The 138503-nt window shown below is 50.7% G+C and overlaps 6 protein-coding genes across 12 annotated transcripts in view; 5 read left to right on the forward strand and 1 right to left on the reverse strand.

Moving 5' to 3' along the window:
* Positions 1 to 11478: 11478 nt before the first annotated feature.
* On the forward strand, positions 11479 to 17915 carry LOC118833062 (renin binding protein). Of its 3 annotated transcripts, none has more exons than XM_036740446.1 (11): positions 11479 to 11618; positions 11855 to 11958; positions 12345 to 12420; positions 12897 to 12972; positions 13199 to 13371; positions 13659 to 13883; positions 14069 to 14150; positions 14602 to 14777; positions 15189 to 15320; positions 17528 to 17615; positions 17716 to 17915. In XM_036740446.1, the coding sequence occupies exons 2-11, from the start codon at positions 11858 to 11860 to the stop codon at positions 17784 to 17786; spliced, it is 1200 nt and encodes a 399-aa protein (XP_036596341.1). In that variant the 5' UTR covers positions 11479 to 11618; positions 11855 to 11857; the 3' UTR covers positions 17787 to 17915. The 3 variants fall into 3 exon arrangements, with proteins under 3 accessions (XP_036596341.1, XP_036596340.1, XP_036596342.1); XM_036740445.1 differs by having other exon boundaries at positions 11479 to 11593; XM_036740447.1 differs by having other exon boundaries at positions 11479 to 11593; positions 13752 to 13883.
* Positions 17916 to 18253: 338 nt separating this feature from the next.
* NAA10 (N-alpha-acetyltransferase 10, NatA catalytic subunit) lies at positions 18254 to 25741 on the forward strand. 2 transcript variants are annotated; one of them, XM_036740469.1, is made up of 8 exons: positions 18255 to 18414; positions 19144 to 19242; positions 19931 to 19989; positions 21676 to 21721; positions 21868 to 21983; positions 22307 to 22351; positions 24238 to 24322; positions 25385 to 25741. In XM_036740469.1, exons 1-8 carry the CDS (start codon positions 18394 to 18396, stop codon positions 25619 to 25621), a joined length of 708 nt encoding a protein of 235 aa, XP_036596364.1. In that variant the 5' UTR covers positions 18255 to 18393; the 3' UTR covers positions 25622 to 25741. The 2 variants fall into 2 exon arrangements, with proteins under 2 accessions (XP_036596365.1, XP_036596364.1); XM_036740470.1 differs by lacking the exon at positions 22307 to 22351 and having other exon boundaries at positions 18254 to 18414.
* Positions 25742 to 29492: 3751 nt separating this feature from the next.
* Positions 29493 to 41227, forward strand: NUDT16 (nudix hydrolase 16). Its single transcript, XM_036740471.1, has 3 exons — positions 29493 to 29669; positions 29782 to 30057; positions 40929 to 41227. Exons 1-3 carry the CDS (start codon positions 29532 to 29534, stop codon positions 41094 to 41096), a joined length of 582 nt encoding a protein of 193 aa, XP_036596366.1. The 5' UTR covers positions 29493 to 29531; the 3' UTR covers positions 41097 to 41227.
* Positions 41228 to 42188: 961 nt separating this feature from the next.
* Positions 42189 to 73102, forward strand: ARHGAP4 (Rho GTPase activating protein 4). Of its 2 annotated transcripts, XM_036740503.1 has the most exons (23): positions 42189 to 42534; positions 50780 to 50987; positions 51155 to 51317; positions 52148 to 52210; positions 52580 to 52771; positions 57660 to 57788; positions 57888 to 58109; positions 59275 to 59376; positions 59528 to 59719; positions 59822 to 59906; positions 65699 to 65726; positions 66280 to 66382; positions 67115 to 67175; positions 67428 to 67505; positions 67588 to 67722; positions 67841 to 67946; positions 68263 to 68493; positions 68727 to 68800; positions 68999 to 69266; positions 69548 to 69637; positions 70122 to 70274; positions 70393 to 70492; positions 72701 to 73077. In XM_036740503.1, the coding sequence occupies exons 1-23, from the start codon at positions 42468 to 42470 to the stop codon at positions 72902 to 72904; spliced, it is 3054 nt and encodes a 1017-aa protein (XP_036596398.1). In that variant the 5' UTR covers positions 42189 to 42467; the 3' UTR covers positions 72905 to 73077. The 2 variants fall into 2 exon arrangements, with proteins under 2 accessions (XP_036596398.1, XP_036596399.1); XM_036740504.1 differs by lacking the exon at positions 70122 to 70274 and having other exon boundaries at positions 72701 to 73102.
* Positions 73103 to 76389: 3287 nt separating this feature from the next.
* On the reverse strand, positions 76390 to 79045 carry AVPR2 (arginine vasopressin receptor 2). The gene is made up of 3 exons (XM_036740472.1): positions 78777 to 79045; positions 77353 to 78195; positions 76390 to 76999 (listed from the first exon to the last, which is right to left on the reverse strand). The coding sequence occupies exons 1-3, from the start codon at positions 78799 to 78801 to the stop codon at positions 76794 to 76796; spliced, it is 1074 nt and encodes a 357-aa protein (XP_036596367.1). The 5' UTR covers positions 78802 to 79045; the 3' UTR covers positions 76390 to 76793.
* Positions 79046 to 97548: 18503 nt separating this feature from the next.
* L1CAM (L1 cell adhesion molecule) overlaps positions 97549 to 138503 on the forward strand; it is a gene marked incomplete at its 3' end in the record, with an annotated part of 42032 nt that continues 1077 nt past the window's right edge. The window contains 23 exon segments of one of the 3 annotated variants that reach the window (XM_036740450.1): positions 97549 to 97748; positions 108196 to 108246; positions 112448 to 112700; positions 117353 to 117364; positions 118369 to 118474; positions 118712 to 118908; positions 119666 to 119788; positions 119996 to 120166; positions 121831 to 121942; positions 122269 to 122453; positions 122783 to 122914; positions 123047 to 123190; positions 123980 to 124091; positions 124590 to 124756; positions 124920 to 125076; positions 125356 to 125480; positions 125657 to 125758; positions 126361 to 126558; positions 126904 to 126974; positions 137295 to 137514; positions 137705 to 137817; positions 138132 to 138336; positions 138417 to 138503. The exon segment at positions 138417 to 138503 is cut by the window's right edge and continues 36 nt beyond it. In XM_036740450.1, coding sequence (XP_036596345.1) covers positions 112625 to 112700; positions 117353 to 117364; positions 118369 to 118474; positions 118712 to 118908; positions 119666 to 119788; positions 119996 to 120166; positions 121831 to 121942; positions 122269 to 122453; positions 122783 to 122914; positions 123047 to 123190; positions 123980 to 124091; positions 124590 to 124756; positions 124920 to 125076; positions 125356 to 125480; positions 125657 to 125758; positions 126361 to 126558; positions 126904 to 126974; positions 137295 to 137514; positions 137705 to 137817; positions 138132 to 138336; positions 138417 to 138503 — 2815 coding nt within the window. 3 annotated transcript variants of the gene reach the window in all.

A 138503-nucleotide genomic window follows, 5' to 3' on the forward strand; every position in this document is an offset into this window, starting at 1 on the left:
GAAAATTTCAGTCAGTTTTTGTATGAGTAATGGACCCCCCACGTCCCCAACCTTGTAAATCTCAGCTGGAATAGAATCAGCACCAGGTGCTTTGCCAAATGAAAGGAGCCTAATGGCATTCAAAACCTCTTCTTCAGTTGGAACTTCAGCTAGAGAGGGATTGACTTCAACCTGAGGTAAATGATCAATGGCTTCAGCACTGCTTGATGGTGGTCTGGTTCGGTGAGAACAATATGGAAGTGTTCAGCTCATCTCTCCAGGATCGTGTCCTTATCACTAATCAATGCGGTTCCATCAACACTAAGTAGTTGAGGTGCACCATAGGTCTTTGGACTATACATAGCTTTCAAGGCATCATAAAAGCACTTTGGATTGTCAGCATAAAACTGAATTTGATCTGCCTTCTCACTGAGCCAAGAATCCTGCATTTCTCTAAGCTTTGCTTGTACTTTACTTTTGATGGAATTAAATGCTGCCTTCTTAGAGATGGGTGAACTATCCTGCTGGTAAACCCTGTGGAGTTCTCGTTTTTCATTTAGCAGCTTCTGAATTTCCCCATCATTTTCATCAAACCAGCAAATGCGGTGCTATATACCAAATCTCTGAAAGTTGCCCACTCCTTTTCTACTCCACTGTTGCCAACTGTGTGTTGGCTAAACTCCCTCCCAGTTAGCAACAAACTGCTCCCTCTCAGCCAAACATTGCCTTCATCACTCTCACATACTGTCTGTCTCTTCTCCTTACGATCACATAGTCTATTAAATGCCAATGTTTGCTGCATGGGTGCAACCATGAAATTTTATTGCATTTAGGCAAATGGAAGACAGTGTTGCTGATGAGAAGTCATGAGATGCACAAGTCTTCAGTAGTAAGTGACCATTGCTGTTGCTGTTTCCAATTCCATTCCTCCCTAGGACTCCCTGCCAAGTCTGGTAGTCCGAGTCTACTGTAGCATTAAAGTCACCCAGAATTATAAGCTTGTCCTCTTTTGGCACAGTGATGATAAGGGTCTCCAGGTCTTCATAAAAGTTTTCTTTGACCTCATCAGGGTTCGTCACGGTGGGAGCATAGGCAGTGATGATGGTGGCGTGATGTTTTCCTGCTAATGGTAATCACATTGTCATGAGCCAGTCGTTCAATCTTTTTGGGAGGGATACAAGCTTGTTGACTAGATTAGTTTTGATTGCAAAACCTATGCCAGCTTCACAGCACTCCCCTTCACTGTGGCCACTCCAGAAAAGCATGTGTCCAGCTCCAACTGCAGTAAGCTGGCCTTTGTTTGCCAGCCTTGTTTCACTCAGGGCTGTTATTTGGATGTGATACCTACTGAGTTCTCTCACAACAAGAGCTGTTCATCTTTCAGGCCTACTGGATTTTGTGTTGTCTATAAGTGTATGCACTTTCCATGTGCCAATGGTGAGTGGAATTGTCTTTGCAGACGTTTTTGTGCATTTTTTTGTGTTTTGACCCAAGGGTGGGATTTCCACCTGCCACATAATCAGGCCAGGGCAAGCAGACAATTTTGAGGGCACCTTTTCTAGCCCCTTCTTCACACCAGGAGATGAGCAGTGTTATCCCTAAAAGGCTGCTCAGACACCCAGGGGCTGCCGAATCCCACTGCTGCTATCAGTGAGAAGACAACACTATGGCCTGGGCTGCCTGTGTGCAGGATTGTAACTACAGCTCCCAGTGTATCTGCACCTGCTGCTTTGTCACTTGCCTGTCACCACAGGACTTTGAGACTGGTAAAATGGTACGGGTGATGTCTTTTGATTCATAAGTAAATTGGATTTAAGTGAGGCAGAGTTGCATGAAGTCGTCAGCTTCACTCTCTCCTCCAGAGTCATCACAGTCCAGTGGCAGAACAGAATCAAGACAACCGGTAATGGCTCGAGATGCAGTGGTGACCTTGGCATCTTTGATGTCCAGCCAAGCTCTAAGCGCTCCACAGCACCTGCCTCAGATACCTTCGTGGTCGTTGGAACAGATTGTTCTCATCCATCCATTCTACCAGAGGAAGTCTTAACATGCTTGGGGTAGACACCTCCCTAACTCACCGATGGGTCTGAGACCCTTCGGTCACCCTCAGGCTGGTTTAGCCCATCTGCTGAACTGGTTTACCAGGGTGTGGCCACTGCGCATGCTACAGCTTCTTGGAGCCACAGGTGAGAGTTGGGTAGAACAGGTGGACACCAGAGGTGGAAAGCGGCCCTGAAAAGGGCTCGGCAGCCATCACACCAGAAGTACTAGTCTTCCCTGAACATGCCCTACACCCCATCCCACAGGTCAAGGCTACCCTGACCCACCCACTCAGCGCCAGGAATTCAGGCTAGGTCAAGCCCAGGCACGATGATGGTTTCAGGGCTGGAGAAGCCTGGGCTACTGCCTAATCTGGGCCAGCTGCTGAGGATACAGAACCAAAATGAAATCATTCCTGCCCTCAAGGGGCTTACATTCTTAATTTCTATCCCTTTACAAGGGGCCTACAAATGCATACCACATATACGGATTTAACTGTTCATGAACCGAATCTTGAAATTGTGTGAGCCTTAGCTACCATTGACACTCAAGTAGGCCCAGGCCCAACATTTTTTCAACAACAAAAAAATCACATCTTTTTGAAGTGTCTACACTGTGCCAGGCAGCGTGCTAGGTCAAAGTGAAAAGCTTCCTGAAAGTGAAACACTCCTGTTCTTCAAGAAGCTTAAATTGTAAAGACTTTAACTCATTTAAGTAAATACAAGATCCTTTGAAGAAAGACAGCATGAATAATTAGGGCCTCAGGAAAGGTTTCACTTTGGCAGCACCTGATCTGAACCTTTGAGGAAGAAAGGAATTCAAAGGGGCAGAGGTGATGGAGTGCATTCCTAGCATGAGGGGACAGCCTGTGCAAAGGCACACAGGTGGGACATGGAATGGCGAGTTCAGAGAACAGCACAATAAGCCAATTTATTTGCAAGATACAGTTTTATTTCGAGGGAGTTGGGGGCGCGGTGCCCCCAAGATCTGGAAAATCCCTGTAAAATTTTTTGGCCCTCTGTACCAGAGATGTCTGATTTTTTTTTCTTTTTCTTTTATGGGGTGTTTACAGTACCTTATTGTAAAATTTGGGTTGAGTATTCGGTTATAGGCTCTGTGTTGTCTGCTGGCCTTCCAGTGTTGTCTGTGGCTTCTGCAAAATTCCCAAAAAAATCCCTTTTAATTTCTCATGTCAACCTGCCATGTATCGAAACCGAGATGGGGAAAGTTGCAATGGGAGTTTATGCAGAATTTATGAAACAGAGGAATGTGCCCTAGGCCTGAAAATGCAGATTGGGGTTAGATTTGAAGGCCTCAAAATGCCTCATTTTCTTCATTCACAGAATTAGCCTAGATCCAAATGCTGAGTATAGGATCCAGCCTTGTCCTTGAGGACTTCAACTGTGAGTAATCTGGGGGAAGCCTGAAGCCTCACAATGTAGGTCAAGTTCTCTTTGGCTAATGAATATTTCACCTTGACTGCTCCAGGAAAATCTCTCTAAGCTTAGGCTTTCCCTCTATGTGGGTAACAGGTCCATCAAGGTGGTAGTGGTCACCTCATTACGCAATATGACCATCAGATAGAGGACAACTATTTATTTCCTCCATTGCAGAAACTACATAAAACACAAAAAACCCTCGAAAGGTACTCATGAAAAAATACAGGAAACAGGAAACATTCAATAACTCATTATCCTATTTCCTACTCACCTCAGACCTGTACTGTCCAAGCAACTCATAGGACTTAACAGGAAGGGCTGGCAAGGTCCATATCTCCTACCTAGCGGTGGCATTGCTTTCATCTGCCAACTAGAAAACAGAATCGTTCTCCTATTCATGGTCCTTTTTTCTCTTCCAAGAAATGTGCTGATAAGGAATTTTCATTTGGTCGGCTGGTGCCCAAATCCCGAATCTGGAATTCTCAACCCATGAAATAACCAAGAAGGTTAGAAACACTCATTTATCAAGATCGCTAATTGTTGACCTGTGCTCACAATAGGAAACAGAAGGCCAGAAAACAGTAGTCAATTGTTGGTTCAGGAAAGCTTGGTCTCATGCTCACCTGAGTAAGCCTGTCTCCTACTTCCATGCACATCTGCTATACGATACCATCACTGGCAAAGGTGGGGGGAGGGAGAGAAATCCCTCCTTTCTCCACTGACCTAGAAGTCCAAGATGAGGGAGAAGGCTGGAGAGCAGTAGAGCCTTCCCACAGCTCATTATTGTAAGCCAAAGAAGGGAAGTTTCCTCAGATGAGGGGCTATCCCTCATCCTCCCCGACTCTCAGTCACCAGCAATGCACCAGCAGCCTTCAGTTACTGAAGACCTAGTATTCTATTCATTGATTATTCTCTTACCCCTTGTGACTAAAACCCTGATAAGCCATCTCTTGTGGGGAGGATATGGGATGAGAAGAAGATACCATACCAAGAATGCCCTGTTTTTGATCTAAGACCTCTGGCAAGGGGAGCCCATTGACTTCCTCATTAATTCCAACTCTAATGAGAAAATTTTTCCTTCCAAAGAGCCTTACATTTGCTGAACTTGAGGACCTAGAGGGTCACATGTGGCTTTGAGGCTGCAGGTTCCCCACCTCTGATCTAAAGGGTTGTGATGTGACAGAGGAATTAGCTTTGTTCTGCTTGTCCCGGGAGAGCAGAACCAGGAAGAAGAGGTAGAAGTTACAAAGAGGCAAATGTAAAGCCCTTTGAAAGGATAGGAAATCTGCTCTATTTGGGACACATTGGACATCTCTATCTTTTATTCCTTTTCCCATACCCAACCCAGATCCCAGCCTCCAGAAGTAACACACGAGGTTTTTTTTTTCTCACACTTTTCTTTATTTCTTTACGTTTAAATAATTTTCATTAATATAATTGAGTAATTGGCAATCTGAACCTGCCTCCCCTACCCAGAGTACCATCCCTTTACTGAAAATTATGCTGTCTATCCAAATCCAGAGAAAGAACTATGGAGTCTAAATGCAGATCGAAGCAGACTATTTTCTCTTTTTTTGTTGTTTTTTTCTTACTTGTGGTTTTTCCCTTTTGTTCTGATTCTTCCTTCACAATATGACTAATGTGGAAATATGTTTAATATGATCGTACATGTATAGCCTATATCAGATTGCACACTGTCTTGGGGAGGGAAGGGAGGAGGGAGGAGGAAAAATCTTATAAAAGTGAATTTTGAAAACTCAAAATAAACAAATAAATAAATAATGGAGTGGTGGGGGAGAGGGGGTGGAATTATGCTAACTTGGTAATCTTTATTCCCTAGAATTTTGAGTATTTATTTTCAGCACCTCTTGGATGTAGCTGTATTCTCTACCTATTGCACTGTTGTGAATTGTTTGCCATTATTTGATTTTGTACCCTAAAAAATGTTATATTCTATGTTATATAAAACAACATACTAATTTTTTTTTAATCTGGAGAGAGGACATTACGGTGACTAAAATATGTTTAAAGCTTTCTTAGTGTTTTCTCTGTTACATTCATTTTCTATTTGCCAGCAAAAATATTTCAGTTTCCTTTTTTGTTTGTGTAAACACTAATTTCTATCAAGCTGCTGATTTTTGAATCAGTGTTTCCATTCTCTTAATATTGGCTAACCTTTCTTTTGTGCTGGGACCAATAAACATCAAGCAAATAAATTCAAGCAGCCATTTGGCAAAAAAAGTTTCCAAAAAAAAAAAAAAGGAAATTGTGCTGACTCAGTGATCCAGTGTTCTCTTTCCTTTTAACACCTCGTAACAAAGTACTAGAAAGAGACCAAAGCATCCATTTGGGCAGCTAGGTGGCGCCATAGTGCCAAGCCTGGAGTCAGGAAGACTCCTGAGTTCAAATTTGACCTCAAACACTAGCTGTGTTACTCTGGGCAAGTCACTTCACCCTGTTTGCCTCAGTTTTCCTCATCTGTAAAATAAGCTAGAGAAGGAAATGGCAAACCATTCTAGCATCTTTGCCAAGAAAACCTCAAAATCGGGTTACAAACAGACAGGGCTGAAAAACAGCAAATCTGCTATATAAACACAGGAAAGTTCATATAAAGAACAGATTCTTCTGAGCAAATCAGAAAAAATAAAATTTTTAAAAATACCCGGTAAACTTAAGCATAATCCTGAATGAAAAAAAAGAGGATATTTAATGAATTGTCAGACTTTCAGGATTTTGTTTAAAAAAAAAAACCAACACCTGAACTTAATAGAAGATTTGATATATAAGATCCAAGAGAAACATAAGGTACATACCAAAGACTAATTACAAGGAATTCAGTAAGGACAGACCACTTACCTTTTGTACAAGGAAATGTAAAACGTATGTCTGAGAGTCTTACTAGTAATTGGGTAGCTCGTAAGAAAGATTGCAGTAGACCTGACTATGACTTTTAAAAGCAAAACCATTTAGGAACAGGTAGAAAGAGTGATTATCTTATACAAATGAGGTTCAAGAGGAAGAATTGACACAGAGGAATTAGATGGGGGAGGAGGTTCTGCAACCCTACTTTCATCGGGAATGGGTTTAAGAAGGCAGAAGGGTATAAAAGTCTTCCAAATTCAGAAAGAAATAAAGGGAGGGCGAGAGGACAAGGGAGGAATCTCTAAAGGGGAAGGTGAGGGAATAGGATGAGGGGAGCTATGGAAGGGTGTTTAGATTAATGGGAATGGGAGAATAAGAGAGAGATCCTTGGAGGAGGTAGGTTAAGTAATAGGAAGGCAAGGTAGTGGGTAGAAGTGAAGTGGTGTCAGCAGGGATAGGGAACAAGAGTTACACACAAACATAAAATAAAGGGGTGGTAATCATGATCTAGGACAAAGTCAAAGCTAAAATAGATTTAATCAAAAGAGAGAAATAGGGAAACTACATATATGTCAGCCATATTAATCAATATTGTTTTAGACTATTTAAAATACCTGTATAAGGTTGGATTATTGCTGTGGTGTAGGAAATGATGAGCTGGTAGACTTAGAAAAATATGGAAAGACTGGGACTTATGAAGAGGTTATCCATCCTTTGAGAAACAGTGGATGAACAAGTATGGTAGTCTTACATAGATGCATATGAATGTGTATGTCTATATATGAGTATGATTATAGATATCTAAGTACATGTGTGTGTAAGTGTATGCATGTATGTATATATCTTTTTGTATATATGTATGTGTGTGTATATGTATACACATGTGTATGTGTATGTGTGTGTGTATGTGTGGAGAGAGGGAGGGAGGGAGAGAGAGACAGAGAGAGAGAGAGAGAGGTTTAATTGTAGCAGAGGGAGGGGAGAAGAACAAAGTAAAAAGTGCACAGCAGAGAACAAAAGAAAACTTGCAAGGAAGCAAAGAAAAGATGGACAGCTCTCAACACAATGAATAGTATTTATTAGACAGGCTTTCTTGAAGTGGAAATTTATTGCTGTATATTTTGAATCCTCTCTTAAGTTCTGCTGTGCATGTGGCAATGCTTTTTTTTTTACCTTTTCTTATTTTATATTTGAGCTTATAATATACCTCTTTTTCTTTTCTTATTGTATATTTAAGTTTAAATTAAATTAATTTAAAAAAAAACTAGAGAGACCAAAGCATCCATTTGGACAGCTAGGTGGCGCCATAGTCCTGGGCCTGGAGTCAAGAAGATTCCTCTTCCTGAGTTCAAATCTGACCTCAGACACTTATTAGCTGTGTTACTCTGGGCAAGTCACTTCACCCTGTTTGCCTCAGTTTCCTCATCTGTCAAATGAGCCGGAGAAAGCAATGGCAAACCACTGCAGTATCTCTGCCAAGAAAATCCCAAATGGGGTCACAGAGTGACACAATTGAATAGCAAAAAAAGTCTAAATTTAGCAAAACTGACCAGACCAGCAGAACAATCTGGAACTTAACGGTCTAGCTCTAAAAAGAGGTTCATTTTGTCGTCTTGTCCTATACCACCTTGGTATCTCCAAAGCCATCTGACCACTTTATCATCTGCCTTGCTGCTGCTAACCCATGTCTCTAGACCTGGACCAGCCCCCTCCAAGCCAGACCTCCTGAATCCATGCCCCTTCTATGCTCTAGAACCGTGGCCTTGGGAATGAGCCATCTTGATTATTGACTGACTGTAGACAAAGCAGACCATGCCTCATTGAGCCTACCTGGCAGTGTACCCAGGTCATGTTGCCATTTGCTGCTCTGCACCTGCAAGTGCACCTCCCCCCTCTCCCTCTTTCTTCCCCCTCCTTCCTCCCCCCCTCCCCCTCCTCCCTTTCCCCTCTAGCTAGGTAGTCGTGGTTTTTAGTAACGATGACTGCCTCATGGATCAGTTTACCATAGCTGGGAGTCTCCCATCCAAAACTAGCTTTCCCTATTAGAATGTAAACTCCTTGAGGGCAGGGAATGTCTCTTTTGTATTTGAATCCTCACTGCCCAGCACCTAATAAACACTTAGCAAATGCTTTCTCCTTCATTCATTCTTTCTATGGCTAAGCTTGGGATTTTTGTACATTTTAAAGGCCTGTCACTTGTAGCTTTCATCAGGTTCCCAGGAACGACTTGAGGGGGACTGGAAAGGTCACTTTATTTCTACTTTATATAAAGCCTTGAGAAATGATGGCATGATACAGGAAAGAAGATTGGTTTTCGAAAACTGTTTTTTCAAATGTTAAAAAATTGTTTCTACATGCAACTGAGAAATAAGATATACAGGCAATGGGGTATAGAAATCTATCTTGCTGTAAGGGAGAAGGGGATAAGCGGGGGGGGGGGGTGGTGGTGGTGGTGGGGGTGGTGTGTGTGACAGAAGGGAGGGCAGACTGGGGAAAGGGCAATCAGAATACATGCCATCTTGGGGTGGGGGAGGGTAGAGATGGGGAGAAAATGTGTAACTCAAAATCTCGTGGAAATGAATGTTGAAAACTAAAATAAATTAAAAAAAAACACCTTTAAAACCCTGCTTTTTGCTTTTCTTGTTTGGGACTTCAGCTTTGTCATGAATTGTGTGATCCTGTACAAACCTTTTAACTTCTCTGGGCCTCAGTTTCGTCATCTGTAAAATGAGACATTTGGAGTAGATGATGTTTGAGGTCCCTTTTGGGTGTAAAACTATGATTATCTGACTGATCTCATCCTCTGTCCTTCACCTTGCCAGGGATGATGCCATGAATAGGAGTGGAGTTGACTCCATATTCCAGGGCTTCAAACCCTAGGTCTCCTCTACTTCTCTTTGAAAAGGAATCTGAGGGGGTGGCTAAATGGTGCTGCAGTGAATAGAGTGCTAGGCTTGGAGTCAGGAAGACCTGAGTTCAAATCCAGCCTCAGACACTTACTAGCTATGTGACTTTGGGCAAGTCACTTGACCCCAATTGAGTGAGAGTGTGTGTGTGTGTGTGTGTGTGTGTGTGTGTGTGTGTGTGTGAGAGAGAGAGAGAGAGAGAGAGAGAGAGGAAGGGAAAGAAAGAAAGAATGAAAGGAAGAAAGAAGGAAGGAAAGAAAGGGAGAGAGGAAGGGAAAGAGCAAGGAAGGAAGGAAGAAAGAAAGAAAGAAAGAAAGAAAAAAAGAAGGAAAGAAAGAAAGAAAGAAGGAAAGAAAGGAGGGAAGGAAGGAAGGAAGGAATCTGAGTCGTATTAAGCAATCCAGAATCACAAAGACCAGAGATATTCGGGGGAGGAAGGTGGCAAGAGAGGAAAGGAAGGATGGTAGAATTATCTATAGATTGTTAGAACTGGAAGAAACCTTAGAGATTATCTAGTTCCATCTCCTAATCCTTCCTCTGACTTTGTGTTCCATCTTTCTCTCATGCTGAGCTGTAGATAAGGAAAATATTGAGCTGGGGGGTGGGGGGGGTCTAGGGAGGTCATCTGGGGAATCTGAAGAGCTGATACTGGTTTTTTTTGGGGGGGGGGTTCCTAGTAATTAATTTATTTTTAGTTTTCAACATTCACTTCCACAAGATTTTGAGTTCCAAATTTTCTCCCCATCTTTCCCCTCCCCCCATTCCAAGACTTTGTGCATTCTGGTTATCCCTTCCCCCAATCTGCCCTCCCTTCTATCACCCCCCACCCCCAGAGCTGATGCTCTTGAAAGATGGGGAGATAATGGGGAAAGGGAGTAGCTGCACAACTCTTTCCCTCCACTTGCTGGAGGACAAAGTCCCAACTCACTTGGCTCCTCTGCTGGTCATCACCTACCTGTGGGAGTCCTTAATATGAAGTTTTCTAAGAGTAGAACCTGCCTTGTCATCGTCCTCCATGGCCCTGCTTCCCTTGTTGGGAACTATGAAGCCAATTCTCTCTTTAAAAAAAAAATTTTTTTGGAGGCAATTGGGGTTAAGTGACTTGCCCAAGGTCACACAGCTAGTGTCTGAGGCTGGATTTGATTTCAGGTCCTATTGACTTTGGCTAGGGCTGGTGCTCTATTGCACCACCTAGCTGCCCCTAAATAGCCGATTCCTCCCCCCTCCTTTTTTTGGGGGGGGGCAATCGGGGTTAAGTGAGTTGCCCAGGGTCACACAGCTAGTAAGTGTCTAAGGCAAATTTGAACTCAGGTCTTCCTGACTCCAAGGCCGGCGCTCTATTGCGCCACCTAGCTTCCGTCCGGTAAGCAGCGACTTCCTGCAGGCTTCATTCTTCCCCATCGAGGCTATGATGGTGAGTAGGGAGCTGCAATGGGGATGGGGATGGGGAGGGCGATAGGGAGGGGGAGGGCGATGGGGAGGGGGCGGGGTGGGGAATGCGATGTGGGGTGAGGCGAAGTGGGGGTGTTGGTGGACAGGAGCTGGGGTGTGAGGGGGCTAGGGCTAGGAGGATAAATAGTTTGAGGCACTGATTGGACTTGGAGAGTGAAGCCATCTGTACCTACTCCCAGCCCCGCCATCTCCGCCCCGCCCCTCCCCCATCCTCTACGTCGGGAGGGAGAGAGGGTCCTCTTCCCGCTTGGAATCTTGCGACCATTCCGTTGGAATTTGTAAGGAATTAACTTTTTTCATCCAGTTCCCTCATTGACAGCCCAGAGTTAGAAGGGATCTTTCAGTCCCTTCATTTTTACAATTGGGGGAACTGAGGCCCAGAGGGATGAAGTGACTTGGCCAAGGTCACTCAGGCAGTGTGCTAAAATTTGAACCCAGATCCTCTGGCTCTCTTTTCCACTCTGCTAAGAGGGCTCTCTTTCCTTCCTCTCCACACCTCAGGGGGTAGAGTCACTATGTTCTTTCCCTCCTCCTCCTTCTAAACTCTGCTTGGGAAGGAGAGGGTTAAAGAGCTGGTTGCGGGGGAGCTGGAGAGAGGGGAGGGAGGGAAGGAGGGAGGGAGTAGGGATAGGGAGAGAAAGGGAGGGAGCCTCAACTTTAGCCCCTCCCCAGCCCTTCAAGGTTATAAGTTCAGGGCCCCCAGCCTAGGTCCTGGTCTTTTCCCCTTCCGGCTTCAGGAACTGGCTTTAGTCAGCTGAGCAGTCACAGGATCAGCCTCCAGTCCCAGTCTCTCTGCCTCCAGCTCAGGCTCAGCCTCTAGACTCTGGGCTCTGAGTGCTGCAGGAGGGAGGGAGGGCTGTGAGGGGCCTGGGTTCTTCCCATCTGCCTCCTCCTCAGCCCTTCACTTGGCCTGGGGTAGGGCTCCCTCTGGGGGTCTGAGGTGTGTGTGTGTGTGTGTGTGTGTGTGTGTGTGTGTACATATATATATATATATATATACATATATATGTGTATATATATATATACATACATGTATATATAAATGTGTAGGGGGTGTGTGGGGGGTGTGTGGGGGTGGGGGATGGGGAGGCGGGGGGAGGGTATGAGGGGGGAGGGGAGGGTGCTCTAGTCCAATGTCTGTGTCACAATTCAGGGTCTGTTCCTTTGATTCCCTAGGCGATGGAGAGGGCCACACTGGCCACCTGGAAGGAGCGAGTGGAGCAGGAGCTGGACAGAGTGGTAACATTCTGGATCAAGTACTCCCATGATTCAGAGCACGGGTAATGATCACCTCTGGACACCTGTCCTTTGTTCCTCATTCCAAACCTTAACTCTTCTTGCCAATTCATTGCTCCTACCAACGGCAGAGCTCCAACATGGCTGGCCCCCAGCCTTGCCCTTCCCCCAACCAGGCATCAGCTTCTAACCACCCCCCCAATCCTGCTCTGCTTTCCCCCTTCTAGGCCATGGCTCCCACCCCCTTCCTAAGGCTCCTGTCTCCTCACCTCTTCTTGAACTCTGAATGCCCAGACATACCCACAATCCACCAAAGAAAGTTCTTCACTGCCCCCACCCCCACCCTCATGGTGGGGTTTGTTGCTAGCAGAAGATATATAGAAGTAGAAGCAACCTCCTCCCCTTACTAATCCCCTCTCCTTTCTTCCAGGGGCTTCTTCACCTGCCTCACGAAGGAGGGCCAAGTCTATGATGACCTCAAATATGTGTGGCTTCAGGGGAGGCAGGTAAGGTACCCCTCACCTCAGAGGACACCCACATACTCTGGCTGCACTGTGGCAGTAGGTCCCAAGACAGGCCTGACCATAGCACACACAACATCTAGAGGCCAGAAAGTGTCTAGGGTGATACAGCCTCTCCCACCACCAGATTAAGGGAGATACTGGTCCAGGGGTGTGGAACCTGAGGCCACAGGCAACCCTCTAGATCCTCAAGTGTGGCCCTTTGACTGAATCCAAACTTCACAGAACAAATCCTCTTAAAATAAAAGGATTTGTTCTGTCAGACTTGGACTCAGTTAAAAGGCCAAAGCCAAGGACCTAGAAGGCCGAATGTGGCCTTGAGGCCGCAGGTTCCCCACCCGTAGTCCATGTGGTTGAAAGGACAGGAAGAGACTTGATTCCCCCTTCACACACACACACACACACACACACACACACACACACACACACACACCCCCCATACTGACTTTCTCTCACTCCAGGTATGGATGTACTGCCGTCTCTACCGAAAGTTGCAACGTTTCCACTGGCCTGAGATCCTGGGTGCCGCCAAAGCAGGTACTTTAATATTATCTCCCCCATCCCCCACCCCACCCCAGATTCCCCTTCTCCCCTCCCTTGTGCACAGTATGGCCCAGCCTAGGATGAGAGAGGCCTTGTCCTCTGGAATGGTCCCTATAGGAAAGGCTTTTTCAATCTCTGTCCCCCTTTCTCCCTGGAGAGGGGTTTGGGATGTCAGAGTTGGGGGTAAAGGATTAGTTCCCTCACCTGGGACTGCTTCCAGGAGGGGAGTTCCTTATCCGCCATGCCAGGGTAGCCCCCCCAGCAAAAAAGTGTGCCTTTGTGCTGACTCGTGATGGCCGCCCTGCCAAGATTCAGCGCACAATCTTCAGTGAATGCTTCTACACCATGGCCATGGATGAACTGTGGAAGGCCACTGGCGACCCCCGATACCAGGTATGTGGGCTGGAGGTGGCAACATCATCTCCCCAGGGATGTAAATAACTTCTCCAAGTTCACACAGCTAAGTTGAGTGTAGGAAACACCCAATCAGTGAAACTGGGAGACAGGAAGGGAAGGAGGGAGGGAGGGAGGGATGGACAGACGGACAGACATAACACTGCCCAGATTCAGGAACAGGGGCCTGGGCCAGGTGGATTACAGAAGAAGAGGCTGAGGAATTGGCAGAACCCTTTGGCTGACCCAGGGACTTGACCTGACCCCATTTCCTCCTCCTTCCCAAGAGGGAAGCCATAGAGATGATGGATCAGATTATATACTGGGTTCGAGTGGATCCCACTGGCCTGGGCCAGCCTCAGCTCTCAGGAGCCCCCCAGGTTGACTCTATGGCTGTACCCATGATGATGCTAAACTTGGTGGATCAGCTCGGGGAGGATGATGACCAGATGATTCGAAAATATGCAGAGTTGGGCGAATGGTGTATTCAGCAGATCTTGAAGCATGTCCAGGTTGGGTGCCCTGGGAGCTGAGGGTGAGGGAAGTGTGGCCAGCATATTCCAATTGGCTTAGGAGGGTGTGGGGTTGGGTAGGGCTAAGATTCTCTTCTCTTTGAGGTGGGTTGGGGGAGGAAGCCCCTCGGGAGATAAAAATGGAGGACTTCATCTAAGCTTCCCTCCACCCCACAACCTGACAGAGAGATGGACAGCTTGTGTTGGAGAATGTATCTAAGGATGGCACAGAGATTCCTGGTTGCCTGGGAAGACAACAGAATCCAGGTGAATGGACCTTGGGTCTAGAAAGGGAGGAGTGTGGTCTAGAGTTGGAGAAGAAAAGAAGGGATTTGATTTATGTACAGAGAAGAGAGCCAGGCAGTCTAGATCGACGTTCCCAGTGCTGGGTGGTACGTGAGGGAGGCAAAGGGCCAAGGTCCAGCCCCAGTACTTTTACGGAGCTTTCTGGGGCTGTGTGGCCAGTGAGGGGCACAGAGGGTGGAGAGTCCTAAGGTGGCTGGGGAAGGAAGGAGGGCCTCCCACACTGGACAACAGTTTGAGAAAACCCAGAGCTATGAATGAGCTTTCTGTGGCAGAAGAAGATGGCATAATTTGCAGAAGAGTGTAGAGAAGTAGAGTCCAAATGTGTGGGCTCTTTGAATGTCTACCTGAGAGTTGGGTACAGTACCTGAGAGGGAGATATGGAGATCTCACTTGCATGGCATCTCCACCCCAGGTCATGCCCTGGAGGCTGGCTGGTTCCTGCTGCGGTATGCTATCCGCCATCGAAATCCTGAACTCAAGACCCATGTCATTCAGAAATTCATGGTGCAGCCTTTTCATTCTGGTTGGGACAGAGAAAATGGGGGGATCTTTTACTTCCAGGATGCAGATAAATTCTGCCCCACTCAGGTAAGGAGCCCCAGCAGACCTCCCTGAATTCATGAAAGAGGTTAGAATTCTGTAGCTGGCATGGCCACGGCCAAGGAATGGGGAGTGGTTAGCCCTAGGGCCTGGCAAGAGATGATGAAGGAAGGGGAGGAAGCCTTTCCACTCTAAATCTGATGGGGATGACATGGTTCCCACCCTTGGAGAGACAGGACAATGGGGGCAGTTGGGTGGAACTCTGGACTGGGCACAAGTGTTTAACTGGGATTTGGAGAGATAAGGAACATACTGTAATAATTGGAAAAGGGGCAGGGCTCAGTGGGGCTCAGGCAAGCCATCCTAAAGAAGTAAATGTAGAGAAAACGGAGACCAAGTTGGGAGGGGGGGATAGGCTTTGAGATGAGTGGTTGAAGATTGTCCTTCTCCCCACCCCAGCTGGAATGGGACATGAAACTCTGGTGGCCCCACAGTGAAGCCATGATCGCCTTCCTCATGGGTTACAGTGAGACCAGGGACCCCAACTTGCTCAACCTTTTCTGCCAAGTCGCTGACTACACCTTTGAGCGGGTGAGAAAACTTTTCAACCTCCAGCCAAGCATGTGAAGCTCTGCATGCTCTGCTTAAGGCTTCGCTAGGTGGGAAAGGACCAAGGAGGGAGGGAGAGACCGAGTTGGGGTAAGACTGAGGGGCCTATCTGCGTACCGGTGACTCCCAGTCTTGCTTGGGCAACAAAGCTTAACCACGTAGGAAAAGATGATGAATCATCCAAGAGAGAAAGGCCAAATACCTCTAAACAGTAAAGGCAGGAGGTATCAAAGGTTGGCCTGGTACGGATACCATCAGCTGCAGGTGGCAAAGTGGATAGAGCAGCGGCCCTGGGTTCCAATTTGACCTTTGACACTTACTAGCTCTGTTACCCTGGGCAAGTCACTTAACCCCAATTGCCTAAAAAAACAGTTGTAGGGAGATGTTAGTCCAGTATTTTGTGAGTTCATTTTAAGGAGGCCCCTGACCAGTTGGGGTGTCTAAAGAAGACTAACCAGGATGGGGAGGGGACTAGAAACCAACCTCTAAGAGGATGGACTGAAGGAATTGGGTGTGTTTAGCTTAGAGAAGATTTGCAGGCTGGGAAGGGGTGGGGTGGGGAGAGGCTATAGCTGCCTTCCAAGTGTTTGAACCAGGACCGAACTCAGCCTAGTGAGCTCAAGGGGCAAGAACAAGGCAAATGTCAGTTTGATATGAGAAAACTTGTAACAGAGTTGCCCCAAAACGGAACATGCTGCTTGAAATCCCCTCAAAGTCATTGCCTTGTTCAACTGCATATTTCCTAATCAAGAATTCATTTTAGATTTTGAGTTCCAGATTTTTTCCCCATCCCTCCCCTCCCCTCTTCTGAAAACTCTAAAAGAGTTGCCCTAGGTCATGCCATCATTTTGTGAGTTTCTTAAAGCTCAATAAACCAGCTCCTCTGGGAAGGCCAGCCTTGCCCTCAATACCATAAGGAAGCAAGAGATAGGGCTTACCCACAGATTACTTGATAGGTAGAATCCTATGATGTCAGAGCTAGAAGAGAGTCTGAGAAAATGGCCAGATTTTGAGATACCCCTCTTAAATGTAAGGTACTAGAAGACTGGCAAAGCACTTTAATATATATTATTACTTCCTAAATCCTCACAACTACTATGAGTAAATATTGTGATTCCCATTTCACAGTTGGAGGACTGGGGCCAGACAGTAGAAAAAGAGATAAAGAAGAGAACAGAGGGAGGTGGAGTAGTGAGGGAAAGTTTCATGGAGAAGGAACATGTGGGAGTAGAAACCAACCAGAACAGGATAAAATAGAACAGGGAGGTTTCCTTGAAACAAAAGTCCAAGTCCCAGCTTAAGCCTACCTCCTCCAGCACATACCGTTCTCATCCTCAACCTTCAAGGCCTTCCTACCGCTCCACTAATTCTAACCCTCAAGATTGAGCTCAGGTCCTAGCTCAGCAAGGATGCCTTCCTTCCCTGTCCACCACAGCCCTAGTGCTCCAGAACAGAAGCGTCAAATATGGGCGAGCAGCCCCAGAAGCAGATCAAAAAGCAATTGGGAAATGTATGTGGCTTTCTAAGTTAGGATGGAGCTGGAAGGGATCCTTATGTACAGTTCAGTGGTCCTGTTTATGCATTTCATAGCACTACTTCAATATGCATAAACTACAAACTGCCTTACCATTTTCAGAACAGGGGAGGGGAGGGATGGGGAAAAAATCTGGAACTCAAAATCTAAAATGAATGCTTGAACATCTCTCTTCTGGGTACAGAAATGTGGTACAGTGAAAAGAACACGAGATTCAGAGTCCGGGTTTGAATCGGACTCTGCCCCCTTTTATCTGGGTGACTTACCACCAGCCTAAGTTGGGCTCTCATTGGGAAAATGAGTGGGTTGGTCATTTTCCAACTCTAAAAATCTCTGATTCTTCTGAACCTTGAAGTTTTCATGAGGAAACTGAAGCCTAGAGAGCAGGAAACTAGGTGACGGTGGGATTTATTCCCTTTTTCTCTTCCCATCATACCTCAGCTTTAATGCTAGGGAAGTGACAGAAGAAACTGGATCCCCCAGATGTCCTGCCTCTCCCTCCCTTTTCACTCTACCACACTGTATTCAGTTGATAGGTCCTAGGGCTGGGGGGTGGGGGGGGGTGGGATGACCAGCTTCTTCCCTCCCACCCACCCTTGGGCCAGGCACCTAACTCCAATATTCTCCCCTTCCTTCTCCTGTCTCCCACCCTCAGTTCCCAGACACGGAGCATGGAGAATGGTACGGCTATCTGAACCGTGAGGGCAAAGTGGCTCTCAGCTTGAAGGGGGGGCCCTTTAAAGGTGAGTGGAGAGGAGTGGGGTCGGGGTGCCAGGGGCGGGGGCCGAGGTGCCAGGGGCTGGGTCGCCCCCACCATCTCCCGGCCCTGGGCTCTCCCCGCAGGTTGCTTTCACGTGCCCAGGTGCCTCTACATGTGCGAGGAGCTACTCAAGGCCCTCCTCCTGACCTCCTAAAGTCCAGCGCCCGAGCACCGCGGAGAGCAGAGCCCCGGCCAGCAGCCGCACCCAGAGAACTCTGCCCGGGGGAACCCAGGGGGCCTCGGCTCCTCCTCTCAGTCCCCTTCCTAAAACTCCTCAATAAAGTCTGACTAGCATCTCACCGCGACTCCGCGAGTCTGTGGGCAGGGGGGAGGGGCCTGCGGGGCGGGGCCTGCAGGGCCGCGCGGAGCTCGCCCTGTGGGGTGGGGGCGGTGGCGGCGTCGAACCACTCGGCCTCGGTACCCGCCCCTGCCCCGGAGCAGCCCAATGGCGTGAGGGGATGGGGGTGGCGGGGTGGGGAAATCGTGTTCTAGGGGAGGGTGAAGCGTCCAGCGGCCGGGTTGCTAATTGGAGGACACTTCCGCAGCGGGGCGGGAATCCCCCACGCGGCAGGCGATTGGGCGATGCTGCCGGAGACTGCGACTGACTGGCTGAGGCCCGTCCTTTCCGCAACTGCCTAGTAGCGGCGTCGCGGTGGCGGCGGCTCCGGCAGCGGCGGATTCGGCGGCTCCGGCTCGGCGCGCGGTTGTTGCTTCTCCTCACCAAATCTCAACCAAACTAGGTCCGCTTCGGTGTTGGCACCATGAACATTCGCAACGCACGGGTAAGGAAGGGGCGGAAGTCAGGAGGAGCCAGGAGGAAAAGGGGCCAGGCCGCATGGGTGTGTAGTGGCTGGCAGCTTGTGAATGTGCGCATGCGTCAGCAAGTGACCTGAGGCGGGACTTCGTTGGGGTGGAGCCATGGTTGGGAGGAGCCTGCTCTGGAAGGGCCGAGCTTTCGCGTGGGTGTGGGTCGGTGGCGGACACTGGAGGGAGTGACCTGGGGCTTAAGACTCCTACTTTTTGGAGGGAAAAGAGGCATTTCATGTTTCGTCTCTTGTCCCTATTCCCATAAATCATCGATATTTCTGCACCCATAACACCCCACTCCCTACCCCATCGCACAATCTCCGTCCCCATTCTGGGGCTGGTGGGACCTTGGTCTCCCCTAAGTATGTTTTTGGGGCTGCTGGGTGACGAAGTGGATGCAGGGCCAGGCCTGGAGTCTGGAAGACTCATCCTCCTGAATTCCAGTCTCACCTCAGACACTTACTGTGTGACCCTGGGCAAGTCACCTAACCCTGTTGGCCTCAGTTTCCTCATCTGTGAAATGAGCTGGAGAAGGAAATGGCAAACCATTCCAATATCTCTGCCAAGAAAACCCCCATTGGGGTCTTGGAGAGTGGGACTCAACTGAAAAATGACTGAATAACAGTAAAGTATTTTTGGTGAGCTCCCCATGGACCACAGTCCAAGAATTGACACTTGGTCTCTTTTTCCACCCCACCCCCCAGCCAGAAGACCTGATGAATATGCAGCATTGTAACCTGCTGTGCCTTCCAGAAAACTATCAGATGAAATACTATTTCTATCATGGACTATCTTGGCCTCAGGTGTGTGTTTGGAGGGAGTGGGGGGAGGAGGTGGGACTGTAGTGTTTAGGATTGGGAGTGAGGATTGGGAACCAGTGGGAAAGAGAGAGATCAATCATGTATTTTGGGGGTGGCAGAAAGAACCCTGAATAGGAGACCTGGTTTATAAAGCACTACCTCACCTCAGGTCAATCTGTAAGTCCCTGTGAGAAGGTTCTACCACAACACATAACAAACCTGCAACCGTTTTTTGGCTAGCTAGAGGCAGTGGCTATATTTAAGTCTGGGAGCAGTGGTTTAGAGTAGGGGGTCCTGTGATTTAGTTAAAGTCAAATCAGGACATGCCAGCTGTTTGGTGGGATCTCTAAGGAAGTTAGAATGTTGGGGCTGAGGGCAGTTCTGTTAGGATTCCATCACCTGGGCTGCTCATTTTGGACAGTTTTTTTATCTGTAAAATAAGAATTCAATGGAGCAGGTGTGGAGAACTGAATCCAAACTTGACAGAACAGATCCCCTTAATAAAAGGATTTGTTCCGTAAAACTTGGACTCAGACAAAAGGCCTCAGCCAAGGTTCCCCACCCCTGGACTAGATGAGCCTTCCAGGTCTGACATTCTGTAATTCTCCATATGGACAGGAATGTGGGGTTTGGGGTGAGATTTATTCTTTTTACATTCTCTTCTTTTCTCTACCTCCCCATTCTCCTGTAGCTTTCTTACATTGCTGAAGATGAGAATGGCAAGATCGTGGGCTATGTCCTGGCCAAGATGTGAGTTGTCCTCTTCATTCCTTTTCCCCCTTTCCCTCTATGGTCAAAGTCTCAGGCCCAGCTCCCACCACTACTGCTCCCTGGTACTAACCCTTATATTCATACCCCTCATCCCCATGGTTCTTTAAGTCAAGAACCAAAGGTTCCTGATTGTTCTGTATACCTGTCAGCCCCACACAGTTGTGAACTCCTGCTGCTATGGGAGGTTCCCAGGGGCATTTCCCTCTTAATTTTCCCCCTCTTGTTTGGCTGAACCTTATGCTCTGCACTAGGTCTTCCTTTTTGCTTTCCTCTCTGATGTCTTTCTCCAGAGTCTCCTCTGCTAGTTAAGCATTCAGCGCACATTAATGAGCACCCACTGTGTGTTAGGAAGGGCTTTATGGTAGTGCCATGGGGGAAAGAGAAAAGATCCAGGATCCAGATCATATTTGTAAAAAGCACTCAGCATAGTGCCTGGCACTTAGTAGGCAATCTAGAAATGCTTATTCCCCTTCCCCTCCCTTCCCCCTTGGGGAACTGCCAGTTTACTTTGGCAGACAGGTGTGAAACATATAAAAAAGTCAGCAAACCAATGAGTGCCAGACTTCAGATCAAAACAGCAGGTGTCCCCAGAGTTTTGGGACTTGAGGTCTGGCAAAATATGGATATATGTCTTAGAGGAGAGAGCATTCTAAAGAGAAAGTATCAGAGCAGGAATGAATATGCAGAGGACCCTGCTAAAAATGTGTGTGTGTACATGTGCATAAATATATGCACACGTGTGTATATATACACACATACATAAACGTGTGTGTTTCATAGGCCCCATGGGGAAAATAATGAGTATTTATCAAGCTTTATTGCATGCCAAGCATTGTGTTAAAGGTATTCCTCTCTATGTGATATTTTCTCCCATTAGCCTGTAAGGTCCCTGAGGGTAGGGACTGGCTGGTTCACTTAGTATGGTGCCTGTCTGGCACAGAATGTTTTGTCTAGCTTGGAGCTAGAATACGAATATAAATGAAATGATTTCTGCTCCCATGGAGCTTACATTTTAATGAGATGGAAGCAAGTACATGGATGCATGTGTATAGTGAAAAGGAATGTGTTAAAGTACATCCAAGTGGAAAAACCCTTCATAGGGGTGAGAATGGGCATCCCAGTAGTTGGGGGTCAGGAAAAGCCCACGACTCCTTGGGCACACTGCTGAAGCCCAGGGATTCCTTCTCAGAATCCGGTTTTTCAGGGTTTCAAAAGAAACCAAGCATATTGAAATTCACTTATGAGAATATTAAACAAGATCCTGGACCCCTGGAAGGGTAGAGGGAGAAGAGGCACAGACCTAGGATAGAACCTTGTAGAATAGCCACAAGCTGGCAGTGTGTGAGGAGCCGGGCAAGGAGACTGAGAAGGAGCTCAGAAACAAAATGGAGGAGAACCAGGACAGGACAGTGTCACGAAAACCTAGAAAGGAGAAAGTGCCTAAGAGAAGGTGAGAGGTCACCAGCGTCTAATGGAGCAAAGAGGGCAAGAGTAGGGACTTTGAAAAGGCTATCAGATTGTGTAGTGAAGAGATGATTGGTAACCTTGGAGAGCGTGGCTTCACTCCACATCACACATCTGTGCCCTTTAGAGCCAGCCATGTATTTCTGTACTCACAGACAAGTTTCTCACTGTGTCTCATCTTCCATTTCTTTCTGGCCCTAGGGAGGAAGATCCAGATGATGTCCCCCATGGACATATCACATCCTTGGTATGTAGACCCCTTTCTTTTGGTACCTCGGGTCTAGGACTAGAATTCCTACCTCGGGGGCAAAGGGTGTATGGACTTAGCTGGTAGGTCCTGTTCTCTTCCTCTCACAACAACTCAATTGTGACTACTCTCTTTCGAACTCCTAGGCCGTAAAACGTTCCCACCGCCGGCTAGGCCTAGCACAGAAGCTTATGGACCAGGCCTCAAGGGCCATGATCGAAAACTTCAATGCAAAATATGTCTCCCTGCATGTCAGAAAGAGGTGAGAGCCCGGAGCAGAGGGTGGAGTGAAGAAGAGAAAATAGTCTCTGATTTAAGGGGGGATGTTAAGTCAGAGGAGGAAGATAAAGGGTCCCATGAACAGGGCCCAGTGTAAGCAGTGAGCCCTGAGTGTCATCCTGGAAGGCAGGAATATGTCAGTACTGTGGCAAATTGGTCTGCATAGAGGATGGGGAGGGTAGGTTTTAAAGTGGGAGGAAAAAGTCTTGGTTTGGGATGAGGAACGGAGAGGTGGATGTGTGGTTGGGGGCACAGTGTTGACTTTCTTCCCTTGTAAATATTCACTGGCCCTTTATTGTCTTACAGTAACCGGGCAGCTCTGCATCTGTATTCCAACACACTTAACTTTCAGTAAGTCACCCCAGGCCCTCCTGAGGGAGAAGGGAAGGCCTGGGCCAGCCCTTGGCAAGGTGGGGCGTAAGTGAGGGAGAGACCAGGAAAAGACTACTAATCCTTTGACTTTCCATATGGCTGGAGGAAAAAAAACCAAACTGCCTTGGAGCCAGTTTGGCTACAGCACAGATGTTACTGGCCATGGCAGACATACCCCCATTCCCACAAAGAGATTGGAGATGGGATCATACAGAAAGAGCATGGAAACCGGGGTTCTCACCCCAGCTGGGCCATTTCCTAGTTCAGTGACCTTTGGACAAATCCTTTCTCGCCTCCAGGCTTCACTGTCCTCATCTGTATCATGAGATAGTTGGACTCAGTGAATTCTGAGGTCACCTCTCATGCTGATGTTCAGCATGATGAAACAAAAAGACCGTTGGTTTTTGGAGTCAGGAGAACTAACTTAAAAAGCCTGCCTCATATGCTTGCTTCCTTTGTACCCTGGGACGAGTGTCCGAGCCTCAGTTTCCTCTTCTGTAAAGTGGGGCTGCCTGCCTCACCAGGCTGCTGTGAAGAGAGTTTGGAGCCTTTCAAGTGCCATAGAGATGTGAGTGATGTGGATGGTGAATGACAATCCAGTTTTGGTATGTGTGGGGTCTTCGGTATGTGGAAATGTGTTATGGGGCACTTTCCTAGGGCAGGGTGACAGCTGCTTTGTACTCCTCATGTTTTCTTTGTGACTCCCTGCAAGAGTTATCTAGTGATGCTTGCTGGGCCAGAGGGGTCACCTCTAAACTGCTCCAAATAGACTGATGCCTGTGGGTAGTGGCCATGCTGAACTAGAAAGGCAGAACCAGGTGGAGGAAACTTGGCGGGAGGGTCTTATGGCAGAGCTTGACAGGAAACAGAAAGCCTAGAGTCCTAGGAGTATGGTACTCCAGCCACTGCTTCCTGGACGGCTCTGATTACCAGGGAGTTCTTATGCTTGAGCTGGAATTGATCTTCCTTTCCTGGCTTCCCTGGTGCTCTCAGATCTGCCCTTTGAGAAGAAGCCAGTCTACATGACTGCCCTTCAGGCACTTAGATACGGCTACCATTTCTCATCCTCCCTCCGTCCCCCCAGGCTTCTTTTCTCTAGCTAAATTTAGGGGCCAGCTGCTAAATCCAAAGTCAGCAGCCCCCTTGTCATCCTAATGGAGATCCATCCTGACTACATCGTTCTTCTTAAAGTTCCACCCCTGAGACCAAATGTGATGATCAGATCATAGGTCAGAACTAGGGAACCTGTGCTGAGCTAAGTGGGGTGGGGAGGGGAAGAGAAGAAGCATTTTTATAATACATACTATTTACTAGGCACGGTGCTTAGTACACTCTTCATCTATAAAATAGCTGTGGGGGTAGGCACAGTTTACAGATGAGGAAACTGAGGCAGAGGTTAAGTGACTTGCCCTGGCTCCTGCAGCTAGTAAGTGTCCAAGGTGGAAATTGAACTTGGGGCTTCCTGAGTCCAGACTCGGTGCTCAGTGTATGGTGGCACCACCGAGCTGCCTGAGGGGTTTTCTGTTGCTGGTTCAAGAAATGTGAGCTGTGCTTAGCTCTCTAAGCTCTTCCTTGGAGACCCTTCAGCACCCATGACCTTAATTCACCTTCCTCTGAAGTTGAGAACTAATGCCTTGTGGGAACTTGGAGTCTTCTCTGCACTGTGCCCCCGACCCCCCAACTTTTGATTTTCTCTCCTTGGCAATTGCAAAATATACGTGGCCCCTACCTTTGGGTGCTAGCTCCTAGATCCAAAACCAGGTTGTGGGGCTCTGTTCTCACAAGGCAAGAGAGGGGAGGAAGACCAGGAAGGAGAATTAGTCCCACCAGGCTCCCTTTTCCCCCTTTCCTATTCTCTTTTCAAGGATTAGTGAGGTGGAACCCAAATACTATGCAGACGGGGAGGACGCCTATGCTATGAAGCGGGATCTGACTCAGATGGCAGAAGAGGTAAGCCACCCTGAGCTTGGTAGAGGGCAGTGTTAGGGCTTTGCTGCAACCTGAGGTGGGGGTTAGGGGGAGGAGACCCCAGGTTTAAAGACTCCCTGAGGTCCACACAGTGGGATAGAGTGGAAGCATTGCCGAATTTCAGATTTGGGAGACCTGGGTCCTAGACCCGGCTCTGTTACTTACTAGCTGTGTGATCTTGGCAAGGAACCTTGCCCCTGTGGGCCCCTTGTGTGAAATGGTTGGTTTGGGGCTAGATAAACTGAGGTCTCTGCCAGTTCTTACCCTCTGTGACAAGAGAAATGTGTACAACTTGGCTCTCTGACAAAGTAAGGGAATTCCCTGAAGGGGGAGGGAATGGAGGAAGACAGGTGGAGCCCCATGGTGGATGCCTACGGCAGGAGCAGTCCCCTTAAGCAGGAGTTCTTTACCTGGGGTCCATGGATGGCAAATTTGGACAGGGAGGGGGGAAAATGACATCTTTATTTTCACTTACTTCTAATAGAAATGTAGCATTTCCTTCAATTATTTAAAAGAAAATACAAAAGAGTTGGAAGCCCTGCCCTAGAGGATGCTTTGGCTAGAGTCTGAGGGTAGAGCACATATATATGCCCGGCTCCAGCAGACTGGCAAGCAGGGCCGTTCCTGAAGGGGTTGGGGCTGGACCTGGGCCTTCACTTAGCTGCCTAGTCGGTCAAAGTTCACAAGTTGCTTTTACCTCCTTTATCTTCATTTAATCCTTGGGACAGGTCTGTGAGGGAGGCAGGCAGGGCAGGCATTATTGTCCCCATTTTACAGATGAGGAAACTGAGACCCAGAGAGGTGAAAGGACGTGCCTAAGGTCACAGCGGCAGAGCCAGGACTAGAACCCAGGTCTCCCGACTCCCTCCTGGTCCGGTGCTCTTTCCACTATGCCACATTGCCTCTTCCTAGAGACACAGGATGGTCTCTCTGTTTCCTCCTGATTCTCTCTGTTTCCCCCTTTCCCCCCTCCTCTGTCCTCTCACTGTCCATCTGTTCCTCCACCTGTCCGTCTACTCGCTCGTCCTTTCACCCTCATGGTAGCTGAGGAAGCAGCTGGAGGTGAAGGAGAAAGGCAAACATCTGGTGCTGGCCTCCCTGGAGAACAAGATGGACCCCAAAGCCAACCATGTGGGGGACTGCTGCCGTGAGGAGAAGGGCCTAGGCCCCACAGCCGAGGACAGCAGCGGCGGTGACAGCAAAGATCTGAGTGAGGTCAGCGAGACCACAGAGAGCACCGACATCAAGGACAGCTCCGAGGCCTCTGACTCAGCCTCCTAGAGTCCCTGGGCTGGGATGCCGCCGCTCATAAGCCACCCCCATCTCTGTGTCTCTCCTCCCCTTATCCCCTATCAGTTCTTCCAATTAAACCATTCGGGCCCCTGGGTGGCTGTGAAATTCTGCAGGCCTATCATTCTCTGCCTTTATTAGGGGATTCTGGACAAGGGGAGAGAGAGAATGAGAGTCTGTGTCATTTGGAGCCTTGGAGGCTGTGGATTTCTGTGAGCGGGTGCTTCTCTGCCTTTATTAGGGGATTCTGGGAGAGAGGGAGAATGAGTGTGTCTGTGTCTATGTCTGTATCTATGTCATTTGGGGCCCTGAGGGCTGTGCATTTCTGCTAGCAAGTGCTCTGCCTTTATAAGGGGATTCTGGGAGAGGGGGGAGAGAGTGTGTGTGGTGTGTGTGTCATTTGGGGCCCTGGGGGCTGTGCATTTATTCAAGGGGGTGCTTCTTTGCCTTTATCAGGGAATTCTGGGTGGGGGGTGGGGTTGCATTTGGAAGTCCTGTGCTTCTGTTTACAAGAAACAACTTAAGAATACAAGACAGAGGAGGGCTTTGAACTATCAGCTCAGTGAGTCCAGCTGTGATCTGGCGGCCCACAAATTCAGTTCTATTCTGCATTTAAGAAGCCTGGGATGTAAATGAGGGAGGGGATAGTTCTGCTCTTCCTGGGTTGTAGGCAGACAGCTAGACCACAGTGGGCCGTGCTAAGCACTTCATTTGAGGAAGGGCATTGACAGGTGTGTGGCACAATGGTTAGAGACCTGGCCAGGCATCCCCTGGTTCAAATCTTGCCTTGACATATTTTGTAAGGTTGGCACTTCTCGGTGCCCTTGGTACGTCTTTAAGACTCTAAGTTAAATCGAAGGTGCTAAACCGCATTGGCAGAGAGAGCTTCCCTACCTAGGGCTTCTGAAATTGAAAGCCCAGTCATTAAGGTTCAATAAAAATTGTCTACTATGTGCCAGGCACAGTCCTAAGTGCTAGGATTATAAAAAGAGGCAGAAGGTAGTCTTTGCCCAAGGAATTTACGATCTAATGGGGGACATAACAGGCAAATATATACAAACAAGCCCTATACCAGATAAACGGGAAAGAATGATCAGAGGGAAGGCTTCCTGTAGGGAAGCGTCTTAGTTGGGATTTGGAGGAAGCTGGGGAGGTTGGCAGTTCAAGGGGAGGCATGGGGGACTGCCAGAGAACTCCTGGAGGAGAGAGTGTGTGTTGGGGAGTAACGTTAAGAAGCCTGGAGGGAACTGGGTGATGAAGGGTTTTGAATGCCAAACAGCATTTTGTACTTGATCGTGGAGGTGATAGGAAGCCTCTCTAGGTTATTGGGGTGGGGGGGGGGGGAAGGGTGTATGATATGATTGGACCTGTGCTTTAGGAAAATCATTTAGTGGCTGAATGGAGGACAGATTGGAGTGGGGAGACTTGAGGCAGGCAGACCCACGGGTAGGTTATTGCAATAATCCAGGAGATGGCTTGCACCAAGGTGGGGGTAGTATCAGGAGAGAAGGGACCGAGGTGGTGTAAAGGTGAGATCAGCTACCATGGCGACAGATGGATGTGGGGTGGGGTAGGGAGGAGAGTGAGGAGCTCATGATGACTCCTAGGTTGTGAGTCCAAGGGACTGGGAGAGGAAAGTAGTAGAGTTTATTAATTTATCAAAGGAACTAGAGCTGTTAATTTGGTAAAGAGAAAAATGTAGGGGGCCCAGGAAAGCTGATAAAGTATCTGAAGAGCTGGCATGTGGATTTAGAATTGCGTTGTTGAGAGGCAGATCTTGGCTCAATGTAAACATTTTCCTAAGCTCTGAGGTCCCTAAATCTATGATTGTGAGAGCTGGCCCAAAGTGGAATATTTTGCCTCCGGAGGGCTTGAATAGGAGGCTGGATGACCGCTTGTTCATGATCTCGTATAGGAGATTCCTGTTCATAAATAGACTAGATGGCCTCCAATGCCTTTGGCCACTCAGAGTTTGTGATTCGGGTAGATGGCTGACCTGAAGTCCCAAATTTGCTATTTCAAGCTGGAATCCTTGCCAGATGACCAATGAGAATGGATGCCCTAGCCCTGGCCTTGCTCAGGGACCTGGTCTGGAGACTACCTCTCTCCCAGGAACCTGTTACCCAGGAGTGTCCTGTTCCTCTGCCATAACTTCGAGGAAGCTACAGTCTTTGAGAGAGACTGGGGCTGGATAAATAGATGTGAGAATCATCTGTATGGTGATGATCATTGAATTCATGGGAGCAAATGAAATCATCCATAGTGGAGATGCTCTCTGCTCAGAGGTGATAACTGAATCCAGGAAAGCTGACAAGACCACTATCCTTCCAGATTCCCTCGATTCACAACCACAAAATCACCTTTGATTTCTCAACCTCATCCCACATAGCCAGTCAGCTGTCAGCTGCCCACTATCTCTCTAACTTGCCCCCTCCCCTCCACTCACATGGCTATTAGCCTATTTCACAAGGCTGGATTATCACAGCAGCCTCCTACTTGTACTCCTTTTTTTTCATTTTATTCAGCTTCTTTTCCACACAATTTCACTTTTGTTCAGTCATTTTTAGTTGTGTCTGACTGTTACCCTATTTGGGTTTTTTATTTTTTGGGGCAAAGATACTGGAGTGGTTTGCCATTTCTTTCTCCAGCTCACATCACAGACAAGGAAACTGAGGCAAACAGGGTTAAATGACTTGCCCTGGGTCACACAGTAAGTGTCTGAGGCTGGATTTGAACTCAGGTCTTCTGAACTCCTGGGCTGGCACTCTATACACTGCCCCACCTACCTGCCACATCTTCACCATCATTGCCCAAATAATCTTAAGTCACAGGTCTGATTGTTTCAGTTCCCTGCTCAAGACTCTTGCCTCCAAAATAAAAGCTTTTCAGCTTGCATGCAAAGTCCTCCACAATTGCTTCCAGCCTCCCTTTCTAGGCTTACTGCACTGCACACTCTTCCCCTACTAGTACTGCTCCAAAGTGCAGATTTTTTTTTTTTTTTTTTGCCTACGAGTTGGACTGACTGGCTCCTGAGGTCTGTGCCAGCCCAGGTTCTCTGATATTACGCAATCTGCTTTCAAGGCTCAGTTTGGCTGTTCTGTCTCTATAGGTTCCTCTCTTACTAATTACCTTACATGTATCTATCTATGTTCATTATCTTTTCTGTAGAATGTAAGCTCCAGGAGGGCTGTCTCTGGCTCCAGCGTCCCTCACGATGCTCGGAGTGGGAAAGATTAATAAATGCTGAGTTCAGTTGACTTGGCTGGGATGTCCGTTCCAGTCCCTAACTACAGGGCCAGGGGACACTGTCCCCACCCAAAGCAAGTTCTCGTTGCTCTTTTGGAATGCATTCCTCCCTGGGAAGGCTAGGAGGTTCTGATGAAATGATAACTTTTCCTGGAGGCTTCTGGTCCTGGCTTGGGACGCCCTTGGCCAGTCCCTTCCCTCTCTGGGGCTCAGTCCCTTATGTGTCAGTCAGTGGATTGGACTTGATGTTGGCTAAGGGCCCTTTAAGTGCTAATAGTGGGCAGCTAAGCCTGCCTCCCATGTGTGTTGGGGCCGTCTCAACGCCTGACGGAAGGAAACCACAGCGCGGGAATTGGCCTCCAATGGGCTTCTGTTCAGAGCCTCCCAGGGGCAGGGGTGATTGACCGGGGGTGATTGACGGGCCTTGGCTTCGGCCGGAAAGCCCGCCTCCCTCCTCGGTTTCCCCGCCCTTCCAGGCTGCACCCGTTGCCGATTGGCCCGGGCCGCCCGTTGCGCAGTTGAGCGGCGGGGCCCGTGAGGGCCTCGGGGATTGGCTGAGCGCCCCGGGGCCAGACCTGGGTCCCGCCCCCTGCTTCCCGCCCCTGCCCCCCGGCGTTCTGCTCCTGGACCGCCGGAGCCGTCGGGCAGCCGAGGGATGGCCGGGGTGCGGCGGATCAGCCTGTCGGAGGCCTTGGACTTGGGGCCCAGTTGGCGCCACGCCTGCCACGCGCTGCTCTACGCGCCGGATCCGGGTCGCCTGTTTGGCCGCATCCCGCTGAGATACGCGGTGCTGGTGAGGGGGCGACGGACCGGGATCCCGGCGAGGATCCCGAGGGCGCAGGGAGGAGGGGTGGCCGGCGGGGATTCCGGGGGGCTCCTACTCATCCCTCACTCCTTCTTGGCAGATGCAGATGCGCTTTGACGGGCGGCTCGGCTTTCCGGGCGGCTTCGTGGACCCCCAGGACGGCAGCCTGGAGGCGGGTCTGAACCGGGAGCTGTTGGAGGAGCTGGGCGAGGGGGCGGCGGCTTTCAGCCTGGACCAGGGAGACTACCGGAGCTCCCATGCCACGGCCACCCCCCCGCCCCGCATCGTGGCTCACTTCTACGTCAAGCAGCTGACGCTGGACCAAGTGCTGGCGCTGGAAGCAGGTGCCCCCCGTGCCAAGGACCACGGGCTGGAGGTGGGCCAGGGGCGATCCCTTCCCTCCCGGGTACCCCTCCCTTCTCTCCCCCCTCCTCCCTTGCTCTGCTCCCTTCTCCTCCCCCTCCTCCTCCCCCTCCTCCTCTCCCCTCCCCCTCCGCCCCTCCTCCCCTTCCTTTTCTCCCTACCCTTTCCTATCGGGAATTCTGCCCCACCTATTACACCTGCCTTCTCCAGCTGAAGGACCCCTTCCTCAGATCACCCTGGGCTCAAGGACAGACTTCCCTTCTGGCGACTCATCTTCATTTTTTCCAGTCATCCTCCCACCTCCTTCCTTCCTGGGTGCTTTCCTGGCAGACACTAGAAAGCGGGTCCCCTAATCATAGCTCCTGTCCTCTGTCAAATTCCCAGTGTGCACAGTAGCCTCTCAATTGCCTCTTGGGACTGGCTTTCTCTTCCCACTGGTCTCTCCCTAGTCCATCTCCCCTGGCCTGGGGCCATAGCCCTCCTAACCAGTCTGGTCATCTTCAGTCCTTCCTCCCCTCCAGGCCATCTGAATTTAGTGCCACAGTAAATCTTGGGATTGACTACACACCCCTACTCCAAGGGTCTCTCATTGCCTCCCAAGGAAAGTTCAGATGGCCTGGAATTTGGGTTTTTTATGAGCTCACCCCAACCTGCATGCCCCCTATTCTAGCTACACTGACTTCCTTAGGCCTCCCACCCAGTTGATCCATATTCCTCCCTCTCATCACCCATAGCCTCCCTGCCACCCCCCAGCCCTGTCTGTCCTGCCTTCTCTGGCTAGTCTAGATTTTCAGAGAAGGAACCTTACGTACTGATGATCTAGTGCAACCTTTACAAAAGCCAGAGAATGGTGACTTGTACAATATCCCAAAGATATTAACAGTAGAGCCAGGATTTGAACCCAGGCCCTCTGTCTCCAAATTCATTGTTCCTTTGCAATACCTCCTTGCCTGTTCTTCAGGTAGCTCTTGCCCATTCACGATTATCTTTGCCTAGGAGATGGATCTGCTTCCCTGCCATGCTGGAAGCTCTCCAGCTCAGGGAATGGGTCCTTTCTTGCCCCTGGCCCAGTCCCCTTAATAGCCAGCACAGGTATCATAGAAATGCTTTACTCCAAGCAGAGGCTGAACCTGACAGAAATAATTGGATACCAGGTGGTCTTGGATTCAGTGGGCATTGATTAAGCACCATTGATGTCATAGGCACTGTGCTAGATCCTGGAGGCATAAAGGACCCAAAAAAACCAAACCAAACCCCTCTGGTTCTGTGCATCTAACCCTAGGCTCTCTCTGTCTCTGGTCCTGTATCACCAAATACTTAGGGGACAGCTTGAACTCAATGCCCCATAGACCTTTCAAACTCACTATGTCCCCCAAAGTCACCCCTCCTCTAAATTTCCCTTTTTCTGTCCAGGGGATGGGGATGGCGGAGGGTGGGGGTGGGGTGGGGAACCATCATCCTTGGAACCGTCCTCAGCTCTTCCCTCTCCCATCCAATTAGTTGTCAGTTGCTATTAATCTTGCCTCCACAGTGTCTCAGCTCTCACCCTAGCTCAGACCCTCATCACCTTTTGCTCTCATCTCCTAATTAATTGGTTTCCCCACCTCCAGCCTCTCCCTTCCCAATCCGTCTTCCACACAGCTGCCACAGCATGTCCCTAAAGCACAGGCCAGACCAAGTGACCATAATAGCTAGCATTAAGATAACATTTGAATGTTTGCAAAGCACTTTACAAGTATGATCTCATTTGATTCTGACGGAAACCCCAGGAGATTAATGGTGTTATTAATCTCCATTTTACAGATAAGGAACTGAGGCAGATTGAGGTAAAATGACTTGCCCAGGGTCTGAGGCCCAATTTTGAACTCAGGTCTTCTGGACTCCAGGCCCAGTGCACTGTGGCACCCCTTCCTGCCCCCCACACCCCCAGCAGCCACCATATCATTATTTTTTGGAGGGGGGAAGGCAAGGCAATTGGTTTTAAGTGACTTGCTTAAGGTCACACAGCTAGTGTTAAGTGTCGGAAGCCAGATTTGAACTCCTGACTCCTCCAGGGCCTGTGTTCTACTCACCACCTAGCTGCCCCCACCACATAATTTTTCTTTTTGACAAAGGAAGCAAATGATACTGGAATACAGTTATTCAAATATCATTTGCTTCCTTTGTAATCCAACATATTTTATTTTAATGCATTTAAAGTCTGATTCTGGAAAGCTTCCCCAGACTGCCGGAAATGGTCCACAGCCCAACCAAGGCTTAGAACACCTGGGCTATGAGCTCCATCTTGTCCCTACGATCACATGACAGCTCCTCAGTCTTGCTTTTAAAACCTCACTCTAGCCTTCCTTTTCATGTTTGGGCACATTATTCTTCATTCAGGTACTCTATGTTTCAGCCAGATTGCCCATGTTGTTTCTTGAATATGAAAATTCATTTCCAGCCTCCATGCTTTTGAACTGGCAGTGTTCCATGCCTGGAATTCATTCCATCTCATTTCCTCTGCCTGCAAACCCTAATTCCATTCAATGTCAGCTCACTTGCCATCCTAAAGAAGCTATTGTGATCTCTCTATGCTAGTGCCTTCCTTTCCTCTGGAAATCTCCTATACAATTTTGATTTGATTTTCTGTGTATCCTTGGTTTCACTTAAGAGAATGTAAGCCTAGAGGGTGGGCATTTTTTTTTGTTTTTGTCAGTTGTTTCCTCAGTACCTGGAACTGTCCCTGACAGTAGGTTCTTAATAAATGCTTGTTGAATGAATAACATGGTCCTTGCCCTCAAGAAAGTTACCTTCTCCTGATTGGATTGCACAGTTAGTATACACAGATAAGTATAAATTTCCAGGTGGGGACTACTTAAAAATGAGGAAATCACAAAAGCCTTTTCAAAGGAGAGGGCATCTGAGCTGAAGCTTGAGGGGAAGCTGGCGATTCCAAGAGATGGAGGTGAGGAGGGAAGCCATTGGGAGTAGGGGTGGGGGGGAGCCCAATAGTCTAGTCTGCATAAAGGTATATGATGATGGAAGTTCCAGTGTCTTGTTCCAGAAATATCCAGCAGGCCAGTTTAGCTGGGATGGAGAGTTTGTGAAGGAGGGGGATGGGCCTGGGCCTGGGAAGGAAGGTTAGAGCCTGACTGTGAAGGGCTTTAAAAAGCCAATAACAAGAGGAGTCTGCATTGGATCCTGCAGTTAAGAGGGAGTCATTGGGGCCTGTCAAGGAACTGAGTGGCTTGGTCACACCTGTGCTTTCTAATATCGCTAGGATGGCTGTGTAGACAATGAATTGGAGATTGGAGGCAGGGAGACCAGTTAGGAGGCTTGTGTAAACTGGGATCAGGGCCTCATGAAGAGAGAGGAGGTGAAGGTGAGACAGGCTGGAGAGGAAGAATGCCCAAGACCTGGCAGCCGATTGGCTCTGGCGGGGAGAGTCATTGAACACACCCTGCTGAAAGTCTACAGTTGGAGGAGACAGTACGGATCCTTTCCCTCTGACATTCTAGAGCAGGGGTGGGGAAGCTGCACCCTGGAGACCACATGTGGCCCTCTAGGTCCCCAAGGGGGGCCTTTTGACGGAATCCAAATTTCCCAGAACAAATATCCTGAATAAAAGAATTTGGTCTGTACAAGGACTCGGTCAAAAGGCCACACCCAAGGACCTAGAAGGCCACAGGTTCCCCAGCCCTGTTCTAGTAGCCCAGCCCTGCTATGGAATTCTTTTTGTGCTGGTCAATTTATACCTTTATTGTAAGCCTGCCTTTATAAAGGTAAACTGTTCACAGACTCACCTCCCACTCTTCCCCAGGTGATTGAGATATCAAGATTATGGGGTTAAGGATCAGAAGGGCAGTTAAAAGCCTTTGGTCTCATCTCCACCTTTTACAGGTGAGGGGATTGAAACCTAGAGAGGTTGTGACTTGCCCAGGGTCACACAATGAGTCCGTGGCAGAGCTGGTATTTGGAGCTGGGGCCTTCAGCCTGAGGGAGACACAGGATGAGGGACATCTTCCCAGGAAGGTTCAGGCTGAGCCCAAGTGGGGACTGGTATTAAGTTACAGGGTGGAGGTATCAGAATGAAACACAGGCCTGCCCAAGGCTGGAGCCTGCCCTCTTGCCCTTATTCACTCTTAACTCTGTTCTAATTCATTTTGAAACTCTGCCAAAAATCTATTTAGTCTGTGCTGGAGCTAGACCAATTAAGTGTGTAATGTGATCTGCTCACAGTTATCTGTCTGAGTCAGCATGGCACAGTGGAAAGAATGCTGGACCTGGGTTCAAATCCTATCTCTGACTCTCACTGGCTGTGTGACCTTGGGCAAATCACTTCATGATCATTGGCCTCAAATTCTTATCTGTAAAATGAGGCTGTTGAAGTGTTGTTGTTTAGTCATTTCAGTTGAATCTGACTCTTTGTGACCTCGTTTGGGGTTTTCTTGGCAGAGATACTGGAGTGGTTTGCCATTTCCTTCTGCAGCTCATTTTACAGATGAGGAAACTGAGGCAAACAGGGTTAAATGACTTGTCCAGGGTTACACAGCTAGGTGTCTGGGGTCACATTTGAACTTATGTCTTCCTGACTCCAGGCCCAGGGCCCTATCCATAGCTCTTAAATAGATGACTATGGTTATAATAATGCAGGTTAGAGCCCCCTTGTGGGGTTTTGGGTGATGCCATTACTTCTGGGGATTATTCCTAACATGCCCTCCTGATTCACATACTTTGTTCTTTGGAGTGTGTCATGTGATGCTGGGTTTGAGGTAGTGAATTGAGCTTGAGGCTTGGGAGTGAGGAAGACCTGGGTTCTAATCCTGCCTCAGCCTGTTACTAGCTGTGTGACCCTGGACATGCCATCTCTCCCCTCTGTCTGCCATCAGTTTCCTTCTCTGTAAAATGAGGTGGGGGGTTGGCTTGGATGGCCTCTGGGGTCTCTTCCAGCTCTAAATCTAGAGGAGCTTGTAATTCTGTTTCCCTCTTGCAGCTGTTAAAATCAGTCTGCTTTCCCTGACCACGTGGTGTCCTTCATGGGGTAGGGAGGGACCAGATCAGCTGTTCAGCCCTTGCTCACAAAGCACTTGGGGCATTCAAGCCCCTGTGTTCTGTGGTGACCAGTTGGAGGGGTGGGAAGTTCATAATTCTGAGGGTTGGGTGGAGGGGGGAAATCTACAGCCTTGAGACCACATGTGGCCCTCCAGGTTTTCTGCTTTGGCCCTTTGAATCCAAACTTCATAGACCAAATCCCCTTAGGGACTGGGGTAGTCGGGCGGGGATGGGGTGGGGCGGGGGGCGGGGCAGAATAGTGAAATTGATCTGAGGATTGTGTCTCTGAGTGTCTGAAGGGCTAGCCTGTGGAAGAGGGTAGGGACATGGAACTAGGGCCAGTGAGTGGGGAGAAAGTGCAGAGAGGTGGATTTAGGGTCAAGTTTAAGGGAAACTTCCTGCCTTGGTGTTCCCTTTCACTAGAAAGGTCTTCCAGCAGGGGTCAAGTGACCACTCATCTGGAAGACTAGAGGGAGGAGGGATCCTTGTTTTGTGTACAGTTTGACTGGCTGGCCTCCCGGTCCTAGCTCCACTCAGCAGTGATGAAAGCTCTACTCTGGGGTCTGAAAGACAGTTAGGCTTGTTCTGCTTGACTCCAGAGGGCAGAGCCTGGAGCAGTTCTGTTCCTGTTGCATACTGGGGCTGCAGTACTGGGCCCTTGGGAAACAAACCTAAAAACCAAGGTAGTTCCTGCTCTCAGGGAGCTTATATTCTGCTGGGGTAGGAACAGCATCCATACAGACAAGTAAAAACCAAGTAATTGGAGTGTGTGTGGGCTGAGGGGAGGGATCAGTGCTATCAAAGCTGAGGATTCCAAGACAGACGAGAGAGCTTCCAGGTACTGGGGACAGCCTGTAGAAAGATACAGAGGTGGAAGGTCATGTCCAAGGCACTGCAAGCTGGTCACTTTGTCTAGGAGGAGAATGTCTCAGGTCAGGTCAAGTCAACTTAAGTCATGCATTTATTTGTTGATTTTTTTATTTTTAGCAAGCCAAGCCAAAGAGCACTCTGACTTTGATTTAATATGAAATTGTACATTGCATTTCCAACTATTTCCATCATTACAGTAATTATTTGGCATATTTCAGTTTTCACACTGACTATAAAAGGTTTCTATTTTCCAGGAAAAAAAAAACTCAGTAATGTGTCTGATATAAAGAGAACATCGCTCACATCCAAAAGGGACCAGTCAATCAATGGGGCATTCTCATAAAGTCATGCATTTATTAAGTGACTACTATGTGCCAGGCACCATGCTAAGCCAGGTAAAAGACAATCTCTGCCTTCAAGAAGTTCATTGTCTAGCAAAGGATTATATATAAACTAGATGAAATGGAGATAATCAACCAATTAAGGAGGCATGACTGGGAAAGGCTTCCTTCAGGAGGTGGAATTTTATCTGGGATTTGAAGGAAGCCAGAAGGTGGAGGTGACAGCATTCCAGGCATGGAGGATGGACAGGCAGGGAAAATGCCACTATAGTGCCCTGTGAAAGCAACAGCAGGGTGGCCAGGGTTATGTGGTCTTGAAGTATGTGGAAGGGTGTAGGGAGAGATTTGAGGCACAGAGACCAGTCAGATGAGGGCCCATGCCAGGGTGGCGCCTGGATCAGCGGAGAGAAGAAATGTTACGAAGGGAGAATCAACAAGATTTGGCAACCGATTCCATATGGGGAGTGACAGGTTGAGAACCTGAGTGATGGAAGGATGGTGGTGCCCTCAATGATAATGGGGGAGTTAGGAAGAGGGGAGGGCTTGGGGGAGGGGGGGATGATGCTAGCTGGCATTTACATAGCACTTTACAAATATTTCATTTGATCCTCACAACAACCTTGGCAGGTAAGTGCTGTTATTATCCACATTTTACAGATGAAGCAAAAGGCAGGCAGAGGTAAAGTGACTTGCCCAGGGTCACATAGCTAGTTAGTCTGATTTTGAACTCAGGTTTTTCTGACTCCGGGGCCATCACTCATCAACCCGAGCCACCCACCTTCCAGAGAAAGCCAGAGTTCTGTTTCAGATAGGTTGAGTTTAAGATGTCTATAGGCTAGTTAGTTCTAGGTGTCTAATAGGTAGTTGGAGATGGGAGGGAATGAAGAGGCATATAATGTATAAAATCAGTCTGGATGCAGAAGTTGGAGTCAGATTTTGAAGAATTTCTAATTCCAGACTGAAGGAATTGGCATTTACTCCCAGAGGCACTTGGAGCTTTGTAGGCAGAGGAGTGATGTGGGCGGACCGGTGTGTCACACTAGCACAAAGGGTGGGCTGCTAGCACAGGTTCTTGATCTTTTCTAAAGGAAAGACAGCTTCAAAGGGGTTAACAATCTTACTTTAATTAAACAGTGCAGAAAGATATACTAAGATCATCCACTAATTCAGGGGAAAAGGCCAGCACCCTGAAAGTGGAGAAAATCAATTACTAACAAGCAGAGGGACATACACACTTTAACATTTATATATATCACCAGAGCACTGACATCTGGGTTCACAAAACTGGGGGGGGGCTCCTTAATAATGGCTACCCAGAGTCCCATCCTGGAAATCAAAAAGTCCTTCCCGTGAGTGAGCCCCAAGGCAAAAAACACCAATCTCCAGAATATATAGGCTCAGAGCCAGAAGGCACCAAAGCCTACTGTGACTCAGTGCCTGCTTGGCAAGGCAGAATACCTGGGAACATTAGATTGTTATGGCCATGGATCCTGGAAAACTAAGCTCCAAGAAATCCACTTTGCTTACACGTACACAGTGTCTTAGGAGTCATGAGGGATGTGGTCAGAGCTGTGCATTGACAAAATGAATCTGTCAAGTCTGGATGGGATAGCCCAGCTCATTAGACTCTCCCCTCTTCCTAGCTCCCCCGTTATCATTGAGGGCACCACCATCCTTCCATCGCCCAGGCTTTCAACCTGTCACTCCCCATATGGAATTGGTTGCCAAATCTTGTTGATTCTCCCTTCGTAACATCTCTTCTCTGCACTGACCCTAGCACCACCCTGGCACGGGCCCTCATCACCTCACTCTTAGACTTTGGCAAAAGTGGCTCATTTGGAGGCTTTCCAGGTGCTTGAACTAAGGTGGTTGAAGTGGGAGTGACTCCGTAGATACCATATTTATTAAGGGCTTGCTGGATACCAGGTACAAAATTGAGGTAACACATAATCTCTGCCCTCAAGGGAGTTGTAAAACCAAGTCCTAAGTGGAGTACGGGTTGGGGGAGTCTTTCCTGAAGGAGTTGGTGTTTCACTTGGCTTCAGCTGCTGAAGATAGAGAAGGGAGGGCATTCTGGGAATGGAGCACAACCTAAACAAAGGTATGGGGGCAGGAGAGCTCAAGGTATTTTCTTTGGGGATAAGATGTTACATTCTCCAATGTGACTGGCAGAGAAGAGTTTGTGTAGGGGAATAACATGAAGTAAGAGAAGGTTGTGACAGGCCTTGAATGCCCAATGTGGTACCAGGGTCATGGAGGATGAATCCATCAGAGTGGCACAGGCAGCTGACTTGCATCATTAAGGGCAAGTTCATGTGGCAATGTTAATAGATGCTGCTGAGGAGGAGGAAGCTGAATTATTTACTTTTGTCCCTTTATTTTCTCTGCCACGGAGAATGATCTTTGGACTAGAAAGGCTAGTGCATGAATGGTTAACAAGGAGTTGAAACCCCAGGATAAGTACAGGAATACCTAGCCCTCAGTGAGTTCAAGTCACAAGACCAAGTGAGATTACATCCCAGGGTACAGAAAGTCCCCTGTGTGTGAACTTTGCAATGCTTTGAGAAGGCCCCTGGCCTGGAGAAGATCATGTGGGCAATTTTTTTTTGAGGGGGGAAGGCAAGGCAATTGGGGTTAAGTGACTTGCCCAAGATCACAGAGCTAGTAAGTGTGTCAAGTGTCTGAGGTCAGATTTGAACTCAGGTCCTCCTGACTCCAGGGCCTGTGCTCTATTCACTGCACCACCTAGCTGCCCCGTGTGTGCAGTCTTTTACAAGGGGAAGAGGGCAGTGGAGTCTGCAAACTATCGGTTGGTGAATTTGGTGGATTCTTGGGAAAATACCAGGCTATGTCATTAAAGGAATGGTTGGTGAGCATTTAGAAAAGGCAGCGTTGATCTCTAAGCACCAGCATAAAGAAATGGCCACACCAGACTCCTGTCATTTCCTTTTTGCAAAGGGTCACTAGAATGGAAGATCAGGGGAAAGCTACAGATTTTGGCCAAGATATTCTCAAAGCCTTTGACAAAATTCCTTCTGCTCTCCTTGTGAATGAAGAGGAAAGATGTGGCCTAGATCAGGAGTATCACACTCAGATAGAAACAGGGGCCATTCATCTGTACGTAGGAAGCCCTGTGGGCTGTTATATTGACTTAGTTTGAAAATGTGACGTTATCCATCTTCGATTGTATTTTTAGGCATTTGTTAAATATTTCCCAGTTCCATTTGAATCTGGTACAGGCTGTGCTGGGGGGAGTACCCATCTGGGCTTGACCTCCCACTGTGTAGCATTTCCGTCAATGCCCTAGAGAATGAAAGCACCCAAGTCCCTTGCTGGGAGCAGTAGTTAACATCTAGAAGACAGAGTCCCTAAGTGAGAACATCTCAATAGGCAAGATGGGCCAAATGTACTAATAAGATGGAATTTAATGTCCATAGGTCAAGAATGTGTAATACCACTAGCATCATCAGTGCTTTGGAGTTTCTGAGGCTCTGGAGTCACACAGCTAGTAAGAGGATCAAAGGCAGGATTTGAACCCAGTTCCACCTGATTCTAAGCCCAGCACGAAGCATCGCAGAGGATGAACTAGTGCGGGGAGAGATTTGAGGCAGACCAGTTAGGAAGCTGTTGGGATAATGTAGGAAGAGGTGAACAGGGCCTGAGCTAAGGCGGTGGCTGTGCCAGATGGGAGAGCAGTTGTGAAGGTAGAAATGGTGAGACCTGCAAGTGATGATCTGTGGGGTGAGGGAGGGTGACACGAAGGTTGTGAACCTGGGCAATTGGATGTGAGTTTGGGGGGAAAGATAATGCAGATAATGAGATGCAGATTGCTGCCCAGCCTTATCTGTTATTCACGTGAGTCTCCTTGCTCCACCCAAAAAGAAAAGGGGAGGGGTGGGGTTTCTGCAGCTGCCTGCCCTTTGGACATACCAGGCTGTTTGGAGGCTTGGGGATGCTGGCCCCAAGTGACTATGCTGGAGTTAGGGGGAGGGGAGGTACCTGCATGAGGATTAGGATATAAAGTTAGTTACCTTGAAGAACCAATTCGGAAGGGGGAGGTTGGGAGTTTACATAGTCGGAGGAGGGGGCAAAATGGGGGCGTGGTGGGGGCTGAGGATAGGAGTGGTTGTGCTGGAGACCAGCCCCACTATTGGCTATTGAGGAGAGGGTGGGAGCTGACCCATCTTCCCACCTTCTGATTGGTTGATTGTATATCCGTTGAGCTCAGGTCATAGGTCCCTGGCTCCCTGGTCTCTTTAGAGACTATCTTCTAGGTCTTCCCTTATGACCATCTGTTGAAGGAATGGGGGAGGGGGGTTTGGAGTCTGAGTGGAGGGAGCAGATTAGGCTTGATGTGCGTGGTCCCAGAAGACAGATCTAAGAGCAATGGCTGGGAGGTAGAGAGGCAGGAGAAATTCTATAAGAAACACTAGGCTGGCCAAAAGTCGAGGGACTGCTGGGCGCCAGGTGCTTATCTCTGGAGATCTTAGAACAGGTTGGCCAGCCCCTGGCCAGGGCTATCTGGCCCTCCCACCCTCAGCTTCGGGGGTAGTTGGACAGATGGGGCAGGACGGAGCCATGAGTCCGCAAGTCTCTTTCCTTCCCTCCCCCCACTCCCCTTCCTTTGCCATTGTCTTCGCAGGTGCTCGGACTCGTGCGGGTGCCTCTGTACACGCTTCGGGATGGGGTCGGAGGCCTCCCTGCCTTCCTGGAGAACTCCTTCATTGGTGCTGCCCGAGAGCAGCTCATGGAAGCCCTGCAAGGCCTGGGGCTCTTGGAGACTGGGCCGATGCCCCCTGCTCGCCACTAGGGGGCCTCTGTATGAAGGCCTGGAGTCCCAAAGGAGTCGTCCTGTGTTGATAGTGGGCAGGGATCGGGGAGGGAGGAGAGGTTCCCCTTTGTGGTTGATGGTGTTGATTACAGATTTCCAGGAACACAAAACGTGTGGGGTTCATTCTGTGCTCCCTCATCGCCTTCCCCCTCACCTCCTACACTGCCCGATCCCCTTCACAGTCAGAGGAACTGAGAAGCGAGCTTATTTTGGTCTTTCTGTGCCTGAATCTAGCCTTCCTTCCCCTCTCGTCCCCAGTCTTGGGGTAGCTGTCTAACCTCGTGGCCTAGGAGGGTGGTTGAGGTGGGCCTGGGGTCCCTGGGGTGGGAGTGTTGGGGATTTAGGCCCCTAAAGGGCCCCAGCCACTTTGCTAGGGTCCTGTGTAGTGCCTTACAGGGACCACTGGCCAGCAGCCTTCTCTGCCACCACCTCTTTCCCCCCTCCACACCCCCGCTTAGGAGGAGGGCCAGGGCCCCAACGGTTGTCGGAGGAGGCAGAAGAGCTCCTTCCGCTGGCAGGAAGTGGTTACCACCTTGGGGGGGAGGACAAATAAAGCAGCTTTTCCCTTACCCCAAAGGGGGATGGGGGCCCTAGGTGGCAAGGGGCACCTCAGCTTGCACCCCATCTTCTGTCACCCCAAACTACAGTCCTGGAAAGGAAAGGAAGTGCCTCTGACCCATTAGAATAAGCCTGTGCTCTTTCCCCCAGGGGCTGACAGCGGGTCTCCACCCCTGCAACTGGGGTTGGGGGGGGGGGGGTTGGTTCAACCACCCTAGGACAGTGTTTAGCAAATGGGGAGTGTTTCTGGGGGTGGGGGAAGAAACGGTGAGAGTGGATGCCGAAGCCTCGAACCCTTGTGGAAGGGGGCACACTTGCCGTTTGTGCCGGCCACTCAAAGACACTAGCCTTAGAACTAGCCAAGGCCTAAGTATCTTCCCGCCTGCTGCCCGGGTCCCGCTGCCCCTCCCCTCTGGGCCCCGGATCCTCCCCCTCCTCTCCGCTGCCTTCCCTTCCCCCTCCTTCCCTCCACGATCTCATTTCTGTTTTCTCTCTGACTTCGGCCGGCCCCACTGGGTGCTGAGCTGAGGGGTTCCGACCCGGGGCCGCGAGGTAGGGGAGCCTGCACAGGGCGCCCAGACTGGCTGGCAGCGGTGGCACTCCAGGGCCTGCGTGTCCCACTTCTCTCGGCGGCAGCACGTGCGGAGCCCGAAGCCTTAGTTCCAACTGTTGAAGAGGCAGAGGCGGAGTGGCTACCTCAGCCGAGGCGGGGAGCGCTCGCCAGCCTCCGCTCCCCGAAGCGCTACCCGTCCTGAGGTGCCACCTGCCATTGCCGTCTCTCCGGCCACGGCCATGGCTTCTCACGGGAAACTGAGGAAGGAGCGGGGGTCGATGACTGACTATGAGAATCAGGTCAAAGGTGAGAAGGGTAGGAGGCGTCGGTGCTACCCGGCGCCGGGTCACGGTCAGGGTCGGGAACTCAGTGCAAGAGAAAGACAGCCACCTGTGGCGCTTTGCTTTCCCCCTTTCCTCCTTGTGCCTGCCCTCCTTCCTCTCTGGGCTCCTCGGGGCCTGCCACCCTTTCCCCTCCCCCCAATTTCCCCAAGCTGATCTCCCTCCAGGCCTGGCTTCCCTTTGGGGCCAATGAACAGGTAGTAAGAATTTGAGAGAATAAGCATTTTAATCACCTGTTATGTGCCAGGCACTTTTTACAAATATTTTCTTATTTGTTCCTCACAACAGTCCTGGAGAGGTAGGTGCTGTTATGATCCTTGTTTTACAGTTGAGGAAACTGAGGCAAGCAGGGTTTAAGTGCCTTGCCCAGGGTGCTACAGCTAATAAGTGACTTAGATCATGTTTGAGCAGCAGGGCCAGGGCTTTGTGCACCGTGATGCTCCCAGCAACCCTTGAGAAAGGCTGAGGTGGGATCAGGCATCTTTCCTTCAAGTCTGGCCTGGCAGGCTCACAAGTTATGGCCTGCTAGGCTTCTTTGATTAACCCCCTTTAGACCCCTGTGTCTCCCCACAAGCTATGAGCCCCACAAATAGGCTCATAGATATAAACGGCAGAAAGAGGAACTCAGCCTAGCCCCTGGCACCTCTGGCTATGAGCTGAACCACTCCAGAAATTAGCCTGATTCTTCCTGATGGCTTTCCAGTTTTTATGGTGATGCTTTGGGTGCTGTTCTGTCCCACCTTCCACAGGTTCCCCCCCCCCCACCACCACCCAAGAGAGCATGACCCTGAAGGGCGGAGGAATTCTCTTCTCTCTAGAGCTAATCTTCCTCTATGGAAATAATATGCAAATCACGTGAACATCTCTTAAAAGTTCAGCAAAAGAGGCTGGCAGGAGAATGGGCCTCAGTGACCAGGTATATAGGAGGCACCTGACAGAATCTTGGTGTCAGGAGGGACCATCTAGCCCAGCTCCTAACTAATCTGGGATCAGCATCCCCAACAACACTGAGGGTATCCAGTGTCCACTCAAGGCCCAGCAGGGTGCCGGATTCCAAGTCAGATGACCTTGGTTCCAATGGTGGCTGAGTAACCACTGAGCTGCATGGCCTTGGACAAGTCAGAGCCTTGGTTTCCTTATCTGTAAATTGAGAGGGTTGGATTATGATCCCCAAGGTCCCTTCTGGCCCTTAATCCTGTGATCCTCTGACCTCTGGAGGTAGCCCATTCTGATCTTAGTTCCAACTGAGCCAAAATCTGCCCTCCTGCAGCTTCTACTCACTGTACCTAGTTTGGGCAAAACACCAAGTCAGATCCTTCTTTGTCACTTCCCTTCAAATACTTGAGGCCAACTAGCCCTTCCTCTGCTCCCTCCCTCCTTTCTTTTCTAGTCTTACACATTCTTTAGCTAGTCCTGGCATGGCATGGTCTCCAGATTACTCTCTTGTTCTCTACTGTGATTTCTCAGCATCTTTGCTGAAATATGGTCTTGGCATTAATCCTACTGGCCATCCCCTCCCCCCCAGCTATCCCCAACATGGCTTTTAAAAAAAAGGCCCTTCCTTTGTCATTGGGCTCACTCTGGGCCTTAGCCTTGTGGCTGCTCTTCTCCCCTATTCAGCACTCCAGGCTTCTCAGTGGAGGCGGCTGTGGGTATAATAAATGGGTAGGAAAGCAGTGGTTGGTTACCACCAAGACCCTTGGGAAATTTGAAGAGGCCAAGATTGTTCTTGGGCACCCTCTTCCTTCCCTTTTGGGGCCTATCTCCCTAATTTTCTCATGCCCTCCAGCTGCCTGAAGCTGGCTCAGAGTTTCACATGTCACATTCCTCCCAACCCCTAACACAGTCCTGGTGCCATAGGTGGTCACAAATAAATAGAATTGGTCTGGATGTCATCATTTTGTTTTAATTCACAAATCTGCTGCCCTCCAGGCCCAGGCACCTAAAGCATACTGGAAAATCCTATTTAACCGTTGAGATCAAGGACTGAACCATTTGCTAATAGTTTGCTAATGGTTTTCCTTGCTAAGCGCACTATGTAGTTTTAGCTTATGAATGTTCACAGAGTGTCTTTATGGTGTATCTATATAGAGAACTATTATCAAATACATGTATAGTATATGTTATAGTGTAGTGTGTGTGTGTGTGTGTGTGTGTGTGTGTGTGTGTGTGTGTGTAGCAGTGACCAACAGCTAGCCAACCATTTTTGCCATCTATCACATTGTCTCAAAGAGGAAGAAAAGGTTCTCAAAATGAAGTTAATTTTAAGTCACTTTTAGGGCCTAGGGGAAGGTGGCTATAGGCAGTTCAACAAAGTTTAGAAATTTCCCCAAGTCCTGGGAACCTAGAGAGTGGTACAATCTGGTGTGGCCCTCTAACAGTGTATAAAGTGGGTGTTCAGGTATGAGCATCCACCAAGGAAGACTGAGTAGTGAATTCCACAATCAGGGTCCCATATAGTAGGCACCTTCCAGAATGTCCGAGGCACTTGGGAGCTCAAAGGGCTCCTGGTCCAGCTCTGGCCAGAGCAGTATCCCCCAACTACTCCAAGATCTTGTTTGACAAAGCCTTGGGCAGAGGTTTGGCAGTATCCTGACTTCCTTACGAGATGGAGAAGGAATGTGTCTGTTTCACAGCTTTAGAGCTGGAAGGGACCTCAGAAGCCACCACAACCCCATTCTGTAAGGGAGGCAAACTGAGGCCCAGAAAGAGAGGTGACTTAGCTAAGCTCCTGCAGGTGATGACCTTCAGAGGCATCCTTTGAACTTTCTGAGTCCTGAAGCCAATGTACTCCCCACCCTATCATGCTCTCCCTCTGCTGGAGATGTGGTTCAGTATTGATAGAGACTCTGGTAAGGGGACACATACTAGTTAGGGCTTTTACTTGAGCTAACAAATGACTCTCTGGCCTTAACAACAGAACTATAAGCCTGGAATTGGAAATCTTATTTTTGCTAGCGTTCTTCCTTAGTTGGCTGTTTGCCAGCCTTATCTTGGTGTGATGTAGGCACCTTTAGGTGGGGGGGGGGGGAAGGAGAGTTTTTAGGGCATCTGGTAGAAGCAGAGGGCCTAGGGGGTCCTGCTGTGGGGGAGGGGGAGGGAGATAAGTGGTAAACGCTTGAGGCCAGCTTTAGGACAAGCTGGAGGGGGGGAGGGGGAGAGCCCTGGCTGGTACGGGAGGGGAAGGAAATAGTAATGTCTAGGGAGGCAGCCCAGGGGCTTTCCAGAGCTTAGGGACAGGAAACGAAGGAGGAAGGGAGTTTGGCTGGGGCTGGAGGCCTAAGGAGGTCTCCCATGGCCCTGCTTCTTGCTCAGTATGCCCACTCTTATCTTCCTGTAGGGCCGAGCAAGAGTCCTCTCTGGCTTCAGATCTGGAGTGTGGTGGCCCAGGGGGAAGGGGAGATGGGATCCCACCACATCTCTATGGAGGCACTCAATAAAGTCCCCCTGAATTTGAATTTGAATACACACTAGAAGCAAATGGTTTAGTAGGAAGCAATTTAGTATAATAGCAAAAGTGTGGGACTTGGCCAGAGTCTTGGGTTTGAATCTTCCCTCTTTATTTACAAGCTAGCATTGTTAGGGTGAGCAAATCATAGACTATCAATGAGCTCTGGTTTTCTGGTCTGTAAGATGGAAACGATATGCCTCACAATGTTTTCATGAGGGTTAAATGAGATAATGTCAGGCAAGGCCCTTTGTAGCCTTGAAAGTTCAGACCCTGAGATATCATCTGGCTTTCAGAGGCCTTTATGACCTCCTTCTTCCCTTGCCCTCCCCCACATACTCTGTGATTCAGTGACTCTGGCCATGAACAAGACCCTCCATCTCTCGGCTCTGGCCTTTCTCTCTGCTTTTCCCCTATGTTCCCCCTCCTCAGCCCTGACCACTGAACTCCCCGGTTTCCTTTAGGTCCTAACTAAAACCCCACCTCCTACAGGCAACCTTCCCCAAACCCCTTAATTCTGATGCCTCCCTCTGGTCATCATTTCTGGTTTATCCTATATAGAGCTTGCTTTCTACATGTTTGTTTGCATGTTCACTGCCCCATTCATTAGATTGAGTGAGAGCACCTGGAGGGCATGGCCTAACTTTTGCCCCTTTTTGTATCCCCAGCACAGTGCCTGGCACACAGGAGACATTTAATACATTTGTATGGACTGACTTTTAGGAGGCTCCTGTAATAGTTCTAATAAGATGTAATGGGGGCCCGAGTTAGGAGGAAGAATGCTAGAGATCAGAAGCCATAGAATGGATAGAATAGGCCTTAGCCCCTGCTAACAGAAGGGGTGGTGATGCCAGTGGTGATGGACCAGTCTGTGATGCCTCTGACATTCCTAGCCCAAGCCTCAATGATACCTCTGAGGCGTCACTGACAGAGAGGGCCAAGTCAGGAAAGCAGCCAGGTTTGGACCTGAATTGGAAGTTCCAGTGGGTCCTCCAGGGGCTGATGCAGGCTGACAATTGGACAGTTGGGAATGATCATTCCATTTTCAGTGTGAACCTTTACACCTTGGAAATCAGCAACCCTGACAAAGCAGGGCTTGATTGCTAGTTTTGTTGAGGCTCCCCACCCCTGGTCTAGACTAAAGAAAGTGTTATTAATCCAGAATAAATTTCCAAGGGTTTCCTGCCTAGAGACAGTTAAACATTTACCAGCATATCCCAGGTTAGGGAGAAAGTGCTTTGTAACCCTTTGAGGGCTGTAGAAATGAGGATTCTTTCTGTTAAATGGGACAAGAGCTAGATTGGCCACCAGGGGAGACTACAGCAAGCCTAGGGCAGGATTGGGGGACATAGACACTTTTAAACAAAGAGCCCACAAAGGCTCTTTGGGAGAGGAGAATGGTGTCATGGAATTGGAATAGAAGCTGACCAGCATTGGTTGGGCATCTGCTGTGAGCAGGTCCCTGTGCCAGGCACTACAGACAATGTTTGTGGTTCAGTTGTTTTTGGCTGTGGCTGATCTGACCGTTTAGGGTTTTCTTGGTGGAGATACTTGAGTGGTTTTGCCATTTCCTTCTCCAGTTCATTTTACATATGGGGAAAGAGAAGTGACTTGTCCAGGGTCACATAGCTACTAAGTGTCTGAAGTCGCACTTGAACTCAGGAAGAGAGAAGAGTCTTCCTGACTCCAGGCCTGGTACTCTATCCACTGCAGCCCCACCTGGCTGCCCAGAGACAAAGCAGAATTGGGCCAAAATGTGTTCTCTGCCCTCAGGAAGCTCATACACTGAGCTAGCTAGAAGATACAGTCAGGAGGGTGGGGTGGGAGGAGGCAAGTCTGGGAAGCCTTCTGGAGAAGGTGGTAAGGGATTGCTTCAGAGGGAAGGGGAGGATATCCTGTGCCTAGGGAAGAGTATTACCAAATGCATGGAGGCCGGAGAGTGCTGTGAGTGAGACGATTTGGGCTCCCCCCACCCCTAGGCCTGGGACTGAGAGTCCGGGCATCTCTCTGGGCCTTGGTTCCCTTAACTGCAAAATGGGACCACTTGCACAGTACAGATGTAAATAAAACATTTTGTAAATTTTTAAATACTGAACATAACTGAACACTCACCATGAAACCTATTATTATTCAGTCCCATGAATTTTTATTAGTAATAAGAGCTGACAATTTTATACGGCACTTTAGGGTTTACAAGGCACACATTTACACACATTCTCATTTGGTCCTGACAATACCCCTCTGACCTAGGTACTATCCCGTAGGGGATATGACTTGGGTCCCTATCCCATAAATAAGAACACCAAAGTTCAGAGAAGTTACAAGATGTGTCCAAGGTCACACATTTATTCAGGATCAGAGGCAGGATTCAAATGCAGTGCTTTCCTGCTTCCTAGGCCCTTGTGCATAGAGGATTCCTCCTAGACTGAAATTCTTCAAACACAGGGACTGAATCTTTTTTTGTCTCTGGGTCTCCTACAAGGCTCCACTTAGGGTACTATACTCAATAATTGGGTGTTGGCATTTGAAGTTAGACCCAGAGTCTCACTGAAACACTTCATTGTGCCTAAAGATATTCAGGGGCTCCTGACTTCCTGCCAGCCCAGGAGGAGAAGTGTAGGTCTTGGGTGCCTAATATATGCAGAGTACTGTCATAGGATTTGGAGAGATGGGAACTTGAGGTAAGACATAAGATGATAGGCCACAGGGGCCACAAGTCCCAGGCAGAGGGGGATAGGCATCAGGTCACTGTTCCCTGTCCAGTGGCAAGGGGATCATGTGAAGGTCTGGAAAGGATCTCAGAGGCAGCTAGTCACATTCCCCTCATTTTCAGAAAAGGAAAGAGGCCTAGGGTGGGGAAGGAACTTGCCCCAGGTCAGAGGATCACACGTTAGAGCTAGAAGGGACCTTTTGTTAGGTCCCAGTGAAATTTCCTTCCAGTCCATATTTATTAGATGCACATGGGCCTCAGGACTGGAGAAGCCTCTGGCGGCAGGGCCTTGTGTAAGAATCCCCTTTATTCTGATTCTGGTCAGTGGGCATCTCACCTTCCTGAAGCCCTCCAGGAACAGGGGAGCCACCAGGTAGACCAAGTCACTTCTGGAGAGCCCAAATCATTAGCAAGTTTTTCCTGACATCAAGCTGAAAACTCTGCAAACGCCACCCACTGCTTGCTTGCAATTCTGCCCTCTAGAGGCAAGCAAAACTCCTTCCACAGGACAGCCCTCCCAATTCTCATGTTCCTCTCCCGTGGCCATTGAAAGTCTTCTGTTCATTAGGTTGGGTCTCTTCACTCCCTGGAACTGTGTGGTCACATTGTGAGCAGTGTGTCTTTCCTGTGCGGACTGGTGTCCCATGTGCCCTGTTGTGAATCATGACAGTTTTGAGAGATGGCCAGAGAAGCTGGGCACCGAGCAATGATCATACATCTTGAGGCCATAGGTCACTGTGGCAAAAGATGGTACAGGGTTGGAGAACCTGCAGCCTCGAGGCCACATGTGGCCCTCTAGGTCCTCAGGTGCAGCTCTTGGACTGGTGGCCCTTTGACTGAATCCAAACTTCACAGAATAAATCCCCTTAATAAAAGGATTTGTTCTATAAAACTTGGCCTCAGTCAAAAGGCCGAACCCAAGGACCTAGAAGGCCCCTGTGGCCTGGAGGCTGAAGGTTCCCCAGCCCTGGGAGAAGGATTGCAAGCCTGGGCCTGAAATAATTAGAGAAAGTGCTGTGGAGGTCTCGGCAGCAAAGATGAAGAGAAACCATTGTCTACTTACCCCTTCCACACTGTGGGGGTCAGGGCGCAACACCTCTATGATTTGGAAAATCTGTGTATTCCAGAGAAGTCTGAATTTGATTTTTTCTTTTATGGAATGTTTACAGTATCATATTGGAAAATTTGGATTGATATTATACCATACTATACGTATACTTTATGCATTTCTGAATATCTAAACTTTTTCTGTGTTGTCTGCTGGCCTTTGCGTGTTTGCGGCTTCCTCAAAATTCCCAAAAAAATTCCATTTCTTATGCTGATATAGTGAAACCAAGCTGGGGAAAGTTGTGATGTGGAAGGGATAACTGTATAAGGGAAGAAGAAGTGTTGAGTGTATTAGTGTGTGGGGGGGAGGGGCTGGGTGGTTTTGTGTAGACCTGGAGGACAAGGCCCCTGTCACCTCACCCTGTCCCCTTATAGCTCACTGGAGCTCAGAGAGCAGGGAAACATCATGGTATACAGTGAGTAGCTAGGTGGTACTGCAGTGGATAGAGTGCTGGGCCTAGAGTCCAAATTGGGTTCCAACTTGGCCTCACTTACTATCTGTAAGCTAGTACTTATTAGCTGGGCAAGTTACTTCTCTTTGGGTCTCAGTTTCCCATAAAAATGAGGGAGTTGTATTAGATCAAGGCTGATCCTTTTAAAAAGTAAAATTTAACTAAAATACATTTTGATTGATAGCTTTTGTTTTCATGTAGACCCATGCATGCTCCTGTGGGTGACCTTAGTTTCTTCATCTGTCCACAGAGGGGGTTGGACTCTAGTCCTCTAGGGCCCTTCTAGCACTGGATCCATGAGCCTCTGAGATGAGTACCCACACGAGGAAGCCAAGGTCGCTTCTGCTCTTATTTGTTCTGGGCTGCCCTGTTTTTTTTGTCAGCCTGTGCCACCCCTGGTCGCCCCTTGTCCCCCTGTTTCTCCCTCCCCTTCCATCCCTGTGTGTCCTTAGCTCTCCAGAGGGCTGACCACCCTTCCCCTTGCCCCCCACAGAGATCCGATGGCAGCTGGCAGAGCAGCTTCGGAGCCTGGAGGGTCAGGGCGAACTTCGGAGGGAGCTGCTTCAGGATCTGGGCGAGTTCATGCGGCGCAGGGCCGAGGTGGAGCTGGAGTACTCCAAGGGACTGGAGAAACTCAGTGAGAGGTTCCTGGCCCGAGGGGGCCGGACCAGTGGCAAGGACCGAGACCAGCAGAACTTCCGGTATCAGGGCAAGACCTCATCTGAGGACAGACCAGGGAACGGGGATGGGGGTAGGGTCCCACCCCAGAATGCCTGGCCTTAATTGGGTGAAGCCAAGGGCCTGTGGGTGGCGATGGGGGGCCTTGGGTCCTCAATGCCCCTGGCCCATCCCCTATGTCACCCCCCAGGAAGGAGCCGTCCCTTCTGTCTCCCCTGCACTGCTGGTATGTGCTGCTGCAGCAGACTCGGCAGGAGAGCCGGGATCACGGGGCCCTCAGCGAGGTGCTGGCCGGGCCCCTGGCCCAGCAGCTCAGTCACATTGGAGAGGACGTAGGGCGGCTGGTGAAGAAGGTGACCGCCCGGGCCCAGGCGGAGGGGGACCAGGGGCAGAGAGGGCTCAGTGCCAGGGTGAGAATGGTCAGACATGTGCTGAGCTGAGAGTGGAGATCAGAGGAACAGAAGGGAGTGGCCTGCAGGCAGGCTCTGTGTGTGTGTGTGTGTGTGTGTGTGTGTGTGTGTGTACATGTATGTGTGTGAGGGGGCTGTGAATAGCACTGATGTGGAGGCCTGCTTGGGACAGAGAGCCCTGAGGGGGCTGTCCTCAGCCTTGCAGCCTCCAGGAATGAGGTGGTACCTCATCTGGGCCTTGAAAACCAGTGGGCCTGACACAGAGTAGCTAGGATGACATTCCAGGCAAGGGAAACAGCATGAGCCAAGGTACAGCAATGTTTGTGTGTGTGTATGTTTGAGTGTGTGTTTTTGGATGTGTTTGTATGTTTTGTATTTGTGTATATATGAGTACATATGTGTTTATTTGTGTGTATTTGAGTGTTTATTTTTATGTGTATAAGTGTGTTTGTCTAAGTGTGCATGTGTATTTATTTTTGTATATATGTGTGTCTAAGTGTGTTTGTGTATATACTTGTGTATATGTGTGCTTATATATTTGTGTTTTAGTGTTTATGTGAGTGTGAGTGTATTGGAAGATTGTGATGAGTCAGAGAAGACACTGGTTAGGCTGACAGGAGTGTAGGGTGGGCACAGTGGGAGCACAGGTGATGGGGCTAGCTTGGGGGGGCCTCCAAAACCTAAAGAGTATGGCCTTTATCAGGTAGGTAGGAGACAGGTGGGCCCGAATCTCTCTGTGATCAGTGAGCCCCCCCTCCCTCCTTCCTCCCTAGAGTAAAGATCTGGAACAGCAGTTACAGGAAGACCTGCTCAAAGTGGTGTCAGAGCTGCAGATGGTGAGAAGGGGGCAGCCTGGGGGAGGGGCGCCCACCTAGGCCTTTAAGGGCAGCTGTGACCTCAGCCAGTGCCTTTGTTCTCTGGTGTCTAAGGACTCTCCCCGTCTCTAAGGCTATGGAGTGTGGCCCTCTATGACATCATTGGGTTCTGGTCTACTCTGACCAGTGCCTGCCTGGACCAGTTCGCTGTACTGGTCCAGGAGGGAGTGGTCTTAAATTACTGGCCCTCCTGGCCGGCTCTCCCGGCCCTCTAAAAAAGAAAGACTAAGGGGGTATAGCTTATGGATAGACAAACCCCTTGTGGGGGGAAGTGCCAAAGAGTCGAGTGGTCAGTGCCTTGATTGTACTTTTACTTCTGCTTTTCCCCAGGCCATGAAAACCTACCAGACATACAGGGCAGAGAGCGTGGGCTCTGAGGGCAAGCTGAGAGAGGCTGAGCGACAAGAGGAGAAGCGAGCTGGCCGCAGCGGGGAGTTCAGCCCCTCACAAGGCGTAGATGGCCATGGTTGGGCTCCTCCACGAAGAACTTCCCTCAAGAAGGGTGGGCGCTTGGTAGAGAAGGTAGGGAAAGGGGCGGGGGGTCCAGGGCAGCCCAATGGGTTGGTCTTGGGGGCAGGGGGAGCCCATTTGCCTTTATGGGGGCAGCTTAGTCTAGTAGAGAAGGGAAGGGTAAGGGTCTGGGGGGCCAGCCCAGTGGGCAGGTGTTAGGGGCAGGGGGGCCAGGGCAGTCCAGTGGGCAGGTCTTGGGGGCAGGGGGATCCCATTCACCTTTATGGAGGCAGTTTGACCTAGTAGAGAAGGGAAAGGAAAGGGTCTGGGGGGCCAGGACAGCCCAATGGGTAGGTCTTGGGGGCAGGGATGGGCCCACTCGCCTTTATGGGGGCAACTTGGCCTAGTAGAGAAGGGAAAGGGAAGGGTCTGGGAGGCTAGGGCAGCCCAATGAGCTGGTCTTGGGGGCAGGGGGGGGCCCACTTGCCTTTATCAGGGCAGTTTAGCCTAGTAGAGAAGGGAAAGGGAAGGGTCTAGGGGGCCAGGGCAGCCCAATGGGTAGGTCTTGGGGGCAGGGATGGGCCCACTTGCCTTTATGGGGGCAACTTGGCTTAGTAGAGAAGGGAAAGGGAGGGGTCTGGGGAGCTAGGGCAGCCCAGTGGGATAGGGCAACCCAATTGGCAGGTCTTGGGGGCAGGGGGGGCCCACTTGCCTTTATCAGGGCAGTTTAGCCTAGTAGAGAAGGGAAAGGGAAGGGTCTGGGGGGCCAGGGCAGCCCAATGGGTAGGTCTTGGGGGCAGGGGTGGGCCCACTCGCCTTTATGGGGGCAATTTGGCCTAGTAGAGAAGGGAAAGGGAAGGGTCTGGGAGGCTAGGGCAGCCCAATGGGCTGGTCTTGGGGGCAGGGGGGCCAGGGCAACCCAATTGGCAGGTCTTGGGGTCAGGGGAGGCCCACTTGCCTTCATCGGGGCAGTTTAGCCTAGTAGAGAAGGGAAAGGGAAGAGTCTAGGGGGCCAGAGCAACCCAAATGGAAGGTCTTGGGGGCAGGGGGGGCCCACTTGCCCTTATCAGGGCAGTTTAGCCTAGTAGAGAAGGGAAAGGGAAGGGTCTAGGGGGCCAGGGCAGCCCAATGGGTAGGTCTTGGGGGCAGGGATGGGCCCACTCGCCTTTATGGGGGCAACTTGGCCTAGTAGAGAAGGGAAAGGGAGGGGTCTGGGGAGCTAGGGCAGCCCAGTGGGATGGTCTTGGGGGCAGGGGGGATGGGGCAACCCAATTGGCAGGTCTTGGGGGCAGGGGGGGCCCACTTGCCTTTATGGGGGCAGTTTAGCCTAGTAGAGAAGGGAAAGGTAAGGGTCTGGGGGGCCAGGACAGCCCAGTGGGCAGGTGTTGGGGGCAGGGGGGCCAGGGCAGTCCAGTAGGCAGGTCTTGGGGGCAGGGGGATCCCATTCACCTTTATGGAGTCAGTTTGACCTAGTAGAGAAGGGAAAGGGAAGGGTCTGGGAGGCTAGGGCAGCCCAATGGGCTGGTCTTGGGGGCAGGGGGGCCAGAGCAACCCAAATGGCAGGTCTTGGGGTCAGGGGGGGCCCACTTGCCCTTATCAGGGCAGTTTAGCCTAGTAGAGAAGGGAAAGGGAAGGGTCTAGGGGGCCAGGGCAGCCCAATGGGTTGGTCTTGGAGGCAGTGGGAGCCCACTTGCCTTTATGGGGGCAACTTGGCCTAGTAGAGAAGGGAAAGGGAGGGGTCTGGGGAGCTAGGGCAGCCCAGTGGGATAGGGCAACCCAATTGGCAGGTCTTGGGGGCAGGGGGGGCCTACCTGCCTTTATCAGGGCAGTTTAGCCTAGTAGAGAAGGGAAAGGGAAGGGTCTGGGGGGCCAGGGCAGCCCAATGGGTAGGTCTTGGGGGCAGGGGTGGGCCCACTCGCCTTTATGGGGGCAATTTGGCCTAGTAGAGAAGGGAAAGGGAAGGGTCTGGGAGGCTAGGGCAGCCCAATGGGCTGGTCTTGGGGGCAGGGGGGCCAGGGCAACCCAATTGGCAGGTCTTGGGGTCAGGGGAGGCCCACTTGCCTTCATCGGGGCAGTTTAGCCTAGTAGAGAAGGGAAAGGGAAGAGTCTAGGGGGCCAGAGCAACCCAAATGGAAGGTCTTGGGGGCAGGGGGGGCCCACTTGCCCTTATCAGGGCAGTTTAGCCTAGTAGAGAAGGGAAAGGGAAGGGTCTAGGGGGCCAGGGCAGCCCAATGGGTAGGTCTTGGGGGCAGGGATGGGCCCACTCGCCTTTATGGGGGCAACTTGGCCTAGTAGAAAAGGGAAAGGGAGGGGTCTGGGGGGCCAGGACAGCCCAGTGGGCAGGTGTTGGGGGCAGGGGGCCAGGGCAGTCCAGTGGGCAGGTCTTGGGGGCAGGGGGATCCCATTCACCTTTATGGAGGCAGTTTGACCTAGTAGAGAAGGGAAAGGGAAGGGTCTGGGAGGCTAGGGCAGCCCAATGGGCTGGTCTTGGGGGCAGGGGGGCCAGAGCAACCCAAATGGCAGGTCTTGGGGGCAGGGGGGGCCCACTTGCCCTTATCAGGGCAGTTTAGCCTAGTAGAGAAGGGAAAGGGAAGGGTCTAGGGGGCCAGGGCAGCCCAATGGGTTGGTCTTGGAGGCAGTGGGAGCCCACTTGCCTTTATGGGGGCAACTTGGCCTAGTAGAGAAGGGAAAGGGAGGGGTCTGGGGAGCTAGGGCAGCCCAGTGGGATGGTTTTGGGGGCAGGGGGGATGGGGCAACCCAATTGGCAGGTCTTGGGGGCAGGGGGGGCCCACTTGCCTTTATCAGGGCAGTTTAGCCTAGGAGAGAAGGGAAAGGGAAGGGTCTGGGGGGCCAGGACAGCCCAGTGGGCAGGTGTTGGGGGCAGGGGGGCCAGGGCAGTCCAGTGGGCAGGTCTTGGGGGCAGGGGGATCCCATTCACCTTTATGGAGGCAGTTTGAGCTAGTAGAGAAGGGAAAGGGAAGGGTCTAGGGGGCCAGGGCAGCCCAATGGGTAGGTCTTGGGGGCAGGGGTGGGCCCACTCGCCTTTATGGGGGCAACTTGGCCTAGTAGAGAAGGGAAAGGGAAGGGTCTGGGAGGCTAGGGCAGCCCAATGGGCTGGTCTTAGGGGCAGGGGGGCCAGGGCAACCCAATTGGCAGGTCTTGGGGTCAGGGGAGGCCCACTTGCCTTCATCGGGGTAGTTTAGCCTAGTAGAGAAGGGAAAGGGAAGTGTCTAGGGGGCCAGGGCAGCCCAAAGGGTTGGTCTTGGAGGCAGTGGGAGCCCACTTGCCTTTATGGGGGCAGCTTAGCCTAGTAGAGAAGGGAAAGGGAAGGGTCTGGGGGGCCAGGGCAGCCCAATGGGTAGGTCTTGGAGGCAGTGGAGCCCACTTGCCTTTATGGGGGCAGCTTAGCCTAGTAGAGAAGGGAAAGGGAAGGGTCTAGGGGGCCAGGACAGCCCAATGGGCAGGTGTTGGGGGCAGGGGGGCCAGGGCAACCCAATTGGCAGGTCTTGGGGTCAGGGGGGGCCCACTTGCCTTCATCGGGGCAGTTTAGCCTAGTAGAGAAGGGAAAGGGAAGGGTCTAGGGGGCCAGGGCAGCCCAATGGGTTGGTCTTGGAGGCAGTGAGAGCCTACTTGCCTTTATGGGAGCAGCTTGGCCTAGTAGAGAAGGGAAAGGGAGGGGTCTGGGGAGCTAGGGCAGCCCAGTGGGATAGGGCAACCCAATTGGCAGGTCTTGGGGGCAGGGGGGGCCCACTTGCCTTTATCAGGGCAGTTTAGCCTAGTAGAGAAGGGAAAGGGAAGGGTCTGGGGGGCCAGGGCAGCCCAATGGGCTGGTCTTGGGGGCAGGGGGGCCAGGGCAACCCAATTGGCAGTTCTTGGGGTCAGGGGGGGGCCACTTGCCTTTATCGGGGCAGTTTAGCCTAGTAGAGAAGGGAAAGGGAAGGGTCTAGGGGGCCAGAGCAGCCCAATGGGTTGGTCTTGGAGGCAGTGGGAGCCCACTTGCCTTTATGGGGGCAGCTTAGCCTAGTAGAGAAGGGAAAGGGAAGGGTCTGGGGGGCCAGGACAGCCCAATGGGCAGGTGTTGGGGGCAGGGGGGCCAGGGCAGTCCAATGGGTAGGTGTTGGGGGCAGGGGGAGCCCACTTGTCTTTAAGGGGGGCAATCTGGCCTAGTAGGGAAAAGAAAGGGAAGAGGTTAAAGGGCCAGGGCAGGCCTTGGGAGCAGTTGGAGGCCTGCTTGCCTTTATGGGAGGCAGCTTGGCTTACTAGAGGAAAGAAATGAGGAATTCTATGAGACAGATGTGTGTGCTCCTTAGTCACTTTAGGGGGATCAGGGGTCACAAGAGCTGCTTGTGGGACATTGGGCAGTTCATTGGTCTCTGTGAGCATCCATCTCTGTTTCCTTTTTGGGGGGGAGCTGAGAGTGCCCTCTAGAAAGAGGGCCACTGGCCTAAATCCACCATGTCTAACTGCCACTGCAGCGGGGTGAGGCAGGGCAGAACACAGTGGGTGTCATAGAAGCCTGGAACCTTGAAAGCAGTAGGACCCTGAAGAAAACACTGAGTCCAACTTCCACAAGGCTGAGGAAGGGAAAGAGAATCTCATAGAGGGGAAGGGATTTTCCCCAAAGTTACAGAACTGGGAAAAGTAGAAAGAGAATTCAAACACTGATCTGACTCCCAAATATAGTGTATTTTCCCCTGAATGGGCTAGGCTAGAGGGGCCTCTGTTTCTTGCTGAGGGCACTCCTCTCCTGAGCTCTTGCTTGGAGACTTTCCCCCAATCTTCCCAAGACTGGAGGGAGGGAGGGAAAGAAGAAATGGCACCATTTTAAAGGCAGGCAGACAAAGGCTCACAGAGGTGAATGTGTGCCCTCTGGCCTTCCCTCTGCCTCCTGCCCTGTGGGATCACCAAGGTCCTCTAGGCCTCTAAGCTCCATTGGGGCTCCTCTGTGCTTCCTGAACAGCGCCAGGCCAAGTTCTTAGAACACAAGCTGAAGTGTACCAAGGCGCGAAACGAATATCTGCTCAGTTTGGCCAGTGCCAATGAAGCTGTCAGCAATTACTATCTACGAGACACCGTTGCCATCATGGATGTAGGTGCCTGGGATGGGGGTCTGGGGGAGGGTGGGCCAGGAGGGCCCTGTTTTGGGGGTCAGCCTGCTTAGGGGCTCTTTGGCTTCTGTCTCCTGTAGTGCAGTGATCTGGGCTTCCACCTGGCTCTGGGCAAGGTTCTTCGTGGCTATGCATCAGCCGTGACCCAGGCCAAGACCAGCTCTGGTCAGGGCTCCAGCAAACTGGAGGTAGCCGTGGACACCCTGGACCCAGAAGGAGACAAAAGCAAGGTGTTGGAATTCCATGGTGCTGCCTACTGTCCGCCTCAACGATTTGAATACCAACCCTATGAAGGGGATGAGGTGAAGAAGGCTCTTGTCCCTGAGAATTCCTGAGTTCCAACCCTGGGTCCCCATCTCTGATCTCCTAGGAAGAGTCCAAATAGGCGCCCCCCCCCCCATGCCAGTGATCCAGAGAGAGAGGGAAGAAACTAGCATACAGGGCATACCCTTATCTGGGCCTCAACCTTCTCATCTATAAAATTCAGGGATATTAAAAGGCCCTTTCAATGCTGAGGTTCGAGGAAGGTTTATCCTGAGTGTTGGGCCGTCCAGTTTGGAAATGCTGCCACCAGGTGGAGGTAGTAAGCCACTGTCACTAACTACCCTTCATGGAGTCCACAATTGGTGGCTCTCTCCCCAAGTCTAATTGAACTTGACAGTGAATATTCCACATCCTCTCCAATACGTGGATGTCCAAATAGATTCGGCCAAATATCTCACAAGTCCTCAAAACAGGCACCTCTGGTCACTAAAAGCCCTTGTCACTTGGGGCTACTCTGGTTCTGTCATTCAGAACAAACCTCTGCAGGTCTCCCACTGAAAGCAGATGGAGAACCCGTAACCCCAGGCAGTAGGATAGGGTGACAGGTAGTGGGCAGGCGGGTGGGCACTGGCCTCGTTTCATTCCTCTTTGCCCTTCCCTTTCTCTGTTTTCCCCTCTTTTTATCTGGTCCTAGATTTCTCCCCCCACTCCCCACCTCCACCCCATGCACACACAAAGAAAAGCCACTTCTTGGTTATCTTTCTTATCTCCCCTTGGGTTTTTCTTTAGCAGCTTATAGGAACTAATGTTATGGGGAGACCCTGATTAGAATCACAGCCTTCTGAATGCAGCACAGTGTCTGGAAGCAGGAAGCTAACACCTCACGATGGCCTAGTTCTCTTGGACTAATCAGATAGAGAGACTTTTTGGGACTCCCTTCCGGCTCTGCGCGGGGAGCTGAACTAGCCCATGCCTTCTCTTTATGGGGCCCAGACAATTTGTTGTCACTTGGGTTTTTTGTCTAAGCTACAAACTTTCTTCCTTCAGAAGGTTTGAAAGTATTCTCTAAGCTAGACTAATGGATAACAGAGCTTTTCCAGACAGGATGTGCCACAGTCTTGTCTCTTCATGGTCTGTCTTGAGTTCTCCCTGTTTCACATGTTTCTGACTGGCTGTTTCCTTGTCTCACCTCCAACCCTGCAGGTGTCTGAGGTCCAAGTGCCCTCAGACCTGGAGGATGAAATCCTTCCCCGAGCTAAGAATATTCAAGCCCGCCTGGATCAACAGAACATTGAAACCGGGGAGGTAGGTGGCTCAGTGCCTGATGGGAAGGGATGGAGCCGGAACCCCACGGCAGGGCACCAGCCCCTCCACACTCTCTCTGCCTGACATGAAGCTTCTCCTTCCCTCCACCCAATGTGGCCCTCAGAACTGTTCGTTTGCTCCTTACCTTCAGGTCAACAAGACCCTGAAGGCTAGCTTGCAGTCTCTGCTGGATCAGGCCTCCTCCGATGACAGTGATGTGTTAGAGGCCTTCCAAGCCAGCCCGTCCACTGAATCACTTAAGTCCACAGGCTCGGACCCTGGCTGTCGGCAGCTGGCACGAAGACGTGGCCAGCAGCAGGAGATGGAAACCTTCTATATCCTGGTGAGAGTCAGAGGGGTGGGGAGTGATCTTGGGAGCTGGGGCTCCAGGGCTGGCAGGGTCACGAGATTCAGGGCCAACCACTCCATCCCTTGGGCCCCGTAGAAACTGCAAGAATATCTGAGCTGCAGAAGCATCCTGGTCAAGCTGCAAGTAAAACATGAGAAACTACAGGAAGCCATTCAGAGAGGTGGGCCTGCCCCAGACACCTAGCTTCACCCCCTGCCTCCCAGGCCCTCCCCTCTGCCCCCCAGCCTCAGGTCCCGCACCCCAACCCCTACCTCCCAGACCCTTTCTCCCAGTCCCTGCCCCAAACGCCTGCCTCTGCCCCCCAGCACCTGCCCCCCAGCACCATGCTCTTTCCACCAGCCCCTGGCCTCCAGCCCCTGCTTCACAGCCCCTTTCCCCAGGCCCTGCCCCTCAGTCCTTCCCTCGATACCCCTGCTCCCCAGCCTGCCCAGTCCCTTCCCCCCAGCCTCTGCTTCCCAGCCACTGCCCACCCTAGCCCTTGCGGCCCAGCCCCAGGCTCTTTCCCCCAGCCCCTGCTGCCCAATCCCAGGCCCTGCTCCCCAATACCTGCCCCTCAGCCCCTGCTGCCCAATCCCAGGCCCTGCTCCCCAATACCTGCCCCTCAGCCCCTGCCACTCAACCCCTGCCCCTCAGGCCCTACCCCCCAGCTCCAACCACTGTTCCCCTGCCCCCCAGCCCCAGGCCCTTTCCCTTAGCCCCTGCCCTCTAGCCAGTGCCCCCAAGCCTGAGCCCCCCATGCCCAGGCCCTGCCCCCCAGGCCTTGTCTCCCAACCCCTGTTCCCCACCCCTCCCATTCCCTGCCCCCAGCCTCTGCTTCCCAGCCACTGCTGCCCAACCCCTGCTCCTCAGTCCCCCTAGCCCCTGCTCCCCAGCCCTAGCCCCTACCCCCCAGACCCAGCCCCAGGCCCTGTCCCCCAGCCCCTGCCCCACAGGCCCTGCCTCCCAGCTCCTTCCTCCAAGGCCCTTCCCCCCCAGCCCCTGCTCCCCAGCCCCCACACTCCCTGCCCCCCAGCCTCTGCCTCCCAGCCCCTGCCTACCTCTAGCCACTGCCCCCCCCAGACCCAGGCCCTGCCTCCCAACCCCTGCTCCCCAGCCTCCCAATCCCTGCCCCCAGCCTCTGCCACCCAGCCCCAGAGCCTGTTTCACAGCCCCTGCCCCCCAGCCCCAGCCTCCCAGCCCCTGTCCCCCAATACCAGACCATTTCCCTCAGGTCCTTCCCCCAGCCCCTGCATCCCAGCCCCTTTCCCCCATCCCCTGCCTCCCAGCACCTGCTCACCCCTAGCCTCTGACCCCTAGGCCCAGCACCTGCCCCCCAGTCCTAGGCCCTTTCCTCCAGGCCCTGACCCCTAGCCCCTGCCTCCCAGCCCCTGTCCCCCAAGCCCTGCTTCTCAGCCCAAGACTCTGCCCCCCAATCCCTGCCCCCTAGGCCCAGTCCCTGCAACCCAGCACCAGGTTCATTCCAGCAGCACCTGACCCCCCAGCCCCAGATCCTGCTCCCCAGCCCCCCAGCCCCTCCCTCTTAGCCCCTGCCTTCCAGCCCCCCAGCCCCTCCCTCCCAGCCCCTGCCCCCCAGCCCCTGCCACCCAACCCCTGCCTCCCCCTCAGCCCCCCCAGGCCCAGCCCCTGCCCCCCAGGCCCAGTCCTTGCCCCACCCCAGCACCAGGCTCTTTCCCCCAGCACTTGACCCCCAGCCTCAGATCCTGCCTCCCAGCCACAGTCCCTCCCCCCTAGCCCCTGCTTTCTAGCCCACCAGCTAGTCCCTCCCAACCCCTGCTCCCCAGCCCCAGGCCCTTTCCCTCAGCCCCTGCTCTCTAGCCAGTGCCCCCAAGCCGGTGTCCCCCAGCCCCAGCCCCAGCCCCTGCCCTCTAGGCCCAGCACCTACCCCCAGCCCTAGGCCCTTTCCCCCAGGCCCTGAGCCCTAGCCCCTGCCCCACAGCCCCTGCCCCCCAAGCCCTGCTTCCCAGCCCCAGGCCCTGCTTCCTAGCCCCTGGTCCCCAGCCCTTGCCTCCATATCCCTGCTCCCCAGCCCCCCAAGTCCCTGCCCTACCTCCTCTGCTGCCCAGCTCCTGCCTCCTATCCCCAGCCTCTGGCCCCAGCCCTTGTTTCCCAATCCCTGGTCCCCACCCTCCCAGCCTCTGCCCCCCAGCCCCAGGCCCTGTCCCATAGCCCTTGCTTCCCAACCCCTGCTCACCAGCCGCCCCCCAGCCCCAACCACTGCTCCCCTGTCCCCCAGACCCAGGCCTTTTCCCCCAGTTCCTGCCCCATAGCCTCTGCCTCCCAGCCCCTGTCTCCCAATACCAGGCCCTTTCCCTCAGCCCCTGCCCCCTAGCCCTTCCCTCTTAGCCCCTGCCTTCCAGCACCCCAGCCCCTCCCTCCCAGCCCTTGCCCCCCAGGTGCCCAGCTGCTGCTCCCCCCCCACCCCCCCCTTGCCAACCAACCCCTGCTCCTCAGTCCCCCAGGCCCTGCCCCTCAGCCCCTACCCCTGAGACCCTGCCCTCCAGCCCCTACTCCCCAGGCCCTGCCCCCCAGCCAAAGCACCTGCCCCTCAGCCCCTACCCCTGAGACCCTGCTCTCCAGCCCCTGCCCCCCAACCCCTGCTTCTCAGCCCCCCAGTCCCTGCCCCTCAGCCCCTACCCCTGAGTCCCTGCCCCATAGCCCCTGCCTCCCACCTCCTGCCCCCCAGCCCCAGCCCCCCAGGCCCTACCCCCTAGCCCCAACCACTGCTCCCAAGCCCCAGGCACTTTCCCCTGCCCCTGCTCCCAGCCCCTGGTCCTAGCCACAGCCCCTGCCCTTGCCTCCCCACCCCTGCTCCCCAGGTCTCCCCAGTCACTGCCCCCCAGCCTCTGCCCCCCAGCCACTGCCTCCCAGCCCTTGGCCCCAGCCCCAGCCCCTGCCCCTAGCCACTGCCCCCCAGGCCCAGTTCCTGCCCCCCCCAGCACCTACCAGCCAGGCCCAGCCCTTGCCCCCCAGTCCCTGCCTCCCAGTCACTGCCTCTCAGCCCCAGACCCTGCTTCCCAGCCTCTGCCCTCCCATGCCCTTCCGCCTCAGCCACAGCTGCTGCCCCCAGCCCTTGCCTCACAACCCCTGCGCCCCAGAACCCCTTTAGTCCCTGCCCCCCAGTCACTGCCTGCCAGCCCCAGACCCTGCTCCTCAGCCACTGCCTGCTAGCCTCTGCCTCCTAGCCCCTGCCACTCAGCCCCTGCCCTCCAGCCCCTGCCCCTCAGGCCCTATCCTCCCAGCCCCAACCACTGCTCCCCTGCCCCTCAGCCCCAGGCCCTTTCCCTCAGCCCCTGCCCTCTAGCCAGTGCCCCCAAGCCTGGGTGCCCCAGGCCCTGCCCCCTGGTCCCCAGCCCTGTTCCCTAACCAGTGCCTCCAACCCCTACGCCCTGCCTCCCAAGCCCTGCTCCCCAGCCCCCCAGTCCCTGCCACCCAGCCTATGCCCCCCAGCTCCTGCCTCCCAGTCCCTGTCCCCCAACACCAGGACCTTTCCCTCAGCCCCTGTCCCCCAGCCCCAGCCCCTGCCACCCAACCCCTGCTCCTCAGTCCCCCCAGCCCCTGCTCCCCAGCCCCTGCTCCTCAGCCCCCTGAGACCCTGCCCTCTAGCCCCTGCCCCCCAACCCCTGCTCCTCAGTACCCCCAGTCCCTGCCCCTCTGCCCCAGCCCATGCCCTCCAGCCCCAGGCCCTGTCCCACAGCCCCTGCCTCCCGCCTCTTGCCCACCAGCCTCAGGCCCCAGCCCCAGCCCTTGCTTCCCAACCCCTGCTCCCCAGCCCCCCCAAGTCCCTGCCCCACCTCCTCTGCCACCCAGCTCCTGCCTTCTAGCCCCAGTCCCTGGTCCCCACCCTCTCAGTCCCTGCTCCCTAGCCTCTGCCCCCCAGCCACTGCCTCCCAGCCCCTGCCCCTCAACATTAGGCCCTATCTTCAGCCTCTACCCCCTAGCCCTTGTCCCCCAACACCAGGCCCTTTCCCCTAGCCCCTGCGCCAAAAGCCCCTGCCTCCCAACTTCCGTCCCTTTGGCCCTGCCCCCCAGCCCCAGGCCCTGTTACCCAGCCCTTGCCTCCCTGCTCCTGACCCCCAGCCCTTGCCTCCCAACCCCAGCTCACCTGCCCCCCCACGGTTCCCCTCCACGGCCCCAACCACTGCTCCCCTGCCCCCCCAGCTCCAGGCCCTTTCCCCCAGTCCTGCCCCCCAGCCCCAGCCCCTGCCCCCCAGGCCCAGTCCCTGCCCCCAGCACCAGGCTCTTTCCCGCAGCACCTGACCCCCAGCCCCAGATCCAGCTCCCCACATCCCCAGCCCCTACTCCACAGCCCCGCCCTCCTGGCCCCTGCCTTCCAGCCCCCCAGCTCCTGCCCCCCAGCCCCAGCTCCTGCCTTTCAACCTCTGCTCCCCAGCCCCTGCCCCCCAGCCCTCGCCACCTTGCCTGCTCCTCAATCCCCTCAGTCCCAGCCCCCCAGCCCCAGCCCCTGCTCTCCAGTCCCTGCCCCCCAGTCTAAACCTAACCCCACCCCCAGCCCCTGGTCCCAGCCACAGCCCTTGGCCCCCAGGCCCAGTCCCTTCCCCAGCCCCTGCCCTCCAGCCCCTGCCCCCCAGCTCCTGCCTCCCAACCCCTGCTCCTCAGTCCCCTCAGTCCCTGCCCCTCAGCCTAAGCCTCTGCCCCCCAGCCCCTGTCCCAGAGCCCATGCTTCCCAGTTTCTGCCCCCCCTGCCCCTGCTCCCCAGCCCCTGATCACCAGCCACAGTCCCTGGTCCCCCCCACTGAGGCTCTGCTCCCCAGCCCCTCCACCACAGCATCTGCCTCCCAGCTCCTGCCACTCAGCCCCAGCCTCTGCCCCCAGTCCTTGCCTCTCCCTGCTCCCCAGCCCCTCAGTCCCTGCCCCCAGCTCCTGCCTCCCAGCCCCTGTCTCCCAACACCAGGCCCTTTCCTTCAGCCTCTGCCCCCAGCCCCTGCTCTCTAGCCAGTGTTCCCCAGCCCATGCCCCCTGGCCCCAGGCCCTGTTCCCTAGCTGCTGTCCCCCAGCCCCAGCCCCTGCCCCCAACCCCAGCCCCTGTTCCCCAGCCCTTGCTTCCCAACCCCTGTTCCTCAGTGCCCCCAGTCCCTGCTCCCCCAGCCTCTGCCCCCCAGCCACTGCCTCCCAGCCCTTGGCCCCAGCCTCTGCCCCTAGCCCCTGCCCCCCAGGCCTAGTCCCTGCCCCCCAGCACCTACCAGCCAGTCCCAGACCCTGCTCCCCAGTCCTTGCCCCCAGCCCTTGCCACCCAACCCCTGTTCCTCAGTCCTCCTAGCCCGTGGTCCCTAGCCCTAGCCCCTGCCCCCCAGGCCCTTCCCCCTCAGCCCCAGCCCCCGTGCCCCAGCCCTCGCCTCCCAACCCCTGCTCCCCAGCCCACCCAGTCTCTGCCCCAAGTCTGTACCTCCCAGCCCTTGCTCCCTAGGCCCAGTGTCTGCCCCCTAGCACCAGGCTCTTTGCCCCAGCTTTTGCCTCCCAACCCCGGCTCCCCAGCCCACCCAGCCCCTGCCCCCCCCAGTCCCTGCTCCCCAGGCACAATCCCTATCCCCCAGCTTCAGGCCCTTCCGCAGCCCCTGCCCTCCAGCTCCTGCACCCCAGCCTCTGCCTCCCGACCCCTGCTCCCCGGTCCCTGACCCCCAGCCTCTGTCTCCAAGCCCCTGCCCCCCAGCCCTTGCCACCCAACCCCTGCTCCTCAGTCCCCCCAGGCCCTGCCCCCCAGCCCCAGGCTCTGACCCTCAGCCCCAGCTCCTGACTCCCAGGCCCTGTTCCCCAGCTCTCCAGTCCAAGTCCAGCTCCAGTCCATTGGTTTCCTGCCCACTTTTCGACCTTGCTATAGCCTGCCACCCAAGCGGAATCTCCTCAGCCTCCCATATCCCCCACCTTAATCCTTTGGGCTCGGTGTGTCCTCCTGAAGAAGCTCAGTGCTAAGTTGGTTTGCTCTTGTCTTCACAGGCAGCAGGGAAGATTCTGCTGGGTCTCGGTGAGTTCACCAGAGGAATTCCCTGCTTTGTGCTGCAAAAGGAATCACAAGGGATCTTGGAGATCATCTACTTCAAAACCTTCATTTTACAGATGAGCAAATTGAGGCCCAAGGTCTCAAAGTGGCAAATAAGTGGCAAAATGCAGATTTGAATTCAGGTCCTCTGACTCCCAAGCCTGGACTCTTCATGATATCTGTACTGCCTCTAAAGGGGAGGCCTGATCTTCCTTTTTGATAGGATTCTAGTCCTACCTCTGGCTTTGCCTGACCTTGGCTCACTCCATTTTCTTGGGCTGCCTCAGCTTCCCCACCTGTAAAAATGAAGGAGTTGAACTCAATTCTGTTCCAGCTGCATTTGGTGGAGGTGACAGATGCCTCAAGCCTATGGGTTTTCCACCTTCCCTGGGCTTTGAGCTCCAAGGGTGGAAGGGGAAGAAGGCTGAGGTATTGGGTGGGGCGCAGTCCCCCCAAGTAGTCCCTCAGCCTCTGTCTCCCCTTTGACCCTGCCAGGCTGCAGTTTCAGCCCTCCCATTCTCCTTCACATTGATTTCAGGGCCCGCTGTGCCATGACTAGATCCCAAAGGAATCGGCGCCCTCGGCCCAGTTCCCAGTACAACCACAAGCTCTTTTCAGGAGACATGGAGAAATTCATCCAGGTACCGGCTGCCCTACCTCTTCCAGGCTGGCTACAGAGAATGGATAGGGGCTCCATTTCTCTCTTCTGTTCAGGAGTCAGGCCCAGGCCCAGGGGCCTCTGGGAAGGGCCAAGGGCTCAGGGTCGGGCCTCCAAGTGCCTCTGTGTAGAGACATAGTGCCAGAGGTCGATGCAGAGAAAGTGCTAACCATGCAAGTGGAAGGCCCAAATGAGCAACGGGCATTTATTAAGTGCCTACTGTGTGCCAGGCCTAGTACTAAGCTCTGGAGATGCAAGGAAAGGTCTGTCAGCCCCTGCTTTCAAGGAGCTCATGTTCTAATAGGGCAGATAACATGTAAATAACAAGAAACATACAGAGGAGGTAGGGATGGTAGCCTTAGATACGGGCAGCACAAGGACCAGTGCTAAGCCATGGGGATAGAAGAATGAGCCAGCTGTGTGTGTAAATGCACCTGTGACCCTCTGGATGTGCGTGTAAATGCACTTGTGACCCTCTGGATGTATGTGCATGCATCCACTAGGTCTGCACACTCCCTTTTCAGGGAGATTGTTCCCCCATCTGGACAATGTCTTCTCTCCGCCCCGTAGCCTGGGGCCCATCATGGGCCCATTCCTGTGAGAGGCCTAGGATAGAGACAGGTTGTTGGCTGCTTTGGGAGCAATGGAAGGGTTTAGTCAGCATGGCTATCTGCCATTAGTCTCCCTGGCTCCTCTCTCCTCTTCCCACCTCCAGAGTTCAGGTCAAGCTGTTCCTTTGGTAGTCGAAAGCTGTATCCGCTTCATCAACCTGCATGGTAAGGCCCTATATGTTCCTGCTGCAGGCCTAGCCTCTGCTCACCCCTTGGCTCACCTTTCTAGGCAGACCCTGTTATGCTTTCTTTTCCCTGCTCCCCCCACCCCTCCCCAGGACAGGGTAAATGTCTGTCTCAGACTATGGGAGGGGGAGCACTGTGGCTCTAGGTGGCTGGGGGCCTCAGGACCTGAGACTGGGGGGGCCCCTCCTACTGTCTTAGCCACACCTAGTATGGACCTTCCCCTGCCTCCAGGTCTCCAGCATGAGGGCATTTTCCGAGTACCTGGAGCGCAACTCAGGGTTACAGAAATCCGGAATGCTTTTGAGAGAGGTGAGTAGGGAGGGAAGGAAGCAGGGGTGGGACAGATGGCTGGGGCTGGGCATCCCTATATCACCCCTGAATTTGCACCCAGGTGAGGACCCCTTGGTGGAGGGCTACTCGGCCCATGACCTGGACTCTGTGGCTGGTGTACTGAAGCTCTATTTCCGTGGCCTGGAGACACCACTTTTTCCATCAGAGATGTTTGGGGAGATGCTGGCTGCTGTGGGTGAGTGAGGCAGGGGCACCAGGCTGGGGAGGGAAGGAGAAAGAAAAGGGGGCTGGGAGAGGGGAGAGAGAGCAATCTGAATAATGAGGCACCTGGGATGGGGTATTGGGGTCTCCAGAGCTGGAGAGCCCTGGAGAGAGGGCAGAGCATGTGAAAGGCATCCTGGGCCGCCTGCCAGGGCCAGTGTTGGTGGTCCTCCGTTATCTCTTCACCTTCCTCAATCAGTGAGTAGCATCCCTCAGTGCCCATCCCTCAGGGGTATCTTCTTCCCCACCCTCAGCTGGAGCACCATCCAGAGGGTCAGCAACTGTTAAAGCTGGGAGGGACATTAGGGCCATCTTGTTTGACCCCTTGAGATTTGCTCCAAGTTTCCCAACTGGCTAAATGACTCCTCATTTCAGGAAGGCAGAAGGTGGCCAGAGGGAAATGGGGAACAGGGATGGTGGTGGTGGGGCACCGCTTGGGCTCCCCCAATGGAGAGTATCCATCCATGTTTTGTTGTGTTCATCTTTGTTGTTCCTGTGTCTTTCTGGTGCTCAGCTTGGCCCAGTACAGTGATGAAAACATGATGGATCCCTATAATTTGGCCGTGTGCTTTGGGCCCACGTTGGTGGTGGTTCCACCTGAGCAAGATCCTGTGGCGGTACAGGGCCGGGTAAACCAGCTAGTTCAGACACTCATCCTGCAGCCCGAATTGATCTTCCCAACCCCCGCTGTGCTACCAGGGCCCCTCTATGAAAAGTGCATGACCCCACCACAAGATGATTTTGGGTAAATCTTAGAAATGTGTATGTACCACAGCCTTATCCCCTCCCCCTTTGTCAGAAACCTGGAGGGGTGTCCCATGGCTGATTTTTTGGGGGCTGGAATATAAGGTCATCCCCATCCCCAAGATGCCCACCGACAACCACCTGTTAAGACACACACACACATCATCTGTTTGCAGAGGAGGCAGGGATGCTCCCCTCACTGTCTTGAGTCTAACCTTCTGACCTTGACCTCAGGGATACTCAACTGGATGCCACAGCTGAAGAGAATGAGCAGGATGTGCCCACGGAGACATCGGCTAATAAAGAGGGTGAAGCAGGGGCCCCGGGCCCTCTCCCCTTCAGAGCACCACGAGATGGCCTCATAAGCCCCCATCTTCCCAGACAGGGTCCTGTCCCCCACAGTGTGCCAAGCTTCATCCAGAGTTTCTCTTGAATGTCCCTCAGAGTCCCCCCCACACACACTGCCTGATATTTTCCCCCAGAGTGTCCCATCTTCTTCTCCACAGAGACTTCCCTTCTACCTCCAGAGAGCCCTGGGTCACCTCCAGAGAACTCTGGGTCTCCCCCAGAGAGTTCTGCTCCAGGCCCCGAGCATGAGGGGTCCATGGAGGCCGTGGCTTGCTTTGATTACGTGGGCCGGACGCCCCAGGAGCTAACTTTCCAACGTGGGGACTTACTATGGCTGCATACCCGGGCCTCAGGAGAGTGGTGGCGTGGGGAACGGGCAGGCATCCGGGGCCTCATCCCCCACAAGTACATCAAGGTGCCCGACAGGTGAGTGAGATCAGCCCTGAGCAGCTGGGAGTAGGCCCCAAGCCTCACTGCGGGCCCAGGGCCATCTAGTTCCCTCCACCTGCTGCTGCCTCCCAGTCTGTCTTTAAGAGACGTCACCCCATTGCTTGCAGGCTGAGTGATGACTGAGCACACTCAGCCCCTTCTTCCCTTGGGTCCCTTCTCCATCTCCACATCTCTGTTCTGCTATCTATCCCCCTTGGGGCCTAGCTTTTCCTGAGGACCAAGTCCTCCCCCCAACCACCCTCCCCTTGTGTCCTTAGGTCAGAGAGTCGAGTGGTTTTACAGGAGGGACAGGGAGAAGGTGAACCGGTCTCCAAAACTGAGGACCTCGCAGTAGAGCCTGTGAGCCGGTGAGTGAGGGGGGCAGGAGCATGTGTCCCTGCCCTGCCCCCACCCCTGGGCTCACTGGACAGTGTGGTGGCAGGGCCCCTCATCACACCAAGGGTTCTCCTCACCAGGAGAAGGCAGTGCTCTGGTGTGATAGAACAGGCCCAGACTGGGAGGCAGGAGACAGCTAATCAGCTGGGTGAACTTGGAGTGCCCTGCCCCACCTCTGGGCCTCCACTTCCCCATCTGTGAAATAAGCAGCCTGAATCCTCTGGGTTCCAAGGAGCTTCAGCCCTGGCATTTGAGGATTCTCAAATTCCATGGGAAATGGACTAGGCAGGAGCTAATCAGACCCCTGGCTGTCAGGTCAGGGGGTCAGATCTTGGAGAGATTAGGGGGACAGCAGGATGGAAAGGCCCCCTGGAGAAGGGAGTGATCCAGCCTGGGCATCAAGGGGTCAAGGGATGGCAACAGGCTCTCACCTGGGGCCCCCCACCTCCATGCCAGCATGCGAACAAATTCAGAAGGTGGCTATGGCAGGGCTCGCCCCCAAGCGAGCAGTGGCAGTCCAGTTGGCAAACTGACTTCACCTTTTCTGGATCCTACCCACCACCCTTTGGCCCTGACGTCCACTGGCCGAGCTGTGATACCTGGCGACAGGTCAGCCTGTGGGGCATGAAATCCTTGGGGGAGAAAGGCGAGCTCACTCTTTCCTTTTGGGACTGTATTGGGTGGCCCCAGGGTGACTCTCTGTGCCCACCCACACTTTCCACTTCAGACCAGAGCGTCGAAACACAATGGAAATGCCAGGTCCCTCTGGATGCAACTGGCGATGCCCAGCCATCATCCCCAGTGAAAAGAAATTGGAAATTGACAAGGTGAGCCAGCCTGGCTTGGAGTGGGTGAGGTGGGAGAGGGGTGTTCTCTGGGCCCTGAAATCGGTCCCCTTTTCATCTTGACTCTCCTCATTCTCCCCATTGCTCTCCCTTCTGATCTCTCTCTCTCTTCCTACTCTTTTCTCCTGGCCCCTTTCTTCTCTCCCTGATTTTTCTTCTTCCATTCAGCAGACTTAAGTCTTCACTGATTGCCTGTGCTGGGGAATGCTGGGGAGGGAGGGAAGTCGTAGGCGAAATGATGCTCAAGGCCTGTCCCTGGGGAGCTCTCAGTCTGGCTGGGGCCATTGGCCTCACCCTCAAGCAAAGAGAAATAGCAAGACTACTTAGGTGCTAAGTGCTGGGCTGTAGAACAGTGCTTAAGCCAGAGGAAATAGCCCCTTAGAATGGTCAGGAAAGACTGGCTGGGGAAGTCACCACTTGGATTGGGCCTTGAAGAGTAAGCAGGAAATTGGAGAGGGAGAGAGAAGGGGGAAAGGTATGGGAACAAGTGGTGTGAACCCAAATGGGCCTGGGCTGTGAGGAGATTGGCTTGGTTGGAGTAGAGGTAGAGGACAAAAGGCCAGATGGGGAGGCCGGGTTGGAGTGGTAGAGGGTCTCCCACTGGCAGGCTGTGGAGTCATGATCTCATCCTGGAGTTTCTGGAGCCAAGAGGTGACATGGCCAGACCTGGGCTTTAGGAAAATCACTTTGGCGGCTTATGGAGGATAAATTAGAGTGGAGACCGATGGAGCAGAGAGAGACCCATTAGGAGTCTATGGCACTGGGCCAATTGAGAGATGATGAGGCTCTGGACTAGGGGGGTGGCCGAAGGAATGGAAATGACTACAAGAGATATTGACGGGATGTGATTGGGGGAAGGGGGCTGGGATGGAAAAGAGCCAGAGATGAGTCAGGTTATAAGCCTGGGCTAATGCAAAGATGGTAGTGCCATTAACAGAATCAGGGAATTAGGAGGAAGAGGTTTGGGGTGAGGGGTGGGGGGAAGATGATTAGATGTTTTACTTTGGGATGCAGTAAGCTTAAGGGGCTCAGTGGGGCTAGCTGGCCAGCAGACAACTGGAAGCTTGGACTGGGTGCTTAAGGCCCACATCAGGCCTAGAGTTGCAGATTTGCATATCCTGGAGCCTCCGGCCTATGGCTGTGATCACTGAAGCTATGGGAGTGGATGAGACTGGCCAAGTGAAGAGAAGCATCTGGGGAAAGGGGTGATGCCTCCTGGGAGGAAGATTCATCCAAGGAGACAGTTGCCAAGGAGGGAGGTGGGGAGTGGAAGAAGGGCACTTCCCAAAAACCAAAAAGAGAGAGTTTCCAAGGTGGGGGGTGGGGTGGGAGGAGAGATTGGGGCATGGTCATCAGCACCAGGTACTTCCAAGAGGTCGACTAGGAAGAGGGCTGAGAAAAGCGTGCTGGATCTGCCCATCTGGAGGTTATGGGGACCTCAGAGAGGGATGGGGACCAAAGTCAGACTTCCAGGTAGTGGAGAGTGAAATGGAAGCCATGAACCTAGATGGCTCTTTCTAAAGGCCTGCCGGCCAGAGGGCCCATAGAACACCATGGCCTGAAAGGGCAGAAAGTTGTGGGGAGAATTCTCCTGTGGGTTGGGGAGACCTCAGAGAGGGGTGGGGGACTAAAGTCAGACTTCAGGGTGGTGGAGAATGAAATGGAAGCCATGAACCTAGATGGCTCTTTCTAAAGGCCTGCCAGCCAGAGGGCCCATAGAACACCCAGGCCTGAAAAGGCAGAAAGTTGTGAGGAGAATTCTGTGGTTTGGGGAAACCTCAGAGAGGGGTGGGGACCAAAGTCCAACTTCAGGGTGGTGGAGAGTGAAATGGAAGCCATGGACCTAGAAGGCTCTTTTTAAAGGCCTGCCAGTCGGAGGGCCCATAGAACACCCAGGCTTGAAAAGGCAGAAAGTTGTGGGGAGAATTCTCTCTGGGGTTGGGGAGATACAGATGGGTAGGAGGAGGAGGAGAAATGAAAGAGGGGCTGCCTGTTTGGATGACAGGCTCAGAGACCCAAGAGGAGGGGGCATTGGCAAGGAGGAGCCGGCCTCTTTCTCAGATACCATCAGGTAGATGGAGAAATGGGCCAGAGTAAGGGAAAGGAGCCCTTGTCTTCCATGGTGTCCCACTCTTTGCCCCTCCATGACTGACATCCCCTTCCCCTCCCCCCCTCCGGCACCTTCCCCAGAGCGTGGCCCAGAAGATGGAATCTGTCTTTAAGGAGCTCTTGGGGAAAGCCAATGCCCAGCAGGTGCAGAAGACCTCCGATACCCTCTTGAGCTCCCCTGAGGCCTCCACCTCCACTGGGCGTGGCAGGAGGCTCAAGGGACCCAGTCGAACTGGGAAGAACAAGGCTTTCTTCAGAAACACTGGGGGCCAGGACTCATCTTGAGCCCTTGAGCCTTGCCTGCTGTGGCTGGGCACGGACCCCCAGCGTGCGGCTATTTCTTCACGGGTGTATGGGATCTCACCTGTGTTCTGCACTTGCCTTTCTACCCGAACACCTCTATCCACATCCCTTTCCCTTTTCTTCCCTGCGAGAAACATGAATAAAATGGAGGGTCCGGCTGGGTAAATACCTTACCTCGACACCCATCTCTCCACTGCTGCATTAGCACAGGCCAGATTTGAAGCTTCCATTACTACAGCCAGTAATAGCCCACACGGCCAGTGATGTAGGATTTGCAAAGCACTTGCCACATATCTCATTTGGTCCCCATAACAACCCTGTGCATTAGACCCCCACAGAAGACATTGCCTCATTGGAGGGACTCTGGTATCCTGGCTCCCAAGCAAGACCAAAGCAAAGGAGTTGTTACTTCATTAGCCTGGAGGGTGGGGGTGGGCGGGAGGAAGTAAGCATTTATTAATTGCCTGCTAGGGTCCAAGCACTGGGCTAGGCACTTTACAAATATCCCATTTGTAATCCCACTCCTCTGGGTGGTAGGTGCTATTATCCGAAATTTATAGTTGAGGAAACTGAGGCAAACAAGTGCCTTGCCCGGGGTCCCATAGCTAGTGAGCAAGGTTGAATTTGAACTCGGGTTTTCCTGATTTCAGGCCCAGCTCTCAATCCACTCAGCCACCAGCTGGAAGCTCCAGAGTAATTACAATTAGTATCATGAATATTATATAGTGCTTTAATATCATTGAGGAGTTGCAATGACTCTAGGAAGGGAGATGCTGCTCTGATCCCAGGGAGGCAGGATCGTGCAGCTAGCAAATGTCTGGGGTCACATTGGAACTTGGGTCTTCCTGACTCCTGACTTAACCACTTGGATGCCTAGGAAGAGCTTGATTCAGGTGAAGAAGCCCTGACAGGGAGTGGGTACCCAAGTGGGAAGGTGAAGGAGGGTACTGGGAATGGGCAGAGGTTTCCAGATGTGCAGAAAAAGGACACTGCCCTGCTCTCCCCTCCACCCCACCCAATCACACATACCACCTTCAGCAGTGTGTATGGGAAGCAGACATTACTTGTTGGTTGGGGAATAGAGGGTAGGTATGGGGAGATGGGTGTGTGCTGGAGAGCTGGTGGGACAGCTGATACATACGGTGGGTGCAGGGAAGGCAGATAGGGAGACCAGGAGGGAGATGGTAACCCCTGGAAGTAGGTCACATTGAAGCAAGGCCATTCCATTCAAGCTCCTAAGCTAAGGCCTACAGCTTTGACTGCCCCTTCTCCAGAGCTGGTGGGGGTCGGGTGATTCCAGTCCTGAGAGCTCAGAGCTGGGGGCAGGGCCTCTGGGGAGTGAATTCTGGGAGAAGACACTGAGGGGGAAGTCCCCGATATGGGGGATGAGTGAAGGGGCAAAGGCAAAATGCCATCACTCCCAATTGGCCCAGATACCAAATCCTGTTGATTCAACTTCCCCAGCTAGTCTCACATCTGTCCTTCGTATCCCTCATTATGACTGGGATTAGTGTCACAGCTGTCTCTTGAGTCTCCTGCCTCATAGAATCACAAAATCTCAAGGGTTGGGAGTTCAGAGGTCATCTGGTTCAACCCCGCCTGGCCAAGAATGTCCTTTCTACAGTATCCCCAATAAGGAGTCACTCAGCTAACCTAAAGTATACAGGAAACCCACGTACCAATACTTTCAGTTCTATCCCTTGGGGCCAGATAGGTCTAATTGGGCCTCATGATAAGGATCTGGATGCTTGAAGACCTCCTAACTCCTTTCCTTCAGCTGATCCTCATGGGGTGTGTGTTCCAGGCCCTTCCGCAGATGGCCACCCTCCTCTGACCAGCCTCCTCCTTCTGAACACTGCCTCAGTTAATATAGCCTAATAGCAAATTAGCTGCTCTGGCCAGGCTAGCTCATTCAGGCTTCCTAATAAATAGGGCTGACCAAGGCACTCCCATGAGCCAAAGCCTTTCAGTGTCTACAGGATGAAGTCAAAATGGCTTTAGAGGCTCTCAGAAATCGTCCCCTTGTCTTTTGATACTCATCCACCAAACAGTGCCCTCTGCTCCAACCAGGCCTTGGCAGGTCCCTGCATACCAGGCTTATTCATTTCTGTCTCTGTGCCTTAGCTCACGCACTCCTCCCCAATTCCTTAGGGTGCTTTTCTTCTCTACCTGTCCTAATCCCAGCTGCCCCAGGCTCACTTAGGTGGTGGGTGGGTGGGTATGAAGGACTACTCAAATCTCAGACCATCCCATCTGGGAATGGCCAGTAAGTAGTAAGCTGTGGAATTTTCAGAGGTGGGGCTGAGCTGGGGAGGAAGGGGTCAGGAACCTCAGGCCATCAGGTAAACTGGCTGGGGAGAAGTGGAGTGGAGTGGCCAGCCCTGACGTCAGGGTCAGGGCCAAGTCATGGAAAAAATATTTGAGCCTAGGCTGAAGCTGCTATAAACAGGGTGAGAACAATAGAATGGAGGTAGTGGAAGCTGGGGGAGGGGGCCCTCTTGCTCCTCCCTTGTGTAGGCAGACCTATCAGGCTTCCTGGACAGAGGGATGGGTGCATTCTGTGTGCGTGTGTGTGTATGTGTGTGTGTGTGTGTACATACATACACATATGGAAGCTTTAGCCTATTCTGGGCTCAGTGTTGTGTCCATGGCCTTGTGTGTGGGTGTGTCCTTACTGTTTATATCAAAATGTCTGTGCTCACAAATGTGTCCATGTGTCTGTCCATGTCCACGTACATGTCCATGCACCCAATTCACCTTTCCCAGTGAAAAGAAACTCCCAGGTTGTGAAGCACTGATCTGGGGAGAATTTATCCTGATAATACCTCAGAGTGGGCCATACGTACATGAGAAGCTTGGGAAGGCCTATGCATTGGGGTTAGGGTTGAACAATGAGGGAAGGGATGGCTTATGGATGTCTTGGACAAGGAGGCCTGAACAGGGCCCCCAGTCCCAGGGAACAGAGAGGGCCAGCCCTTCATCCCCTGGGCCATAGGAAGTGACATTCCCTCTCTCCTCGATGCCCCGTGCCCCCAATCTCGGCCCCTATCCTCAGTCCAAGGGACGATAATCAGAGAACGGCAGAGCTCAAATGGCCTTTCACATCTGGTCCAACCCCTTTATTTTACAGATGGGAAAACTGAGTCTAAGTTAGGAGAAGTGATTGGTCCAAACAGGTCAAAGACAGATCCAGGACTAGAATGCAGAACTCCTGATTCCCTGGACAGGGCTCTTCCTGCCTAATTCCTAGAAATTCCGGTAGCCCCTTGTCCTTTCCCCCCAACTCCCATCAATCAATCCATCAATCAACAAGCATTTATTTAGCACCTACTATGTGCTAGGCACTACAGATACAAGTAAAAAAGTGGCAAAGTTACATCCTAGAGATATGACATGCCCCCTGAGAAGTAAATATGGGATATATATATATATATATATATATATATATATATACACACACACAATAAATACAGAGTTTGGGGGCAGGGCACTAACCTGGGAGAAACAGGAAAGGCCTTTTGAAGGAGGTGGCCCTTGAGCCAAGCTTTCTAGGGGTTCCAAGAGGCAGAGGGGAAGAGGGAGAATATTCCGGTCATGGGCAATAGCCTGTGTATGGAGGGTAAGGAGCAGTGATCTGCACAGAAATACAGGCCGGAGCCAGACTGGGAGCGCCTTTAAATGCCAAACAGAATATTATGTTATCCTAGAGGCCCTGGGGAGCTGTGGAAGCTTGTACTGAGCAGGGGCATAACATGGTCAGACCTTTGCTTTAGGAAGGACAAGTTGGCACCATGTGAGAGATGTTGGCCTTGGCATGGAGCTTTCTGGAGTCCGGGAAGAGAGCTGATCTGCCCATGGTCTGCCCAGGACCTCAGGAGGATGTGTCCTTGGTGAGAGAGGAGCTGGCAGTTATGCAGGAGTCATCAGGGGGACCAAGGCTGGCCAAAGCTGAGGCCTGGGAGCAGCAGAAGAGACTGCGCAGCTCCGAGGAAACACTGCTGCTGAAGGAGGCGTAGATCCAAGGGTTGGTGAAGCTGTTGAGGCTGGCCAGAAGCATGAGCAACACAAAGGGTGGCCCTGGGAAGAAGGCAGAAGCCAGAAAAGAGGTGGGCACGGTGCAGAAGGGACAGGCATGAAATGGCAGAGCTGTGGGAACTCTGGGCCAAGGGGCAGAAGGGCTGTGGGGGCATAGGAGCAGGGGCAGAGGTATGGGCTCTTCTCTATGTCCCCCAAGGAGACTAAGGAGGAGGTGAGGCTGGGCACAGGGATAGGAGAGAAGGGTTTGGGGGAGTCTATGAATGTGCACCTGTATGTGTCAGGGTGTCTGGAGGCTGACACATCAGGGCCCATCAGCACAGCTCTCTGGGCACATCTGTATGCCTACCTGTATGTGTGTGCCTTGGTCTGAGTATATGTACCCTTAAACTTACCTTCCCGAGGTGCCTGGGGGTCCCACACTGACCACAGCTGCACCAGGAAGAAGGGCGCCCAACAGAGCACGTACACAATCACTATCACCAAGGTCATTCTCACTGTCTTGGCCATGGCTGCTGAGACCCGGGCACCCTCACTAGGCCCCACGCCACTTGCCCTAGGGGATAGGCTGGCATGGATCTCTCGGAAGATGAGCACCTGGCAGGCAGCAATGCCTGCAGCTGGTGCCACAAATACCATTAAGGCAATCCAAGTGACATAGGCCCGGAGCCCCCAGGGCTCGATAAAGAGGGCCCAACAGTCAAAGGTCCCAGCCTCATCCTCTACCTCCCGTTGGCTGAAGATGAAGAGCTGGGGCAGGCTGAAGATCAATGAGAGGGCCCACGCGACCAGGATGGGTCTATTCCAGCGGGCCCCACCATGGCGGAATGCCAACATGGGACGGCAGATGGCTCGATGGCGGTCCAGGGTCATGGCCAGAATCATGTAGGAGGAAGCATACATGCCCACCATCTGCAGATACTTGACAGCCCGGCACAGAAAGTCGGGGCCCTGGAAGCGGTCTGTGATGTCCCAGGCCAGCTGTGGAAGCACCTGGAACAGGGCCACAGCCAGATCAGCCAGACACAGGTGGCCAATGAAGACATGCATAGGGGCCCACCGGCCTCGCCTGCCCCTACGGGCCAGGGCCCCCAGCACCAGTATATTGCTCAACATCACACACACAAACATGGCTGCCAGCAGCGCCACCTCAGCCTGGGCCAACCACGGGTTTCGAGATTCGCTGCTGCTGCTGTTGTTGCCAGGAAGGCTGCCATTGGAGAGGGACTCAGGGGCTGCTGGGAAATAGAGATAGGGAGAAATGAGGATCCTGACCCTGGATAAGAGGGAGGCGGATGAAGATCTTGGTCCAATACACCATACACATCAGTCTCCATGCCCACCCGCTTCACACATGCCCAGTGGGCATGCTTCATCTCTGCCATTCCATTAAAATTGGGTGGACAGGACAAGAGGCAGGGTTTTGGCATTGTGCATTGGGGTGTGGGAGGAGGTGAGGGAGTGGGGGCAAGAATCCAGATCTCTAGAGTCTTTCTCCTTCATGCTATGCTCCTACCTTACATCCCCCCACCCCCACTCCCACCACCAAATTTTGGAGGGACCACAGGCCTCCACCACATTCCAATTCCCAGGAGGCAGCTTCAAAGAATGGAATCTAAGGTAGGACAATGCTGAGACTTAGGCAAGAAAGCAATTGGGCATGTTGGGTGGGGTGGTGGCCTAACCTTGGTCTCTGCCTCCCCACATTCCTTCCCCCAAGCCTCCAAACCAACATACTCTGAACAGACCCTACTCTGTTTCTGTCCGTCACCACCTCCCCCTCTGTTTGCCCTTGCCCCCTTGGTGGTGGGAACCTTACCTGATGCTGTAGAAACTCTTAGCATGCTGGATACAGAGGTGACCCTGGTGTCCAGCCCCCTCTCCTCCACTTCAGGGGCCTGGAAGGGACAGAGCCCTATGACGCGTGGTGAGCCCCCAATCCAGTCTCTGCCACCCGACCCCAGGGGGCAGCTGGAGGGGCTCTTGGGTATGAGTGCCGATGGGGGTAGAGAGGGCAGAGCTGTGGCAAGCTTGGAAGGGCAGGATGCCTGAGGCCCCCCAGGCCACTCCCACTGTTCTCACCAGCCCTCAAGGTGGGAACAGGTTAAAATGGATGAGGACCTCTGTGGGTGCTAGGAGGGGGGCCTTGTCTGTGGGGATAGATGTTGTGTGAATTCGTAAGGGAGGAGAGTGCCCGGGAAAAGGCTCTGGAGTGAGTAAGGGAATGTGTCTGTGTCTGTTCTTGCTTTAATATGGTCTCTGCTAGTTTGGTTGTAGCCAGAGACCTCCCTTCCCTTTCCTCCCCTTTCCTCCCCTTCCTTCCCCTTCCCTTCCCTCCCCTTCCCATCTCAGCCTGATCTGGCCCAGGGCTGTGAATGCAGAGCCAAGGACAGGGAGTGTGTGTGTGTGTGTGTGTGTGTGTGTGTGTGTGTGTGGGTGAGGGGGAGGGTTGGGGGGAGCAGAGAGATAAAGGCAGGCCAGGGACCTGGGCCAGATCCAGAGAGGCTGGGAAGAACAGTGAGAGACACAGCCAGACATTAAGACAGCCATGAAAGAAACCAGCAAAGCGCAGAGGAAGAGATCAGAGACTCCCCCTAGAGACCCTGAGACCCTGAGATGAGCCAAGGCCAGTCACTGAGGGACCAGGGACCTCGGGCTCCTTACCTGTTCCAGCAGCTCCCGCTTTGCCTGCCTCTGATTGCTTTCCATCTCCCCATCCAGGCCAGGGCCCAGCTCCGCCCTCCACAGGCTGCCCCCCCTCCCCGCCCCCCCCTCCCTGTGAGCAAGGAAGGAGGGACCTCAGACCTGCTCACACACACACACCTGACCTGCCCCACCCACTTCCTGTCCAAGATTTCCCCAAGCCAGGGGAAGAGGGATGGGGGAGCCTCTGAACCCGCTGCCACCACCACCACCATCACCATCAAGCTCCATTGACTGCCCCTCCCTGGAAAGGGTCAGAGACCATCTCAGCCAAACTCTTTGTTTTTCAGGTAGGGAAACTGACGCCTAGACAGGGGAAATGATTTGGCTGAGTTAGTAGCAGGAAGCAGGGCAAGAAGTCAGCCCCCCAGACTCCTACTGCTGGTCCTGGACTCTTTCTGGGACACCATTTTCTCCAGCATTCCCTCCCAGTCCAAGATAGGGGTGCTCAAAGGTACAGGCATGTACAAATAACTTTAAGCACACACATGTGCACACACGCTCACATGCACACACACACACAGGAGCATGGAAGGTTAGACTCCTGGGTTCCCTCTTCCTCCCTGTCTCTGGGATTGCCATCAAGCTGGGGTGGCTACCCCACAGTTAATGATGGGAAGAAGGTGTGGTTGGCTGGGGGTGGGATTGATTCCCCCTAAGGGAGTTAGCTTCCTTCTGGGGGGAAGCAAGAATTTCAGCCTTCCCATAATGGACCCAGGACCCCTCCCCTGCCCTGACCTGTTTTCCTGTGTTGTTCTTGCCCCTTCTGTCCTCCCTGCCAAAAAAAATTAAGAGCCCAGCCAAGGGGGAGGTAAGGAAGAAAGAAGAAGGCTCCCCTCCCCAGGCCAGGCCCACTGCAGAGGAGGCAAGCAACTTGTACCCATATCTATCCCTAGATTAGTCCTGCAAAGCTCTTTAACATACTGCTCCGTTCACTGAATCTGGGACCGGCACATTTTCATTTCAGTCTAGGGGATGGGGAGGACCCGACACCCAATTCTAGTTCTGTGACTTACAAGTCACGTCGGCCTCCTTTGGATGAGATGAGCATTATTTTTTGTTTTTAAATTTATTTATTTATTTATTTATTTATTTTTAGTTTATAACATTCAGTTCCACAAGCTTTTGAGTTTTAAATTTTCTCCCCCCCTCCCCTCCCCCATCCCCAAGACAGCATGCAATCTGATCTAGGCTCTACATATACCTTCATATCTAACATATTTTCACATTAGTCATGTTGTATAGAAGAATTAGAACCAATGGAATGAAACAAAAAGAAGAGAAAGAAGAAACAAAACAAAAAAGAGAGAGCAAATAGTCAGCTTCCATCTGCCTAAAGACCGCATAGTTCTTTCTCTGGATGCGGATAACATTTTCCATCAACAGCCTTTTGGAGCTGTCTTAGAACCCTGCATTGCTGAGAAGAGCCAAGTCTATCAAAGTTAGTCGAGATGAGCCAGTTTTAAAGCTATGAACCTGTAAAGTCATGTCCCTTCCTCAGCTTCCTCCTCTGTGAAAAAGGGACTTGGATTCAGTGATTGCCAGAGACCTTTCCTGTGCTGATACTCCCACTCTCTGGTTGTCTAGCCTTTGTGTGTGAGGGAGAACCCCGAACTGGTAGAAGATAAGGAAAGACACCCTCACAGACATAGGTCCAAAATACTCAACGGGGAAATGGGCAGGAGGGCCGCAAAGTTGCATGGAGAACATCCCAACCGGGGCACTCTCAGGGGCCAGCCTGGAACTTCTGAGTCGTCTTTCACATTGGTGCTTTCTATGACCTCAATGAGGCCTCTGCTGTATACAGTTATCCCTTCCACATCATGGGGGGTCAGGGGCATGGTACCCCCAAGATCTGGAAAAGCCACGAAAAATTTTTTGGCCCTCCCTTCATACCAGAAAAGAAGTCTGAATTTTTTTCTTTTATTTTTACGGGGTGTTGATATTGTATAGTACTATACATATATTTTATGTATTTCTGAGTTTCTAAACCTTTTCTGTGTTCTCTGCTGGACTTCATGTGTCGTCTGTGGCTTCCGCAAAACTCCCTCCAAATTCCTGTTTAATTTCTTATGTCGACCTGCGATATATTGGAACTAAGATGGGGAAAGTCAAGATGTGGAAGGGAGAACTGTACTCTGTTGTTGGTCCTGGGTCTTTCCATCTCTCTCATGTCTTTGGAGAGTAGGCCTTTGGGCAGCTGGGATTGTTAAGAACTACAGAAAAGAAAACAATCCTTCATACCTGTTATACTCTGCCAGGGGGTAAGCACAGCGTGGTGCCACTGCTGAACAGAAATATGCATTGGCATCAGCTCTAGACTGCCTGGGGAGCTTACAAGGTCCAGTTCTGGTGGGCCAGGCTGTGACTTGGGCTCACATAGGCCTTTGGACTGCAGCTGCATCCCGGTGAGAACTAACATATTACAGGATACAGAAAGTATCACCGGTAGGGCAGCCAGATGTTAAGTGACCTGGCCAGGGTCATCCAGCTCCTAAGGGTCTGAGGTCAAATTTGAACTCAAATCTTCCTGATTACAGGCCCAATGTTCCCTCCACAGCACCACCTAGCTGCCTCAATGGCACTTCCTTGGGAATCAACATCCACTTGGTCCTGAGATTGATTAGACCTCAAGTCCCTGGCTCTCCCTTCTGTTTTCTGTTTCTTTCTCTGAGCCCAGGTCACTGAGCTCATTCTAAGAAATGGACATTTCTAGCCCTCGCTGTACCCTCGTGACTCTGAGAGATCATTAGGTCCTGAGTCAGTATTGGCTGTCATTTCTCATCAGGATGATGCTGCAGCCCAAAGGCCTATCCATGCAGGCCCAAATCACAGCCTGGCCCACCAGATCTGGACCTTATAAGCTCCTCAGGCAGTCTAGAGCTGACGCGAATGCATATCTCTGTTCAGCAGTGCCATCGAACTGTGTTTATCTCCCGGCAGAGCATAATAGATATGAAGGGTTGTTCTGTTTCCTGTATTTCTTTTTTTTTTTAATTAATTAATTTATTTTTAGTTTTCAACATTCAGTTCCAGAAGCTTTTGAGTTCCAAATTTTCTCCCTCTCCCTCCCCTCCCCCCTCCCCAAGACGGCATGCAATCTGATATAGGTTCTACGTACATATTTATGTTAAACATATTTTCACATTAGTAGTGTTGTAAAGAAGAATTATAACCAGTGGAATGAACCACAAGAAAGAAAAAATAAAACAAAACAAAAAAGAGAGAGAACAGATAGTATGCTTCAATCTGCCTTCAGACTCCTTAATTCTTTCTCTGGATGTAGATGGCATTTTCCATCATGAGCCTTTTGGAGTTGTCTTAGGACCTTGCGTTGCTGAGAAGAGCCAAGACTATCAAAGTTAGTCATCTCACAATGTGGCTATAACTGTGTACAGTATTCTCCTGGTTCTGCTCACTTCGCTCAGCCTCAGTTCATGTAAGTCTTTCCAGGTTTTTCTGAAGTCCACCTGCTCATCATTTCTTACAACACAGTAGCATTCCATTCCATTACATATACCATGACTTGTTCAGCCATCCTGTATTTCTTAAAAAGCAAGCTTTTGAATATTTTGTATTTTAAGAATTTCTTTTGTGGTGGAAGAAATAAACATTGGTCCTATACCTAATCTCCATTTTGCACACCAAGTACATTTTCCAGACAGAACCTTGTCGATTCCTTCCAGGGAGACATTAGACATGAGCCATACCTAAGCTTTGTTCTCTAGGCTTTTATTGGAATTCTACTCTGAGGTGAGGGTATAATGGTCCAGCGAGTACAAGAAAAGTCAGATTCCCTCCCTTTGGGGATAGCCTGCCCCAGGGATCAATCTAGGCTCTCTGGGAGTTGAGAGCTGAGTTCCACTGTGAAAGGTGTTGCCCTCTCTATCCTCACTCAGTAATAAGTGGCAGAGACATAAAAGCAGCTCAGCAAAATAATCAATAATCAAGCAAGTGTGACAGGAAATACAATACAAAGTTTCACACTCAGTACCCTCCTTTACAAAGAAGGGATGGAAGACCATTTTCTCATCTCCCCTCCGGGACCAAACTTGATTATTCTAATTGCATTAGTGATCAATTTCCCTGTTTTGTTCTTTCCATTTAGATTGTCATAGTCCTTGAGCATATTGTTTTCCTGGTTCTGCTTACTTTGTACAGTATCCGTTCAAGTAAGTGTTCCAGTGTTTCTCTGAAGTCTTCATATTTGTAATTTTCCAGTGTGGTAATAGTCCATTATATTCTTGTCTAGTCATTGTCCAATCCATACTTTCTTTCAATCAATTAACAACAATTTATTAAGAATCTGTATGATCATCCAGAGAAAGAACTGATGGATTCTGAATGCAGATCAAAGCATACTATTTTCATTTTATTTTTTTTCCAGTTTTTCCCATTTGTTCTGTTTCTTCCTTCACATATGGAAATATATTTTACATGATTGCACATGTGTAACCCATATCAAATTGCTTACTGTCTTAGGGAGGAGAGAGAGAAATTTGGAACTCAATCTTACAAAAAATTGTCTTTACATGTAATTGGAAAAAATAAAATACCATTAAAAAATCTGTGTGATCCTGGGCAAGTCAGTTAACCCTGTTTGCCTCAGTTTCCTCATTTGTAAAATGAGCTGGAGAAGAAAATGGCAAACCACCCCAGTATCTTTGCCAAGAAAACCCCAAATGGGGTGACAGTCAGTCATGACTGAGCAACAACAAAAGAAGATGTAATAGGTAAACAGATAAGAAGGTGGAGACAAGTGAACTGAGTTTTGAAGGAAATTAGGGATTTTAAGAGGTGGAGATTAGCAGGTAGGACATTCCAAATATGGGGGAGCCAGTGTGCAAAGGGTTAGATTTGAAACAGCCACTGCTGGGGGTAGGATAGACATTCAGTTAGGGAGGAATTGCCTTGCAGCAGTGGGGGCCCAAGTGAGATTAGATAATACAACTTCACAGTTGTTTCTCATGATTTCCTGCCATTCCACTCAGCAGCAGGTGAGTAGGCAAGGAGGCAGATGGTATAGGCTTCTGGTTTGGCAAGGCATGAAGCAGAAATGGGACAAAGAGGAAAGGGATTTGAGAGTACAATGCAACATTGAACCGAGTAACTAGTGGGTCAGAAGATGGACAAGGAAGGGAAATGAAGCCAGAGCCTGGAAAGTACTGGGGCAGGGGGGAGACTGGAGGTCACAAGGAGGACAAAGGATAGATTTAAGACAGCTGAGGCATAGGGAGAGACGGAATGAGAGGAGATTACGACGGGATAGAGAACTTTTCAAATTCTTGGTCATGGAAGTGGAACACGTGTGGCTGATAGGGAGATCCAGGGTTTCCCTATGTGACTGAGGTGGAGTGAAAGCATGGGTCATGGGAGTTCAGTAGACTGAGGAACTTGGAGGAAAACACCAGCGTGAATGTCAAAGTCCTCTGGTATACAAGCAAGAGTGGGGGTAGAGAACCATGAGCCAGATGCTGAGCTCCTTGAGAAAGGAGGGAAAATGGCTTTGAAGCTGTGTGATGATGGCCACTATGATATGGATTGGTCATTTAATGGGAAATTAATTTCTTTCTTCCTTAAAAATTTTTTTGGGGAGGTAATCAGGGTTAAGTGACTTGCCCAGGGTCACACAGCTACTACATGTCTGAGGATGGATTTGAACTCAGATCCTCCTGACTCCAGGGCCAGTGCTCTATCCACTGTATCACTTAGCTGCCCCCACCTTTTTAAACAGATAATTTTCTTTTATTGTGTACATTTTGAAGTGATTTCCCTATTTCTTGATTCACAGAAAACATTAAGTATACTCAGCTTAACATATATGTTGTAAACCTGCCTTGCTCCATAAATGAAAGAAACCATTCCACTAATTTAGCCAGGAGGCCATTTTATCTGACATCCTCCAAGGACACGTAGATGGATATGATAGACAGATTGCCCCCCATTTGCACCTTCACTGATGACCATTTGGGATCCTTTCTTCAGTCCCAAGTCAGCTGCACTTTTCTTGCCAACAGTTATTAAGTGTCCAAGGAGATTTTCATTATCTTCTTCTGCTACAGACTTCTGGGTAGTGGGTTTCTTAGGTATCACCATCACTGCTCTGCCAAGAGGTGAGAATCATGATTCTTCGTCAGTCATCTGCAGTCATAGTCGGCCATTACATTGGTCAGATTCCTTCATTATTTCAAGGTTATTTGTCTTCACATTATTGTATTCACTATAGTTGGTTCTGCTGATCATTCTCTGGCTCTCAGTTTTCCGCATCAATTCATACAAATCTTCCTGGTTTTCTCTGAATCTTTTCCTCAATTCTTGCAGAACAGTAATGTTCCATGATTTGTTCAGCTGTTTCCCAATGGGGTGGGGAGGGCACACAACTTTTGTTTCCAGTTCTTGGACACAACAAAGAGTTGCTATAAATATTTTTTGCACGTATGGGTCCTTTTCCTCAATCCCTAGCTTCCGTTAAGACTCAGATCAACAAAGAAAGAGGAAAAGACCCATATGTACAAAAATATTTATAGCCACACTTTTCATAGTAGCCCTAAAGTGAAAACTAAGCAGGGTGGGGGTGGGGGTGGGGTGGGGTTGGGGATTCCCACCTATTGGAGAATGGCCGAACAAATGATGATATATGCGTCATTGTTTTGTAAGTAATGAGGAAATGGATAGTTTCAGAGGAATTAAGAAGACCTCTTTGATATGATACAGAGCAAAGTGAGCAGAATTAGGAAACAATTCTTATGATTATGACAAATTTTTGGAGAAAAACAACTTGGAAATGCTGTAGAATTTGTATCAGTTAAATGATAAGCCAGGAGGCCAAGAGATCCACTCGGCTCCTTTGAGATGGGGGATAGGCCTCAAACACAGGCCTAGGCAATGTGGGATTTGATGAGGAGCTTGGTTTTTTTACTTTTTTTTTTAAATAAGAAAGAAATACTTCTGTGTACCTGTTTGTTTTTCATATTTAATATCTCCCTTCAATCCCTAGGCTCCCTTGCTGGGATGGACAGTGTTGAGTGGCTCCTCCAGCCCCTCATCCCAGGAAAAAACAAAAACAAAAAACAGCCCAGGAATTTGGGAATTGGGGACACCATGTACGCTCAGTGCCCTTCCCTTTTCCCTCCCCTGCAAATGCTGTATATTATGTATATGTCTATATCGCATTGCAAGCTTCTCTGTGTAGGCCTCATCACATGAAATAAGCACTGGACGTGTTGAGGTCTAGGGGTGCTGGGCACTGAAATTCAAGTGCAAATGACACGTGGGTCCTGCCTTGAATGAATTCCACTCAAGCCTTCTTTCAGCCAGAGATAAAGTTTATTAGAACATCGGTCTGGGTGGGTGAGATCTTAAGAATCTGAGCATTGGCCAGACTCTTAAGGAATCTGAGCAATTTAACGGGGGGCAAGATGGACCTTACATACAGAAAGACTGTCAGAAGGATCTAGGAGTGGCCAAGTAGTAGAGTGACCAGGAGATAACAGAGAAGGACCCAGAAGGGCTGGGTGCCCCAGGCAAAGGCCAGGGACCTGGGCTACCGGGAAAAGTCCAGAGGCTTTTCCTTTTTGGGGTCCAGATCCCAAAGACATGGTCTTTTCCTTTTTGGGATTCAGATCCCATCCCCATCAGAAGGGGTCGTGAGGCCTGGGTTCCATACCCAGCTCTGCCATTTTCTGTGACCAAGTCACTCAACCTCTGTGTACATATCAATGTTCTCCTCTGTACAATGGGAATAGTCCCCACCCCTCCCTACCTCACAGGCATGTTTTGAGAATAAATAGGGTCATGTGTGAAAAAAAAATGTAACCCTTGGTTTCAGTCTTGGTTCAGCATAAAGGTAATCTACATGAAGTCTTTCTGGATGCCCTAGCCCCAAGCCAAATCAGCTTTTATCCATTCTGCATATGCCTGTGTAGTGAGCAGGGGGGTAGGGAGGAGAGGAGGGGAATTGGTTCTTGATCCAGATCGAGGCCTAGGATAGAATGGAAACAAGTAAGAGGCAGATAAGGGAGAGGTCGAGTTAACTAGCACTTGTTAAGTGCCTGCTATGTATCCCTAGCACTATGCTAAGTGCTAGGGATACAAAGACAGGTAAAAACGGTCCCTCGTCCTCAAGGAACTTACAGTCTAATGCAGAAGACAACCTGAAAACAAGTGTGTACAAACAAAACCTTGATAGGTTAGATTGGAGTTTATCTCTGAGGGAAGCCACTAAGATTGAGGAGAACTGATAAAGGCTTCCTGTTGAATTGAAGGAAGCCAGGGAACTCAGAACGAAGAGATGAGAGAGAGACAGACAGAGAGGAGAAAGAGAGAGAGACACACAGAGAGAGAGAGAGAGAGACAAAGAGAGACAGAGAGGGGGTAGTAGAGAAGGGGGGGAGGGAGGGAGAGACAGAGACAGAGGGAGAGGGAGGGAGAGACAGAGACAGAGGGAGAGGGAGAGAGAGAAAGGGAGAGGGAGAGAGAGACAGAGAAAGAAAGAGACAGAGAAAGAGAAAGAAAGAGACAGAGAAAGAGAAAGAGACAGAGACAGAGAAAGAGACAGACACAGAGAGAGACAGAGACAGAGTCAGAGAGAGACAGAGAGAGGAAGGGAGGGAGAGAGAGAGAGAAAGGGAGAGACAGAGAGACAGAGACAGAGAGGAAGAGGGAGAGAGAGAAAGGGAGAGGGAGAGACAGAGAGACAGAGAAAGAGAAAGAGACAGAGACAGAGAAAGAGACAGAGACAGAGAGACAGAGAAAGAGAGAAAGAGACAGAGACAGAGAGACAGAGAAAGAGAGACAGAAAGAGACAGAGAGAGAGAGGGAGAGAGAGAGAAAGGGAGAGACACAGAGAGAGAGAGAGAGAGACAGAGACAAAGAGACAGAGAGGGGAGAAAGAGAGACAGAGAGAGACAGAGAAAGAGACAGAGAGAGACAGAGAAAGAGACAGAGAGACAGAGAAAGAGAGAGAGAAAGAGACAGAGAGGGGAGAGAGATAGAGAGACAGAGAAAGAGACAGACAGAGACAGACAGACAGACAGAGGCAGAGAGACAGAGAGATGGAGAGAGAGAAAGAAAGGGAGAGAGACAGAGAGAGAGTGGGAGAGGGAGAGAGACAGAGACAGGGGGGGAGAGAGAGAGAGAGAAACAGAGAGACAGAGAGAGACAGAGAAAGAGACCGAGAGAGAGACAGAGACAGAGACAGAGAGAGACAGAGACAGAGAGACAGACAGAGAGAGAGAGAGAGAGAGAGAGAGAGAGATATGAAGCGTGTTGTGCAAGGAACAGCGGGGCCAGTGTCACTGGATGGCTTTGATCATTTGGGCTGCTGAGTGGAGGATGGGCAGGAAATGGAGCTAAGTGGCTTGCCCAGCAGAAACATTGTGCCTGGGGGCCCCAGTGTGAGGATTCTACTTGAAAATAAAGGTCAGGGAGGCCCTGAAATATAGTAGGCATGAGTTTTCTTGGCCACATTTGTTCCCTTCATGAGTGTCTCTCCACATTTCACTTGTTTGTGTCACTCCTCCCAGTAAGGCTGTGTGTATTTGTAGAAAAGTATGCCCCAGTTTTATGAGGGGGTAAGATTTTCTAGTTACTAGGCTATCTTATTATAAATATTGCTTTGAGTTGTTTGTGTCTACTGGCTGATTGTTAAGGCAAAACTCACCAGTAAGGGGCTTGTGAGCTATAGTTTTAGGCGTTAGGACCCACGGAATGCCATTTGAATCTAGAGAGCAAGTATGCACTTGGAACAGGTACCATGGTACATAGTAGACACTTTATAAATGCTAGTTGACTAACTGAATCCTATCTCAGGCCCTTATTAGCCATGTGATCCTGGGCAAATCTCTCATCTCATTGAGGGGGCCCTGTAGCACTCTGGACATCCGCAATCAGATGTCTGCATCTGGAGGACTTTGCCATCCCCAGAGAAGCCCTCTTCCCTTTGGTCTCTGCACTGGAGAGCATTCTCAATTTCATTTTGCTTTGTATTAGTGATTTGAAACAATCTTTTATATGAGTCTTACACTACTTCTTTTTCACCGTTCATTGTGGGCAATATTCAATAGCTTACTACTGAACACAGCATGTATGTCCCTCTATTTCATTCTTGCTGTCCTGCAACTGCATGACACAGACTGGACAATAAGCATTTTTTATCCATTTGGTTTTGATCCCATGGAGATTGTGGAATTCCATGATTTATAGCATCACCAGGGGAATATTGATATTCAAAAGATGGCTTTTTCCTGTGTCAAGTTGCAGCTTGGAAGCTTGGAAAAGAATTCTCCAGGGTAAATTAGTCCATTTTTCCTCCTCCAGCTCACAGTCCAGATTATCATATTCCAAGCCCTCTGATCCTTTAATGTAGAAGCTGCTAAATTTTGTGTTGTCCTGATAGTGGCTCCACAACATTTGAATTGTTTCTTTATGGCTGCTTGCAATATTTTACCCCTGACTCAGAAGCTCTGAATTTTGGCTCTAATATTCCTTAGGATTTTCATTTTGGGATCTCTTTCAGAGGGTAATTGGTGGATTCTTTCAATTTCTATTTTGCTTTCTGGTTCAAGGATATCAGGTCTGTTTTCTTTGATAATTTCTTGAAAGATGATGTCTAGGCTAATTTTTTGATCATGGCTTTCAGGTAGTCCAATAGCTCTTAAATTATCTCTCCTGGATCTATTTTCCAGATCAGTTGTTTTTCCAATGAGATATTTCACATTTTCTTCTATTTTTTCATTCTTTTGATTTTGTTTTATTGTTTCTTGATGTCTTGTGGAGTCATTGGTTTCCACTTGCCCAATTCTAATTTTTAAGGAATTATTTTCTTCAATGAGCTTTTATACCTCCCTTTCCATTTGGCCAATTCTGTGTTTTAAGGCATTATTTTCTTCAGTATTTTTTTGTGCCTCCTTTACCAAGGCGTTGGCTCTCTTTTCATGATTTTCTTGCATCACTCTCATTTCTTTTCCCAATTTTCCCTCTACCTCTCTTATTTGATTTTTAAACTCCTTTTTGAGCCTTTCTAGGAATTCTTTCTTTGGGCCTGAGAGCAGGTAACAATTGTTTTTTAAGCTTTGCATGTAACTCTTTTGACATTATTGTGTTCTGAGTTTGTGTTTTGATCTTCCCTCTCGTTTCAACAATCTGGCTAGCAGCTTCTGTGGGGGTATAAGATTCACCCACAGCCAGCACCCAGAAAGCTGCCAACAGCACAGGTTCTTCTGATCTGCTTAATTAAGGAAAGCAAGGTGAAGGGGTTGACAAGCTTACTTTTAATTCAGCATTCAAATATCATTCAATTAGTTCAGGGGAAAAAGCCAGCACCCTGAACTTCAAAACAAAATGCAAACAAATTACAAACATCAACAGACTTTGTCTGATTCAATCCCAACACATAGTTACCAGAGTTCAACAAAATCTCAACATCCGGGTTTACAAGCTGGAGGGCTCCTTAGCTACAGCTGCCCGGAGTCTCCTCATCAACACCATCTCCAGAGCCCCGAGCAAATGGCTCTGTCCTCCCTTCTTATAGGGCTTCAGACATCAAACATCATCTGAATCACCAGAGCTCAGGCTCTAGTGATCGGTTCTTGAGTTGACCCCTCCCCTTAGGACCCTGGGAGGTTCACATCCACATGGATTATGTTAACACCTAGTGGGGTTTGGGCCTGGGGCTTAGCACCTAGTAAAGCTCACTGAGATAAATTGAGTCACTCAAAGAAAACAAAGGCCATTCTGGTTACACCTGTCAACTTTCTATGGTCAGGTTCTTTTTTTGTTGTTTTATCATTTTCTATCCTATTCCTTGACTCTTAACTTTATATCAAAGTTGGGCTCTCCTCCCAGGGTGGAGAGGGTACTGTTCCAAGCTTCAGGCCTTTCTTGCTACTGCTCTCAGAGCTAGCTCTGGGGGTCTGTAAGTTTTCAGTTTTTCCAAGGTGGTACAATCTAAGGAGAGGTGTATTTACTGCTCTTCTGGCCTGGGATCTGGCCTGTGAATGATCACAAGCACTCTTCTCCACCCTGGGACTGTGACCAGGGCTGCTGCATCCTCAAGCATTAGTGAGGTAGTGCTCCTCCTTACCCTGGGACTGTGACCTAGAACCACTTATGGGCAATGCAATGGAGTCCTGCACCCAGTGTAAGCAAAAGGTTCCCTGTAACCTCCTTCTTATCATTTATCTGACCCCCTTACTACCTATGGGTTGAGAGCTCCTGAAGATGCTGCTGAACTGCCTTCAAGGTAGTAGATCAGTGAGATCCTTTCCTGTTGACCTCCTAAGTTGACATGGGCTGGAAAATGGTTTCACCCTGACCTTTTGTTGGTTAAGGATTGGTTGGAATTTGATTTGAGATGTTATTTTGAAATTGTTTGGAGGGGAATTTGAGAGCGCTCAGGTGAGTCTCTCCCTTTTCTTCACCATCTTGGCTCCTCCTCCCCCAGTTCTCAGTCCAACTACAGAGCCTATTCAAAAATCTGTGTACTAATGGCCCAACTTCATGAGCTGCCCATCCAATGTAAGGTTAATAGGGAATAAGATCTTTCCCACCCATCAAGAGGCCTCATGTGGAGCCCATTAAGGGTAGCTTGCTTGCTTGTAGGAAGGCTTACACACCTTTTGCTGATTTCTAATTAGGCACTGAGTCAGGAGGGTTGTGATGCCTTTTGGCTCTAAGCCTATTAGCTGAAAGAGTATATATTCTGAGAGGTGAGCTTTTGTTTTGGGGGCTCTCTTACAAGAAGGATCTTGTGAGTCTGTGGTCAAGACTCTGAGTAGCTGAGTGTTCGGAGCTCCCCGAGACTCAGAGGCTCTCTTGATCCAGTGGTGAATGTAAAGTATACATAGCAGTATTGTTTTGATTCAGGCAGTAGAGCTCTGTCTGTTGGTCTTTATTTCTCTTCTCTGCATTTCCTCTGTTTGTATTTTATGTAATTAAAGGAGATTGTTGACCCCTGAGACAGCTATCTTTCCTAATAAAGCAGATCTAAGAACCTGTGGTAGCAGCCATTCTAGGTGTGCCAGTGTGGTTGCCGTTACATCCAACTGCATGGCACACACTGGACAATAAGCATTTTTCATCCATTTGGTTTTTCCCATGTGCATGTGTTAGATTGATTCATTTTGAGTGGCTAGGTATCTTATTAAGGGGCCCTATAGCCAGGAGCATCTGTAACTAGGAGCATCTGGAGGACCTTTTCATTCCCAGGGAAGTCCTCTTCCCTTTGGACTCTGCAGTAGATATCCTCCATGATAGCAGTGGCCACCTCCTGTAAGTATATGTCTCTCTGTTTATACTTAGATGGATGCTGATAATCAGAGGATTGTCAAAGAAAATTATGTGGTGTCACCTTAACACACGTGACAAATGTTTTGAAGGAGAGCCCTTATCGACTCAAATGCTCTTTGGTAATCAAAGAATAAACAGAGATTTGGAAAAGCTCATTCAGCCTCACTCTGTCATTTTGTAGGTGAAGAAAGTGAAGCCCAGAGGGACCAAGGGACTTGCCCAAGCTAAGAGGAAGCAGAACTGGTATATTGGGGAAATCGTATCCCATTTCTTTCCCTGGACGGCCCAGCTTTTTGTGCCCTCTAAAAATGGCTCCTAGTGGCAGCCCCCTTATCTTCCTGCATTATCTATGACCTTGCCCTTAGGGATTGAGGAGGACTGGGCAAAGCAGATAGGATTTTCCATTCCCTGTTACCCCCATCTTCTGTATAAGGGTACGGATCAGGTGACAACGTCCAGAGCCACAGAGAAGGCCACAGGCGGTTACAGAACCAGAGATTATTAGCCCTGAGAAATCATGAAATCACAGGATCACAGGACCTAGAGCTAGAAGGGACTTGAGAGAGTGAGTCCAAGCCCCTCATTTTACAGACAAGGAAGCTGATGCCCAGACAAGGAAAGGGACTTGTTCAAGGCAATACAGGTAGTAAGAAGTATTGCTGGGATTTGAACGAGGTCTTCTGTCTCTGAAGCCATTGTTCTTCCTTTTTATGTATGGGCATTAAGTCGTACATACCAGTGAAGGGGGTGACCTGCCTGAGATGATGTTGCCAGTAAGAGACAAAGTTAGAACTCCAGTTCAAACTCAGGTTTCCTGGTTCCCAGCATCCTCAGAAAATGTGGTAGGAGTGGGGGAGGGTCACAGTGTATGAAGTATGAGGGAATGCCCATCCTAGGCAAAGCCACCCAATCCCAAATGTAGACCATGTTGACTAGAGCCTAGCCGTGGCTCTGAGTGGAATAGACAAGTTCAATGTCTCTCCTCCCCATTTGGGGGCTTGATTGTATTGAAAGGACAGAGGAGGAAGTGGGATCATCATAGGACCACCAAATCACTGAGCTGAATGGGATCTCAAAAGTCATTTAGTCCCATTCCAACAGGAGCAGGACTACCCCCCCTTTATACCATCTCTCCAGTGAAGGCTTCCAGTGAGGAGGAGTCACTAACTCCCAAGGTGCTCCTCCCTCCCCACTTTGGGGCATCTCGTACTTGAAGGCAGGGGGATGGATGAGATGACCTCTGGAGGTGGTCTTGCAGTGAAGGAGAACCCTTTCCCCATCCATGAGCTCAGGAGAATCTCCTATCCCCTGGAAGTCAGGCAAGATAGAGGTGATTTCCCCCCATTTGAAAGCTATGGAAAGTGAGGTACAGCAGTTTCAGGCTTTGTACAAATACTGTAGGAAAAGATGTGGCAGAGGATAAAGTTGTAGGTATTCAGATCCCTGTTCTGCCATTCACTTTTTTTATTATCTTGGGCAAAGCCCTTCCCCTCCTGGGGACTCAGTTTCCTTTGCTATAAAATGAGGGAGTTGGGTTGTATGATCTCTAAGGTTTCCTCTAGAGGGAATAGTGAGGAAGTCCATGTGGGGAAGGGACAGGTCTTAGCCTTCCAGGACAGACCTTTTTCTATGGCAAAGTTCAGCAGTAGGGAGGTTAAGGGGGTAGGGTGAAATCGAAGGCCAAGGGCTGTGGGGGGGTGGGGGTGGGAATGTCTCCTGCCTGCTTGGTGGCCTATTCCCCCACCCCTACCCCCTCCTCCCACCTGCCCTCAGGCCACTTCCCCCTCTGGGCCAGTGCTGTATTAGACTGTGTCCTGCCCAGCTGCCCTGGGTGACTGAACTGCAGGGAAGCTTTGGGGAGCAGTAGGAAGGGAATGGAACCAAGTGGAGGGTTGGGGCTTAGTGAGAGAATATTTTCCATGAGTTCTGGAGCTACTGAACTGTGGTTGGCTTCCTGCCATAGGCCCTGATCCAGCTCAGATAGGAATAGAGGAGTCTGTGGTGGCTAGGGGTGGGAAATTGTTAGCTATCACAGAGCACCCAGGAGGCCCATGTTGCCTTGGGCTTGGTGGGGGCCACCGCTACAATCTGAACTTCCCTCTCAGCTGGACCCCAGTTTGTTTCCCAGCACCCCCAGGGATCTCTGCTTGGCTAATACTCAGAGATTAAGTGGCTTCCCTTCCCAGAAGACAGAGGTACCTTTAGCATCTGAGTGGCATTCTAACTTGGCCTTCAATGCCATTTGAATTAGTCAATTTTTGATGGTGGAAACTTAGACACCATGGCATTGGGGGCATGCATGGAAATACCCTGACCTGAGTATCACTTGACCTAGCTTCTACCCCTAGCTGTGCTATTAACTTGCTGTGTGACTTTGAGCAAGTTTGCCTCTTTGCCTCTCTGGGCCCCAACCTGCTCATTTCTCCAATAGAGGCTTGGCCTCTGTGTCCCCTTCCAGTGCTCCCAGTGATGCTTCTATGGACGTATATACAGTTCAACCGGGGCTAACTCCAAGCCAGTCCAATCCAAGTCCGAAGAGTCCTGGGGGATGGGCAGCAGTGGGGTGAAGCCTTGTAGGTGGGGGGTAGGTAGGGTTACAGCCCTTTGAGGGGGCAGTAGCTTTCAGCCTGCTGGGGCCAGCAGGATTGAGTCCCTCTTTCCTGTGGCTTCCTGGGGGGTGTTTGGTAACTCTGGCAAGGAGATTGATTGGGGTGGGGGATGGTGCGTGACCTACTAGTCCCTAAGAAAATACTGAGCCCATTTCCTGCTCAATCAGTGGACAACAGTGTCCTCAGGACTTTGGAACAGGTGGTGGGACCTGTTGGGTGTCTCTGTGTGTGGCCCTGGCTGTTTTAGGTCCTCCCCCACCCCCCTTTTCTTCCTCCTTCTGGTAAGCATAAGCAGAGGCCGGTGGTGGGATTTGTGGTGAGGGGTGGCTATAGGAAAGGAAATAAAGCCTGTGCCCTCTAGGCCTGACTCAAGGTATCAATTTCTCTTCATTTCCCCCACTCCAACTCTTAGAGAGGAAAGAGAAATCGGGGAGACTGGCCTGGGCCCAGAGGCATTCAAGGCCTCCAGGCCCAGGGGTCCCCTAGGAGACTGAGGGCTGGGCTGGGGCCCCACCCTGGCCTCACTGAGCACCAGGCATGCCCATCAAAATGCCTCCTGCCTCCAATCTTCCCATCTCTCCCCCAGGCCTTCCTACCCCAGCAGCAGATGAGGCTTGGCTGATCTGGAAGATTAGGTGGGTAGTATCTACTGGGAGGGAGCAAACCTCAGCATTTGGTTCGAGGAGGATGGGGCCCTTCTGAGTTCCCACCTCATGCTCCCCTTGCAGCAGATAAAAGGTTAAATTCCCCTGTCTCCCAGTGGAGGGGTAGGCAGGTCCGTCTAGGGGACCCCTTCTCAGGGAGGGAGGCAAGATTGGAATGGGGCCCTTCCCAACAGTTCCAAGATAAGATCTAGCAGGTACTCTGGGAAAGCTGGAGGGGGTGCTGAGAGTGGGGAAGCCTGGAGCGGACCCCATTTCCCATTCCAGGCCTCTTTAAGGGAGTAGCCCCTCAATAGTCTGGGGGCAGGGGGGGGAACATAGGCAAATTCTCCCCTCCCCCAGTCCACAGAGAACAATCTCCCGTCCCTATGCTGCAGCCTGCTGGCAGTCTGAGTAATTGTAGCCGGACCTGGGCCAATATTGGATGGGGGAGAGGGGCTTCCTGGGGGTCTTGTCTGAGGACTCGAGGGATGTGCTTCTCCATTTCCATGATGCTACCTTCCCATGCTCCAGGGGGAGAGGCAGGCCATTCCTTCTCTTTAATTCCCTTACCCTTCTCCCCCTTCCACTGGGGATGTGATGCCTGCGGTGCATTCAAAACAGAGGATGCCAAGGCCCCTTAGGATGCTAGAATCTCCCACCTCCGCCCCCCCCCCCCACAAGAAAAGAAGAAAAAGCCAGGGAATCCCACCCTCCTAGATCTCCCCCTCCCCCTCAAGGTGGTTGACTCCCTTTTCCCCATCAGGGTATTGGCATGGACTGGGGTGGGATGTGAATGGAGACTTTGGGAGTGTATTGTCTGGGACCAGTTCTTAACGGGGGCTGGAGTTTAGGGAGGTGAAAGCAGAGAAAATTATTAGAAGGATAGGGGAAGTGCAGGGTCCAGCTGAGGGGAGGAGGAGGCAGGGAGCTAGGGGAAAGTATTCTTGGGATTTCCACAGGGGACTCCCTCCGAAGTAAAGGGAAAGCCTTGGTTTTAGGGGCACGCTAGCTTTTCTCCTTCCTACTAAGTGTGAGGAGTTAGGGTATCCCTCCCCTTCCCCGAGGATATCCAGGCCAATTGCCCCTCTCTTCACCACCTCACAGCTGCCCCTTTTTTTCCTCCTCCTTCCACAATGTACAGCCATTTTAACGCAACCTGGCACAGGGTGATCGGGGACGGGGTCGCTTCTACCTCCCTAGGTATCTTCTGGACTGCCAGAGCTGGGGGGGGGATGGGAGGAGGGGAGGCAGGCTACAGCTGTGCTGCAGAGGTGGCCCAGGATGGCTGAGATGCTCCAGAGCTATGAGGAGGGGGCGGAGGGAAGCGGAGAGGGGGGAGGGACTAAGCAGGAGCTGGGGTGGTGGCTGGGGAGGGAGGAGGAGGAGAGATGAGGAGCTAGCCGACTGTGGATGTGAGTGTGAGGTAATCTTACTCCCTCCCCCGCCCCCCCACCCCTTCCAATCTCTCTTCCTGCCACTGGAGCTGGTTGCTGCAGACGGTACTTGGGAGCTGCTGAGGCTGGCCGAAAGCAGGGCGGGCACCCGGAGGTAAGGCGTGGCGCCTGGGCATTGCCCAGCTCAGGGCATCCCCAGCTCTCTTCCCTCCAGCCAAGCGCTGCGACATCCCCAACTCCACACACGCAGCTGGGCTAGATGCCTGCAGAGCCCAGAAGGCTGTGCATGGATGGGAGCCCTGGCATGGAGGAGCCCAGAAAGAGGGGAGGGGACATAAGCTGAGGTGGGAGAAAAAAGACCTGTACCCTGAAGGCCTGGCATCAGCTGGAAGGGGAGCCTTGCTGGGCCCTGGGAGCAGGTGGAGCCCAACCAGCTGGGGATGGAGCAGTGATAGGAGGGGAGATTGGGGATGGACCAGGGATGGGGGGAGACTGGAGATGGAGCAGGGACGGGGTGGGGGGGAGCCAGGGGACTGGGCTGGGCAGGAGAAAACCAGAGTTGCCCTTAGCTCATCCCTGAACCTGTATCTCTGTGTGTTCCCTCATGTTTGGGTCTGTGCATGCCTGTGTTTCTGTGTGAGTCGGTTGGTAGGTGTGTGTGTGTGGGCAGGTGTCAATGTCTCAGTTCTGTGTGCGCTGAGTGTTTATTTGTACATGTGTACATTTGGGTGTTGTCTATACATGTGTGCATGAAGCGTGTGTGGTTAAGCCTATAAGTGTTGCCTGCCTGTGTGAGTTGCCAGTGTATGTCTGTGCTTGTGTGTATCTATACATGTGTGGAGTCCCCTCAATCCACCACTGAGTGGTCGAGAGGTCTCTTGGCATGTGTGAGTTCGTGTGCGTGAGTGTGTGTGTGTGTGTGTGTGTGTGTGTGTGTGTGTGTGTGGATGTGGATGCAGGGTGTGGCCCCTGGGTGTGGCTTGCTCCATCCTGGGAGGAATACCCTGACCGATTGGTCCCTTTCCCTGTTCCTCTAGCCCCCAGTGGAGGTCTCCCCCACCCCTTACTGCCTTAAGGGAGGATTCTGGCTGGGGGCCACCTCAGGCAGGTGAGAGGCCTTTCCAATTGTGTTAGAAAGAGTGTGGGAAGGTCTGGGGACACTACCCAATACCTAATCCTCCCAACCCCAGGGCCCCTCCTATCTCACTCCTCCCTAGCATCCAGGCCACAGAATGGAGGAGGGTAGAGATGGGTGTCATTCTGAGGCTTTAGGGAAGGGTTGAGGGGGAGGGACAAGGGCAAGGGTGGGGGGCACAGAGAGCATCATGTGTCTAAGGCAGAAGGCAAATTTTCTCTTCCCATCCCCCAAGAATGATTTTTTTTTTGGTCTGTCAGGCAATCTGGCCATCAGGGTGGAGGGGCTTCCCGTCTTGTGTCTATCAGCCAGTGTGCCAGCCTCCCCCCACCCCTCCTTCTATTCCTCCCCCTTCCCCTCCTTCTATCCCTCCTTCGCCTCCTCCACTGCTGCTTCTTCAGCCACTGGGTGTGTCTGTTTCTCCATATCTCTGTCTCTCGTCCCTCCCCTCCTGGGCAGATCCCTCCCTCCCTCCATATAACCCCTTCAATCTCTCTCTTTGCCCCTCCACTGGCCTCTCTCCATTCCTCTTTCTAGCTCCATCTCTCTCCTCTCCTTGGGGTTTCTTTCTAGCTCTGTCCCCCAAGCCTCTCTAACTGTCTTGTTGTGTTTCCACACCCCCTCCCATCTCTTGCCCAACAGGTTTAATTAACATCAGGGATGTCAAGTGGCCTGAGAGATTGGGGGGATGTCAGGAAGTCATGGAAGTATCTGCCCAAATTTTGGCCTTCAGCTGCTGGGATTAAGGATCTCCACTCTTCCTATGGGGGGGTGACATCAAGCTGCCCCCCACTCCAGGGGCCCCAATCTACTCTCAGTCCTCCCTAGAACACGGAGTAAGGAGGTTGCTTTGTGTGCCCTGGTGGAGGTGGACAATGGTGATCACAAGACCCACTCCCCTCTCCTTCCAAGGCCCTCCCTGGTGCCTCCTTCTCCAGGAAGCCTACCTGTTAGCCCCCCCACCCCAGCTCCCAAAGCCCCAATGCTTTCTTCTTCTTGTAGGCCTTTCTACATACTAATCACTGAAGATGCCTCTGGGTGAGGCCTGGCTCCCTAGCCCTGGGAGATTCCAGACTCCTCTCCTCCCTGCCCCCACCCCAGTCCCCAATATAGCATAGCCCAAGAATTTGGATATAATAAAAACTACCAGGAAATGGTTCCACTTGTTCCTCCAGCCTGGTCCCCAGGGCTGTAGGCACCATCTGCTATCCAAGCTACAGGGATCAGAGGGCAGGGCCTCAGGAATCCCCCTGGTCTGGCCTATACCTTAGGAGGAAGCCCTTCAGCATACATCCCAGTGATGGGCAGCTCACTACCTCCCAAGGTAGCCCATTGCATTTTTGAGGGGGCATTGAAAGGTTTGGTTGAGGTATTTCCTGGGCTCATCTGGATTCTCCCTCTCTGAAAAGACCCAGATTGTTCCCAGGTCTCCCCTTGGGACCTGGCAGAGCAAGACTAGCCTCCGTCTCACCTGAGGCCCTTCATACAACTCAGCCAGCACGTCCTTCTGCGTCTTCTCTAGGCTAACCCTCCCCCATGTCTTCAACTGCGCCTTCCTTGGATGGCATGGTCTCCAGTCCCCTCCCCATCCTCGTCATCCTCCTCTGTTCCATCTCCGGCTTGTCATTGTCCCTTCTGAACTAAGGTCCCCAGGACTTCACCCAGTCTTTCAGAGGGATCTGGCTCAGGCCGAAGGCATTGAAACCATCCCCTCCCCTGGCAGAGAGCAATAACGTTTGAACGGTGCCTGCCAAAAACTGGCATTTTAAATGGTGGGATTTCAGGCAGCATGGCAGACAGGGGCATAGTGGGCACAGCACTGTTGAGGCCACTTATTTGCTGCTTGACCTCAGGCAAGCCTTTTCCCTGCCCTGGGCTTCAGTTTCCTTGGCTGTCAAATGGGGAATGAATGTCCAGTGAGATGGGACTGGTGCAGGCAAGCCTGACAGCCATTGGGAGGGCTTTCCTAAAGAGGCTAGGAGCTGTAGGGTGGAACAGGAGGACGATGGGAGGCCTATGTTGATCAAGCTGATCGAAAGTGTGTGGCCAGCCCCCAAGGGGCCAGGCTTCACATTCAAGCATCTTTTGAATGTGAGCGATGGGGAAACCAGCTCCTTCAGCTTTAAAGCCCAGAGGATGGGCTGAAGATACTGGTGGCTTCTGATTCTGGGAGGCTGGAAAAGCCCGAGCCCCCAAGCTCCTTAAGCCTTGAGATCTGACTGGAATAACGGGGAAGGGGATGTTACAGCTGGCTCCAGTGTAGACCTGTCCTCAATAATAGGGGAAGCAGCTCAAGGCTTGGGGTCTGTTCATCTGCTGTGGGTTCATTTATAGGAGGCTGGCACATGATGGTGGTGGTGGTGGTAGTGGTGGTGGTGGTGGTGGTGGTGGTGTGTGTGTGTGTGTGTGTGTGTGTGTGTGTGTGTGTGTGCACATGAGAGCTCGCACGAGCCAGTATGTACACAAGTCAGCTTGCCTGTCTGGGGGTGGGGGAGACATTGGGGTTGGGCAGTTTCAGGAAATGATAAGGGTTCCCAGCCAAGTTCTGACTCCCATCCAGCTACTCCCATGCAGCTTCTTCTCTGAATCGTCTCTTCTGAGAATGGCTGTTACATGATCCTCCTCCCAGATACTCCTCAAGCACAATGAATTTCAGAGGCCTTGGAGCCTGGATCTCATCCTCTGCCTACCTCATCGAATCCTTTAGGGAGCAGGCGTGGGAAAGTCACAACATTCAGGTCTGGAGGGAGGGGGGAAGCCTCCCTCTGACATCATCATCATCATCATCATCATCACCACCACCACCACCACCACCTTCAGAGGCTGCTGGCAGAAGCATGGGCCTACTGCCCTCCTACTGCCGCACCCCTGGGGCCAAAGCTTCCAAAGAAGGGATTTAGGAAGCTTGAGCTAGGTGCCAGAGAGGCACCATGGGAGATGGAGGCAAGGGCCAAGTCGATCTGCCATCTGCCACCGTCAGGCTATCAGACACCTCTCTTTCTCTCTCTCTCTTTCCCCTTCCCCTTCTCACTTCTTACTCCTCCTCTTATTCCCTCCTTCTCCTTCTGTCTTTCCCCCTTCTTTTCCTCCTCTCCCTTCTCTTTCTCTGAGCCAAATGGCTTCCCCCACTTCCAGAGGCTCCTCCTCTTCCCCACTTCCCTCTGTTTTACCATTCCTTCTCCCCTTTCTTATTTGTCCCCTCTGTCTCTTCTACCTCTCTCCTTCCTCTTTCTTTTTATCCCTTTCTTATCCTCTTATCTCTCATCTCTCTCTCTTTCCTTCTCACTCTTCCATTCTCCCCATCCTTATGTTTCCTTTCTTCTTCTCCTTCTCCTCCCCCCACCCCTCCTTCTCCCTCTCTTTCTTTCTACTTCTCCTTTTTAAGGGAGAGTACCATCTGAACTCGGATCTTAGACCCTAGACATACCCTGCCTTCCTGTCCATCTCCAAAAGAAGGTGGGGATGGGGAGACAGAAGTGACCTTTCCCCTTCCTCTCCTCCTTCTGCTCCCATATATTTGTCTTCCCCCCTCCGCCACTGTCCCAACTCTCCCTCAAGTGTGAATCTTGAGATTGCACTACAATATGGACTGAGATATTAGGAATAGGGGGAGAGCCACTGGCTTAACCAATAGGAGGGTGCATATCCTTGGAACACCTTGGCTTATGTCCTGTTGTCTCTTAGCCTCGACTCCCTCCCCTAAGCATCTCTCCCACTTTTTGGGGTGGAGTCCTAGACACTGAGGCCTGGTGCCTGGGGCAGCCCCAGAAATAGGGCAGTGTAAGACTGAAAGAAAGGTGAGTTTCTGGAAAAGAAAAGCTTTCTGAACACCCCTACCCCCGCTATGTGGGATTATTCCCTAGTTGGTTTTAAAATAGGTGAAGTTTATTCACTCCCCAGGTCCCCTTCTCCCCCACCTATAACCTATGGGCTTCATACCTGTCCACCACTCCCTCTTTCCCCAAACTCAGTTTCCATCTCTCCCTAGGACCCCAGCTTCTAAGGGGCTTTGGGATTCTTATGGTAGGAAGGAAGAAACCTCAGGAAGCAGGAGGAGGCTGTCTGGCAGAGACAACAGCCATCCAATTAACTATAGTCCTGGTAACAAGCTAATGATAATAATTAGCTGTCTCCCACCCAGACAGCAGGCTCTGTTGGCACCCTGCTGCTTGGGGAGGGTGAATCTGGGACAGGGATTGGGGGTGAGGTGGTGGCACCTAGGAAACCCTAGCTGGGGGACTGGAAGGGGAAGGCAAGGGGCCCAGTTGTCAGGGCACCTTGATCCTTGGCACACTCTGATGCCATATGCTCTGTCCTCCACCCAACTGGGACTGCCAAGGACCCAGGAACTCTTTCTGGCCTAGCCCTGCTGCCCGATCTCCCAGATGGCTTGGCGCTGGGGGAAGGGGGAGAGGGGTGCCTCAATCTTGCCACTAGGGCAATTTTCATGGTAGAATCTGGCAGGATATTATAATTTGTGCAAATTTTGATGTGGATGTGGGGGAGGGAATGCTGCCTTTTTTTTTTCTGCCTGTGTGTTTATATATGCTTGAGTCCCTCCCCTGACTGGTGTACGTGTCTGCTGTACCTTGGATTGTGTTCTTGTGTGTGTGTGTGTGTGTGGGAGTCTTTGGAGATCTTAATGAATCAGTCTCGATGGGCCTGAAGACTGGGTGGGTGCTGGTGTGCCCATGGCAGTTGTGTCTTATACTCACCTATGGTCCCATCTGAGTAATGAGTGAGCTTTGGCCCCTGGGGTGGAGGTGGGGAGAAGGGACAGACTGGGGCCGGGAGACTTCTGGCATCTATCTGGCACTCTGAGAAGCCAGGTGGTTCCCATCCCTGGGCCAGGTCCACCTATGATATCCGTGTGAATATATGTGTGTACCTATATGTGAGCCATCCATGTGTATGTATGTGTGTTCATGCATGTCTTTGTGTGGGACCAGAGGGGAGGGGCAGCTTCCTGAGAGAGCTCAGTGCTTAGGGCCAGGCTGCCGAGTGGGGCCAGGGCTGGGGATTTCTGCCCCCATTTCATCTCTCCTCCCCTCAGTGTCTCAATGCCTCCCCCTTGCTCCCTGTCTCATTATGTGGCGTTCCTCCTCCAGTGGAGGCCTGTAGCTTCCAGAGATGGGGGATGGGGACAGGGTAGCCTTTGACCCCTCTGGCCCTCTGCTCTCCCCCCTTAGGAATCTGAGGCCAGGGTAGACAAGAGGATCCATTGTTGGGGCATCCCCACACTTCCTCTCTCCTTGGGGTGACCTGGGGAGGGGAGGGAGAAAGAGCTTGAGCTGTTTAACCCTTTAGGTGCCAGGAGCCCCTGGGATGCCCAGATGTGTGATGTCCATGTTGTGTATGTATGTGGGTATCCAGTGCCAATATACCCCTTGGTAAAGAAGGCCCAGGGTCTGTCTGTCTTCTCAGTACTCCCTCCCACCCATCTGGGCCTCTTCATCCTCTCCCTCTGCCCACTTGGCTCTCCCTTACTTTCCTTCCCATCTGTCTGTCAATACCTGTAAATCTGTCTTTCAGTAGATCAGTGCTGGGGCACCTTGTAGCATTCTCTGTGTCTCTCTGCCCAACTTTGCTTCTCTCTTCTTCTTTCTTGTCTGTCTCCAATGGTGTGTCTTTGTCTTTGTCTTTCTCTTCCTTTCTCTAGCCATTAACCTTCCTCCCTGGCTCTGTCTTTGTCTCTCTGCTTTGGCCAGTCTCTACATCCTGATGGCATTATCTCTGCCTGTTCCAACTACCTGTCTCTGCAGCTCTCTCTGCTGGATGTTTACCTCCAGGGTATTCCCAGGCTTGCTCCTTTTTCTGCCTCACCCCCTTCAGGATCTTGGTTGTTCTTCCCTAGCTCTGCCTGCCTCCTACAATCACCCCTTCTCCCTCTCTGCCCATCCAGCCTGACCCCCAGAGGTCTTCTCTCTGTTGTAAGTCTTCGTAGATAGGAAGGCAGAGCTTAAGGGGAAGAGAGGCATGGGGTAAGGGAGGATAACTGTACCCATCTTTCAACTGTTCTGGGTTGTAGTCCTGTGTGCCTTGGGGTGGGATTTCTCAAGAACTTGAGGCCTAAGGCCTATCTTGAATGTCACTGGTGGGATACACAAATTCCTTGGCAGGGACAGGTATTTGGGGGTCAAAGGAATGGTTATGGGACCAGGAAAGTGAGTGGGGACAGGAATAGCCAGGCTGAGCATCAGGACAGGGGATGGAAGAGGGCATATATTTGGCATTAGTGTTGGGCAGAAAAGGAAGGAAAGGATTTCTTTGGGAGAGTGGAAGATTAATGTCTGTCTCTTAAATTGGGTCCCTGAGAGGAAAAAGGGGAGATTTGATGCAGTGAAATGGGGAAGGGAAGAGAGAGAAAGTGAGCAAGCTATAACTTCAAATATAAGCATAAGACAAGAAATTGGAACTAAAAAACTCCCCTAAATCACAAGGAAAATAAGAAAAAGTCCAGAAAACCGCAAAGATGGAAGTTAGGGAAAGGAATTGGGAAGAGACATGACCCCACCCTGGGGGAGCCCCCGGCCTGTGGGGGAGATGTGGTCCCCACCCTTGGGGAGCCCCCAGTTTTGACGGGGAGACATAGCCCCACCCTTGGGGAGCCCCCAATTTGAGGGGGAGACATGGTTCTCCACCTTGGCAATCCCCCGCTCTGAGGGGGAGCCCCAGTCTGAGGGGGAAACATAGCCCTACCATTGGGGAGCCCCCAATTTGAGGGGGAGACATGAACCCTGACCTCAGGGAGCCCCTAGTCTGAGGGGAGACATGTCCCTACCCTCAGGGACCCCTTACTATGAAGGGGATACCCAGTCAGGGGAGACAGCCCCACATTTGAAGAGTGCCTAGTCTGACGGGAAGACATGGCCGCAGCTCAGGAAACCACCACTTTCAGTTGTAGGCCCCCTTGGTGACCCCCATTCTGAAGAAGAAGATTATAGAGATGACAATCAAACAATCCCTCCCCTCACTGACCCCCTTCCTCCTCTCTCAAGGGCTGTAGCACACCTAGAAATTTGCCTGGCTTTATATATATTTGTTTGACATCTGCCTAACAAATCAGTCATTCCTCCCTGGGGGTGGGGTGGGTGAGGGTGGTATTCTTCATGGCCTTGTTTAACCCTCCCTGAGATACTACACCCCCCCAACTCCCAGTGAGCCTTAGGACTCCCCACCCCCCACCCCCCTGGGCACTGACACCTCAGTCCAGAATGGGAACAAAGCCTATTAGTTGTCAAGAGTTCATATACTTCTATAACCCAAAATAGTACTAGTCAGGATGGGGGGATGTTGGCTCCCTTTTTCCCCTGTCCCCCAACTTCCTCATGGCACTAAATCTGGTCTCCCCCACCCCATCCCTCTTTGTACCTGTTAAAAGACTTCACAGAGGCCCTAGGCAGGTGTGATAACAGCTCTAGGATCAGAACCCAGCTGCCTCAATCCATGTTCCATCCCCAGAGGATACTGGGGAGGTATCAGCCCCAATGGAGCATGGGGAATCCCCTGGCTTCTAGCAGGGTCCTTGCCTCTTAGAGGAAACAGGAAACAGCCTGCTTTTCTGTCTCCCTGACAAGCCTCAAAGGGTTAAGCTCTGGGCTTTCCTTCCCTCCTCCCCGCAGCCAGGACCACTCTAAGGAGAATGGTCCATTACAGGTGAGCTGCTGTTGTCATGGAGACCACAGCATCAGCACTGCTCCCCAGTGGTGAGGGGATGGACCAGACTGGAGATAGGGGTGGGGGTGGGGGGGGCTGCCCGGAGAACTATGCCCTATCATTTGCAGGTCCCTGTTGCAATCTTCTCCCTCCCTTCTTCCTTTAATAAGAGAGGCCCAGGGGAGTGGGGAGGGCAGAGGTTTGAAGTCAGATGCGGGTCAGTCTGAGGCAGAGCAGGAGATCTTTGGGGAAATGGGATAATGGGCAGAATGGGAATTGGGCAGGGAATGGGGGGGGGGAGAGCTCCAGATGCCTTTAGAGGGAATGGGAAAGGCCAGGACAGGTTGGGGCCCCCCTACCCCCAGCTGCTCTGCGTGTGCCTGGGGCCGAGATCAGCCGTCGGGGATGAGCTCCGCCCAGACTGAACTCCCACAGTGCAGCCCCAGGTAGGGCCCTTTAAGGGTCTCGGGTTCTCCGCCACAGCCCACAGGCCCCCTGTTGAGCACCTCCTCCTTTCGGAATTATTTAAATAAGAGGGAAAGTGCTCCTAGCTCTCCTCTCGGCAGAGCTCTCTTAGCTCTGTCGCCATGGAAACTAGCCAGCCGCAGACGGGGGGGGGGGGAATCTGTCTTAAAGGGACATGATATGTAGGTGCCCCCAGAGACACACACCCAGATGATACGCTGACACACATACTCGTGTACCCAATGCCACATCCCTCTACACACACACACACACACATACGTGCGCGCACGCTCGCCCCCTCCATGACCAGAGGCCCACAAACGGGGGAAGGCACCTCCCCCCCCCCAGGCACACGCAAGCCCACCCAAGTCAGATTCCTTCCCAGCCCCCCCTTGAAGCCTCCTTCCCGGCTCGTGGGGCCAGAAAGGGGGAGGAGCAGAGCAGACTGAGGAGGGAGGGGCTGGAGGTGGGTTCCTCCGCGCGCGCGCGCGTGTGTGTGTTTGTGTGTTTGTGTGTGTGTGTGTAGTTGTGGGGGCGGGATCGCGCTCATTCTCCTGCGGGCTGAAGGAGGAGGGATTGAGGTCACCCCAGAGGACTAACTTCCCGGCAGTTCTATGGCCCAGCATATTGTGATCCCGGAAAAGGTCCTTTTATCTCCTGCCCTCATTTGGCTGAGCTATCTAGCTAGAGACGGGAGGGGGGACGGGGCGACCAGAATGTCCAAGTTGGAAGGGCCCTTACAATCCTGAAGGACAAGCCCCTCTTTTACTGGGGGAACATTGTAGCAGGTCACGTAGGCAGTAAATGGAACAGCTAACGATTTGAACCCAGAGCTTCAGATTCCGAATCCTGGGCTATTTTAAACACCTGCTGGATTGCACCAGGGCTTCAATTTGCCTGCTAACAGCCTCAGGGCCCTCAGCTGGAGCTGTTCGTTTTTTGCCCTGAGCCCTACCCTAAGGGAAACAGCCTGTGTGGATGTGACCCCCACCTTCTCCCCTTCCCCACAGATGGATGCCCTTTGACTACTCTTGTCAAACGCTTCATTAATCCTGGAGCTTGGGGGAGAGGAGGAGGGAAGGAGAGGTTTTCTTGTTTAGAGATAGGAGGGAGATGGGGAAGGGGAGGCCCAGTTACTTTAAAAATCTTCTCCTGGGGATTCCTGCATGGCTTGGCATGAGTCAGGGTAGGGCTGTTGGCTTGTGGTTGCCTACAAATAAATGTGCCTACACACACAGGTATGCGACACTAGATGTATCTAGTGAAACATATCTAATTGTACAGATCTTAGGGCTCAAAGGGTCCTTAGAAACCACCTAGTCCAACCTTCCCCCCCATTTTACAGATGAGGAAACTGAGGCTCAGAAAGGGGAAGTGACTTATCCAAGATCACCAGGTGAGTTAGTGGGAAAGCTGGGACTAGAGCCCAGGGCTCCTGACCCCCCAGGCCAGGGGTCTCTTGATCATATCACCCATATTGTACACACATACCTTTTCCTCCCAGGATGGATACACACTCTGACCAAATGCATACAAATACACACGTAAGTTACATGAACACTCCATGGGCACACCAACCCAGCAGAAAGTATGCCCTGGCTTAATGCTATATGGCCATTGAATACATAGGTGCCATGCACATAGCCATAATCACATGCTTGTGAGCTCTTTAGGGAGAGACTATCATTCAGGGGCTCTCACTCTCCTTCCTGGCCTCCAGCTCAAATTGTTCAGTAATTTATTTGGAGTCACAAGCTGTATCTGACTGCTCCTCCCTTCCCCACAATTATCTGTCCCCTCAGAACAGACTGAGGGCTAGAAGGAGCTGTGCCCTGCCCCAAAACAACAACCGCATAAGGTCTCCCACTTGCTACACACCATCACCCATCCTGGTGCCACAAGTGGTCTCTGTCTCTGGCCTTATTAAGACTGTCTGCTCTCTCCACCTTTTTTCTCTTCAAGTCTCTCTCTCTCTCTCTCTCTCTCTCTCTCTCTCTCTCTCTCTCTCTCTCTCTCTCTCTCTCTCTCCCCCCCCCACCCCCGCCTCCCCACTCTGTCTCTCTCTATCTTGGTCTCTGTCTCTGCAGTCTCCATCTCTGTCTTTTTTATTCTGTCCCTGTATTTGCCTCTTTCTCTGTGTCTCTCTCCCTCCTTTGGTCTTTTTCTACCTCCCTGTCTTTCTCTTCTTCTGTCTCCTTCCCTAGCCCTCACTCCCAGAGATACCCCCTTCCTCATTTCACTGACCTGAGCCCCATCACCATTACACACACTCCTAGAGACATGCATGTACACATGTCTCATTCACTGGCTTCTCCCTCCTCCCTTCCCCCTGCCCTGGCACACCCACTGTGGGGACAAGGACACAGCAAAGGCACCAGAATACAGAGACACTCAGACAGGCAGACACAGCTATACACAGATAGACCCACTTATTCACGGACACACAGTCTCTGCCCCAAGCTGCCTAAATCCTCCCCGAGTCCCTCAGTTTCTCCTCAGTGTTTCCTGCTGTCTATGCCCCCTCTGCACCTTGCTTGTCTTCCCTTCCGTCTCCCTTTCTGTGCTGTGGTATTAATTACTCTCAGTCTCTGTCATTTTTTTTCCCTTCCATCTGCCTTCCCATCTTTGGTTCTCTGGTTCTGTTTGTGTTTGTATATCTTTGTTATCAAGACTCCCTCCCTGGCTCTGTCTTTCTCCCTTTTTCTCCAGTCCTCTTCAAAGTCAGTCTCCCCCCTCATCTTTTTCTCTCCCTCCTTGATTTGACGCCCCCCCCCCCATTCCAAGGTCTCTCTCCCTCTCCTTTGCTTTCCTCCTCTCCCTGTCCTTGGGTCTCTCCATCCTCAATGAAAGGGCTGAGCTCCATCTGTTCACCAGCTTGTGTGAAGCCCCCTCTTCTTCCCCCTCCTCCTCCCCTTCCCCTTTCCATCCCCCTCCCCTATGAGGGGGATAGGGGTGAGTGGGTGGGAGCCTGCTGAGCTGACAACCTCAGCCCTTTGCTCTATAATTGCCTGATGAATGGTGAAAAATTGGAGGTAGCAGCAGCAGGGGAAAGTGAAGAGGGGAGGGGGATATCCAACCCCCCCCCCAAGCTGTCAAGGGCCTCCCAACCTTCTGGCTTCAAGTGTTCTGGGATTGGAACACCAAGCTGGGTGGTACATGCCAGGAGAGAAATCTGCAGTGGGCAATTGGGAGGGGTGGATTGCAGAGGGCTGCCCAGGAGGGAATGGGGGCTGGGAGGTTGGAGGGGCCATATTTCTCTGCCTATTTCTTTCCATTTCTCCCCATTCAGTTGAGAGGGAGTGGCAGACAGCCTTGGAGTTGGGGACGGCAGGGGTTGGGAGGAAGAGGACAAAGCTGAGGGCAGGCCTTATATGAGCAAATGCAGTAACCTCCTTTCCTGGCTTTGCTCCTTTCTCCCCTCTCTCAGGGAGTGGGGGGGTGGGGTGGGGGTGAGGAGGAGGAGGAGCCTCCTTCAAAGCTCTCTCCTTCTCCCCTCCTAAGATCCTTGGCATTACCAGAGCTGCTCTTTGATTCCCTACTCCCTGATCCCAATCTTCCTTCGGGACACCCACAGAGCCTTGAAGTCCGTTGCCCCCTCTGGCTCCCTTCAGTCCTGAAATAGGCAGCTTGCTGGGGGAAAGAGGAGGCCGCTGGCTGGAACGGCCCCGCCCCTCGGCCCTGGGCAAGGTCAGCCAGTGTCTGCCTTTGTTTGAAGGGAATGGAGGATGGGTCTAATTGGGTCTCCCTCCCCTCAATTCCCTCCCCCTACTCTGCAATCATCCCACCCGACATCCTCACTCCAGCCTCTCTGTGTGTCCAGTCCCAGTCACCCTGCATCGACTTTGTGATGCAGGCTCATTCACGCTATGATTGCTTTTCCTCCTCTCCCCTAGTTTAGGCCTCAGCACCTCTGTGGAGGCTCCCCTGCCTATCCATACTTGGGGCCTCCCCAGGGGCAGGGCTTGGGTCTTTTTCCTCCCTTGTCTCCCCTCTCCCCCACCACTGTAGCCAAGAGATGGGAGAATTCACTGCAGATCATGAATGAGTCTGTGATCCTGCCTTCTAGGCCCAACCCTGGGTAGAGGAAACCCCATCAATCAATCAGCCAAGATATATTGATTCCCTGTCTGTTTATGTCCTTCCTCCCTTCCCCTCATCCTTGTACCTCATAAAAGGATTGGGGTTTAGATCCTGGCTCTATGTGAACTCGACAAGCCCCTTCCCCTTGCTGGGCCTCAGTGTCCTCTCCTGTAAAATCAGATGACCTCTAAGGTCCGTTCTTGTTCTAGCATTCTTTGATCCATGACCCCTTTCAATTGGTCAGGAGCCAATTTCCTCTTCTGGCTGTTGGCAGAGAAGACAAGCTCCCATCCCTTTGATGTAAGCTGTCTCTTCATATCCTCAGAGACTTGGGAGGGGGGTGGAATGGTATCACATTACTATATCTCCCTTGCAGGCTTTTCCCCTCCCCCTCAGACTGGGGACTCCCCATGGACCAGGAAGTGATTTTGTGTACAGAAGGGATTTTTCTGTATAACACTGGGTTCAGGACCCTCTGGCTTTTCTCTGGTCCTGGGAGGGGGTGTGTGCTCCCTAGGCATGGGGTGGGAGCACACCTGGGTATGCCCCACCCTGAGCAGAGAGCTGAAGACCCTGCTCATTGCTTTCTGAAGGAGGGGGCAAACCTTAGGCGGAAGGCTGGGGGCTGGGGCTGCATTCAGATCTCACTGCTTCTCTTGCTTCTAAGAGATCTGCCCCAATCCTGGGTCCTGGCATCTCTGAGGAAGGAGGTGGGAGCACCTACCTGGTGAGGTCAGTGCTCAGGCACCTGGAGGACTCTTGCTGTTGTGATGGGAACTGAGGAAAGCTGGTCTGGTTGCTCATGGCCATCCCCTCTCCCCTCCCTCTCTTCTGCTGATCTACCCCCTTCCCACCTCCCCTCTCCGATTCCTGGAGATGAATGGCACTCAAGAGTCAGGTTGCCTTGAAACCCACAACAATAAGGCAGGACTATTTCCTACACACAGACATATATTCACACATCCACTCCTCCCCGCCCCCCATTCACACAAACACATGGACATGGTGCACCTGCTCTCATACACACACAGATACACATATAGAGATACAACATGGTCTTGCACACCTGCTCACAGACACCTGCTTGTGCACTCACAGCCACAGCCCTTCCCATCCTGTTCCCCCCCCTTCCCCCCCCCAAGGCACATACAACAGCCTGTGGAGTGGGAGTGGGAGGTCCATTGGGGACAACAAGTTGGTGGGAGGGGGAGGGTCAGGGGAGGCAGAGGAAGGGAAAAGAAATAAATAAAGGAAGGGGAGGGGGAGGGGAGGGGAAAGGGGAGAAGGAAGAGGGGAAAACAGTGGATAGGAATATAGGGGTGCAGGCCAGAGGCTGCCTCTCTGACTCCCAGATTCCTCCCTCCTCTAGGGGAGGGGTCGGGGGGATGGGACCAGGAGCCCTGGCTCACACAAGATATTTGTCACTAATGGTCTATTTTCTCCTTTCTCCTGTCCTCCTCCCCTCCTTTCTCCTGGTGTCCCCCTGCTGCCCTACTTCCCCTACCTCCTCTCCCCAGCTCTGATCGGCACCTTTAGCACAGCTCCCCCTTCCCCTCCCCCCTTTCCTTTCCTTCCCTTCCTCCCCCAGAGGGAGGGCAGGAGCTGTGCGGAGCCTAAGTGGAGCTGCCTGCCCTTAGCCTGGCCTGTGCTGTCCAGCCTGGCCTGGCCCTGGGCGTGGCTGCAGGACCAGGAACATGGCTGTTGTCCTGAGCTATTTGTGGATACTCCTTCTGTGGAGCCTCGGCCTGTGCATCCAGATTCCGGAACATTGTGAGTATCGAGGGTGAGAGGGAGCTGGGGTTCCTCCCTAGGCCCACTGCTTCTCCTTGCCCCCAACCCCCTATACTCTATCAGCCTTTCCATCCTGACCCCTGTCACCCCTCTTCCATCTGTCTTTCCCCACCCTGCCTCATCATTCTCTCTCTGTTTGGTCCTCTGGCCTCTCCTCTCCCTTCCTCTCCTTTATCTCTCTCTTTCTCTCTGATCTCGGTATGGAAAAAGGGGGCAGGACAAAGTGGAGCTGACAGACTGCAGTGGGTGAGGTGGCATTGCTTTTAGCACCAGGGACAGCAGAGAGGAGATAAGACAGCATGGTGCAGCTATTCCAGGACGCTGGACAGCAGCCCCGAGAGATCCATTTACCTCAGCTGCAAGGGGGGAAGGGGAGAGGCGCCCCCCCCTTCCCCAGGATGATGAGGACAGTGGGTATTGGTGAAATATCTCCCCTCCCCTGCCTCTTCTCTGTCCTGCCCCCGTCTCCACCCACTGATTTTTGCCTTCCAGTCAGCAGTAACATCGAATAGAAAGTGGGTCAGAAGACGGGTTGGGTTTTGGTCCTAGCTCTGCCAAGTGACTAACTCTATGATCATAGGCAAATAGAATCCAGCCTTCAGTTTCTCGATCTGTAAAATGGGATGAGTCTAGCCAGTGTGGCTGATCTAGCCACAGAAACAGGGATGATTCAATGAGATCATAGACAGAAAAGGTCACCTTTAAAATAAAAGGCACTGGACCAACATGAGGCATTATTATGAATTATTATTATTGCACTTGTTATTATCTATGAAGGGGAAGAGAGAATCTAGGAGGCTGTATGGGTGCATCCATGTGTCAACACTACTGTACAAAAGGTGTGTTGTGAATGCATGCAGTTGTAACTGTGATGAAATGTGAGTATGGATGTTTGGGAAAGTGTGAGGGATAGTAGATGTGAATCTGTGCTTGTGGAGGTGTGTGTGTGTGTCTGTGAATGATTGAATGTGAATGTGTTTGGGTGTGCTTGTGGGTGCCTGGATGTGATATATGGTTGTAATCTATTGTGAATGTGCCTGTGCATTGTGAAGTTGTTCAAATGAAAGTATACACTTCTGATTGAAGGTAAAAATGCAAAAATGTGGATTTGATGAGGATAGACTCATACGTGTGTGTGTGTATGTATGTATGTGTGTGTGTGTGAGTGTGTGTGTGAGAGAGAGAGAGAGAGAGACAGACAGACAGACAGATAGACAGACAAAGAAAGAGAAACAGAGACAGACAGAGAGACAGAGACAGAGACTCTAAGCTTGTTTGCCCTGGACCATGAATGTTAGTCAGTCGGTCAGTCAACAAGCATTTATTAAGTGCTTGCCAGGCACTGTGTTAAACAACGGAATACAAATACAAGGAAAACAGAAAGACATTCCCTGCCCTCAAAGAGCAGATGTTCTAATGGGGAAGGCAGCACATACAAGGCCTGAGCACCCTTCTTAAATGAAGGTGTATGCAGACACTACCAATCTAAAGTTATATGTAGGTTGTATGTGTGTCTATGTTTGTTTAACTAGGAAGGTTGGTTGTGTTTTGTGTGTCTGTGTATGTGTGCTGTCCAGACTCACCTAGTTGTGTTCAGAATGCCCTTCTAGTATTTCTACCCTACGCTAGGTGAGGTAGCCATGTTCCATCCAATGAGTTACATGGGAATAAGTGGAGAGAGGGGAAATTGATGGAGAGGGAGACTGAGAAGCCAGGTAGCTATGGATGTCTGGGATCGGGATGGGGGGGGGTAAAGAGAGAATCAGGACATCTAGGGGTATTGGAACTGGGGAAGGCACATATGCATTCACACAGATATTCACACACACACAGAAACTCAAATGTGAAGGACAGTGTAATCATAGTGGACCAAGGCCTGACCTGGGCATTAAGAGATCCAAGTTCCGGTCCCACCTCAGCCATGTACTATATGACTTTGAGTCAGTCACTTTTCCTCTCTGGGATTCAGTTTCTGAGGGAGGTTAGATTTAAGGTCCTTTCTAGAACTGATAATATCACAAGCACAAAGGTGTAATTGGGATACATATACTGGGACTGGGACATATATAAAAATATAGGTATATATGGAAATATACTTAGAAATACAAACTTACATAGAGATGTCCATTTATCCATTCAGATCTTCAGATGCAGACACACCGTGGGTGTGTAGGGAGACATTCAGATACATAGAGGTACACAGCCAGACCCACCTGTGTTTCCTTTCTTCCCCCTTGGTTGCAGCTGCCTACCATGACCAAGCTGGGGCACTGGGACACCTGAGTGTCCCTCTCCTAGTTCTGCCACTGCATCTCAGTCTGAGCTCTCTCCCAAATGGTAGGCATATATGTGAGGCGTGAGTCCTGGACCAGGTCTCACCCGGCTTCCTATGTGTATAGCTTTGATGAAAGGGAGGAGTAGAAGGGTAAACACTGGGAGGAAGGAGGGCAAAGTTTTCCCTACAAAAGGACTATTGAGGAGGAAATTGCAAGAGGAAGATGAGCCTTCCCTCTTCCCATTCCAAGCTCCACTGGGAGTTTGGGGGACTTCCCTTCCCCAAGTATAAGAACCCTCACCCTCAGGGTTTCTGCTCTCCCCCCCCCACCTTCTCTTTCCTCACCCTCCTCCCAACCATTCCACTTTCTTTGTGTTTCCTTTCATTGATTGTCTTCCCTATTTCCCACTCTCCCTCCCCATCCACCCTTCCACTTTTCTCCATTTGCTTACTGAGATTAAGGGGTCTGGTAAGGCTTTCCCATAGGACGTGGAATTTAAGCTAGGTTCCAAGGATGAGTTGAATTTAGCTAGGGGGAGGGGGAGGAAATGTTCCTCTCTTTCCCCCTCCCTCTTCCCCCCCTCCCCCACAAGCTGCTGCCTAATTGCTTCTCCAGCCCTCCCCCCTCTGGTAATTGAAGACAAGGAGCCAACCCACTGTGGTGCTAATTGGATTAAGAAGGATGCGCCCGAGGGGGAGGGAGCAGAGCTTCATTATCCCTTTCCCCAAACAACTGGGTGGGGACGGGTGAGTGGGTGGGTGGTGGGTACGTTTCGATCTGTCTTTCTTTCTGTCATACCTTTGGTCCTCTCCCTTTCTTTCTCTTCCACATCTTTCTTCCTGTCCTTCTCTCTCTGTCCTTTCCTCCTGCTTTTTGTCCTTCTCTGCCTTTTCTCCTTCGCTCCATCATTTCTTTAGTCTCTCCCTTCCCTGTCCTCTCCCTTTCTGCTTTTCCATCTCGCTTTCTGTCCTTTCCCCCCTTTATTTCTCCTTTTCCATCTGTCTCTTCCTGTCCTTCTTTGTTTTCTCTTCCCTTTCTTCCCCTTTTCTTTCTCCTCTCCATCATTTCTTTAGTCTCTCCCTTCCCTGTCCTCTCCCTTTCTCCTTTTCCATCTCGCTTTCTGTTCTTTCTCCCTTTATTTCTCCTTTTCCATCTGTCTCTTCCTACCCTTTGTCTTCTCTTCCCTTTCTTCCCCTTTTCTTTCTCCTTCTCTCCATCATTTCTTTAGTCTCTCCCTTCCCTGTCCTCTCCCTTTCTCCTTTTCCATCTCGCTTTCTGTTCTTTCTCCCTTTATTTCTCCTTTTCCATCTGTCTCTTCCTACCCTTTGTCTTCTCTTCCCTTTCTTCCCCTTTTCTTTCTCCTTCTCTCCATCATTTCTTTAGTCTCTCCCTTCCCTGTCCTCTCCCTTTCTCCTTTTCCATCTTGTTTTCTGTCTTTCCCTCCTTTATTTCTCCTTTTCCATCTGTCTCTTCCTGTCCTTCTTTGTTTTCTCTTCCCTTTCTTCCCCTTTTCTTTCTCCTCTCCATCATTTCTTTAGTCTCTCCCTTCCCTGTCCTCTCCCTTTCTCCTTTTCCATCTTGTTTTCTGTCCTTTCCCTCCTTTATTTCTCCTTTTCCGTCTGTCTCTTCCTGTCCTTCTTTGTCTTCTCTTCCCTTTCTTCCCCCTTTCTTTCTCCTTCTCTCCATCATTTCTTTTGTCTTTCTCTCTGCCCTGTTCTCTCTCACTTTCTTTTTCACCATCTCACTCTTCCTGTTCTTTCTTTCTTTGCCCTTCCTCCGTCCCCCCCCACCCTTTTTTTTCCCTCCTTCTCTGCCTCTCTCTCTCATAGCTACTACAGTCTTTACTGTCAAAAGGTCCTCCAGAGCTCCCAGAGGGTAGGGCTGCATCCCCTGACACTGGTGGCTCCCCATAGACCATTTAATTTGCTTGTATTCCAAAATGTCTCAATGGGATTCCACATACTCAGGCAGAGTTCTCTGATATATTCGGATGTGTGGGTTATGTTTTGTAGGATGGGTGATAGAATTTAACTCTGGAAAGAATTTTAGAGATAATCTCATCTAAGACCACTCCTCCCCTTTCTCTTCACCCCACTCTCCTCATTTTTACAAAGGAGGAAACAGGTTTCAGTCCAACATGTACTCTGACATATCTCTCCATACCACGTCTCTACCTCTAAGATTCATGTTCCACCTCTGCATCTCTATCCTTCCCATGCTCCTTCATACTCCAACATGCTTCCACATATGTGTCCCCACCCCTGATCCTTCCTGCTGGTGATATTCCGTTTCCTCACACTAACCATGCCTAATCTTGTGTCTTCTGCTGTTTCTCTTGCTGCGGGGATCTCACAGACAACAAACACAGTAAGTATCTGTTTAGGGGTCAGGGGTAATATAGAGGGTTCCTCCACAGTCATATTGTTAGTACTTCTTTGCTTCTATCTGGTCACTCCTTTCTCCTCTAGGCCCTTAGATATCCCCTTCAAGTAGGTGTGAAGAGGGTCCTCCTTCCTTTTCCTCATCCAATCAATCAATCAGTCACACATTTCACATTTATTAAATATTAGATACTGTGCTGGGTGTTGGGGACACTGAGGCAAAATTGGAGGCGGGGAGACAACATGTATATATGTGGAGAATAAATAGCAGAAAGGAAGAAACATGCAAGCAGGTATGAGGATTAGGCAAGATTTTGTGTTGGAGGTTGTACTTGAGCTGTCTTAAAGGAGGTAGGGAATTATTACAGCCATGGGGAAAGCCAGTGCAAAGACTCAAAGGAGATGGGAGATGGAGTACCTGTATGAGGAACAAGAAGACGACCAGTTTGGTTGGATTGTAAAGTGTCAGACAGAGAGTAATATAGAATACAGCTAGAAAGGTATGTTAAGGCCAGGATAGGAAGGGACACAGGAGTTTAGATTTTAGCCTAGAAAGCAATGGAGAGTCCCTAGAGTTTGCCGAGAAAAGGAGTGCTACGGCCAGAGCTGTCACTGTGCATCCCCCAACATCTCCATCCTGTATTTAGACTTACATATACCCCACCCCAAGTAAGTGGGTGAGTAGGAGCCTGCCTTCTCTCTGCTCCCCACAGCCAAGCACACACTTTCCCACTGGTTGCTCATAAAATACAGGACTGCATAAAACATTCTCACACCAGCTCACAGGTGTGACTTACTGGCACAGGCATAATCACAATCACACGCACTTCCAAACTATACTGTCTAACTCCAGGGGGGAGCAGAACAATGGAAGTCCAGGTAGGGGCCTGGACCCCTTGTGGGAGCTGGAGGGATCGGATAATGGTGCCATCTCTAGACAGTCCTTGCTCTGACTCTCCTGCCCCCATCTCCCCCCATTTTTCCTGGCAGTGATGCAGCCCCCTACCATCACAGAGCAGTCCCCAGAAAGGCTGGTTGTCTTCCCTACTGATGAAATCAGCCTCAAGTGTGAAGCCAGTGGCAAACCTGAAGTCCAGTGAGTAACTCCAGACCCAGTCTGAACCCTGGCCCTCTCTGACCTCAGACTTCTCAGGTCCCCTCCCTGATCTATGACCCCATTCTTCTTGGGCCTCTCTGACCCCTGACCTCTGAGTCCAGCTCCTCCCTCCTCCCATCCACCTCTTGGCAAACTCCACATCTTGAGGATTCCTCTCTCTTCCCCTTCAAATCCCTCTATGTGTGTCTCATCCTTCTCCCATTCTCGTGGGGCCAGGTTCCGCTGGACTAAGGAAAACATCCACTTCTCTCCTGAGAAGGAGCCTGGTGTGATCACACATATGAACTCTGGCTCCTTCACCATCACCGGCAACAACAGCAACTTTGCCCAGAGATACCAGGGCACCTACCGATGCTTCGCCAGCAACAGATTGGGCACGGCTATGTCCCATGAGATCCAGCTTGTGGCTGAGGGTGAGGGCACTGAACAGCGTGGAGGAGGGTGGGGAGTCCCAGGGCCTGCAACAGATGCTTTTCCCTGAGACTTCAGGCATGGGCAGTGGGGGTCTAGGCCTGAATCCATAACAAGCCTCTAGCCCTGGTGTGGTCACTCCTCCTCATGCCTTTGTTTTCTTCCCTTCAGGCCCCTTTGTCTCTCTCCTGCTCTGTGCCCCCCTTCCTTGTTATCTCTCATTTTTCCCTTCCTCTGACCCCCCTCCCACCTCCACCACCCCCTCAAACCCCCTCCCCTCCTCTCTCCCCCTCCCTCTCTCCTGGGCTTCTCCTTTCTTCACCCTCCCTGAGCTACTTACTTCCCTTGAGCCCTGGCCCCCCTCACGTTGCCGTGGTGACGGTTGCCATGGTTTCGGTGTCAGGCTGATGTAAAGGAGTCTTGCCATTCCCCGCAGGTCTCCTCTTGGACTGCCAGCGGCTATAGCCCCCACCCACAAACTTGTAGCTGGAAAGAAAGGGGAATGAGGCTTGGGGAGGGGTGGCGAGGGGCTTGATGCTGGTTCACTCACAGCTTCAGGGGGCAGGACCTCCCTGGAGGCTGCCAGAGTCTGCCCTAAAAGGAGCTGCTCCCATCCCAGAGCCCCTGCTAGTCCTTCAGTCTAGTTCTGCCCCACGGATCTGCCCAGTGCTCTGTCTTTGCTGGGCCTCTCCCACTGGCCCCCAGTCTTTCCTTTGCTCCCCCTCTCCAGCTGTGCTTTCTCTCTCTGCCTCCTCCCAGGCGCCCCCAAGTGGCCCAAGGAGAAGGTGCAGCCCTTCGAAGTGGAGGAAGGTCAGTCAGTGGTCCTGCCCTGTAATCCTCCAGCCAGCACTGTGCAGCCCCGCATCTACTGGATGAACAGCAGTGAGTGGATGCTCCCTCCTGGAGGGCAGGGGGGCCTTTCTCCTGCCAGTCAGGGGGATGGACGAGATGATGGAGTGGAGGGAAAGGGTGTTCAGAGAGGTCAGGGAGTTTGTTGGCAGAATGCCCATACAGCCCATGGGCTGTATGGAGGAGGAGCTAATCTGTCTGGGGAGTGACCCATTTCTGCTCTGACTCTTCCCTGCCCAGAGATCTTCCACATCGCACAGGACGAGCGGGTGACCATGGGCCAAAATGGAAACCTTTACTTTGCCAATGTGCTCACTAATGATAGCCACTCGGACTACATCTGCCATGCCCACTTCCTGGGGGCCCGAACCATCATGCAGAAGGAGCCCATTGACCTCAGGGTCAAACCCAGTAAGTCTCCAAAAGAGTGTGTGTGTGTGCATGCATGTGTGTGTGTGTGTGTGTGTGTGTATGTGTTGTGTGTGTATGTATGTGTGTTGTTTTGTATGTGTGTGTATTGGAGAGGGTCACTGAACCCCACCTCACCCCAACTGTGAGGGCAATGAATCTTCAGGATCTTCCCTACTCCAGGCTCCAGTGGATTCAGCTTCCTTGGACCCTCCTTCTCTTACTTCCTGTCTGTAAACTTCCTGTCCTTTTAATTAGTATCCCAGATTCCTAAATCTAGAGCTGCCTTCATGAGAGTGACATTTTAGGAAAGATATTGATACGCTAGAAAACATACCATTTGTATGAAGATCAGCTGGAGGAACTTTGGATGTTTCAACTGGAGAAGGAGAAGACTAAGTGGCTGGGGCATGAGAGTTCCTTCAAGTGAGGAGCTAGCTAAAAGTAGGAAAGGCTTCCTTGGGAGGTTTGGAGCACTCCTCATTGGAAGTCTTCAAACAAAGGCCACTTGAGCATATTGTAGAAGAGATTTTTGTTCATGTCTAGAAATGAGGTCCCTTCCAACTCTCAGGGTCTGTGACTTGATGATTTAGTGGTCTCCTTATGGCCCACAAAATCAGGATGCAATACCTCATTCTGGCATTCAGTGCCCTCCCAAGCCTGCCTTTCCAGCTTCATTCCTACTGTTCAAGCATCTTCTGTTCTGGCTAACCCTCTTCACCATCACTCTAACATTCCAGGCTTCTTCTAGCTTCCCCACTTTGGCTCAAACCATCCCCCCTTCCCCTCCTCCCCACAATGTGCTCCTCACTCCTCTCTACCTGTTCCAGATCTTGCCCATTCTTCAGACCCTAGTCCAGACCTCAGCTTCCTCAGGAAGCCTTTTCTACCTTCCCCAGGCTCCAGAACTGTTTCCTACCTTGGAGTCACCTGGGGCCTCTTCTAGTACCACACTGTTTGTTTAGCAGAGGCTTATTCTCTGCTTCCTGTGGGTGAGATCTGTCTTCTCCCAAGACTGTATGTCTATCTCTTATCCTTTTTAAAAAATCCCCCTTAGCACCTAGTAGGGCTGAGCAGAAAGTAGGTGCCCAGTAAGAGCTTTGTTGAACAAATGGATGAATGGATGGTTTTGGCCTCGGAATATTGGCTGTTGGTGCCAACTGAAGCTTACATAGTCTCAAGTAGATTTGGGGGAAGGAAGACCTCAGTTCAAATTCTCCTTCTGAAACTTCTTGGCTGTGTGCCTCTGGGCAAGTCATTTTCCTTTCTTGGACCGCAGATTTTTTCTCCCTAAAACAAGGGGGTCAGACTCAATGGCCTCCAAGGTCCTTTTCGCCTCAAAATCTATGAGCCTATCCCATGAGGGGTTGAGTATTATGGGCAAGGCAAGAACTCGGGCAGCCTGAACCAGGGCCCAGGAAGCCTAAGAGTAGAGGCAGGAAGTCCAAGGACCCCAGGTAGTATATGGGGGCTCCTTCTCCGGTGGAAACAGGAATGGCACAGGGGGGTCAGGGAAGGTTGGTTGATTGAACTGTGTTCATTTGTCCCTCTCTGAGAATCCCTATTCCCTAGCAACATGGGTCTGGCAGGCCAATCAGACTTTGGGCTTGGGGGAAGGCCACCACTAGGTATAAAAGCGACCACGCACTCACCCTTGCCCCCTCCAGCTAACAATATGATTTACCGACGGCCACGCCTGCTCCTGCCTGAAGGTTCGAACAGCCGTCTGGTGGCTTTACGGGGCCAGCCTCTGGTCTTAGAGTGTATCGCCGAGGGCTTGTGAGTTGTGGGGTACCTGGGGGAAGGGCTGGGCACCTCACGGAGCACCCAGGGCTTCTCAGGCAAGAGTACCAACTTCTCTCACCACTGGGTACTGGTTGGATCTTTGACTTGCCCCACCCCCTCCCCAATCCTTGAAATCCCTCAATCCAATTGCACTGGAGATGGGAAGATAGAGAACTCCAGAAACAGGGTTTGGGGGGGAGAGGGGAATGGTACAACTTTAGGGTCTGAAAGAGAAATTGGTGTTAGCTGTGGGGGAGGAGCGGGGGTGGGGTGGGGTGGGAAGCGTGACTCATACCAACCCTTCTTCTTTGCCTGGGCAGCCCCACACCCACCATAAAGTGGTCATACCCAAGCAACCAAATGCAGGCAGGCCGAGTGACCTACCAGAACTTCAATAAGACACTGCGTCTGGTGAAGGTGGAGGAGGAAGATGATGGGGAGTACCGCTGTTGGGCTGAGAACACCCTGGGGACTGCACAACATGTCTACTATGTCACTGTTGAGGGTATAACACCCCTCACCCTTCCCCTCACCCCCCAGCTAGTAATCTCATGTTTGCTGTCCCTAGCATATGGCCCACTTCTGTCAATAAGGCACAACTTAGTCTATTTCCACTCAGATTCCCAGATTGTCCTCATCCCATCTACTGGCCTATACTCCTCAGAGTGTGTGGCATCCTGGGTGGGCAGCTAAGAGTAAGGTCAACGTTTCCACTTCTGCCCTGGTTTAGGCCATGTGTGCTTTGTGCCAGCGTGGATGTCAAGGAGCAGGAGCTGGGAGGGTGGGAACATATTGTGCCAAGTCACTCAGTACCTACACTTGCCCTCCCACCAGCTGCCCCATACTGGTTGCAGGAGCCCAAAAGCCTGGTGTTGGCACCAGGGGAGACTGCCCTTCTCAACTGCCAAGTCCAGGGAAGGCCCCGCCCCATGGTCACTTGGAGGATCAATGGAGTCTCGCTGGAAAGTGAGCAGGGGCTCTGATGCTGGGGTGGTGGGAAGGGCATGATGAGTGGGATGGGCATGGTGGGGTGGAGGTGAGAGGCCCAGGCTTTGGGACTATGTTTTCCTGGCTCAGCGTACCCCACTCTCCCTCTAGATCTGACCAGAGATGACAAACTCAGAGTCCAAGGAGGGGCACTGATCCTGAGCAATGTGCAGCCCAATGACACCATGGTGACTCAGTGTGAGGCCAGAAACAAGCACGGGGTCTTGCTCGCCAATGCCTACATCTTTGTTGTCCGTGAGTGTCTTTGCTGGGCCCGCTGGCCCTGCTCCCTTCTCACCACCCCTGCTACCTACCCTACCCTACCCTGCCCCTAAGTTTTGTGCCCTATCACTGTGTTCTTCTCCCCCCACCCCCGCCATGATTTGATAATTCCTCTAGCTGCTTGGTTCTCAATTCCACCCCTACCATCCTTGGAGTTCAACAAATGAGTCAGACACTGGACATGGTTAGGTGATGATGTGGGGAGAGGAGGGAGGAAGAGGAAACAGAGTGGGGAGCCTATTTCTGGTTTCATTCAGCCACAGGCAGCATTCTGAGAGAGGCAGTTCATGACCTAGGCTTCCCAGAGATGGGGCCTGAAGGAAGACTTGGAGAGTTGGCTAAATGTGGAGAGGAGGAGAAAGGCCATTCTAGGAGGGGGGTGTGTGTCAGAATGCCATGTGAGCAAACATGCATGGCAGGGGCAGGGTACAGCAAGGAGATCAGACTGAGGAGAGGCAGAGAAGGCACCAGACTGTGAAAGGTCTTTCATGTTAGGCCAAGGGCTTGCATGGAGAGTCTTTGAAGGTTCATAGATTTTGAGCTGGAAGGGACCTTAGAAATCATTGAGTCTTGTCCCTCCTTGCCCCTCCCCCCCATTTTATAGATGAAGAAACTAGAGGCCAGGAAAGCTAAGTGATGTGTGTGTGCTAGATCCCAGGGTCCCCTCTGCCCTCTTCCTTCCATGATCTCCCTCCTTTAGCCCTGAAGTCTCTCCAGGACCCCTGATCTGTCTCTGTCTCCTGTGTCTCTCCCCTTCCCCAGAGCTGCCCACCAAGATCCTGACTCCAGACAATAAAACTTACCGAGAGGTTCAGGGTAGCACTGCCCACCTGCTGTGTAATGCTTTTGGGGTGCCCATGCCCAGCATCCAGTGGTGAGAGTCCTTATTGTTCCTTTTGGGACACTCAGAGGGGGAGGGCTCATGGAACCGTAGGAGGATGTTGGAATGGGAAGCTAAGAGTCCCCTTTTGAGGAAAAAACTACAAGCTCCAGGTAGAGGAGAGGGTATGTAGCCCCTCATGTGACATTTGAAGAGGCTGAGGCCCAGAGTGACTGGCCCAAGGTCATACAGCCAGTCATTGGTATGAATGACCCATTAGAGTCCCTCTGAGAGATTAAGGCCATGTGCACCTAACTATGAGAATTTATATTGTTATCCAGAGAGGGACCTCCATTAAGACTTAACAGAAATATGCCCCTAGGAGCTAGGACAGAGGACAAAGGTGTCCATTTTAATGAGGCAGACTCTTGAATGCTACTCAGGGTCAGGGCTGAGCAGCTTGGTGCATTAGGGGCCCTCAGCAATGAAAGGAAGGGGACTGAGATCCTTATGCCTTTGTCTCCCCTCACTCCCATGTCCTTCCACCCTCAGGTTAAACCGGGATCAGGCCACCGTCCTGCAGGATGAACGCTTTGTCCCCTATGCCAATGGGACTCTGGCCATCCGAGACCTTCAGACTAATGACACAGGATCCTATTTTTGTCAGGCTGAAAATGATCAGAACAGAGTTTCTATCCAGGCTCATCTTCAGGTCAAAGGTCAGTGCCCCTTTCCCACCCATTTTCAAGCCTCTGGGCTCTAATCCCTTCTAGCTGAGGCAGTCTTTCCTCGTACCCATCTCCATGACTCGAGCTGCCCTCAAGGAGAGGGGCCAGGGCTCCCCGTAAGGGCCCAGGGTAATCCTGTCGCTCCTTCTCCCAGAGGCCACCCAGATCAAGAAGGGTCCCCAGAACCAGATTGTCAAGAAAGGCTCAAATGTGAAATTTCCATGCCACGTGTCCTTTGACCCCTCCCTGGAAATCCAAATCGATTGGTACTGGAATGATCAGAACATCAAGGACATCTCTGAGGATGACAAGTGAGTTGATGGAGTTCCTGGGCTCCCTTTGCAGTGTCAGGACCTGCTTTAGGCCCTAGGGAGAGGAGGGAGGGATGGAAAGCACAGGAGTTCCCTGCCCTTGGGGTGCCCCTGCCCCAAAGCTGGCAGCAAAGGCAGCAAGGAAGGGAAGGAAAGCCTGATGAAGAGGGGAAGGGATTGTGGCTTCCTGAGTGGACCCAGGGCTCCCTGACAGTAAAGGGAAGTTTTTGGAGGGGGCGCCATTGGGTAGCAGCCAATTTGTGCTCTCTCTCGTACCAGGTACGTCCTAAAGGAAGAGGAGTTGACCATTAAAAACTTGGACTATACTGACCAGGGAAACTATAGTTGTGTGGCCAAGACTGCCTTGGACTCAGTGGAGAAAAAGGCTGCACTACTGGTGGTGGGTAAGTCCTAGCATCAGAAGGGTATAGAGCTGGGGGCCCCTATCTTTCCATGCAGGTGGGTGGTGCTAAGGGGCTGTGAGAGGAGTGATGGAGCGGGGAGGCTGTTCTGGGCCCCTTGGAGCACTGAGGGCACCCTTCCTATCCCCTGGATTCACATGCCCCTCTTCCATTTCCAGGGAGCCCGGGGCGTGTGGGCCAGCTGGAGCTGTATAAACAGAAGGATTTTCATATCCAGCTCTCTTGGAGCCCAGCAGAGGAACATAACTCACCCATTGAGAGTAAGCTCTGACATCTATCTTGCTATATTGGCCCCAGCCCATCCTGCCCCTCTTCCTTCAAACTCTAAAGATTTCACAGAACACCGAGGGCCTCAGGCTTACCCTGGAACGCCCAGCCTAGTCTCACCCACAGGTAACATGCAGAAGAAGGGCCAGGCTGTGATGGAAGGACATGCTGTATGGTACAAAGCAAAGGCTATAGGGCAGGGGTTGGGAACCTGCGGCCTTGAGGCCACATGTGGCCCTCTAGGTCCTCAAGTGCAGCCCTCTGACAGAATCCAAACTTCACATAAATCCCTTCTAGGTCTTCAAGTGCAACCCTTTGACTGAATCCCAGCTTCACAGAACAGATCCCCTCTAGGTCCTCAAGTGAAGCCCTTTGTTTCGTGACCCTCAGTCACATAGAGTGTTGTTTTGGTCTCTGAGTGTTGAGCGTGTATGAGGCTTGCTGCCCCTCTAGCCATCCTGGGAGCTCCTAGTCAGTAGAGGACCCAGGCCCTCTTCTTCCCATTGGAGTCTAGGCCAAGGCTGGAAGCATTCATTGATTGGCTGTTATTTTTGCTATATTTTGTTATATTTGCTATATTTTGTTATATTTGTAGAGTACTACATTGAGTTTGAGGACCGGACCATGGAGCCTGGAACCTGGCACCCACTGGCCACAGTGCCTGGGAATGAGACCTCAACCAGGCTCAAGCTGTCTCCCTATATCCACTACAACTTCCGTGTCATAGCCAACAACAAGTATGGTGCCAGTGAGCCAAGTCCCGACTCAGAGACTTTTGTCACCCCCAATTCAGGTAAACTGGGGTGCAGAGGAAGGAGGCCAGTAGTAGGGTGGTGCCCATAGACAAAGGAATAAAGAGTGGTGGAATGTCAGAGCTAGGAGGGCCCTTAGAGATCATTTAGTTAACTCCTTCATTTTTCAGGTGGGGCAATGGATCTTGAAAGGGAAAGGACTTGTTCAAAGTCACCCAGTTAGTAAGTGGCAGAGCTGGGCCCAAGTCCTGACCAGGTCATCTAGTGCCTTAGACATTAGAAGTGGGGTCTGTCCTCCCTTCCTTTCCCCCCCATTCCCACTTTCTTTCCTTTATCAGGGCAAGGGGCAGGGTGGGGCATTAATGAATGAATATTTTATGTTTCAGTACCAGAGAAGAACCCAACAGAAGTCAAGGGGGAAGGCAATGAGACCAACAACATGGTCATTACTTGGAAGGTGAGTGAGCCTTGGGTAGAAGGCCTTTTTTTCCAGTGTCATCCAGAATTTAGTACAGCTGGAGAGGGGCCATCCAGGGTTTTTAATGCAGTTGGAGAGGGAGGCAGTCTCAAAGGTTAATGGAATGAGGTGATGGTCCCCAAAAGGATTTGGCCCTGGGCCTTGCTAGGGGAGTCAACTTCCCAGAAGTCTAAGGCAACTGATATAGGAACTAATATAGGGACAGTATTCTTGGCCAAAGTTTGTTCTATTACAGCCTTCTAAAAAACCTTAGGTTTTTATTGAAACAATAGACAATATATTTTGATTTGTCATTTTAGTGAGAGCTCTGTAGTAGCTCAGCTTCATTTACTAAAGCATTTATATAAATTTCTATGCTTGCAGGTGGGCTGCATAAATCACACTGAGGCCGCATGCAGCCTGCAGGCTGCATTTTGGACAGCCCTGGTCTAAACCTCACTGATCTCTAACCCTTGATTTATAGCACTGAATCCCCTTGACCTTTGTAGTCTCTGAGTTTGCTTTAGGTCCTTTCGTTCCAAAATCTTTGTCATCTGCTCCCTAATGACCTTTCCACCTTCTTGGTGCCCAAATCTAGTACTTACTCCCTCTTTCTTCTCTTGCCCTTGCCACCAGCACATTCTAAGGCTAGTGCATTTCCTAGGGTTTATTCACAAGGGAAAAGAATGGGATATTTTGTTATTTTTGTCAATCTGATGGATGCAAGTGGAAGTTCAGAGTTGATTTAATTTCATTCCTCTTATTATTTTAGTGATTAGGAGTATTCTTTCATGTAGCTATTAATAGCTTGCATTTCTTCTTTCAGAAATCTGGCTATTCATATTCTTTAATGTATTAGGGGAATGACTCTTGCTCTTATGTGGTTGTATCAATTTTGGCAGATACATTCACAGCAAATGTTTTCCCTCCAATGAACAACTCCTTTCTTGTTTTAGCTGCATTGATTTTGTTTGAGTTGAAGCTTTTAAATTTAAAATAATGAAAATGATCTTACTTTTTTACCTCCAAAAGTCAGTGTCACAGTAGATAGAAGACCAACCACGGAGTCAGGGAGATGTGGGCTTGAGTTCTATCTCTGGCACATACTGGCCCTGTGACGTAAACAAGTCACTTGGCCTCTCAGTCCCCAAGATGACTCACTAAGATTTACAGGACATTTGCAACTGGTCTACATTAATAGAGGAAATTTCCTCACTGAAACCAAATGAAATCACTGTTCTGAACCAAAAAACAAACAAACAAAAAATCATAGCGATCTGTCTGGTTAAGAATTCTCCCTCTAGCCATAGATATAGAAGATTCCTCCTTCTATCTTCCTGTATCTTTTTATGTCACCTTTTATATTTAAGAGAAATATCCATTTGGAGCATGTTGTAGTGTGAACAGAGCAGTGGCCTCAAACTCCAGTCGAAATGAGGGCTATTAAACTGCAGACTGAAGATTGACTTAGAAAACCACAGATTAATATTATCTATGCTTTAATGGATTTTATTTATTCTTTTAAATATGACATTTTGATCTGGTTTGACTGTACTTGGGAGTGTTATGGGCTTTGTGTTTGACCCCTGTGGTGTAAGATATTAATCTGAACCTAATTTCTGTTGAAATATTCTGTTTTCCCAGAAGATCTTGTCCAATAGGAAGTCCTTATTCTAGTGGTTTGTATTCTAGAGTTATAATACTTCTGCCACCACCATATTTCAGGTCATCATGTTTCCCAGGGTTTATTTGGAAAGGACAAGAGTAGAGCACCAACATATTAAGGATAGTGCTCCAGAGAGTCCAAAGTACAGCTCAAAGATTTAACCAGTTTGGGCTGGATGGTACTTAATTTTGCAAATCTGGTAATCCAATTTTAGCTAAATCTCCCCAGCACTCCTTAGGGGCCTACGATGGAATCCTAGCTCCATTGTTTTGCTCAATAATGGTCTCTAAATGGAAATAGTATTTCCATCCCAGAACACCCCTGTACCAATTTGGGATTCAAAATCTCCTACCTCCAAGGTGTCTTGAACCAAGTTTGTCTGGCCATTTACAATTCTAATTTTGCTAATGAGGAAGCCACAAGATTCTCTGTTCCCATTCTTACTTGTCACTCAATAACCCCTTCTTCCTCCTGGGGGGATGGAGAGGGGGGGAAACTCTCATAAAAGATATTAATTAGGGTTATATGCATCACTCAGAAAACAGAATGAGCCACTTTAAGAGATTGTATAGAGCAGTGGATAGAGTCAATATGGGAGTTTGGAAGACCTAGATTTAAGTCCTGACACTGACACACATCAGATTGTGACCCTGGACAAGTTATCTGACCTCCCAGGACCCTGGGCAACCCTCTAAGGCTCTAGGTTGCAGATGTTCTGCACTGATAGAAGGAGTTCTGTACACCAGTGAAATGACAGGTCCAATGCAAAAACAAAACAAAACCAAAAACCAAAACAAACCCAGTCACTCTCAGAGTTCTGCCCTGCCCCCAAATTCCTTTTTTAAGAGTGGGGTGTATAATAGAAACCACCCCATTTGGCTCTGGTGCTTTGACTATGTGAAAGCACTTTTTTGATTGAATCAAACAGTCAGAACTGAGTGTGAACAGGGCCTGTATACCTCCTTGAAACAATCAAAGCCATTCTATGAGAGACTGGATCACCTCCCCCCCACCCCAAACACTTAGTTTAAAGGGAGAAGCTTTCTAAGAATCAGGGAAGAATAGATTCTGAGCTTCTGAATTCCAGAGGTTGGAGCAACCATAGAACAAAGGGAGAACTGGGCTGTGGAAAAGAAGGGAAATAGCAAGGAGAGTTCTTGGCTCTGTGGGCAATTGTGGATAGGAGGTTCCAGGCTGAAGGGAAGAAGTCCCAAGAAAAAGGTCAGATCTTTCTCCAACTTCTCCTAATACGTGTCTGTCCACAAACAATATGCTATAACTGGCTATGTTACCCAAATGTTTCCAGGAAACTGAATTGTGCCTCAATCACAAAGAGGCTAGGGGTCAACTAGAGATAGATATAAATGTAAGGTTAGGCAGAGAATTCCACTTCTGCCTAAGAGTTAGGAATTTTTCCCAACTGGAGGCTTAGAGTGACTGAACTCAGAACTTTTCAACTAAAGTTAACTCCCTAAAGCTAGCAAGAAAGAAACCAAGTGGACCTTAGATTGCCCCCTAGGTTTCAAATGAGCTAATTATTGTCACAGGATGTTACAAATTGGGGGCTTTTCCAGAACAATTTTTTTCTTCATTGTGTTTGGGAGTTTCAATATTATGCTAATTTTTTAAAAATGTGTTTCGTTGTTTGGTTGCCTTTCAAGCAGGATTTTTTTGTTTTATCATTCTGTTATATTTATTTTATAGTATTATATTTATATATTTTGATATGTTTATATATTTATATATTATTTTATTATTCAAAGCATCATTTATTTTAAGTGTTCTTAGTATAAGAATCTTAGTTTTGAGCTATTTGTAGTAGAACAACCATTTTATAATTGCTATAATCTGATAACTGCAGTTGGTAGTGTTATTACTGGTTTATATTGTTGGAATCAGTCAAATTGGTCATTGGGTAAATCTTGGCATTATGGAACAACATTGTAAGGATTTGAGAATCATATATGGAAAGAATCGTCCATTTGTGGAGGCTGAGATTCAGAAGGGATGATTGATATAGGACATGTATCTAATGAGGAGGATTCATGAACTTCATGAAGGTCCTCCTTCATGGAAGACTGTAGAAAAGTGTATATGAAAGCAAGGTCAGGGGCATTTATGGACGGTGTGCTCTGTGAATGACCAGAATCATTCACACATTGAAAAATACCTGAAAGAATCCAATGTTGATTTAGAAAGCTACAAATGAACATTCTTTATGTTGCATTGTATTTTTATTTATTATGACATTTGGATCTGGTTTGGACACACTTGGGAGTTTTGTGGGTCATGAGTTTGATGCCTCTGGTGTATAGTAAAGCACTTGAAAATTGATTCAAAGTCCTCCATTTAAGGAGGAGGAGTTAGGTAATCCACATGCAGCATTAATGAGTAGAAATGATGACTTACTACAGCAATTGAAGCTTGAGGTTGAAAATAGAGATTTCACCTATGTAGGATCTAGGACCTTTCCTGGCTGAAGTATGTTTTAATGATACTTCAGAGTCTACACTTTATAGGCCAAGGATATTTTCCCTTCCTCTGTGTAGATGGTCATGGAAGACAGTCTTCCCCAAATCAAATAGCAGGGTCTAGTTAGATAGAAGATCCAAAGAGAGTTTCATAATGACTGACAGATCCAGCTTACCGGTACATTAGATGGTGAGTAGGTCCTCTGAAAAGCATAGAGAGGCTTCCTGTGGCAATAGATTGCAAAGTATATGCATTGATATAGACAGCAAAGATAATAAAGGAATATTTTCTGGGAAGATCTCCAGTCCCCTTAAGAAAGACTCTGGAGGGGATTGGGCTGGGTATGCCACGGAAATGTTACAGATCTGATGGCCCTCTAACAGTGACTGGATAGATTGCTTAATGGAAAGCTTTAAAGATGCTGCTTTTGAGCATTGGTAGTAAAGGACATGAAATCCTAGACTCACCTACTCAGAATGCATTTATAAACTCGAATTATTCCATGGCTCAGGCCAAACAACCATAGTTTAGCCAATCAACTGATTGAGTTTGGAAAAAAAAAACATTCAGTGAAGAGAGGAACTACCATTTCATGAGTAGATAACTCTTTATCCAAGACTAGTAATGAGACAGCTGATACTTCCTGAGAATGAAGACTTGACTAGAATCACCCAAGTAGCCACAGGGCTGTGGTGCTGACATGACCTCAGAGGATCTATAAGACTGTCATAGCATTGAAACAAATATTAACTTGGGTTAAACTGGCCAAATAATTTAAGCACATGGATGCTGAGTTAAGAAATGTGATATATGACAAATACTTGACTCTAATCGCCTGATGGACATTTACTCATTTGTGGTACCAGGGGACTAAGCAGGGTTATTGCCCTGTAGGTGCTGACTCAGCTGAAGGAGCTTGTGGAAACTGTGGGGAAAATCAGACCCAGGGACAAATCCATCCCCACCTGGAAAAGTAATGAGACAAAGGAAAGGAAGACGAGTCATGCTGATATATGACCATTACTGTCAGAAGGAAATCAGAAAGGCAGAGACTGCCATATACAGGTCACATGCACCCAGGAAGGGTGGATGGCTATAGGACTGGTTGTGGGAAAAAGAGATGGGGCTAGAGAAGGAACTCACTCCAGGCCCCACAAACAATATCCCTGACTTTGTCATCCATTCTTTTTTTTTTTAATTTGTCAAATCTGTATTGGGTAGGTAAAAAGGGAGGAAAAGTTAGTCCTTCTTGGCAGCCACCTTCTTCATGGCAGCCAAGATATTGCTGAGGTCTTCTCTCTTCCTCTTGACCTGGATGGGAATGTGAGTTGCCATCCTTTTTTGGATGAACTTAAGAGCTGTCTTATCCTTGGAGACCTTGAACCATGGCCCTCCTCTCTTAAGGGGCAAACCCATACATCTCTGGATCACATCTCTCACAGACTTGGTGTTCTTGGTCAATCATATATGTCAGTGACAGTGTCTCAGATTTGAAAAGTTCTTGGTGACTTTGGGACCATTCTTGAGGCCTACGGGCATGGAGTAAGAGATAACCATGGCTACAACACTTCTATAGACCAAATGGAAGCCACAGCAGAAGTCACCCATTCCTAATCGATTTTCCTCACTGGACTTCATATAGGAGTGACTGTAAAAATTGAGAATATCGACTGCACTGTTGTCCTAGATAGCAGAGCACAAGTGACCATCATGTTCCAGTCATTCTATGAGAAACATCGGAAGGAAGTATCTATTTAGCCTCATGATACTTTCGGTCTTGAATGACTGAGAGACAAAAAGTATCCATACCTGGGATATATTGGGCGAACTTCTGAAGTAAATCTAGAGAATTTTGATTTTGGAGATTCTCTGGGACCAGAAGAGGGGAAGGAATGGCTAATTCAGAAGCTTAGCAAGAAGACAAATATATTTTCATGAGTGTGGTACGGAATGGGCCTAATGAGGACTAGGAAGATTCGATTCACTGACTCCTGACCATTCCAAGAGAGATCCAGAAAAATTCCCTTGTCTGAGGATAAATTATCTCAGAGAACATCTCAAGAACCTAAATTATATCATTACAGAGTCTAGTAGCCAATGCGCATCACCCACAGTAGTAGTACCAAAGAAGAATGGAAAGATGCATATATGTTCTGACTACGACACCTTGAACCAAAAAACCTAAAGTGGTCAATATACTAGATGCTTATTAGACAGCAGTGATCTTCTGTATTGGATCTGTGTAGTGGTTACTACCAGGAGAAGATGGCTTCCATCTTCCCAGGCAGATTTTATCAGTTTATGTGCATGACCAAAATGATCTCAGGGACACATGCTACTTTCCAAAGAATGATGAGGAAAGTAGTTGGAGGCAAGAACAACCTACAAGTGTTGCTATACCTCGATGAAATTATTTTCTTTGGGAAGATCTTGGAAGAACAGGAAGAAAAAGACTGTTGAAAGTGTTAGATTGACTGGAGGAAAATGCCTTAAAACTTTCCACTGATAAGTGCCAATTTTGTAGAGTCCCATGTGGGTCATATCTCAAAAGGTGTGAACACTGACCTAGAGAAGGTAGAAGCACTTCTGACTTGGCCGGATCCAAAGATTCTTTGATTTTGGGGCAACTGGGTGGCCCAGTGGATAGAATGCTGGGCCTGGAGTCAGGAAGACATGAGTTCAAATCCACACTTACTAGCTGTGTGCCCCCAGGCAAGTTACTTAATTTCTGTTTGCTTCAGTTTCCTCAACTGTACCATGGGGATAATTATAGCACTTACCTCCCAAGGTTTTTGTAAGGATCAAATGAGATATTTGTAAAGGGCTTAGCACAGTGCCTGGCACATAGTAGGCACTATATAAATGTTAGCTATTATTATTATTATTTTCCGACCCTAAGGACTTTTCTAGGATTTGGTGGTTATTATTGAAAATTTGATTTAAAAAATATTGAATAAGCTCACTAGAGAATATATGATTGAAGAGGCACAGAAACAGGAGGACAAGAAATATAAAACTGGCTTTAATCCAGCAAAACCTTTTGGAGACAAATGGACAGATAGATGTAAACAAGCTTTCAAAGACTTGGTTGGCTGTCTTACCCAGGCACTAGTGTTGAGCTATGCTAAAGCAAACCTTTTGCCCTGCCTACAGACACCAGTTTGGAGAGATTGGGAGCAGCCCTATACCAAGAAAATGGTGGTCATATGAAACCAGTTGCATTTTTCAGCAGAGGCCTGGATGACAAGGAGACCCATTACCCCGTTCACAAGTTGGAGTTCCTTGGCATTGAAATGTCACTGAGAAATTTAAAGACAGTGAATGGAGTGAAGTTATGTTTGGAGTGACAACAACCCACTGATAGCTTCTGACCAGCACCAAATTGGTTACTGTTTGCCCAAGATGGTGGCTTCAGTCCCTACTCTCTGGACTTCCTCTACTATGCCATGGAAGCCTCCTCACCTTGGAAGGTCACTCCACTCCTGTACTTCTTACCCTGGAAGTCCACTTTGCCTGTGCAGCCCCTTCCTCTGATTGTTTAGTTCCTCCCAGAACCTCCATTTTAAGGAAAGGTCATTTGTCCCAGGTTGGGTTCCTGCCCTCTTCATTCTGTTCATATTTGTATTCCCAGCACTTAACACAGTACCTGCTTAATAAATACTTGTTGTCCTGACTCGACTCTGACTCTCAGTTCAGCATCTACTACCAGTCAGGGAAGAATAATGTGGATGCAGATGCCCTATTCAGAAGGTCATGTGATACTGAGACTATGGTAATAGCTGAAGAATGAAGGAAACTTTATGTAATGCCCAAGCATCTGGAATGCAAACAGATGGCATTTTGCAGCTGGAAGTTGGGGACTTCCATCAGACAGCATGGTAACAGCATATGTGAACCTCGCTCCATTGAGCTAACCCTAGTTACTTTAGTTGTCTGTGGATGACTGGCACAGGGAGCAGATGGCTGACAGGCTGTAAACATCCAGTGACAATAATTAGCTCATTTGAAGCATAGGGGGTAATCTAAGGTCCACTTGGTTTCTTTCTTGTTAGCTTTAGGGAGTTTACTTGAGTTGAAAAGTTCTGAATTCAGTCACTCCAAGCCCCCAGTTGGGAAAAATTCCTAACACCTAAGCCGAAGTTACATTCTCTGCCTAACCTTACATTTATATCTATCCCTAGATAACCCCCAGCCTCTTTGTGATTGAAGCACAATTCAGTTTACTGGAAACATTTAGGTAACACAGCATAGTGCGGGTGTGGGAAATCTACAGAATCTAATTCTGTCAAAGGGCAGCACTTGAGGACCTAGAGGGTCACATGTGGCCTCCAGGCTGCAGGTTCCCCACCCCTGAAATAGTGTCTGTGGATAGACAGCTAGGAGGAAAAGTTGGGGAAAGATCTGACCTTTTTCTTGGAACTTCTTCCCTTTAGCCTGGATCCTCCTGTCCACAATTGCCCACAGAGCCAAGAACTCTCCCTATTATTTCCCTTCTCTGCCACAACCCAGTTCTCCCTTTGCTTCATGGTTGCTCCAACCTCTGGAATTCAGAAGCTCAGAATCTATTCTTCTCAGATTCTGAGAAAGCTTCTCCCTTTAAACAAAGTGCTGGAGGGGGTGGGATGAGGTGATCCAGTCTCTCATACAATGGCTTTGATTGCTTTAAGAAGGTATACAGGCCCTGTTCACACTCAGTTCTGATTATTTGATTCAATCAAAAAAAGTGCTTGCACCCAATCAAAGTACCAGAGCCAAATGGAGTGGTTTCCATTATATACCCCACCCTTGCACTTTAATTATGCATAGTCTGAGGATTGTTAAATAGGGGTAGAGTGGCAGGATCTGAGAATTATGTCAGTCAACAAGCGTTTATTGAACACCTACCATGTGTCAGGTGCTGCACTAAATGCTGGAGATACAAAGGAAAAAAAATGGAGTCTTTGTTCTTTGAGTCTTTGAGTCTTTGTTCAAATGAGATTTTATACATATATACATACATACACACACACGCTTTAAAGTACTGTATCAATTTTAGACATCGTTATTATTATTCTATCAGGTTGGGGACAAAGTAAGTAACAGGTTCTGGAGATTTTAAAATAGAAAGCAGAGTTCAGAGACTTTGAGTTTTAGTATATGGGTCCATAGTTCTAGAGTGGGGGGTTTTAATGCCCCCATAGAAGTCAAAGATGTTTTCCTTTTTTAAAAAATAAGTTCTTTATTGATGTCTTACATTTCTAACATCATCATAGTCAGTATCCCTCCCCTTACGCCTCCCAGAGAGCCATCCCATATAACAAATAGTATTTTTTAAAGAGGAAAAAAAATTAGCACAACTGATAGAAACATTAAAAAAGTCTGAAAATATGTTAAATGTGTAACCCCTGTGGACTTCCCACCTCCACAAAGGGGTGGATTGGGGATGTGTTCTCATATTCTCTTCATTGGAATCCTGTTTGATCTTTATAATTTCGTTACATTCATTTTAAAAATTTTTTTTGGTGTGTTGCTCTTTCCATTTACGTTGTTGTAGTTATTGTATATTTCATCTTCTGGGCTCTGCTTACTTACTCTATATCAGTTCATGTAGTTCTTTGCATGTTTCTCTGTATTCATTACACACATAATTTCTTACAGAATAGTAATATTCCACTACATTCATGTACCACAAATTTGTTTAGCCATTCCCCAATCCATGGGCATTTATTTTGTTCCCAGTTCTTTGCTACAACAAAAAGTGCTGCTATAAATATTTTGGTGTATATGGGGCCTTTCTTCTTATCTATAGCTTCCTTGGGGTATAAGCCCAGTAATGGAGTCTCTGGTTCAAAGGAGACATTTTAATCACTTTATTTGCATAATTCCAGATAACTTTCCAAAATGGTTGTACCATTTCACAGTTCCACCAACAATGTATTAGTTTGCTTATCATTCCATAACCTATCCAGTGTTGACTGTTGCCATTTTTTGGTCATTTTTGCCAATTTGCAGGGTATGAGGTGATACCTTAGGGTTTTTTGATGTGCATTTCTCTTATTATTACTGATTTAGAACATTCTTGCATGTGGTTGTGAGTACTTTGCAGTTTTTCTTTTGAGAGCCATTTGTTTGTGTCTTTGGTCAAAGGTATTTTTTCCTGTGCCCCACTCACCCTTCTTCCTCACCCACTCATTCCCCCACAGCCCCTAAAATGGATGGATTGGAATGGGCCCGAATTGAAGTATCGAGTACAGTGGCGTCAAAAAAATGAGTCAGAATGGCAGGAGGCTATGGTGAAAGCCTCCAAATTTGTGGTGTCCAACACACCCACCTTCGTGCCCTATGATATCAAGGTCCAGGCAGTCAACGAAATGGGGAAGGGACCTGACCCCCAAATTGTCACTGGCTACTCTGGTGAGGATGGTGAGTACCTGGACCATGGAAGAGAAGTGAGTGGGTATAAGATAAAACTAGGTATCTGTGGGTGTATGGGTAAGAGAAGTGGTTGTATGTTGGAGGTGAGACTGTTAGCTTGCTCTTCTCTAGCGCTGGGGTCAGTGGCAGTGAGAGGAGGTGGGCACATTCCAACTTGTGTCTGTGGGTTTATGTCCAGTTCCCCAGGCCATCCCTATGGTAGCTATTGAGCTATTAAATGCAACCACAGTGAGAATCAAGTGGGGGCCTGTGGATCTGAATGAAGTCAGAGGGCATCTTCGTGGATATAGGGTAAGGATCCCAAAGAAGATGAATGGGCATGGGGAACTGGAGGGGAGTGGGAAGTGAGGAGGCCTGCTGGGGAGGGGCCAGGGAGGAGACCATAAGGCATGTTGGAAAAGGGAAAGGAGGTTGGCCCAGCTGAGCCCCCTTGAGTGTTCCCCTTCTGAGATTCTCTGAAGTACAGGCTGGAGTCTACACCCTTGGGAAGGAGGGGAGGCGTAGAAGAAAGGGGAGGGGTCTATCTGGGCCATCAGGGAGGGAACAGCAGGGGCCTGAGATCCAGGAAGAAGCACCTGCCCACTCTACCATTTCCTTCCCCTCAGGTGACATACTGGTGGGTTAATAGCCGCTGGAGTAGGAGCAAGAGGCATACCCCCAAAATGTTCATCGACAGGCCCTCCAGTGCCACAGAAGCTGTCCTCCTAGACCTGCGGCCCTACAGCATCTATGGGGTACAGGTGCAGGTGTTCAACGGCCGGGGCCTGGGTCCGCCCAGCGAGACCATACAGTTCCATACTGAAGAGGGAGGTGAGCCCCTGTCTACTCTAGCCCTCTCTGCTCCCTGGGTCCTTACTAGATTCTGACTTGTCTTCTGCCATGCCCTGCAGTACCAGACCGTCCACAGTCCCTGCATCTACGCCGCCTGTCAGACACAGCCCTGCAGCTCTCATGGAAACCCCCTCTCAACCCAAATG

This window comes from Trichosurus vulpecula (genome assembly GCF_011100635.1).
Source record: "Trichosurus vulpecula isolate mTriVul1 chromosome X unlocalized genomic scaffold, mTriVul1.pri SUPER_X_unloc_1, whole genome shotgun sequence".
NCBI lineage: Eukaryota > Metazoa > Chordata > Mammalia > Diprotodontia > Phalangeridae > Trichosurus > Trichosurus vulpecula.

Coding starts and splice junctions, on each gene's coding strand:
- LOC118833062 (XM_036740446.1), top strand. CDS start 11,858: ATGGAGAGGGCCACACTGGCCACCTGGAAGGAGCGAGTGGAGCAGGAG. Junction 12,973..13,198: donor CCTGGGTGCCGCCAAAGCAG/GTACTTTAATAT, acceptor GACTGCTTCCAG/GAGGGGAGTTCCTTATCCGC. Junction 17,616..17,715: donor GAAGGGGGGGCCCTTTAAAG/GTGAGTGGAGAG, acceptor CTCTCCCCGCAG/GTTGCTTTCACGTGCCCAGG.
- NAA10 (XM_036740469.1), top strand. CDS start 18,394: ATGAACATTCGCAACGCACGG. Junction 19,243..19,930: donor ATGGACTATCTTGGCCTCAG/GTGTGTGTTTGG, acceptor ATTCTCCTGTAG/CTTTCTTACATTGCTGAAGA. Junction 21,722..21,867: donor ATGGACATATCACATCCTTG/GTATGTAGACCC, acceptor TCGAACTCCTAG/GCCGTAAAACGTTCCCACCG.
- NUDT16 (XM_036740471.1), top strand. CDS start 29,532: ATGGCCGGGGTGCGGCGGATCAGCCTGTCGGAGGCCTTGGACTTGGGG. Junction 29,670..29,781: donor CGCTGAGATACGCGGTGCTG/GTGAGGGGGCGA, acceptor CCTTCTTGGCAG/ATGCAGATGCGCTTTGACGG. Junction 30,058..40,928: donor CCAAGGACCACGGGCTGGAG/GTGGGCCAGGGG, acceptor TTGTCTTCGCAG/GTGCTCGGACTCGTGCGGGT.
- ARHGAP4 (XM_036740503.1), top strand. CDS start 42,468: ATGGCTTCTCACGGGAAACTGAGGAAGGAGCGGGGGTCGATGACTGAC. Junction 58,110..59,274: donor AACCCTATGAAGGGGATGAG/GTGAAGAAGGCT, acceptor CCAACCCTGCAG/GTGTCTGAGGTCCAAGTGCC. Junction 69,638..70,121: donor GCAGTAGAGCCTGTGAGCCG/GTGAGTGAGGGG, acceptor CCTCCATGCCAG/CATGCGAACAAATTCAGAAG.
- AVPR2 (XM_036740472.1), bottom strand. CDS start 78,801: ATGCTAAGAGTTTCTACAGCATCAG. Junction 78,196..78,776: donor AAGAGTTTCTACAGCATCAG/GTAAGGTTCCCA, acceptor TCTATTTCCCAG/CAGCCCCTGAGTCCCTCTCC. Junction 77,000..77,352: donor CCCCCAGGCACCTCGGGAAG/GTAAGTTTAAGG, acceptor CCTTCTTCCCAG/GGCCACCCTTTGTGTTGCTC.